The sequence below is a fragment of the Macrotis lagotis genome, chromosome 4, assembly GCF_037893015.1.
Source record: "Macrotis lagotis isolate mMagLag1 chromosome 4, bilby.v1.9.chrom.fasta, whole genome shotgun sequence".
Classification (NCBI taxonomy): Eukaryota; Metazoa; Chordata; class Mammalia; order Peramelemorphia; family Peramelidae; genus Macrotis; species Macrotis lagotis.
Window position 1 is genome coordinate 50,982,526 of NC_133661.1, and position 144,179 is coordinate 51,126,704.

Here is a 144,179-nt window from a genome sequence, read left to right on the forward strand (position 1 = left end):
TCCTGGGTTTTGTTCCCCCCATCCCACACACACAGAGGCCTCTGTGTTAATGCTGTGACTCCAAAGGGGGAACATGTATACACATTCATCAAAGAGTCGCCTGCTTTTCCTTGAGCCAAATACATCATGAATCAGTTTTCTCTCTGGAGATGTCTTCCTCCTCCTTTTCATACACTATCCATATCTAGTACAGAGGTTCTGGGGTCCATATTCCCCTTATGTCTCTTCTTCAAAGTCTCTGAGACCTGAGAGGCAGCATACTATGAGTTCAAATCCAGAGTCTGTCTCAAATGTTCTCTTTACTAAGCCATCCCATCTCTTTGAGGGTCCATTTTTCATCAGTAAAATGGACATATGGCAGAACTCACTGGAGCACCTATAAATTTGACTTCCATATCTTTGCAGAGTTCCACAGATAAAGGGCATGATGCCCAGAATGATGGGTTCAGCAGATAATGGATTCAGAGGTTTATTGGGAAGGAAATTTGAAGCACTGGATTCTAGGTCTGGTTCTGTCTACTGACCTTGGACAAATTACTCTAACTCACAGGGCCCCAATTTCCCTTTCAAATTAAAAAATGCAAGAAATATTGTTAAGGATCTATGATGGGCAGAGTCCCATGTTGGGTGCTAGAGGCATGAAGCTATATACAGGAGAGGCCCTGGTACCAAAAGCATGTCTAAGGTGGGAACTGAGAGAGATACTTCTTGCATTATGCCACAGTTATCTGTTCTCTTTATAGAGAGGATTCAGGCAAGTTATTTAGACAGATTGGAGGGTGAAGGCCATTTTTACATGGGAGTAAGGGACAGGGAAGGTTTCTGAATTGGACCTTAAAGGATAAATATTTCAGTAGAGAGAACTGGGGCAGAATATAAACAGGAATCAGAGGATGGAGCTTCAGCTAGGTTGGAACATGATCCATAGTTAGACTCCCAAGAGTGTGGTGAGAAAAGGTTCATGAAAGGAGGCCTTGAATGCCAGGACAAGCTGTTAATGAGGATTAGCACTCAGAAATGACCATGATAAGGCAGATTATCCTACCCTCTCTCTTGACCTCTCTTACTACACCACCCCCACCTTGGATCAACGCTCCCAAGCTCCATTTTCACTGATTGTCTGGGTGCCTGGAGACTCAGTTGGGGGATACTCCCTGTGTTCCCTTGGCTTCTGAGAGTAGCCCTGAGCAGTCTGAAGGATGTATTGTTTTCAGTCCTACACTTATACAGTCTTGGGAAATGACCTTCTGTCATTGGACATGGAGTGAAGGAAGAAGGTCAAAGGCTGAAATTCCTAATCTATTGAAGTGAAGAAGTCCCTGAGATTCCTGTTTCCCCTGCATAGAATGTGAGAGAAAACAAGACAACAACCCTCCATTCAAACCATAGAGTGAAAAAACTCAAAGGCTTCTGGGAAACTTGAAATTTCAGACTAAGGAGCCAACCTGTTCCTTCCACTAAGGGAATCATCAATCAGCTAAGAAGTAATTAGTGAGCAGTTCTGTGAGCTTGGCTCTATGCGAAATGACAGGACAACACTCTTACAGACAGGGCTAAGACATGACCCTGCCTTGGCAATCCAGTTCAGCTCAATGTCTGGTGAGTGACTGGTCTACAAAGACATCAGATTCAAGAATGGTCATTGGGGACTTGATGTGTCAGATTTAATCAATAACATCCTGGGTTTAAATCTTGCTGCTTCTGCAAAGAGCTCTTGAGGTTTCATCCAGTATAGTGGAAAGGACAATGGCCAAGGTTCAAATTCTGACTGCTACTTTGGGGAGATCATTACTCTTCTCCCCTCCATGCCTCCTTCCCTACCTTTCCATTTCTGACTCTCTTGCCTTTGCACTAATGATCCTCCAAGCTTGGAAACAACTCCTTCTTCACCTCTGATTCTTAGATTCACTGACCTCCTTCAAGGTTTGGCTGCTTTGCCACTGCAGAAGGTCTTTTCCAATTCTTCCTTGAAACCAGTGCCTTTCCTGCAAAGGTTATCATGGATCTACTTTATTTCTGAACCTCTCTTTGTACTTGTTGCCTTTCCCATTAAAAAGTGAGCTCCTTGAAGGCAGGCATTCTTTTGTTCTTGGTTTTGTAATCCCAGCATTGAATTAGCACATAATTGATAGCTTATAGATTAGTTTGGGTTATACCTCAGTTTTCCCATCTCTAAAATGAGGAGATGGAATTAGACCACCCCTGAAGTCTCTTTTTATAGCTATAGTCTAGGTAGATAATTTTAATTCAGTGTCACCATTATCCAAATTTTTAATGGAAAGGGCCCCTCACAAGGCAGCAGGAGATCTGTGTCCCTCTACCACTTGCTAACTGTTTGAGCTTGGGTGAGTTGCTTACCATTTCTGAGCCTCAGTTGCTTATTTTGCCAAATGGGAATAACCATACCTTACTTGCATGTAGATATGGTTTAAGAACAGGCAGGTGGTGCAATACATAGAGTGCCAGAAGACCCGAGTTCAATTCTGGCCCCAGACACTTACTAGCTCTGTGACCCCAGGCAAATCACTTAACTTCTGTTTGCCTCATCTGTAAAATGGGAATAACACCAAATCACATCATAAATGTAGATTGCTTAGCACAGTACCTGATATATAGCAAGCATATATAAATGCTAGTTATTATCATTAATAATAAATAATACTAATATAATATATAAATGATATAATAATAAATGCTTTTTGTTTCTTCTTTCAGTGGGAGTGGCTATTGGTAGCATGGTATGATAAATGAGAGAGGACTGGACTTGGAGTCAGAAAGATCTGAGCGCAAATCTCACTTCAGCCTTGGTTTTCTCATCGGTAAAATGGGAATAATGATAGCAGCACATGACATCACAGGGCTGTACTCTATAGTTACTGCTTCATTATTGTCAAGACTTCTCCTGGAGCTTGGAGTCCTAATCACCTGAGGAAGGAAGATGGAGTTCAGGCTGCCCATCATCTAGGTGGAATGGGGAATGGGGAAACTGAAGCAAGGAACAAAACTGGACCTCTTTCCTCTCTAACAGTGCCAAATTGTGACTCTTGTTCTCTGGGAAATCTGACAAAATTATAGTCCCAAAGAGACTTGGTCACAATTCAGGTGGAGGCAGCCAGAGCTGAGAAGGTACCATTTTTACTAGATCTCTAGCTTTCCCTTCTCCCTCCTGGAAGATGAGTGGAGGAGAAGCCTTCCATCCTCAGTTCACACCAGTCACCAACCAGCCAAAGTTCAACTACAACAACAGCAAAAGTCTGCTCGGCAGGGGTAGTCAAGATGGGGTTTAATTGGCTAGTCTCTGCGGCAGCCTGATAAGCCCCTATTGATTTTCTGTTGGAAAAGTCACTCTGTGAGTGTGCATGCGTGCATGCGTGTGTGTGTGTGTGTGTATGCATGTGCACAGATGTGTGTTCATCTCTGTCTCTGTCTCTATTTCTAATTGCTCATTGAGTTCATTGACATTTATTCTACCAAATGATCTCCCTCCACTGTGTCACTCCTTCTAGGAGATGAGACAACAAGTCAATCTTTCCCTGGATGGTGTCTCTGCCTGTTCCCCAGGGTCTGCCTCCCCGAGACAGTCCCTTGCTCCCCAAGTCTCATTTTACTCCAGTTTACACCTTTACCCCATGTCATTTTATTTTCTCATTTGAGACCCTTGGCCTTGAGAAACATCCTGACTTGACTGTCTTCCCTAGACAGGAATTGACCAACCATGAAGAACTTTGCAGAAGGGCCTACTAAGACTGGACAGAACTCTGAACACAGAAAAACCAGGATTCAGATTTTACCTTTGCTACTCACAGGTTTTGCAGTTGCCATCATGTCACTAAAGTTTATGTGCCTCAGTTTCCTCATCTGTAAGTAGGGATGGAACACTTATACAACCTGCTTCACAAGGTGCCTATGAATCATCAAGAATCTTTTATTAAATACTACACCATTTGGAGTCAGGAATTCAAATCTGTCCTTAGACACGTATTAGCTGTGTGATCTTGGCTCTTAACTGTTTGCCTCAGTTTCCTCATCTGTAAAATGAGCTGGAGAAGTAATTGACTCCAGTATTTTTTGCCTAGAAAATTTCAAATGGGGACACAACAAAACCAGACATGACTGAAGCTATCTTTGTGTTAAAGGCTGAAGAAACACAAAGTAAGCAAAAGATAGTCCTTCCCTTGAGAATCTTAGTCTAACGGGGAGACAATATGCAAAGAACTTTGTACAAACAAGCTAGAATCAGAATAAAATGGAGGTAAGTGACTGACCAAAGGGACTAAATTTAGGAGAACTGGGAAAGGCTTCTGGAATTGGAGTAGAGACTGGAAGAAAGTCAGGGAAGTGAAGACATGATATAATTGAGGAGATGGAGATGAGGGAATGGAGACGAACAGATGAAGATGAGGAGCAAGAACATTCCAGGTGCAGGGGACAGTCTGCTCAGAGCTGAGAGATGGAGGGTGTTCTTCAAGAACAAGTCAGGAGGGGTGGCTAGGTGGCACAGTGGATAAAGCACCCACCCTGGAGTCAGGAGGACCTGGGTTCAAAGTCGGCTTCAGACACTTAATAATTACCTAGCTGTGTGGCCTTGGGTAAGCCACTTAACCCCATTTGCCTTGCAAAAACCTAAAAAAAAATGAGTCAGGAAGCCAGCATCATGGGATCAAAATCTACATGAGTGGGGTAGAAAAGTATAAGAAGACTGGAAAGGGAGGAAGGAGCTCATTCTGAAGGGCTTAAAGAGTCAAACAGAATTTTTTTATTTATTTCTGGTGGTGATAGGGAGCCTCAAGAGTGATGGGGAAAGATCTGAGCTTTGGAAAGATGACTTTGACAGCTAAGGGGGTACAGACAGGAGTAGGAGGGCAGAGGCAGACCCTGTAGCTGCCTATTGCAATAAATAGGTCATTGTGAGTCTCAAATGTAAAATGTTTTGAAAACTTTAATGCATTATATTATAAATGCCAGCTATTATTTTCATATATTGCAAAAGAAAATGTGACCTATTGGAGTCAGTAAGATAGGTTTAAGTCTCCCTGTAAATTATATTGACTGTGAGACCCTAGACAAGTAAATAAACCTCTCAGTGCCCCCAAACAACACATTGTTTGAAGGGAAGGTGCCTCTTTACATGGGATGAGTTTCCTTATCATGAATTCCCTATGTCCATGAAATCAGAGGGTAACGTATTATCTATAGCAGTTTAAAATGATTCTTCTGCAGTAGACAAGGAGAAAAGTGGATTGATCCAGTGAATGAAGGAAGCCTGTGTTCTTTCCTTGAAACCTTTCAGCATCTTCCCAATGGCCTGGACCCCCTCTCCCAAACTGCATTAGATTGACATAGATTTCTGTTGAGTCTTTTCTATTAGAATCTCAGCTCCTTGAGGGGAAGGATTCTTTGTGTCTATCTTTAGCACCTTCCATTGTGCTGAGCATCTGGTAGGCGTGAGGAAAATTATTTACTTGACGATTGCTTTGAATGTGAAGGTGTTTTCCTTGATCAATGGCTCTGCTACACATCTCTGACAGGGCTTCCAGACTGGTGAGTCTAGGGGGCTTCGAGGACCCTGCCTTCTGGCACCCTTCTGGGATCAAAAACAAGAATGGCAATGACAAGACAGCCAGACTTCGGGGAACATTGTTCATTACTTCCACAAAATTTCATTCAACAAATATTTCTTGTGGGCTAGGTGCTCTACTAGGCCCTAGGGGATACAGAGCTTACATTCTACTGCAAAGCTTATATAAACTAAATAAGCAAACATGTATTAAAATGCCTACTATGTGCCAGACCCTGGAGACCCAAAGATAAAAGTGAATCATTTCCTGTCCTCAAAGGCTTCATATTCAAGGAGTGGGGTCAGGAGGAATACAATTGTGCTGTTGTCATTTTAATCATGTCCAGCTCTTGGTATCCTGTTTGAAGTTTTGGGTTTTTTTTGGCAAAGAAGCTAGAGCAGTTTTCTATTTCCTTCTACAACTTCTTTTCAGATGAGGAAACAAGATCTATACATATAAGTAAATAGATATTAATAAATATATACAACAATATGTATCTCTAAATATCGATTCATGTATATATAAATATATATACAACTAGGTACAAATATTGAAATATTAATGTTAAACTATATTAATTAATAATAATTCATTTAATATCAGCAGTGAAAAGAATCAAGAAATGATGTTGTCAACTAAATTGAATTATAAAGGAAGCTAAGGATTTTCAGAGGTAGTGGGGAGGAGAGACTGCATTCCAGGCATCAGACCTAGTCTAAGAAGATAGATGAATGTCATTTATGAAACCAATTTGTCTGATAGAAGCCAGAGGTTTATTAAGGGCTAAACAGAGGAGTTTGTCTCTAATCCTAAACAGCTGGGAGATATTGGGGCTTCACAAATACGGAAATGATATGGTGAGACCTGTACTCAAGGAAGATCACTTTGGCAACTGTGGAGAATGGGGAGAAACTCAAGGTGGAGGGACTGATTGGGAAATTATTGCAATAGTCTAGAGGAGAGGTGATAAGGATCTAAACTAAGATGGTGACTGTGTGAGCCAAGGGGAGAGGATAAATGCAAATGCTGTTACAGAAGTAAAAACACAAATTTATTGGCAACTGATTGGACATGGAGGGAAGGGTAAAGGAAAATGAGGCATCAAGGGTGACATTGAAATTACAATCCTGGGAGACTGAAAGGATGGTAGTGCCCTCAATGGAAACGGGGGAGGTCAAAAGAGGAAGAGTTTGAGGAAAAGATAATGAGCTCTACTGTAGACATGCAGGGTCTGAGATGTCCATAGAGCATCCTCTTGAAAATATGCAATAGGTAGTATCCAAAAGGATGATGTGGGGTTGGAGCTCAGGAGAGAGACTAGGGCTGAAAATACAGATTGGGGAGTACAAAGCAAAACAAAATAATTTCATCAGGGAGACTGCATTAATTACTGGGGGAATCAGGAAAGGCCTTGTTTAGGAGATGGCAAAAATATGATGCGACAGAATGGATACTAATAAGGGCAATTATTTCCCTAGGAGTGATAGGAAGATCAAGGGAATAAGAGGAGGAGAGGTTTCTTTCCAAACTCAGTGTGGAGTTTGGGAGGAAAATGTCAGCAATTCTATTCCATAATTATTTAGTATGAGGAGATCTTATTTGAGATATGTTTTTATCTGACATCTCTTTAGTGCTTTATGGATAGAAAGTCCCAGGGTGCTGGATATGAAATCAAAAAGACTTGTGTTCATGTCTCACCTCAGAAATTGATTGTATGACCCTGGTGAAGTCACTTCACTCATGTGCCTCCAGCAATGTATTCAACTCACTGGAAGAAATATTCTGCACAAAGTAGCACCCCATGTTGTCCAATTTTCCTATTTTTTCCTACCAAACCCCCCAAATACCAAAACCCCAAATAGTCCTCTTAGACTGACAAAACATTGATCTCACAGTGTACCTGTGAAGGAAGGTAACCACTGTATCATCCCCATTTTACAGATGAAGAAAATGAGACTTTTTTGTTATTCAGTCATTTTTCAGCTTGTGACCCCATTTTGCAGTCTTCTTGGTAAAGGTACTGGAGTCATTGTCATCTTCAGCTCATTTTATAGATGAGAATACTGAGGCAGAGTAAAGTGATTGCCCAAGATCACATCACATAACACATATCTGAGACCAGATTTGAACTTAGGAAGATGAGACTTCCTTTATTCAGGGCTGGCACTTCATCCACTGCACTGTCTAACTGCCCTGCTATGGCTTATAGATAGATTAACTTGCCCAAGAACCTATTTTGGATTTGGTATTCAATCTCAGGTCTCCTGGCTCCTTGTTCAGTTGTTTCTGTCTTGAGCGACAGAAAAAATACCTTTTACTACTCCCATTAACACTGAGGCTTGAGTCCCCAGGCTAGTTCTTAAGAACCACATACACTCCCAAGTTTTTCCAAGCAGATTTATTTTCCCATCAATGAACACCAGCGTATTTTTCTCACTTGAGAACAGAGGTGAGGAGAAACATTTAGAGAAGCATTTCCTTCTGAACTATCAGAAGTGTTTTTCTTGACTTAATCTAGGAATCAGTTTTACCAAACATCAGCAACCAGTCTCATTGATTTGCTTCCTCAATGGGCAGTGAGAGAGTAGAATTAAAGCCTTTCCTAGTTGGAAAGATCCAAGGAGGATATCTTGATCACTTTGCCCCTGAACAGAAATAGTATTTATAATGTAACCAACATGTGATTCAATCTCATCTTGAAAACCCTCCAGTCAGCTGGAACCCACAATTTCCAGAGACAACCCATTTCCCAACTTGCTAGTTTTAGCTATTAAGATGTCCTCCCTTGTGTTGAGTCAAAATTTGTTCAACCTGTATTTAGTTCTCAGGCCACTGGTATGGGCTTTACCCTTTGGGACTGAGCAGACCAAATCCTCCTTCACGTAACCATCTTTTTCATACTGGAAGACAGTTATCAGGTGTCCCTAAGTGTTCTCTTTTTTGGGTTAAACATACTTTTTCCATTTCCTTCAAGTGAAAATCATTTAGAATGATCTGAAAAGACTTTGTCAACTTTGTTGTCCTCTCATAAAATATCTACAGTTGTCAACTTAGTGTCCTAGAGCTCATTTGGATACATGGAAACTGATTGTTAAATTTTCAGTGTGAGTATTTATACCTCAGAAATCAATAAATTTTGTAAATCAGAGTTTGGTTTGTGGTTTTGTTGATTCTTTAGACTTAAGAAATTGATGGAGAAAAATTAATATGCAAATTGAACTTAAAAAATATATTTTCTTTTTTCCTTCTTGGAGACCCTGTTGTTAAATATTCGTCACTGATTCCATACACTGTGATTCTCAAACTTAATTATAAAATTCATTAGATACCAATTCAGAAAAACCTTCCAATTGCTTGTGGTGTAATTTCCATCAGAAAGTCTTCCTGAGTGAATGAGGTAAAAGTCAACCTATTCTCTGATCACCCCCTGCCTTTATTTGAACCTGTTGAATCCATCCTCCTTGGATTTCTGGCACAACTCTGGCATTTTCCCTGTCTTTTCTTTATACTTAATCCCAACATATCTTTAAAGGGAAGGGAACAATAGAAATAGTTTTCACCTATGAATTAGGACATCTGGATTTTCATTGTGTCTCTGCCTTTAACTTAATGAGGGGATCTTAGGTCACCTCCACTACTCTAAGTCTCAGTTTATTCAGTGAATGAATGAAGAGTTTTGGGCAAATGATCTCCATGGTTCTTTCCAGTTCAATCTAAAGGACACCTAAGTACAGTATTTGTCCTAAAGTTAGGAAGACCTGAGTTTAAATCCTGCTTCAAATACTTATTAATTGTGTGACTCTGAGAAAGTCTCTGTGTCTCAATTTCCATAACTGTTAGATGGGGATAATAGTGGCATCTACCTCCCAAAGTTATTTTGAGGATAAAATGAGATAATATTTATAAAGTGCTTACTGTATGCCTGGCTATGTAAATATGAGCTATTTAATAATAATAATAATAATAATAGTCATTGTTATCATTATTAAATGCTTGTTTCATTCTTTTTCTCTGGTGACATTAATGCATTTATTTCTTCTGTTTATTAATCCAGGTTCATGTGTTTTGTCTAGAATGACAAGCACTAGTGACCCTATACCTCTACATGTCATTCAGGGCCATACATGGATACAAAAGGAATCCATGCTTCTGATGACAAAGAAGATCCTCACAGGGACACAAAGGCATGATACTCTTCAGTGACTGGATTAGAATTCAGAATTCTGTAGGATTAGTGCCTCTCAATGGATGGAAAGCAAGATAGATGAGTGGATTGCTAGATGGATAGATGGATGATAGATGGATGATGTATGCATATATATATATATATATATATATATATGTATATATGGATGCATGGATAAATGATCAAATGCAACCAAACACAAACTTTAAAAGAAGGGTGATTTTATTGTTTTTGTCATGTTCTTCAACAACCCTTATTCCAACTCCTCCTTCCCATATAAGATGGTCTTTATGGTCTAGGCCTGGAAAAAATTAAATAATTCATGTGTTTTCTAACTTCCCAGGTTTGTTGGGCAGATGATACAAGATCATTGTCAAGGAATGATTTGAAAATTCGGAAGCACTTTGCAAATGTAAGTCACCATTGTGATGGTGCATGCCAAGAGGTTCAGTAATGCCCACTAATCATTCATAGTGGCTTGAGACCTACTCTTCCCCCTTTTTGTTATTGAACCCATTTGGCACCCCAAAGCCTAACCTGATGCCAAGAAGTCATGCCAAGAGGTCCAGTACTGTCAGATGTCCAAGCCTCGCCTAGCCCAAGATACAACTCAATGTGATTGTTGAAAACCTCTCCATTTGAGTTAACAGAGGATGAAACAGGGGAGTAAGATCCTAGGGTGGCACTGATGAGAGATTGGGTTGGGGGGCAGGGAAGGTGGGATAGGGTGGGGGATGGGATGGCTGCCACTGTCTGAAGCAGACAGGCCATCTTAAAAGAAAACCTCCAGCCTCCCTAGAGATATAATAGGCTTAGCTGGACTGCTTGACACATGTCGGATAAAATAAAAAAAATAAATAACAATGTTTATAAGAAGATTAGCACAAACGCCTCAAAAGCCTCCAAATTTCTCTAGGGAACCTCCCTGGCTGCATCTCGGAGTGACAGCTCCCAGAGCCTTATCAGAGGAATAATGAGTTGCTAGGATTTGGGGTCATTAAAAGCCCTCTCTGCTCTCTCTCTCCCTTCTCCCCCCCACTCCCTCACCCCCTTGCCCAACCTCCTTGACATCCCTTTGATGAGAGAGCTGGGTGACTCCCGGGCTGGGGGTACAGCAAGTCCCCTGCTAGGCTGGTGAGGGCGGAGGTGAGATGTTGGGGTTTAACTTGGCGGAAGTAATGCAAGTCGACGATCCAATTTGTGCATGTAGGCCCTCCAGCCAGGGAGCCCGTCTCCCTGGACCTCCCTCTTCTCTGCCTGGGCTTGATCTCAGAAGCCGAACTGCATGTGTGCCTGTAGATATAGACATGTATGTGATTATGGAGAAAGAATTATATGTATTCATATATACCAACAGAAGGAAGGAGAGAGAGCAAGAGACAAAGAAAGTGTATCTCTATTAACCCAGTTTATGTGGCTTATGGACGGCATCCCTACAGATCTGCTGATGGTCTCCAGGACTGAGATCATTAGTATATAGAAAAGGGTCCCTGCTCTTTAATCATTTGTCATCTTCCTTATCTTCAATGAGCTCAAAGCACTTACAGTGCTATTGATTTTTTAAAATCATCTCTACTCTTACTCCTTCCCATGGGAGAAGCTGAGCAAGCTAGGAGGATTATTCACATTTTATACACAAAGAAACTGAGGCACAGAGAACCCAAGGCCTTGATGGTGTGGCAGAGAGAACAATAGTCTTTGCAAAGAAATGTCTGGATTTGTTGCCATTTACCACCTTTAGAGGCAGCAATGACAGTTACCACCTATACCATTTTGAGCAAATTGAATGTCCTAACTGTAAATGGAGAGCTAGATGACCTCTCTCTCTCTCTCTAAGTCTGTAGTCTAAAGTCCCTCAAGATTTTAGACTCTTTTACCCACAAAGTACCTCTGCTTCTGCCATTGATTAAAGGGATATTTTTAGTTTTGTGGCAATAATAAGTCTTTTAGTTTCAACTAAGAGAGAATTACAATTTACAGAAAGGTGCCAACTTTTTAGAATGTTGTGATTGGACATGGAAACAGACAGTTCTGCTTAAGACACCATTCTAAAAACTCAAGAATGTTTTAGTCTTACAAGAGGAAGCTATAATCTGGAACAGAGAAGGTTAAGCAGGGCCCTGATCATTGTCCACAAGTATCTGATAGACTGTCATAAGATGTTGCAAAGAGACAAATTTAGGCTTAGCATAAAGGAAAAACCTTCTGAACTCTCAAAGTGACCCAAAAGTGAATGAGCAGGCTTGAACATACTAGGGTTCTCTTGCTCAAGAGAGCAAAGACTGGCTGTATTTATCGCATGTTTGTTTATTTTATACAGGATTATTTATGTAGATGTTTCCTCCCCTGATGAACTGTAGGCTTCTTAAGAATACGCAAGGCTGGCTTCACCGTCATCTTTGCAAAGAGACTGGATCTTAATAGTGCTTAATAATAGGTACCTAATAAGTGCACGTGGATGAATTCTCTGAGCATCTTGGGGCTTCAGTTTCCCTCCTCTGTAAAATGTGAGGAAGGAGGGAAATGATGGTTTCCAAGATTCCTTCAGCTTCCACTCCATCATGCTATGACCCTGATCTTCAGCTTTCTCTTCTGGAAAATTGGATCGATAAGACTCCTACCCCTTATCTTGGAGGATGTGAACAATGTGCTTGGTAATACTTAAAGGGCTAGATAATTGGGAGCTGTGTGACCCTTGGCAAGTCACTAGACTGTCCTCAGATTCAGTTTCCTCATCTATAAACTCAGAGTAATGAATAATAGCAGTTAATCATCAATGTTCCTCTGAAGAGAAAATAAAATAGCCTTTATAAAGTATTTTACAAACCTTAAAATACTTTATAAATGCAATGTATTAATTATGATGATGACAATAGTGGTGGTGTTGGTGTTGTATGAGATGTTCATGTAGATCTAACTCTGTTCATGTGAGGATGTGCCAAACCCTTTTCAGGACTGTTCATCCTTACCGGTGGCTTCAAGAGGCTATAGCATGAAAAGTGGGCACTTACCAGCAATTGGGCTAAACCAGGTTGGGGGTAATCAACAAGCTTCAAGGTCATCAGTGAGTTAGGGGGATGTCTCCTCCAACCATGTGAAGATAGCCCTGTAGGGATGGGTAGAGGAGAACAATTTGTTCCAACAACCATGAAGGTGAATGAAGCTGGGATTATGGAGCATTTAAGAGTTTGGTTAGATACTGAAGACTCCAAGGTAATCCACTGCCTCCCAGGTTAATGATAATTTGACTTTTGTCTTGTCACTGGACTTGGATGACTCTGGAAGAAAATGAGGCTGATGACTTTGTGCAACTTGGCCTCAGATCCAATTTATAAATGATTCAGTGATATATTTGGTTCTCTTCAGAAATGAAGGACAAGCTACAACCTCCTCTCTCTCTCCTCTCTCTCTCTCTCTCTCTCTCTCACACACACACACACACACACACACACATACAGCATTGGTCCTCTCCAAAAATGAAGGACAAACAACATTATCATCATCAACATCATCATCAACATCATCATCATCATCATCACCATCACATGTATAACAAAAAGTAAAATGTTACATACATTTTATTGTTTAATCACTTTGAGAGATGCTGACTTTTCATGACCCCATTTGGAGTTTTATTGGCAAAGATATCAAAGTGGTTTGTCATTTCCTTCTTCAGCTCATTTTATAGATGAGAAAACTAAGGCAAATAAGAGTAAGCAACTTGCCCAAGGTCACCTAGCTAATAGGTATTTAAGACTGAACTTGAATTCAGATCCTCCTGATTCTAGGTTTAGTGCTCTATCCAATGAGCCACCTAGCTACTTGTTATACAAATACCAACTTTTCTTATTACAAAATATGTAAAGCAAAGCTGAAAATATCATCTAAATGCTAGTTAGTAAATCCATCAGTGACTTTGCCTGGAACCTAAGTGTCCAGCCTTCCAAGTTCTAGGTGCAACCAACTGAGCCAGGGTATCTCTCCCAGTCATTAAATGGTCATTGGAAAAGATCAGATGTTTGACTTTGGTGGTGCTCCTTTTCTCTACACCATTGTCCCTCAAATTATGGTTATGGAATAACTGAGCAGAAAGGAACATGAAAGATCATCCAATCTAACACTTACAGTTGACAGGGAAGGAAACTGAGGACCAGAGAGGGTCCAGGGACCCTCAAAGAGGCAATAACATCAGGAACCTGTGTTGATTGGACTCATCAGAGAGAATTAGAAGAGGATATGAATTTCTACAGGAGCCTGACCAATTAGTAATGACCATTTCACATCAGCTAGACAGGTAAAGTGAGGATCCTATTCTATTGAATTCAACTAGTGTTTCTCATGGACTTATTTTGGACAAAGCATTATCCTGCGTTCTAGGAATACAAATGTGAATAAGGATCTAGTTCCTGCCCTCTGGGTGAAAGGGGTGGTGGAAAAAAAAGATAATAAAAGGGAATATGTTTGGTGCAATGAAATCTAGACAAGGTACCAGGAGAATTTTGAGGAAGAGGTGGCCACTTTCATTGGCAAGAAATAAAGAAGACTTCATGAAGAATTGAGACCTAGAACAAAGGATTCAATTTCTACAAATAAAATTAAGATAAGGGAGGAAGGGAAGTCTATTCCCAACATGGGAAATAGCATGAGGGAAGGAGCTTTTCTGCCATCTCTTCTGGTGTTGGGGCCTGACAGAAATTAAAAATAGTTCACCTTCTGACATATCACCAAAGGTAGTTTCCAACAAAACTTGGTTGTCACAAAACCCAGGTAACAGAATTATTTACCTTTTTACCAAGGAAGTTGAAAAAGCACCCAATCAATCTGTAGTATGTGCTCAGGAAGCCATCAAGGTGTTGAGATAGTGAGACCTAAAGTACCTCCGAGGCTATCAAAGACAAAAAAGCATGTTAACAGGCCTTATGGTGGCTCCACGTGGGCTAAATGTGGCCATGACAGATCAAGTGTGATTTTCTGATTGAGAAGCAGAAAATTATTGTGAAGGTGCTGAAAGCAAAAGCACGGAGTGAAAAAAGTAGTAAAAAAAAAAGAAAAGGTTTTTTTTGAATAACAAAGAACATTACAATGTGGGGGGGGAAGAAAAGGAAAGGAGATAGGAGAAAGCAGGAAAAGATTATGAAATATAGAGTAGACCCATTTGTCTATAGGGGAGAGTATAAGGAGAATACTGTGAGATAGTCCAGAAAAAATAGGTCAAAGCCAGATGATAGGGCCTTGGATTCAGGAGAAGGGGTTTATATTTTTTGCCAGATAAATGAAAATTATTGAAGATTTTTAAATAGAAGAATGTTGATCTCAAGAGTTTTATTGTAGCAGCTGCATAGAGGAAGGAACGGAGAGGGTAGAGTGTAGAGGCAAGGACGTCAGTGAAGAGGCTTTTCTAAAAGGCCGGTGATGTAAGCATGAGATAGAATAATGTCAGTGAATGAAAAGGAAGGGAGGGATGGTAGAAATATTAGGAATAATACTGGAGTGACCAAAAAAGGTAATTGATTGAATGTTCAAACTAAAGGGAAGGAAAGAATCAAAGGTGACTGAGTTTTCAAGTCTGGAAGACTGGGCGGATGATGGTGACTCAACAATACAAAAGAAATGGAGAAAGAGCAATTAATTATATAGGGGAAAATGAATCCAGGTTTGTTTGGATACACTTAGTTTGAGCTATCAATGAGACATTCAGTTGAGCATATCAAGGAGGTAATAAGAAAAGCTCCTTGTACCTCCTTTTTCTGCAGAGGTGAGAGGTAGGGCATATTGAATGAATATAATGTCAGACTTTTTTGATGTTTTGCTTAATTTTACTGAATTGTTTCCCCCTCTTTTTAATACCAATGAAGGGATGAGGGGAAAGGAAACCATTAGGAAATAGAAGTGATGTCAAAAACAAAAGATATGTTAGAAACATTTTTAAAAGAAATACTCTGTCTCCTTTTTTCTCTCTTACTTTCATCCAGCTCCCTGATAATCATAGAACCCTGAAAAAGATTTTACAGGTCATCTAGTTGAAGTTCTCTGCTTTATTGATGATGAAGCTGAGATTCACAATAGGCAGGTGACTTGTCCAATGTCACACAGGTAGCAAATTGAAGAGCTAGGATTCTAGAAAGGATCCTTTGCTTTCAGCTTTAGTGCTCCTGCTGCCATGTTCCGCTGCCTCTCTCTTTCATCCCTTATGTCGTTGACCCCCTCCCATTCTCTTTTCATACCTGTTCCCTTGGCGATCTTATCCTTTTCCATGACTTTAATTATCACCTCTATGCAGATGACTCCCAAATCTATATCTTTGTCTCCATTGTCTCTCCAGGGCTCCAGTCTCCCATTTACAACCGAGAAGCAGCCCACATCTGCACACCTGGCCATCCCTGTGTCCATCAAATACACACTAATCCCCCGCCAATATTGATGTGTGCATGTGTCAATGCCCTTGTTGAAATGGATATGATTAGTAGTAGAAATGACATTAAAGAAGATGTATTACCATCTGCTTTACCTCTGCATCCTGAAGACCAGGGACCTTTCCATGTGACCTGCTGCTGCAACAAAGATGTGTTGCCTCCCTCATTAGAATGGGAGTTCCCTAGGCTAGAGACCATCTTGTTTTTCTGTTTGTGTCCTCAAAGTTTAGCAATGCTTTCCATATACTAAACACTTCATAAATGGTTTTTCCTTCATTGTTTGATTTTGTCTTTATTTCTCTCCTTCCTTATTCCCTCCTTTCCTTCTTTCCCCCCTCCCTCCCTTCCTTCTTTCTTTCCTTTCTTTTTTCTCTCTCTTCTTTCCTTCCTTCCCTCCTTTCTTTCCTCCTTTGTTCATTCATTCCTTCTTTCTTCTCCCCTCCTTTCTCCCTTCCTTCTTTCATCCCTTCAGCTTTTCCTTCCTCTCCTCCTTACTTACCAATGACTGATGTGACTGTCCCGGGCTCCCATACACTCTCTGTTATTTACAAATATCTTCATGAACCTTGACAACATGGTCTAGCAGAAAGAGCTTTGGATCTAGAGTCATGGAGTCTGGGTTCAAATCCCATCCTCTACTTTATACTCATCTGTAGGATCTTGGGTGTCCATTTCTTTCCCTGCAAAATCAGGGAGTTATGATCTCACTTGGTTCTCATCTTCACTTTTTGGGAGGCAGGCATGGGAGTCATCTTTCTTATCATATTATAGGTAGGGTTCAGTGAGGTATCTCGCTTGTGTTCAGATTCACTTAGTAGGCCTATTACCATAAACAAGACAGTTACTTCTCAGAATCCCCATTTTTTTCCTCTACAAAATGGGCAATTGTATCTGACTTACAGAAGTTTATAAAACCTCAACTATGCCATAAACTTCAGTTGTAACTCCATTGACTTGGAGTTCCTTGAGGGGAGGGACTTTTTTTTTTTGCTTTGTTTCCTTTTCTTTCCTTTTCTTTATATCCCTAGCCCTTAACATTTGGCACAAATGCAGAGAGAGATTGGCACAAATCCAGAGATTCACTGACACTGTGTAGGCACTATTGCCTAAAGTTGCACTGTAAATATTAATGGAAGAGACAGGCCTAGAAGCAGACCTCACACCCAATCCCTTTCTGCCACACTCAAGGGAGCAATGTCATAGAAAAATCAAGTTGGAATTCAAGTCAAGAGGCCTCAATTTGAACCTCAGCTCTTATTCTTCCTCCTCTATCACTTTCGACCACTTATTTCCCTTCTCTGGACCTCAGTTTCTGCATCTTAGTCCCTGTATTATTACTGTTGGCAAGAAAGTCCTGAGAAGGATCTCAAAAATGGAATGACAAGGAACACCTGGAGGGTATAGGGCACTGGATGTCAGATCAAGAACACTTGGATTCAAATCCTGTTTCAAAAATTTATTAGCCATGTAACCCTGGTTAAGTCACTTAATTTCTCCAGGTTTCTCTTTCCTCATCTATAAAATAAAGGGGAGAGACTCAAGAGTCTTTGAAGTCCCTTTGGCTCCAAATCTTTGATGCCAAGATCTTTCTTTTCCAAGAGAAGAAATTGCACCCCAATGACTTTCTTCTTGTCTTTGTGGATTTTAGCCACCATGACTCCAGGCCCTAGTCCCAGTCCCAGTCTCAGCCCCCAGAGAAGATAAAAGACCATCTCTTGTTTATCACCATATGCAGAGATAGCTAATGGTTCAAATCAACTTCCTAAGGCTAAGGAATAGGTTATCAAGGCCGAATAAGGGAACAAATGGCTCTGAGATCCTGTGGGATCTGAACTCGTGTGTTTGTTTGTCTGTGTGTGTGTGTGTGTGTGTGTGTGTGATACCTTTGTGTATTCCTGACTAGACCCCAACACCAACTTAAAGAAGGCAGCAGTGAATTTGCAATCAGAGGATCTGATTTCAAATTCTGCCTTCATAGTTTTCTAAATGGATGACTTTTGGGCGAGCTTCTACAGTTATCTTGGCCTCAGTTTCCTCATTTTTAAAATGAGGATATTGGATTAGATGGCTTCTAAGGTCTTTCTGGCTTGAGATCAATCATCTTATGAAATGATGGGGGAATTATAAGCCTGGGCTTATCCTAACCTCTTCTCCCCTCTATTAGGGAGGATTATGTCAGAATTTACTGAACTGTTTATTCACACATCTAAATAGATTATGCATTTACTGAAGCTGCTGCTTGAGAAATCTGGTTTCATCTACCCAATTTGAAATCGAAAAAATATTTATCAAGTGCCCACAATAGTATGCTGACCCCTGAGGATATAAAGGATGGAAAACATAGAATTTGCAATTTAATGTGGCAGGAGGTGGGGGAGGGGCTGGAAAGTGATGTACACACTATACTTGATGAAAGGTTAATTGTAGCGAGGACAAAAGAGATTCAGCCAAGATACATTTTTTAAAAATTTATTTTAGGCAATGGGGTTAAGTGTCTTTCTAAAGGTCACACAGCTTTATTAAGTGTCTGAGGTCATATCTGAATTCAGCTCCTGCTGACTCCAGGGCTGGTGCTCTATCCACTGCATCATCTAGCTGCCCCCAGATAAGATACTTTTAGAAAAGATGAGAAGCACCGGAAGGGTGTCCATCAGGGAAGATTTTGTAGAGGAAATGGTACCTGAATTCAGCCTTGAAGGATGGGAAATCTCAATACATGGACATGTGAGGAGAATAAGCGTCCAAGCATAGAGATTGGTTGCAACAATGCATCATGGTTGGCAGGAATAGGATAAGATCAGGGAGCACCAGGAGGTCCAATTTGCTTTGAACAGAAAGTGCCTGGAGGGGAGTAATACAAAATAAAGATGGAAAGGTGACTGGGACCAGGCTGTGAAGGGCTCTAAGTGGCAGACTGTGAGATGTATAAAAAGTTCAAGAGACATAGTTTCTGGGTTGTTAATCATTTTTATTAATCATGCTAGCACATAATAAAAGGGGTCAGTGGCACTCTTGAATGCCAAAGACCTTTCATGGAATATACTTAAAAAAATGCCTTTGGAAGAGTCCATGTTCCTGAGGGTGGCAATCAACTCTGATTAGTTACAAGTAATGAGGAAATGAATATTATAATGAGAGGTAGGCTTATTCTAATGAGGGTCTGGGGGACATAACTCACCCAGTCTTGGTCACAGAGACTTATCTATATCCCTATTATTCCATCTAGGTGAATCCATTGTCCAGTACCCGACTGTGAACAGATGTCCCTCTGTTAATATCTTTTTATCCTTGGGATCATAGATTTAGAGTTGACCAGACTTTAGTGATTGTTGGATCTAACACTCATTTTACATACCAGGAAACTGAAGCAGATAGAGGTTTAACTTGCCCTGGGTCACACAGCGAAGGACCTCAGGTCTCCCTTACTCCATTCCCAGCACTCTGATCACTGTACCATCTAGCCAAGAGTGCATCACTGACAGACTTTGCTTTTGGCAACTTTCAGACCAAGGAAAGAAGAGAAAACTGATACTGTCTGAATGCAGATTGAAGATACTTTCTCTTTTTTATTTTATTTTTTGGAAGCGGGAGGTTGTCTGTGTTTTCTTTTACAACATGATCTACATGGAAATGTGTTTTGCATGACTACATATGTGCAATCCATGTCAAGTTGCTTGCCTTCTCAATGTGGAAGAGGGAGAACATTTAGAACACAAAATTTGGGGGGAAATGTTAAAAACTGTTTTTCCATATTATTGGGGGGAAATAATATTAAACTTTTTTTTAAAAAAAAAGATCAGGGATAGAAATAACTCCTACAAATCCCACCAGCATGGGTAGAGTCACTCTTTTTAAATCTCTGTCTCATGCTCTATTGGCCCAAAGGAAGCACTCCTGATCTTCGATGCCAGTTTCTTCCCAGTGACATCTGGGAAAACACTACAAGCATAAAAAGAAGTCATCCATACCCTTGGCAGTACAACCCTAGCCCTGCTCTGAAGCCTGTACTCATAGCAGGACCAAGAACTTCTCTTTAGCTGCCTTAGCACAGAAGAGAATAGAATATTTGCCACTCCTCTTCCATATCTGAGCCATCAAGTTAAGAGAACTTTTGTTCCCAGAGGATTTGGTGATCTAAGAATTCCTGGACACATTTGCAGATTATTTTTGGCTTATTTTCTTGAAGGCCAGGAATACATTAGAGTCATAAATGGATTGTTTTCAAGAAGAAACTGGGAGACCCTTCCTTTCTATTTTGGAAATCCTGGCTCTGACCTTCTATTCTCTGCCTACTTGGATAAATGAGTATCATTTTCAATCAGTCATCACTCCTAGACCTGTTCTAAAATGTGGGCGGGGTGGGGAGAGTTCGGTTCTCTCTAAAGACAGGGGTCAGAGACTGGCTGGCCTGGACCCAGAATAGGCTTCTGCTAGAGAAGCACAAAACTGGGATCTTTGTGCTGCTTCACCTAATATAGCCATAGCAGAACATGTGATTTTTGAGCTAGAAGAGACCTTGGAAATCTTAGGGATGCAGTAACAAGTCTCCACATATTAGAAGAGGGATTAGAGGATTCCCCCCTCCCCTGCTTGGTCCCATAGGGCAGAGCTAGCAACAGTGAGGGAATGAGGAGGGAGATGTCTTATGTTTTGATGGAATTTTTCCTAACAGTTAGAACTGCTTAAAAATAGAACAGACTCTTGGCCACCTTCAGGAATAGTGGGCAACGCACACTGAATGACTGCTCATCCCCTAGTGAGACCAATACTCCAGATCCCCCTAAGTGCTAATGGCCCTGAGTCCTAGATAAGATTATCCAACCCTTGAGGACAGGAAGCATCGTGCAGAACAGAGAAGAGTTGGCTAAGAGCTCTGGGTATCAATGTCTGCCCAACCCCCACTATACGTACCACATTCCTTTAGTAAGAGTTCTTCAAGATGCCTACTAGCCATTCGCCTGAGGATGTCAGCAATCCAACTTTCTGTCTCAGTTTTCTCATCTGTAAAATGGGGATAAGAATAATTATATCATCTATTTCAGAGATCTTTGTGAGAGAAGTCTTTTGCACACTATAGTGTTATGCAAATGTGAGTTCCTCTTATTAACTCTGTAACCTTGGGCACGTTTCTTTACATTTTGGTTTTAATGCCCCTAATCCTAAAATAAAGTTGTAATTCATGCCTGCACTTCCAGGCACAGGTTGTTATGAGCACCCAATCAGCTGATGACTAGAACAGCTGTGTTTAATAATAATATTAGGTCTTCCTGATTCCATGTTTATTGCACTTTTAAAATGACAATTATCACTTTTCTCTAATGATTTCATGAGTGTTAGTATTGTTTTGCCAATCAGAATTTAAGTTTCTTGTGGGCAGGAAACCTTAGTTGGTTTAACTTTAGGAAATTTGCTTGGTGGGGGGAAGGGAGAGAGAGAGAGAGAGGGAATGCAGAACTCAAGTTTTTTATAATGAATATTAAAATATTTTTACATGTAATTGGGAAAAATAAAATATTAAACAAATATTTTAAATAAAAATAGTACATGAATATTTTTTAAAAGAAGCTTGTTCAAGGTCACTCCAGATCACTTTCTGAGTGAAAAGACTTACAGTTCAAATATTTTCTTTTCTGATTCCTTACTCAAATCAATTAGCAAATATTTATTAAATGCTTTTTTGTTGGGAGGGTGTTCTTTGGAAGTCCAAACTCTTAGCCTGGCATGACTGTAAGAGCAGCTTGTGAGCAGTTCTTTGGAAGCAATTCCAACCAAAGTTTGGTTTTTCCCAAATAAGCCATTTGCTTACTCATCTATCTTGAGAATGATCACCAGAATAACTGGTCCCACCAACTGGGAGCAAATGGACTCCCCATCTTCGACCAAAGGTAAGGACAGACGACCTCTCCTTCTCCAATTCCGTAGACCTTAGCTCTTCCAGAATAGAAGGACAAACTACAGATTACTCAATTCAGTAATCAAAGATTAAGCATCTACTTTGTGCAAAATCTACTGTTTCACTTAGAGAACCCAAAGCTAAAAATAAATGTTTTCAGCCCTCAGTGAGTTTATGTTCTGTATAGCTATAGATATAGTAATTTGAGGGAAAAGAAAATGATAACAGCTTGAAATGAGAGAGAAAGATCAGGGAAGACTTTGTGGTAGAATTAACCTTTGAGATGAGCCTTAAAGGACAAGAATTCTGGGACTGAATATTGCCTCATAGATTTAGAGCTGAGAGGGACCTTGGAGGCTGTCAAATTCAGACCTCTTTATTTTACAGATGAGAAAACTGAGGCCTTCAGAGGTGAAGTGATTTACCTTAAGTCAAACAACTAGCAAGTGCTGGAGGCAGAATATGAACTCAAGTCTTCCTGATATTCCTCTATTCACTATGCTATAAGAAGAAAAGGCATTCCATTATTAAATGGAATAAAGCAGGTGCATTATGGGATACCTTCACAGGCCATCAGCATTGAGATGGTTTTGCCTTTAAGTCCTTTCAGTAAACTTGGTCCACAAGTTCTAAGTATCATTCTTTTTGAACATAACTCTCATTATAAGTCTCTGTGTTCTGAATGCTTCCTGCCAAGACTTTAGAGCATAGGTGGGGGGGGCATTAGCAACCTTTCACTGAATCATAGAAGCTTAAGCATCTCAGAGGTTGTCTAATTCAACCCACATTTGAAAATGAATGCCCTCAACTACATACCAGACAAATGATCATTCAGCCTTTGCTTGAATAGCTTGCTTGGGTGGTGGTGGTGCTGGGGATCTGCCTGCCTTAATTCTCCCCCTATCCATACATCCTGCATTCAGTCAAATGATGCATCTAAAAAGCAAGTCGGATCATGCCACCCTCCCAATATACTCCAATGACTCCCTCTTCTCTCCAGAAGCAAATGCTTCCTAGTATTCAAAGTCCTTCATAACCTAGATACCTCCTGCCTGTTGAAGGTTCCTTACTCTTCCGCCTGTATTCTTGCTTCTTTTTTGTATCTCTAGCACTTAGCACAATGTTTGGTGGATTAAATTTTCTGATTCTCATTTGAATTCTAGCTCTAAGAGTACCTAAGAGGTTGTTTGATCCAACCCCTCATTTAGTGTTCAAGAAAGGTAAATGGTTTTCTCAGGGCCACATAAGGAGCAACTATCTGAGATGGGATTTGAACCCAGATCCTCAACATTCATGGATGGTGCTTCTTTGTATTTGCAAGGTTCCCTTCATATATCTGCTATTCCTTGGAAAGTACTATGGGAATGACCTAGAATAAGAAGAAACAAAAGGGTGATGACTAGATTGGGAATGGGGTGGGGCGGTGAAGCATCCTTAGCAGGGTGGATTTGGAGATAGATTACCTAGGAACTAGCAGTATAAATAGAGGTGCTCAATTCAATTCAAATAACTGTCCCTATTTTGTGCAATAAGTGACTTAATGCTGGTGACGTAAAGCTGTAGATAGAGACAGTTCCTACCCTCATGGAACTTATGGTCTATTCACAATTATCCACAGGGGTCATAATAGATGTCACATTGCAGATTATAGCTTATTAGAATATGGGAGATTCTCCTCATGTTTCTCCTTGAGAGTCTGGATCATGTTTTTGCCTCCCTTTGTATCTTCAGAAGTGCCTGGCAAGTTGGAGGAGGGGAGAGAAGGGGAAGGTGGGTACACACATTTCCTTCCTACATAGAGACTATTTCTTCAAGACCACACATGTCTCTATTCTGAGTGTGAGTTGGTTTGTACCCATGGCTATAGTAAGCATCTGGAGCCTAGTAGGCAAAACCATAAGGGAGAGACAGCTAGACAGACAGATGGAGAGTTGAGAGAGAGAGAGGGAGAGAGTATGTGTTGGATACTGCAGCTTTATTGGCCTCTAACAACTCATTTCTTTGGGCAAATGAGGTTGAAATAGAAAATACCACCCAAGGTCAGCAGCAGTTAATTAAAAAGGGAAATTAGCAGTCCATTGAATGACAAGACAGAAGCCCAGGAACTGACAGTTCTGGAGGCACCATCTCCCCCCAAACAGTGGCCAATCAGTTGATACTCTGATACATTGATGGAGCTTTGCTCTCATGGACTTGGATACCATCTCCTTTGGTATCTATTTAGAAGTCTCCTCATTCATTCTTTGTCATTAATGTCCAATGTCTTCCCAGAAATTTTCTAAAAACGTTCTTTTCTTACCCCACTCTGGGTCCATCAGGTTTTTGTGCTCCCCTATCAGAGTCAATCCTTTATTATTCCTTTTGCTTGGTCCATCAGCAGAATGCCTAGTATTAATGGTCTGGCACATATGTGACAATGACCTTTCCTCACTTCTTACTCACCAGTCTTCATGGGTAGTCCATTAGAGCCTACTTAGACCCACTGTGAACCTCTCCATTGTCCTTGGGTCACCCACCATTTTGATGCTTTGGAAATCGAGTCTGGCATTGTATTTTTTCAAGGTACAGTTTCCCCAGGAGACTATTGCTATTAGGAAGACAGGCTTTCATATCAGGAAATATCTTGGGAACAGTCAAAGTACAACACAATTTTCCCAAATGTAATCTAACCCACTCACTTCCTCTTCTTCAGTCTTGGGCCCTGAGCAATCCCTGCAGGATTAGTCAGAGATGTACCTCCTAATGACCATAAAGAGGGTCATGTTCTGAGACTGTTTCTAAGAAGCTGAAGAAATATCCCTTGCCCTCAAGGAATTTGTTGTTAGGTTAGTCAATTAGCATTTATTAAGCACCTATTAGAATAGTATGCTGGAAGCTAGGGGGTTTTCAAATAAAAGGAAAAACCAATCCCTGCCCTGCGGAAGCTTCCAGGATAATGTGGACAGAAAATTAGTAGACAAGAAAAAGTTAAAGAATAATATCTACAGGGACAGTGAGGTGGCACAGTAGATAGAGCACAGGCCCTAGGGTCAAGAGGACCCAAGTTCAAATCTGATCTCAGACAATTGACAGTAGCTGTGTGACTCTGGAGAAGTCACTTCATCATTTGTCAGCCTCAGTTCCCTCACTGATAAAAGAGAGATGATAATAATAGTACTTACCTCATAGAGTAGTTGTGAGAACAAAATAATAATTGTGAATCTCTTTGCAGAACTTAAGGTGCTAATTTAAAAAAATTCAAACCATTCCCACTGGTTGAACCTCTAAAGTTATCTGGACACCCTTCAGGAGACTTAACATGTTGCCTAGAAGCTAACATGTCCAAGGAGCCAAGATGAGCAAACTTCATCCCTCTGCTTTCAGTGCATGCTCTACTGCCCCTGGGACTTACCCCCCACTCCATCTTGTAGCTTTACTCCCCACTTCTGTCTCCTAGTTATGTTAGGCATACTCTACTCTAAGTATGCTCTATCAAGTATGGGAAGTAGAAGGCAGAGGCAGGAGGATGGTTGAAATGACCTTTGTCTAGGAATGTAAGACCTGTTGAAATATATCCCAGACAGAGAGGTTCTGATAAGCTGAGTTTCCTGGGGCCAGTCACAAGGACAGGTCAGCCTTAGAGCAGCAATGTCCAATTGCCTTTAAATGTCAGGGGAAAGGAAAGGCATCTGGGAGGGCCTCCAGATGAATGTTTAAATACCACTCTTTGTAAATGTCCTGAATCACCACCACCTCATATTTAAATCTCATCTTCTCAAGACATCAGAGAGTTTTACACCCATTATCTCAAGACTCGCCTGCCTAGAGAAAAGGAAGGAGACAGCACAGTGCCATCTTGTAATCTTGACATGCTTTAGACACCCTCTCGGGTGTAGCTGTAGGACCTTTGACTCTCCTGGATAACTCAGAGATGGTGCTGCATGGAGGCAGGGGAGTAGCCAAGTAGAGCTTTGTGAAAATCTTTCCAGTGTTTATATTCAGAATTAGATCTTCTTCCTCCCTATTCTCAGGCACCCCAAAATGGGAAAATTGAGCTGCACACTAGACTGGAAAGTGAGAAACCTGGATTCAAGCCCCATATCTACCTCATATAGGTGCTGGCTGCACGACCTCTGTTACCTTCCCCATAATATACTTACTTAGAGATATTTCCAAAGGTAACTGAGATTAAGGATGGGAACAACCCAGAGGGAGATCTAAATAGTCCAACTCCCTATATATTTTTCTTGTAGCTATTGTTTTTCATAAAGTCTCATTGATTTTATGGAAGAAATTCTGAAGTCTCAGCTGCCAAATAATCATCAGATCTAAGGCATCCTTAATCCCTGAACTATCCCCTGGGCAAGGGACAGAGATGGAGGAGGGAAACAGGGTCATTTTTAACCCTTCCTTCTCTCTAACCTCCCCATATTCAATCAGTCATGAAAAACTAATCAATTTTTTCTTTGTCTCTGGCATCCTTATGTTTTTTTGTTTGTTTGGGGTTTTTGCAAGCAATGGCGTTAAGTGGCTTGCCCAAGGCCACACAGCTAGGTAATTATTAATTGTCTGAGGCCAGATTTGAACTCAGGTACTCCTGACTCCAGGGCCGATGCTCTATCCACTGTACCACCTAGCCGCCCTGGCATCCTTATGTTTTCCAAAATAATAGCTGCCCTCATCCTAGGTCAGGTTTGCATCCCTGCCTATAAAGATCATGGAGCAGCTGCCTAACCACTCTTACTGCACCTTCTCGGGTATATGGTGTGTTCAGGGAGGACTAGCACCCCTGGTGTGAGGGCTTGTTCAGTTCTCTTCAGGGCTGCCCATTTACTTTTAGTTTCCACCTGATTCACCCAACCTGTGACTCCAAGAAGGTGTGGTGGCCACACCCAGGTAAAACCATTTAGGTAGATGAACTAAATCAAATTGAAGGTAACTGATAGATCTCAAGTACATCAGGGAGTTGGGGGAATGTTTACCTCAAGCATGTGAAGACTTCCCTTGGTGGAAGAGCAGATAAGAAAAATTTGATCCAGTGACCATGAAGGTAGCACTATTAGAGCTTGGTCAGACATCCAAGAGTCTAAGCATCCTGTGTGGTTGCCAGTTGTCTCGACTTTTGTCCTGCCGCTGGACTCAGTGACTCTGGAAGAGATGGTTGGCTGACAACTTTGTGCAAATCGGACTCATTTAAATCCAATTCACGTAGAGGTCATGGAATGATGTCATTGATCCTTTTCAAAAATAAAGGAAGAACAACTCCTAACTATCTTACATACTGTTCCTGCTGCTATCCCAGCCTAGAATATGGCCTCCTTTATGTCACCTTTTGCTAAAAACCATCAATAGCTCCCAATACCTATGGTAGAAGATCCAAATTCTTTAGCATGGGGGAGGTGGGGATTGCAAGTGTTCACCACCATGCTTGGTGTCAAATAGGTCTTCTGAATTCCCGTCTCTAAACCTTCCTTCATGCATTCCACTTCATCTGGTATTGCCTGCCTTTCCTCTCTGACAATCTAAATTTCACCAATTAGATCCTACCTCATATCCTGCTGATGTTTTGAAGGCTTCTCTGATTTCCCCAAAATATAGTGATTTCCCCTCCTCGTCACCACTCTTCTGCCATGGTGTACATACTAGAAGTGGTCTAAGGACCCAGATGTCTGTACTACTTTGGTACATCCCATATTTGCTTCTCAACACATGCTGGCCCATGCTGTTAACTGTTCAATGAATCCATGCCTAGTCTATTGACTAGATTGTATTCCTTTTTTAATTATAAAATTCTTAACAGTTTATTGTATTTTAAATTTCATTATTTTGGTGAAGGCTTTGTATTCAACAAATATTTATTGAATGAATAGGGAGTTTAATATTTTGGGGTTATAACCAAGTCAAAGAAATCTTTGGTTTCAAACACAGAGTGAATACTTCATAAATGTTTACTAAATCCATTCTATGAAATACATAATCTGGGACCTGAGGGGGTTTGAGGGGTCACATCCATCTGTTTTCAAGGGAGATGCTGTAAAGAAAGGACCTCTAAGGTACCAGAGCTAATGTTTTCCCTTCTGCTCTTTAATCAGAACTACTGAAAGAGGGAATACTTCCTTTCTACCAGTGCAACCAATCTTTTCCATAATTTCTTTAGCAATATCTTCCCTCCCATCTAAGTCATTTCTGGCAGAGAATCTCAGGACGAACTGCAGAAGCCAGCCAAAATTCTTCACTTACAACTCAAATTTCTAGTTTCCTGGATGATTGGTAGTTGCACACAAGGCTGGGAGGGTAAAAGGGAAAGCTTGTTAACTACATAAGAAACAAATTAAACTTTCACTGGGATCTGATGGAAATCCAATGCACATCCACACATTCACAAGACTGACCTGCCCTGTTTCAAGACAATTAACTTCTCCCTTGTTCTTTAAATTGGGACAATCTCCAGAAAAATCCCTTTAATCATTCATTTGATTCTTGAGATTCTCACCCCTCTAAACTGTCTGGATCTGAGGGAGAAGTGATGGGGACAATGTTGCTAGCATGACCACATCTGACTCTTCTTGGCTTTCACACTGAAGGGGAGATCATGAGAAATCCAGTCATGGTCTGCCTTGGTGGATGAATTTTTATTCCATAGTTAGTATTTTTATGTATTCATGACTTTGTTAGAAAGTAAAACCAAGGGGGCTTGGACCACTTCTGTATCTTGATCAGCTGAGGGTGTCACAAAGGGGTATGCTCTTAATAAATATATGCACACGTGGGTCAAACTTGAACATTTTATCTCTGCCAAATACCTCTGCTTCTTAACTATCCCACTGTCCTCTTACTCCTTTGTGATTCAGATTCTGCTCCCATTAGTAGAAAGAAAGGACTCTCTCTCTCTCTCTCTCTCTCTCTCTCAAAGGGCAGCAATATTTCCTAATCATCAAAGACCTTTTACAAATATTCATTCCCTGTAATCCCTCTATGAGTTTTGCATAGTTGTCCATTCTCTCCTGCTGAATATTTTCCTGTCCCCTAACTTCAGAGACATTATACACTTCAGATTTTCTTCTTGCCTCTCACACCATGTCCTCTCTGTCTCTGCATCATCTATTTATCTATCTATTCATTCATTCATTCATTCATTCATTCATTTATTTAAGACAATGGGGTTAAGTGACTTGCCCAAGGTCTCATAGACAGGCAATTATTAAGTGTTTGGGGTTAAATTTGAACTCAGGTCCTCTTGTCTCCAGGGCCAGCCACTATGTCACTTAGCTGCCCTGTGCATCATCTTTCTTAATGTAAATGTTTCCTTAGATACAATTCTTTGTTTTCACTACACTTTCTAGGTGAATTAATTCATTTCTAAGGCTTCAATTAGCACATTTATACAGATGATTCTCAAATATATATGTGTATATCTTTATGAATCTAAATATTTTTATCTGTGATCTATATGTATATGTCTATCTCTATCTCTATTTCTGTGTATCCATCTATCTATCCGTCCATCCATCCATTCAATCTATCCAGTGCTCGCTCTCTCTGTCTCTCTCCTCCCCCTCCCCCTCAGCAGATATTAACAACCACATCCAGAATTGTCCATAGAAGATCTGCACTACATGCCTCCCTCCTACCCCTGACACCTTAATGTTAGTCTGTCCAAAGTTGAGTTCTTTATCTTTGCCCTAAACTAATCTTTCCTTTTAATAAAGACTTAGAGGGATGAGGATGCAGTGCATTTGTTGGACAGAGTAGGCCACTTAGACTAGCATGCATGGTTAGTCTCTTAAGATGGTGCTAGATGTAGGAGCATATGATTCTATATGTGGCAGCACCACATCCTCTTCCCTCTATGTCTGTAGCTTCGGAGTTGGCTTCGATGCCTCTATCTCCCTCACTTCTCATATCAGTTACTAAATCATGTTTATTCTCCTTCAGCAATATCTGTCAAATCTGTCCCTTCTTCTCCCTTTCCACCAACCCCACCTGGGACAGGCCCTTATTATACCCTGCTAATAAGTCTTCTGGCCTCTATTTTCCCTCCCCATCTCTACCATTGTATCTTCATACAATGCCTTCTTCATACAGGTCTGAGAACTCTTTTTCTTAGACATAAAGCTGATTATGTGATTTTTTGCTCAGGGTTCTTCGCTAGCTCCTTGTTGTTTGACAAATAAAACTCACGCTTCTTTGTCTAACGTTCACGATCCTTCAACATCTACTACAGGATTCATCTTATCTCACCACTTTCCCCATGCTAATCAGACCAGTCAAATTTGTCTACTTTCTGTCCAAGGAATACACCGATACTCTCATGTCTCTGAGTCTTTATTATTTTCTTTGCCAAGAAACTCTCTCCGTGTCCCACTGTCACTGTGTTGGATTTCTGCCTATGCTATAAGGTCTACCAATGCCACCTCCTCTAGAAGGTGCTACTTGATCTCATATAACAAGCTTCCTCCTTGACCCTCACAACAAACTCTCATGGCATAATAACTCAGAGACCCGAGAGCCAAAAAGCATGTCAGAGATCACCCAGTTCCATGCTCTTCTTTTACAAATGAGGAAATCAAGGCCCAGAGACATTAAATGGATCAATAAGCATGAATTGTTCTAGATCACCCAAGTAGTAACAGAGAAGGAATTTGACACCATCCTCACCCTCACCTCAATGTTCCCATTGAGGTCTGTGTTATGACCATCTGAAGAGGTCCTATAGATATCATTATCCTCATTTTCCAGATGAGGAAATGGAAAATCAGAAACTGTGATTTGTCCAAAAGATAGGAAGCATCTGAAATGGGATTTCAACTCAAGACTTCTGGTTTATAAAGCTAGATCTTTCCCCTACAACAACACACAGTGTTTTACCAAATCTATTAACTCAGCATGATTTGGGCTTCCTACAGAAGGTTGTGATGGCACTTACATGTATAGGGTGATTTATTTATAATAATAAATGATATAAATAACCCAGGTCACCAGGACCTGAGGTGGTCTGTGGTATAGGGTGATATTTAGATAGATTTGACCAAACATCTCCTCATCCACCTCATGGCCAAGGAGAATTTTATTCTTGTCTTTGTGGGAGAAGGATTAGGGCCAGGGCTAGGCACTCACTCCATCATCCTCTATTCTCTAAGAGAAGATTTAGATGAAAATTATATCTATCTTTTATGTATCAGATGCTTGTAGTCTGGGGCATGATGCTCTTGTGGGGGAAGAGAGAAGAATCATTATAAAAACTACTTTTCCAGCTCACTTCAAAGGGGAGGGAAGCAGTTAGTGTACTTTGGGCCAGTTTAACTCCTTTCCTTATTACACAAAAGACAATCACAGGGAGTGAGCAAACATATTTATCACAGCAAGAAGCAAAACAGAAATTGGACAAATTATACTGATTGTAGATGCTAGAAGGCACAAGAATAAATGGGCTTTTTGACTCAGTAAGGAATGAAATCTCAGTTCAAGGGAAAAAGAGAATGATCTCACCCAAAAGTCCATTCTCAGGGTCTCTGGCGGGGAGGTACAGGTGCTGAATCAAAGGACATGGTGGGGGGATGGCAGAGCAGATTGACCTACATGTTTGTGATTCTAGAGAGTCTTCTGGCTGCCTTTCAAAGTTTGTACCTTACCTTTCTACATTTCTCTCTTCAAAATTTTTCCATCAATTAAAAAATCATGCCATCTTACATATTTGCAACACTCAGCATCATAGGACTTTCCTCTAGGGAAAGCCAACCTGGGCAGAAGTAAAACTACTACTACTACTACTACTACTACTACTACTACTACTACTACTACTACTATTACTACTACTACTGCTGCTACAAGAACAACTACTACTTTTATTGTTGTTCAGTTGTTTTTTCAGTTATTGCCTAATCTTTTGATCTCATTTGGGATTTTTATGGCAAAGATATTTGTCATTTCATTCTCTAGTTCATTTGACAGATAAGAAACTGAAGCAAACAGGATGAAGTGACATGCCTAGGGTGACACAGCTAGTAAGTATCTGAGGTCGAATTTAAACTTGTCTTTCTGATTCCAAGCCTAGTGTTCTATCTACTGTGCTACCTAGTTACCCCATTATAATAACAACTACTAACCATGCTTCCATGTCCATAATGCTTTCCCCAAATTTCCCTAGTCATTATGAAATTATCTTCATTTTATCAGATTGTGACTTGATCCTAATTTCCATCTCAGCTTAGCCGCTATCTGACTGTGTCATCTTGGACAAGTTACTTCCCTGTTTAAGTTGCACGAAGAGGTTGGATTCGATGATCTCTAAGGTTCCTTCCAGCCCTTCTCTAACACAGTGTGGAGCCATTAGGGGTGACCTTTCCTTCAGGCTATCACCCCAGTATCCACTCTGACCCTAATACCTGCATCTATATCCATGAATGCAAACAATATTAAACTCCTATTTCTGGTCTTGGAGAAAGCAGAATTTTCACTTTCCCTGCCCAAACTATCCTGACTGAGTTTGCCTTAAATTTCTATACTGAGGATGAATGCCACCCATTTGTATTTATATAAAAAAATTGACACAGTTAATTAAAGCTCCCTTGCAGGGTTAGGAGGAGGTACATTAATAAAAGAAGCTGATATGAAGCCATTTCAGAGCCTGGGAGGTCAGAGGACAGGAGCAAGTTCTGGCAATGGAGACCAGATTATTCAGCAAATTGTCTTTGTCTGCTGAACTGAGGAAGAAAGGAGGTGTCCCCAAACTCAATGGAGGTCAAGACAAAGTTGGTAAAAGAAGTTTGGAGGGTCTGGGAGGAAAGACTCAGTCAGTATATGAACTGAGTTCTGCTAATCATTTTTATTAGAGCAATGAGAATGGTTTCAGGACCATTGAGGTCATAGGGCCTAGAGCTGGGTAGGCCCTTTGAGATTAGCTTGTTCAATCTCCCTCTATGGCCTCCTCTCGGCCTACACGAACTCTTTCCTGACTCAGACCTTTCTCACCTGTCACCTGCACTATTTCAATAGTCTTCTAATTGACCTCTAGTCCCTTTCCTCTCCAATTCACCTTCCACATAACTATTAAATTAATATTTCATAGATCTGGCCATGTCACTGTCGTGCTCAAAAATGTTCATTGACTGCCTATTGTCCCCCAGATAAAGTATGAAAATCCTGAGACTGACATTTAAAGTCCCAATAGTCTGGAACATTTTGGAGTATTTATATTGGAGGATTTATATATCACACATATATTTATATTTGGAATCTTTATATATCACACAATATGGGACAGAGAGTTAATCTCAATACTTGGAAGATCTGGGTTCAAGACCCACTTCTAATATATACTGACTGTATGACCTTGGGCAGGTCACTTAAACTCTTCAAGACTCAGAGAAGATGCCAATAATCCTCACCCAAGAGTTCCCTATAATGACATTGCGAGTCTAGACCCCATCCCTAGTTTGCACAACTCGATTGCAGTCAAATTGACCTGTTAGTTTGTTCCCTGTAATAATATTCCATATTCTACCTTGATGGCTTTGTCCCTCACATGTGTAATTGTCTCCCCGCTTCCCATTAGCCTCTTAGAGTGCCTATATTGACATTGTTCAGTCATGTCCATTTTTTTCATGATCAGAGTTATCCCTGGGGTTTGGAAATGAGGATGAAATAAAAACAAAAGCAGAGTAAATAGAGAACCAGGCCTAAATCTAGCCTCACATGCTTACTTGAAGCAGTCCTGAGAAAGTCACTGAATCCTTTTTGCCTTTGCTTCCTCATCTGTAAAATGAACTGAAAAAGAAAATGGAAAGCCACTCAGTTTCTCTGCCAAGAAAACCCTAAAGGGGGTCACAAAGAGTCAAGCATGAATGAAACACCTGAACAACAATAAGAACGAATTTGTTCTACACGCTAAGCCTGGAATAGTGTAATTATTTCTATTTTATAAATGAGGACACTGACTGGGTAGATAAAATGACTTGGCCCAGATCATTTGGCTAGTAATTGGCTGAGGCAGGATTTGAACTCATATTTTCTTGATTCCAACTCCAATGCTCCATCCTGTACACATCTATAAAGATGAGCCCTGGTCCTCTAAATGTGAGCTCCAAAACCAACTCATGGCCATTATTGGAAGAAGCAAACCACATCAATGTTCAATAGTCTCATGAAACTTAACAAGGGACATTGTGACTTCATGGAAGGCTCATAGGAGAGACAGGCAGGAAAAAATCTGAGGGAGTGAGCTTGCATCATGTACTTCCCCCATGTACTCACTCCCTAGGGGCAAAAAATCTCATCATTTCATCTCTGATGAGCAAAAGAAAAAAAAAAGACCAGTATGAAATAAATCATACAGTTCAATCACTGACATCTATAGAATGAGAATGGACTAAGGACCTTAGATATTCCTTCCAGTTCCAAATCTCAGATCTCACTATTTATTGAAGAGGATAAAGGGGGAAAGATGGGTTCCTTCAAACTAAGACAGAATATACATCGGTAGCAACTGATTTCTAGGCAATGGTGAATACAGGGGGAAGTGATGAAAAGTACATTGGAATCCATGGCTGATGGTTAAGAAACAGAAGATGCCAAGGACTTGCAAACTACCCAGAATGTTTATCCTTGTAAATCATAAATATGAAGTATAAGATACCTATGATATAAAAAGGGATACCCTAGGTTTTATATTCTATATGTTTATTGGGGGGTTGCAGTGGATTGGAGAGAGAAATGAGGAGAGATTGATGAGTTGTAAGGAAGGAGTAAAGGGAAGGGAGGAATAGATAGATAGAGAGATAGATAGATAGATAGATAGATAGAGAGAGAGAGAGAGAGAGATTCAAGTTTCAAGTTATTCTCTAGGTCTATAGTCACTTGAAACCATAATTTGCCAGCTCCCACAGAAGTGTTTATCTTCGACAGCTAACTAGAGGATGTAGCTCAAACAGATGACATTTAAACTAATAATGCAATAAAGAAAGTAACAACAAAAGATCTTCCTAGATACACATGGGACAAAATCTCTCACAGGTTAATTTACCACACCAGTATCGGGGAGGGGGGTCATATTTATGTGATCAGGGAATCTGCAGAGGCAAGGAACACTTTTAAAGAACACATGTAACCATGTAATGTGTATGAAGTGGCATAGATCATGAATTGGCATGGTTAGGGCACATGCACAGAGCACATATACAGGAGACATATGGATAGGGTTCACATGTGATTTGGGCAATTCATACCTCTGTGTTACACGACTGTTCATGTACTCTGGAGAGGTTCTTATGCTGCTCCTTGCTATTCTCCATTGGTATTGTGTTTCTGCCTTCTTCTGTAAATCATGTCTCTGATGAGTATTTTGGGTCACCGAGACACTCTTTGAGATGATCAAGTGAGTATAAGTTTTTCAGAACCATTTAATGCTCTTCTCCCTTCTACCAAGGTGGGGTGACTAGAAAGCCCCTTCCTAACAAGGGTAACATGAGCAATTTTAATGCAGAGTCACAAGGACCATGAAGCCATCAGACCCTGCTAACAGAACTCCAAAAGCCATTAATAGTGAAGATTGTCCATTTTTTGGACTGTTTGTCTTAGGTGCTGAAGTGAACCTGTTGTCTCAGATATTATCTGATTTAATTTAAGAAATTCCTTATTACTCTCATTTAACCTAGGGCCTCTCTAAAAATGGTGAAAGCTCTATAGAAGCTAGAGTGATAAAGTCCACTTTTTTTTTGCAAATCCTATTAGACTTTCATGCAAATCAATTTGAGCAAGAGCCAGAATTAAGCAAAGAAGACAAGGTCACTGCCCTCCACCTTCCTGCCTCATATTAATAGCTTTATGATGTATCTCCTTCAGTAACCAAAACCCCTTGGCCTTTACATTGTATTCTTGCCTATCCTATAGAAGGTAGAATGTGACTGATGATGGAATGTAGGAGTCATCCCAGAATCAACTAAGTAAAACCAGATCATTAGTTAGTTCAAGTAAAGGTAAAAGTCAACATTAAAGTAAAAGAAAGTATAATAAGAAGACAATATACACAATCAAAATGACTGCATTCTGAACAAAGCAGCCATCTGTGCCCATTGTCTAGACTATGGCAGCCACGTCATAATGACCCCATGATTTAGAAGAGTAGTACATATATCTAGGGTAGGCACTCTAGAACTGAACAAGTGGAAGGGAGTGAGATGGATTGCATTCGGGAAATTATTCAGTGCTTTTAACAAGCATTAGTTGCTTACCAACAATGAAAAAATTTGATCTTTCTAAAGCAAACATTTCTTCCAGTGTTATTTTTACAGAATTTGGAATGCCACAATCCTTGAGGAGTCAAGCTATAGAGGAGCCAAAGGATGATGGGAATATCCTCTCTGGTGCTAGTAGACTACAGGGTATTTCCAAAGATGATTTTCATGCAAGTGGTTTGAAATGATATATGGGAAATGGGTGATGAGGGGAAGAGGTGGGGCAGGTATTCAGTGAAAATGAAGTATAATAGGCAACCTTAAGTGCATACTGGAATCCTTAGGACATCAAAGACATAGAGGAAAGATAGAGTGTATTGGGCCAATTCTCTGTGGAGGATCTATGGGAGAACATGGATAAAAATCATGCAGAATAAAAAAGATGTGATTGTGTTGCCTTTCTTTACTGAGGGAGGAAAACCCACAACACTCAGATCACTTTTCTAAATTTAAGGGAATATGTGATAAGTGTAAGAATATAAGCATAAATTAAACCCATGAGAATTTTGGGGAAGGAGAGATAATACTGAGATTAGAAGTAGCTAGGGAAGTTTTCATTTCCTTGGGCTCTGACATATGGGAGTTAGGGTGGGGAACAGTTGGGAGCATTCTAGACAGCTATATTTGGGGTATCTGTCTTAGTGTTAAGAGTCATCTGGGGGTTGGCTAAGTGGCGCAGTGGATAGAGCACCGGCCCTGGAGTCAAGAGTACCTGAGTTCAAATCCGGCCTCAGACACTTAATAATTACCAAGCTGTGTGGTCTTGGGTAAGCCACTTAACCTCATTGCCTTGCAAAAAAAACCCTAAAAAAGTCATCTGGGCATCTTGTGACTGTCTATAGAGGGTGAGGGATAGTGACTTCAGTGGTATAGCTATGTGATGTGAGGACAGTCCACCAGTGGAAGGTAGCCTTCTGTCCTTCTCTGTACTTCTAGTCATAGAGAATTATTTACAAACCCCAGAGGCTAAATGGCTTTCCCAGGATCACAAAGCCAGTAGACATCAGAAATGGGACTTGAACCCACATCATGTTGATATCTTCTTGGCTTCTTAGTATATTCTATAGATGCTTCAAGTCCCACATACCCAAAGAGAACTCATTATCTCCACCCTTCCCCCCAATCTAAACAGAACCCTTTCGAATTTCCTTATTTCATTTGAGAAGACCACATTTCTTTCAGTCACTGACTTCACAACCTCTGGGTCACCCTCTCCAGTGCCCTCTTGCCACCCAGAGCCAATCAGTAGCCAAGCCTTGTCCATTATGTCTCTAGAATCTCTCCGGTCTGTCCCCTTATCTACTCATACTGCCTCATCTTAGTTCAATTCCTCATCATCACTTGCTTAAACTTTGCTTCTCGATTGATCTCCCTACCTCAAATCTCTCCAACCCATCCTTCACACAGTTGCCAAAAATCTTTTCCTAAAACATAGCCTTGGCCATACCATTCTCCTGTTCAGTAAATACCTGTGACTCCTTATTACCTCTACAATAAAAAGTAAAACTTACTTGAAATTGAAAATGCTTCACAACCTGGATTAACACTACTCATCTGTCTTTTTAAGCATTCCTTCCATGAACTCTAGAGACCCATCAAACTGATCTTTCTGTTGCTAACACACAATATTCCACCTCACAATTTTGTGCTCTTATACAAATTTTCTCCTAGTTCTAGAATGCTCCCTCTTCCCCTCCTTCTAGAAATGTTAATTATTTTTAAGCTTTCTTTTCTTTTTAAATTTTGAGTTCCAAATTCTCTCCTTCCTTTCCATCCCTCCCCCGCCCACTGAGAAGGAAAGCAAAATGATATCAATTATGCACGTGAAATCATGCAAAATATTTTTATTTTTCATGTTGCAAAAAAATAACTTGAGAAAATTATTCTTCAATCTGTGCTAAGAATCCATCAGTTCTTTCTCTCTCTTTCATCATGGTTTCTTCAGAATTGTCTCAAGTCGCTGTATTGATCAGAGAGGTCAAGTCTTTCAGTTGATCCTCATTACATTGTGCTGTGCACAGTCTCTTGGTTCTTCTCACTTCATTGTGTTTCCATTCATATAGGTCTTCCCATGTTTTTTTGAAACTATTCCCTTCATCATTTCTTTTTTGAAAAAAATTATTTAAGACAATGAGATTAAGTGACTTTCCCAAGGTCATACAACTAGACAGTTATTAAGTGTCTGAGGCTGCATTTGAACTCAGGCCTTCCTGACTCTAGGGCCAGTGCTCTAGCCACTGCACCACCTAGCTGCCCCCCTCATCATTTCTTATACCACAATAGTATACCATCCAAATTATCTGCCACAACTTGTTCAGTCATTCTCCAATTGATGGTCATCCCCTCAGATTCTAATACCCCATTTCCACAAAAAGAGTTGCTATAAATATTTTTGTTCCTATAGGCTCTTTTCTTTTTTCTTTATTCTCTTTGGGATACAGACCTAGTGGTAGTATTGCTAGGTCATTAATTTCCTTTAAAGCTTAGTATAAGCATCCTCCTCTGCATGAGCTCTTCCCTAATCATCCCATGTGTTAATGTCTTTCCTAAAACAAAAAATTACTTTGCACATATTCTTTATATTTTGTAATATATGTATTTGCATAAACACATATTATATGTGTGTGTGTGTTTATACACATATCTATTCATTTCAATAGAGATGGGAAATCAATCTGATGCTCAAAACTTTCCAGTGGAAGTCTTTCAAACCTCATTTACCCTTCTAGTTTTGGTCTTCCTAAATCACTTCCTGAAAGATCTACATTATAATAGTAAGAATAACTCACATCATATGTGCTATTTTTCACCAAATTCCTTTAAGGGAAATATTACTAAGAGGGAGAAACATACTCATTGACATAATGTAACTTACCTAAAGTCAAGTAGTTAAGAATTCATATTGGGGTCTTCCAACACCAGGTCACTCACACTACAAACTACTGTCTTTTTTAATCTTTTAACTGTCAAACAAACTGATTATTGTCTTTCAGGGCTTTAGGAGCATTAGGTTTAGACCCTGGAGACACACTCCTTGTGACTTATCCTTGATAGGATTGGCTGGAGGAGTCAGGCTGAGCAGATATAGTACCCCAGATTAATTAGATATTACCCTCCTAGACTTGGCCATGGTTCTGAAGACTTCTCAGTAACCCTGATAAGGCAGAAATAGAAGCCCTGTCTCTTTTCTTTGTGCTGGGGTCTCTGTGTGGTAGTGGGAAGTAAAGGGGGAGGATATGCAACTCTCTCATTGACTTTGAGGGTTGAGTTGAAAGACAGAAACAAGAAAGCCCCCAAATAGTTAAATGCATCCCTCTCACTGTCCCTACTAAATATAACTGTGTTCAAAGGTGTTCATGTTTGTGTTTGTCTCTGTGTGTATATGTATGTCTATGTAATTACTTCAGATAATTTTCAGGAGAAACAAATGAATTTAGAGAGAAAAGTTTGGATTCTAAAAAACCTCAACCTATGTGAGACTTTTTCACCCATAGATGCTGAATTTTTAAAACTCCAAAGAATAAATATGTCATGTGCATGTATGACCTTGAAGAAATCACTTCTCCAGTCCTCAGTCTCCTTATTTGTAAATCAAAGTGCATAATGGTGGTAGATTAGATGAATCTTGGATCCTCCAGGTGTCAGGAGAGGTTTGGCCTTGGAATTCAAAGAGCTAGATTTGAATCCTAGCTCTGGTACTTCCTAGTTATATAGTCATGAGTAAGTTGTTAAACTTAGTTAAACTTATTTCTGTTACAGATGAAGAAGCAAAGATCTTATGGCCTAATCCTAAAAGATTCAGTTGAAGAACATTATTATCAAAGGGAGAAAATTGAGGACAGAAAGATGGCAGAGGGGGCGGGCAGATGCGATTGTACATCCCTTCCCAGCCGGGGTTTGCCACACACACACACACACACACACACACACACACACACACACACACAGATGACCCTAGACATGAATGTTGTCACAGCCATGTGAAAGATGGTGGAAGTTGGCCCCAACTGGGATGAGGCCCAGAGACAGCTCAGGAAGAAGTGGGGGAAGGAGTCAAAGAATTTCCATTGCCTGTCATTTGTTTATCAGCTAGTCCAGGTGACTCACTGTTACCTTATGTCCTAAGAGAAGTGACAGAGGAGTGGAAGTGAGGAAGGATGAGCAAGGGTTGAACAGAGGACAATGCTGAGGCAGGAAGAGCTGGGAGGGAGAAAGAAAGGAAAGTGTGGACAATGTGTGGAGAAGATCACTCATCATTTGGAAACAGGCAGAGACAATCAGTGTTGGGAGAGGCTATGAAAAGGGGACTCTGTCTTCCTCTCAGCTTTCCCTGGAAATCCCCAAATGAAAATTCCATTTAGCTCTTAAGCCTGAACAAGGAAAAAACATCCTTCTGATATAGATTCATTATTAACACTATAGACAACACTCCCAGTCATGGTGTTGATCCATGGTCTAATCTTTAAAATAAAAATAAATAGAGATTATTCACTGACTACAATTACTGATTTGTAAGACCAAGAAAGAGGAGAGGAGAAGAAGAAAGGGGAGAGGAAAAATCAATCATCAACCATCTTTGTGGATAGAGCACTAGTTCTGGAGTCAGAAAGACATCTTCCTGAGTTCAAATCCAGCCTCAAATATTTCCCTGCTGTGGGAACTGGACAAGTCACTTAACTCAGTTTGTCTCAGTTTCCTCATTTATAAAATGATCCAGAGAAGGAAATGACAAACCACTCCAGTATCTTTGCCAAGAATACCCCAAATGGGGTCTTGAGAGTGAGACACAACCAGTCCTAGGCTAAAGCACAAGCAAAGAAAAGTAAAACAATGGTCCCTATTCTCAGGAAACTCAACTTTTAAAGGGGAGACAAACATTGGAATGTGTTCAATTTATAGAGTAGAGAGAAGATACTTGGAAAGAGGAAAACACTAACTGGGGTAACTGGGAAAGGCTTTTAGGGGCCACAGAGCGGGCAAAGCCATGGAGTCTGGAGATGAACTTCACTTACGAAGGGACAGTAAATAGGCCTGGGTAGATGGAAGAATATACAGAAGGGAGTAAAGGATTAAGAGTCTGGCAAACTAGGAAGGGGCCAGGTTTTGAATGGACAAACAGATTTTTCTATTTGAGTCTGAAGATAATAGGAAGCCTCTGGAGGTGATTGTATGTCTGTGGGGGAGGCAGGTGACTTGGTTACACCTGCACTTTAGTTGAGAAAATCATCTTGGCAGTTGAATTGAAGATGAATTGGAAAAGGAAGAGATTAGAGGCAGAGAGACCAGTAGGGGGCTGTTGCAATAACAGTCCAGGTGAAAAGTAATGAACTAGTGTGGGGACTGAATGAGGGAAAAGAAGGGAACACATACAAAGGAACATATAGAGGGACCATATACAAAGGGAACACACACACATACATATACATATACATATTACATATATATATGTAAAAATATCAAATCATGGGATGAGGGAGTAGGAGAAAGAAAAGGGAGAGCAGGAAGAAGAGAATGTTTCAGATTTTCAGAGAACTTTATATATTATCTTATTTGGTTCTTATAACAAGCCAAGGAAGCAGATACTTATGTCCCTTTTACAGATGAGAAAATCATGTCTGATAAAGGTTAAGTGGCTTACAAATCTAGACAATGTGTAAGGCAGGATTCAAACTCCAAGTCCAGTTCCACTGGACATTCTAGTCCTGGGGACACAATGGACCTCGCTCTGAGAGAGTCCAGAGATCAGGATAAGTGTAACGAAGAGTAAATAGATGAAACATAATCTGGATTTCCAAGAATTGTGGATAATAGATATGAGCAGGGCTTAAAGGGAAAGGGAGAAAGAAGTCTAAGATAGTGTTGGATTTGGGGGAACAAGGTCCCAGCTGAAAGCAGACCATTATGATGGTGGTGGGTACCAGGCTGGTACTCCATGAGTAGTTGGACAGGAAGAGGGGCTTGAATGGGGTTGGAAGGGGAAATTGAGTTGTCAGATACCAGGGAGAGAATGCTTCTACCTTAACAATTTTTACCTCTAATACATGCCAATGAATAAATATATATTGAAATGACCATGTGGCACAGTGGATAGCTTGCTGGGATTCTAGTAATGATAGACTGATTCAATGCTATTTGGTGGATTATATTTAATCTTCATAATAGTCTTGTAAAATCAATACTAAATAGATGCACCATTATCCCTATTTTATAGATAGGTAAGCTGAGGCTCAGACACATGAGATAACTGGTTCATCCATCATGAATGGAAAAACATAGAAGTTTATATTTGAGTCTGAAGATAATAGGGAGCCTCTGGAGATGACTGTATGTCTGGTGGGGGGGAGGAAGGTGACTTGGTTACACCTGTACTTAGTTGAAAAAATCATCTTGGCACCTGGCAGAGAGCACTTGGTGTCCTACATGGTGGATGAACCAGGCTTCTCGTGTGTCTGAGCCTCAGTGTATCCATCTTTAAAATAGGGACAATGATGCATCTATTTAGTATTAACTTTACAAGACTATTATGAAAATCAAGTATAATAACATATATAAAGTAACCTGCATGCATCATTTAAGTGTCCACTATTATTACAGTGGACTGGTCAGAAAGAACCTTGGGTCTATGCCCCATCTCTGCTCTGAATTGTTTTTACTTTGGGAAACTCAGTTGTTCTTTCTGAGTCCAAGTCTCTTATGTTATAAAATGGGAAGCATAATCCCTGCTATATCTGCCCCATTGGGTTGTTGTAAGGATCAAATGAAATTTCTGCTGTGAAAGGACTTTGAAAACTGAAAAGCCAATTATTGTGAATTTGTGGCCTCATGAGTTTCAGCACCTGCTCAGTCCCATTTGCCCAAATTACTTCAAAATGGAAAGACAGCTTGTTTGCTTATGATAAATGGATTTTGGAGGGGAGGGGGAATTGCTCTCTTTAAGACTGAGTGAAGTTCAAGGGGATAATTTGGGGCACTAAAGAGCAACTGTGGTCATTTGGTTGGAAGGAGTGGAAGGATGAGGCCCTGTGTGCATTGGCACTTTTTCTGGGGGAAGCAGGTGAGCTAAGTGACAAAGTTGGAGGTCTACACCCAACACTCCAGAGGATCGTGATAAAGCATGCTCCCCACCTCCTCCTAGCAGAGAAGCTATGGCTTCAGAGTACCCAACAAGACATATATTTCTGGACATGGTCAATTATTCTGACTGACTGCAGATTTATTCACTAGGGTTTTCTTTTTTCCTTTTTATCAATGGGAAGTAAAGAAATGTTTATTAATTAAAAAGAAGAGAAGCCCTAGTTCTCAATTGCCCATCTTGTTCTTTTTGGTCCTGGGTCTTATTTTTTCTGTCTGTAAAATCAGGGAAATAATTCTTAACCTTTGGACTTCTAGCTGCTAAGAATAGGATTAAATTCAAGCATTTATTAAATGGTTATGTGCCAGGAATCTTGCTAGGTAACTATCAAGTGGGCATAAAAACAGAAGCCTTCAAAGAGTTTATGTTCAGAATTCTGCTAGAATCCTAGAGTAATAGCAAGAGCTGATTGTATAATTTTCATGGTGAGTATTCATATATCCACATCTGGGGCCAGCCAGATGTTCTGGAAGAAATGAGTTCAAAACCAGCTTCAGATACTTACCAGCTGTGAGACCCTAAGCAAGTCATTTAACCTGTTTTTTTCAGTTTCCTCATTTATCAAATAATAATAGAAGATACTTCCCATGACTGTTCTGAGAATCAAAGGAGATATTTGGAAGTGCTTTCTTTCTTGTGTGTGTGTGTGTGTGTGTGTACATTGTAGGCACTTTTATAAATTAGGGTTTGATTTATTGTTTTGTGGATTGCTAGATGTAAGAAAGTGATGGAGAAATTTTAATAATTCAGGTTAAACATAAAAGTATGCCATGCCTTTTTCCCCCTTAGGGGAGTTAGTTGTTAAACATTTACCAGAAAACCCCTTCTCCTCACTCTTTCAGCCCCACCATTCCCTTTATATTCTCTTGGAAGATGGAGGGGAGATATAATTTGAACTCAGGTAATTCATCCAAAAATTAAAGGCAACATAGAACCTTTCTGAGAGGGGAAAAATTAAAATTATGTCAGGAAAAGCTGAGCCAGGAGGTGGCCCCTGTATTGTGTTTTGAAGGAAGTGAGATATTCAGTGAGCAGAGGTGAAGAATGAGGACGTTTCAGGAACACTGGACAACTGGAAGAAAAAACATGGAAGTTGGAGTATCATGGAATGAGAATAGTGAGTAGACAACGCTGGTTGAAATAGAAAGAGTATGGAGGGAAGTAAGCCTGGGAAAGAAGGTGCAGGTCAGATTCCAGAGAACCCAAACTGCTGTAGGCAATAGGGAGCTACTGAGGCTTTGGGGACAAGAGAGTGGCACATTGAGACTTGTGTTTTAGTAATGGTAGTTTGGCAGTGTGAGGAGGAAGGATGAAGAAGAGACACACTGGAATTAAAGAAACCAATGAAAAGACGTGCAATAATCTAGGAGAACCTGAGATTTTGTTAGAGGTTGTTTGAATGAAAAGAAAAGCATGCATGGAAGAGATACCCCAAAATACATTAGAATCAATAATCCTCTTTTCCTCCTAAGGATGCCACAAGAATGAGGAAAGGCATGGGAAAGTGTTCTATGTCTTTAAAAATTCAATACAATTCTAAAAACACTGAAGAGGTGAGCTTGACAAAGTCACTGGAGCTTCCTTCTCAGTTTCCTTAATTGTAAAATGAGACTTTGGACTAAGCTTTTTAGATGAATGACCCAAAGTGTTCTAGGCTGTGCCAGTTGTGGGATTGGGATAAGAAGATAGAAAGGGGGCAGCTAGGTGGTGTAATGGATAAAGCACCGGCCTTGGAGTCAGGAGTACCTGGTTCAAATCCGGTCTCAGACACTTAATAATCACCTAGCTGTGTGGCCTTGGGCAAGCCACTTAACCCCATTGCCTTGCAAAAACCTAAAAAAAAAAAAAGATAGAAAGGAGGACACTGGTGAATAAGGAGGGTCCTCTTCCCTTCAGTAACAGTCTGGACGCATTGTCCGTTTGGACAGCAACGATTCAGTTCATCTCACATCTGAGCTCGTGTTTCCTTTGTCTGGGCTGGCTCCTGGCCTCAGTGGGGAAGCTCCACCCACAATGGCAGTTGAAGGCAAGTCTCCAGACCTCCAGGCCTGGCCCTCTCCCTGTTCTCCTTGTTTCTCCTTGCTCCAGTGAGCCCTGTCTGTCAGGGCTGGCGGGTGATGAATGGACCAGGCCAGCCGGGCAGGCAGGTGGGACACGGGTGATGTTCCAAAAGTCACTGACATTTTTCAGCCCGGGAGTAGGGACAGGAGTTGATGCCAGATAGAAATCTTCCCTCCCCCATCATCCATCCTCCCCACTGGTCCTTGTCTTCTCCTCTTCTACCTGCCCATCCCCCTCCTGCCTAGTTCTGAGCCTCCTTTAATAAAGGATTTGGTAAATGTCTCATTTTCTTTGAATGAATAGGAACACATTATAGACCTTGGGATCCAGAGGGGGAAACAAAGTCTGCCCCACATTCCCAAAATCCATCAGTCTGAGAAAGTGTGGGGGAGTGGTTAGAATATTGACCTGGGTACTAAAAGACCTTACCTTTTAAATATCTCACCTATATCCTTATTATCAAAAAATTTATTGAATATCTATTGTTATACAATGCACTAGACTTGGACCTCTTCTCTCTGCCTCAATTCTCACCAAAGAAGACTCTGGAGACAAATACAGTCTATTCATATTGACCTATTTATTCCTCATATATGACATTACATCTCCTTCATTAAGTATCCCCACTCCCAACCCTGTGCTCTCCCTCCTCATCTCTGCCTCTTGGAAGCCAGAGGTACCTTTGAAGCTAAGCTCAAGTTCCACCTGACCATGAATTCAAGCCTGGCCTCAGACTTTTACTGTGTGACTCTGGAAAGGTCATTTCACTTTGTCTCAGCTCCCTCATCTGTAAAATGAGCTAGAGAAGGAAATGGCAAACCCCTCCAGTATCTTTGCTAAGAACATCCCAAGATGCCTGAACGATAAGAAGTTCCCCTTGGCTTTTTCCAGTTGCTAGAATTCTGTTCTCTTAAATCACTTTATATTTATTTTGCATCCGTTCTGTGTTTATTTATCTCAGGACACACAGTGTCCCATTATTAAAATGTAAACTCCTTGAGAAAAAATATTGCCTTATTTTTCTCTTTATAGCTCCACCACTTAGCAAAATATCTGGCAGAGTGGGCCCTTAAAAATTATTGAACTAAATTGCAAGATGCAGAAAACCTGATCTCTGTCTTTGAGAAGATTGCAGTTTAATAATACAATGGAAAGAGAATGAAGTACCAGAGACTGTATAAATACTTTACAAATATTATTTAATTTGATCTGCACAGAAAACCTGGCTGTTATTATTATTATTATTATAATCCTCATTTGACAGTGCCTTGCCTGGGACTCCACAACCAGTAAATGCGTGAGGATGTGCTAGGGGTTGTTGTGTATGGGAGCATTGTAAACTGGTGTCCTTGAGCATCGAAGTCTTATTTTACTAAGTGCCATGGGAGTGGGGGTGGATTAGGGTCTGGGAAGGATATTTAAGCACTTGGATTCTGGTGAATTAACGGAGCACTTGGAGATCTTGATGGAGTATTTGTCTTCTTTGCCATCCTTGTCTCCTGCCCTTCCAATGCTCACCTGGGGAAGATTGAGGGAGTCCAGAAATGGGACTCAACATAAGAGTCCAGGAAAGGGACTCCACATATGGCACCCATAAAGGGACAGAAAGGCAGAGTTATTTGAGTAAAGTCCTTTATAAGGACACAGCAGGTACAAGCAAGAGAGCCAGGACATCCCAGAGCAGAGGATTCTGGAGAAGGTAATAGGTGGATGTTACCAGGGGCTGATTTTAAGATGAAACAAAGAGGTGTAAAGAGAAAGTGAAAAGACAAACACCTATTCAGCATTAAGGAACTAGCAAAAGTAAGTTAGCATTAAGAAAAGCTAAAGTGAGAAAACAATTAAGTATTTAGCATTGAGGAGCCAGGGGGAAGTAGAGCCTCTGAAGTGTCTTCCTCAGCAGGCGTCCATACCAGCACCACCAACAGGATGCGGAGGACTTGCTTGCTCTTTTTGGCCTCAGCTGCTTGATTGCACTATGCCCATTAAGCAGGATTCTGCAGGCCCTGGCACGGATGATGACAGATACAGCTAGTTTTACTTTTCAGCCTACAGCCGGGGGCAGCCACCGTTGCTCCAGTAGCAGAGGGTTGTGAATTGGGCTTCCTGTGTTGAGAGCGAAAGTGTCACCTGCTGTTGGACATTTTGTTCTGGGGATGGCTACCCTTCACAAGGTGGCAACTTCAGGTTGTACTGGTGTCAACCTCTTAGCTGATGTCAAACACTCTCTCCCATTCTCTTCCACTCCCACCCTCTGCAGAGGGAGTGGGGAGGGAGAAGGGAAATCTTCCTTTTTGGAACTTTGAAACTCAAGCTTCTGTCTCAGATGGAATGCAGGCTTTGCTGCAAGGACAAGACCCCTCCAAAAACTTAATTTAGAAATCAAGGGACCCCCATGCCTTCTTCCTGGTTTGGTGGGGTAGGGTGGGCAATGACTATGTTTTTCAATAGGTTATTGATTGGGAAGCTTCGTGGATCAATTAGTTAAGAAAAAAGTGGGGAGTACCTGGGTTCAAATCCGGTCTCAGACACTTAATAATGACCTAACTGTGTGGGCTTGGGCAAGCCATTTAACTCCATTTGCCTTGCAAAAACCTAAAAAAAAAGAAAAGAAAAAGGGGGAAGAAGATTTTTTTCTGGGATTGGAAAATTTGGATTTTGTCTTTCAAATAAAGTCTATGCCTATGGCTGATATTTCTGTTGCCTGGTCTTGATTGGTTATGTGTGTATATGTGTATTTGAACATCTATAGGGCATTTTCCATCTCTCTACTGGCCTGGAAAGGTGGAAAAATGTTTCTATATTCTGAGATCTGGTACTGGTCAGGGTATCAATCTCAGCTTGGTAAATATGATACAAGACAGTTATTTCTGTATTCTTGTTAGTGTCTAAACTCCTGTGTGTGTGTGTGTGTGTGTGTGTGTGTGTGTGTGTGTGTGTGCAATTTAGATCTGAAATCGCTAAATGTTACCTGAGTTAAAAGTAACTCCTTTCAGTTTGGATTTTGAATTTGAGTGCTTTGCAAGGTTTTTTTGTTGGCAAAAGAAAAAAAAATCTTTGTAATCCTTGTCTGTTTGTAAGTTGGGGATGATATATATTTCAAGGAATTTGGGAATAGTTTAATTGACATTTGTTTATACTATTTTTGAACTTTAGTTTACAACTTATGTGGCATTAATTATGTAATAATTTCACTTAAAAAAAAAGACAAGAAGGAGGATAGGTTAGGGATTGTTATGTACGGGAGCATTGTAAACTATCTGGTGTCCTTGAGCACCAAAGTCTTATTTTACTAAGTGCCACGGGAGTGGGAGTGGATTAAGGTCTGGGAAGGATATTTCAGCACTTGCATTCAGGCAAATAAATGGAGCACTTGGAGATCTTGATGGAATACTTGTCTCCCTTGTCATCCTTGTCTCCCACCCCTCCAACGCTTGCCTGGGGTAGATTGAGTGAGTCCAGACAGGGACGCAACATAAGAGTCCAGAAAAGGGACTCAACAAAGATGTATGAGGTGAGATTTGAACTCAGGTTTCACTAACTCAAGGTCCATCTCCCTAAGCACTGTAGACCTAGCTGCTTCATGTCAGTAGGGTCAGAAGATCTGGTGTGAATAAATGAATGGAGGGATGGAAGAATGCAAAAGATATATTAATCACTTATTAGATGCTAACATTGTTATAAATATTGGGAACAAAACTAGAAACAAGTGAGAGTCCCTGCCCCCAAACAGCTTACACTCTAATTGGGAATAGAAAGTTCAACTGCAGGATAAATGAAGAAGATGCAAAATCCCATGGGTACATCCAGCTTTGCTACTTCATTGGCTATAGGATCTTGGGCAAATCACTTTACCTTGCTGGACTTTGGTTTTCTCTTGTCAAATTAGAGGCTTAGACTAGATGAATTTTAAGAACCTAGGGGCAAGGGGCAGCTAGATGGCGCAGTGGATTAAGCACCCAGCCCTGAAGTCAGGTGGACCTGAGTTCAAATTTGTGCTCAGAAACTTAAGAATTATCAAGCTCAGTGACCTTGGGCAAATCACTTAACCCCATTGCCTTGCAAAACAACAACAGCAATCTAGGGGCAGCTGGATGGCACAGTAAATAGAACACCAATCCTGCAGTCAGGAGGACCTGAGTTCAAATCCAGCCTCAGGCACTTGGTACTTACTGTATGACCTTGGGCAACTTACTCAATCCCATTATCCCCCCAAAAATAAAAAGATAAGAAAGAACCTAGAGATCTGGCTAGGTGTTAAGTATAAGAATCTGGCCTCAATCACTGACCCTTGTGTTGAGAGTGACCATTGAGAGCCATCTGGATTAGATTCAGCAATATATTAAACTCTCCCATTTTTTCCAGATGGCATTTGAGGCCATGGAGTCAAAGGCATTTGACACCTTTGACTTTTTCAGGTGATTGTGTGTGTGGGTCTTCAGAGCTCCCCAACCCTCTTCATCTCCTGGCAGTAGCCAGGGCTTGGGGAACAGTAGTGTTGTTTCTGTCTGGAGGTAGGTCAGTGTCCTGCTATTATCCACTAATGCCCTCTAATGGACCCATTAACCAGCCATGTCTCTACTGCCATAGCTCCTAATTTACACACATACACACACTCCAGCCCCCTGCAATTAGGCAGCCTCACCTGCTTTGGGAGATACTGTCACATCAAATCCCTTTTCCAAGAGGATGCTGGGGTTTCCTTCCTGCAGTGACCAGACAGAATCCATAAGGTCCGAGACTCTGAAACCGAAAGAACTTTTTACTAAGACTCAGGTTCACTCCATGTCAGATCTGGAAGAGACCCAAGAAATCATCATTTTCAGAATTCTAGTTCAACAGAGAAGGAAACTGAAGCTCAGGAGAAGTTTCTTTCCCAAGGTCACTCATACAAGGAGTGAGGAGTGAGGCTTTGTCTACTCTGCCACTTCCCTTTCATCTGGTCCAGATATTATCTAAAAGCAGAGGGTGCTGAAATGTTGGGGTGTTGGTCATTTCTGGGATCCCAAAATTCAAATTCAACTAGTCCAGGAGGGAATAAGTCTCTAATTTTAAGAACATTGGAGCTCAAAAGAACCTTAGGGACCACCTATTCCCCCCTTTTTATTTTACAGATGAGGAAATAGGACCAGCAGTAAGAGAACAAACTCAGAGAATCTTGGTTTAGGACCCAGCTCCCAGGACTCACTCCCTGTATGACTACGGCAAGTTACTTAATCTCTCTGACCTTAGTTTCTTCATCTGTAAAAATGAAAATGTGTGGAATAAATGTTGTATAAGGTCTTTATCAACTTGAAATCTGAAAACCCATGAAAATCACCTAAAAGACCAAGAAGAAGCAAGGCAGGGCAGTGGGAAGATTACTGGCTGGGGAGTCAGAAGGTAAGTGTTCAAATTCCACCTTTGAAACTTCCTACTTGGGTGACCTTGAGCAAGTCTCTTAGTTTGCCTCAGATTCTTCATCTCTAAAATGAATCACTCAGACTGGAAGACCACTGAGAGATCTCTTTTGGATTTAGAGCTAGGATTGTTTTTAGTTGTGACTCACTCAAGGTCAGATCATCCAGGCAGTCAACAATCTTCTTCAGCAGAATCAGATGTGTCAAGATCTCTCCCTTGGGCAATGATACAACTCGTAGGCTGGAGATGAAAGGGACAGGGTGAAGGTGGAAGGGGTGAAGGCATAGGTAGGTGCCCACTACCTCCAGATAGGTGAGTTGCCATTAACAGTTAAATAATGAAATAAATAGAATGTTTGTCATTGGGAAGTCTTGAGCTCCAATCCAATCTCAGACAGTAACATAGCTGTGTGTTCCTGCATAATCAGTTAACATGTGACTGCCTTAGTTTCTTTAAAAGTAAAATGGGATTTTTAGCACTCTCTTCCCAGAGTTGTGACAATCAAATGAGAGAATAGTTGTAAAATGCTTAACACTCTGCCTGGCAAACAGTTGACCCTAAAATATGCTTCTTTTGTTCCTTCATTTCTTCATTCATTCCTACATTTGTTCACTCATTAATTAGTTCTTTCATTTGTTCGTTCCTTCCTTCAGGGAGACTGGAAAAGTGATGAGTAAAGTGAAGGAGAGTGAGAATAATTGAAACAAAGGGGGCTCAAACATGCTGGCACATGGTATGACCCCCCCACCCCCATCCCTTTCTCTCATGGGAATGAAACGTGAACATCCTTCCAGTAAAAATAGATGCATTGAAAAGCTCCCACACAGGTTGGGAGACATGTCACTTTTTATTCTGAAATGGGGCCAACCCCTGAGGTGGCACTGGGCCCCAAAGCTTGTCACCACCATGCTGGGCTTCTAGGTTTTTGGGTCTCGTGACTCTCATGTCCCGCTGAGCAGCTAAAATGGTGCCTGGCTGGTGACAGGCAATGCAACTCTTTCCTCTGGTCTCCCTCTCATTGACTTTTCAGGGAACGTGAAGCACATTTGGGCTGAGTGAGCTCTGTACATACAGAGGAATGGAGAGAACCAACCCCTGCATGCTTTCTGAGGTTTTCTCTGCCCTTTTAGTTTGACCACAAGGTCAAATGTCTTCCCTGGTCTGGCAGCCTGAGAGGTTACACTGGCCATTCAGGGTAGCACTGAAGACTGGCTTGGAGACTATCGGATAACCCTGGAAACCAGCAGATGGAATTCCATTCTTGAGGTTCTGCTCATCTGCCCTTTCTCTAAAACTCCCCAGCCTGCTATGTGATCTTAGAGAAGTCACTCATTTTCTCTGGGCTTTGACTAGCATAAAATTATCTAATTAGGTCTAAGAGTGACTTAAGAGATAAATAAGTCAACTCACTTCAATAAATGTTCCTGAGAAGCACAATGGCATGTGTATAATGAACTGTTCTCAGAGGCGCAATGATATGGGTTCAAATTCTGCCTCTGACACATATTGACTGTAGCAGCCTGGGTAAGCAATTTAACCTCTCAGTATTCCAGATAACTTAGTCGATGAACTATAGAACAACCACCAATTTCCATTAGTAGAGGGGCCTTCCTCTACTAACTCCCCATGCTAATGAACTCATGACTAGACAACACACACACACACACACACACACACACACACACACACACACACAGACACATACACACACCCTAAACATTTATGAAGCAACTGCTGTAAGTTGGGGATCGAATCATATCCTCTCACTTGATCTAAGGCTCTGCAAATGAAACTCATTTTTCAAGGTCACACATGTAGTAAATAACCCAGCCAGGATTTGACCATTTCCAGTTCCAGTGGTCTTCCCAATGTAGTTCATTGTTGCTTCAAGAACAGTTGCTATTCTCAAGAGTTTGTAGTCTAGAAGGGGCAGAAGAGTGCTGGTAAATGTTTAGTGGGTTTTCCTATCATTAAATAACAGCAACAAAAACTGTACTAATGACTCACTGTAACCTTTAATCTGCATTAATATTTTCCCCATCACTGTCTTAAGTGTAGACTATCAATGATACAATGAATCCAGCCTGAATTCTTTGTTGATTTTTCAATCAATACATGCACACATTGAAAACTGAATGATTGGCGTTTATGAGTTGGTCTGAGCTGGTTCCAGCACAGTCTTGACTATAACACTTGGTCATGTTATAACTGCAGTACAAAATGGTACCTGATAAATGAGGAAGAAGGGTGTAGGTAAAGAGCATTATTGACTTGATGGAAGAGTTACCAGGAAATGCTAGCATTCGATGGATTTTAAAGAATGAGAATATTCATTTGGTAAGGGAAGGAAGAAGCTACCATATGCAATAGTAGGGATACTTCTGCATGTATAAGTAAAAAAAGGAGGGGTTCCTCAGAGGATGGTAAGTAGTTTGCCTGGTTTGATGGGTCCAAGCCTTTCATTTGACAGATAAGATAACTGAGTCCCAATGATGTACTGAAGATTATCAAGTCATTTAATGGCAGAAGCAGGCTTTGAAATACAAGTCTCCTACCTCCTGACGCCAGGTTCTTTCCATTACAACACCTTGTCTGCTCTGTGTTCCATGGATGCATGTTGTGAGAATTAAACAGGTGAACATGCTTTGGAAATAATAGCTCTGTGGACACTATAAATATTGTGACAACAGACAGGGAATTTGAGGGAAATTGCCTGGGAGCTCCTAAGCATCAGGTGACATTGCTAAGGCTGTCCATCACCCACTACTGGAATCCTTTCCTTTCTCCCCCCCACCCCTCTTCTTTTCCATCAGACATTTCTTCCTGTTCATGCCAGAGCCTTGAAGAGAGATAATAGAAACACAAGGAAAGGCAGAAGAGAAAACACATGAAGTTGAGCCAGGGAGATAGTTTCTGGAGGACATGGGCCTTCTGTGACAGACCTACTTTTTGGGTATTCTTTTGCCTTCAGGGCGAACAATGATTTTGGTTGCTCACGGATAATAGGTTGAAAGTGTAAGAAATGATGGACTTGAGGAATTCAGAGAAACTTAGGAAGATTTTTATGAACAGATGCAGAACTGGAGAACATGAAGACAGCAATAATGAAAAGGGGGGAAAAAAACCAAAATATGAACCATGTAATGCCCAAAGTAGACTGCTGAGGAATTAGACTTACATTTCTCAGAAGAGGTGGTGGACAACAGAGCAGAATGAGATATATGCTACTGGACATGGTCAATGTTGTCAGTTTGTTTTGCTTCATTTCAGTCCTAAGAAAATATAAAACCATCTAAAGACACAGTATAAACTCTACAAATATAGAAAATAAAGATACTATAAAATATTCTATAAACTTTTGAGAGGAGTGACTTTTCTAAGGTCATAAGAAAGTTAACCTAGCATAGTGAGAAAGCCTTGGTGAGATTTGAGCTCCCCAGGGAACCATCCCAAACTCCAGCTACCCTGTGGTTCAGACTCCCCTCTGAAGGGAGACTAAAATGGAGATACTAGAAATGTGACTCCCCGACTTGTTCCAGTAAGCTCCACTTTCACTCCCAAAATGCAAGGAGGCCCCTAGTCTTAGAAAGCATGCTTTGTTGTTATTTGTCGTTTTTTAGTGATGTCTGACTCTTCTTATAAATGGAACACTGGACCTGGAGTCAAGAAGACTCCTCTTCCTGAGTTCAAATTTAGTCTCAGATACTTACTAGATGTATGATCCTGGGAAAGTCACCTTTGTTTGCCTTAGTTTTCTCATCCATAAAAAAGGGAGTATCATATAAAAAAGAGAGCTACCCTATTTTTTTATTCCAAGAGAAGGCTCTCCTAGGGCGAAGGGGAGGGCTATAAATTGAGAACTAGCAATGTCATTTTAAAGTATTAATAAAACTTTTTTTTAAAATGAGACAAAGATCATCGGTTCCCAGAACCCCTCCTGGGCTCTTCTAGGCTTGCTGAATGCTGAGCATTCAGGGAGAATATGGGGAATTTAAAAAATGGGAAGTTTCTAACCCCAACTCCACCCAGTTCTTTTGAAGTTTTACTAAGTAGAATCTCCAGCATAATTTGGAGGGAACCCAAAGGAGTAACCAAGGGACATGAGAGAAGTTCAAAGAAATCCTAGATTTTTACACTGATGAGAGATTAGAGCAAGGGGTCCCAAAGAAGCATCAGAAGCAACAACAAAAGTTTAAATGGTCCAGGAGGGGCTTATAGTGGAGGCAAAAACTGGCAGCTCTTGTCCTTTTAACCAGCAGGAACCCAAACTTGCTCCACAGGTACAAGAAGGAATAAAGTGTGGCTTGAACAATGTATGAATGCTCACTCCCCTCATGACCCAACCTCCTCATCCTTAGAAAGACTTTTTACTGAGGCTGGAGAAGTCTCTGAGCTAAGCAATTTTCCCTAATCTCTAGGAGGAGCAGAAGCTAGGATAGTAAGCATTTGTTACTGGATATTTTCCTGGGGTCACTGTAGAATGTCAGAGCTAAGGAACCCTGGATGTCACCTCCACAATCAGAAGACTGAGGTCTTCATTTCTCCCAAACTGGTGGTCCTAGACATGACTGACCTCTCTGAGCCTCAGTTTCCTAATCAGTGAAATGGAGATGGTAATACTTAGATTCCCCACAGTTGCAGTTGATGGCCTGGTGGATAAAGATCTGAGTTCAAATATCACAGCAGATACTTATTAGCCACATGACTTTGGGCAGGTCACTTAACCTCAGTTTTTTCAACTGTAAAATAAAGATAATAATAACACTTACCTTGAAGGGTTGTTGGAATTATTGTGAGGATTAAATGCAATAATATTTATTTTTTAAAAAGTACTGGACAGTGCCTGGCAGCATACCACATCCTATGTAAATGTTTTTCTTTGCTAGATGAGGAAACTGAGGTAAACAGGATGAAATGACTTGTCCAGAATCATACAATTAGTGTCTCTAAGGCTGGATTTCTAGTTGCCCCAATTAACTTTAATAGAGCTAAATAAATGTTAAGTCACATTAGAGTTAAAAAAAAACAGCTAGTAAGTGTTTGAGACTGGATTTGAACTCAAATTTTCCTGACTTCAGGCCCAGAGCTCTCTGGACTATGTGACCTAATCACTCAGACTGTAGTTTGGTGGAAGTTAAGAACATTGGCTGGAGAGTCAGAAGTTTGGATAATGTTTGATTCATAACTCTGGGACACAATTTGAGGCAAGTGAGTATATTTCAGAGTAAGGATCACAGAGTTAAAGTTCATTTCATTTTACAGAAGAACAAACTAAGGTCCCAATGTGTGACCAAGGATTTGAAGGATTAAGGATTTGAAACTAGAGTTCAAAACCTGCCTCTGATGTTTACTAGCTATGTGACCTTCAATAAGCTACTGAATCCCGGTCTCCTCCTCTATAAAGTGAGGACTAGATAACTATTTGTATAATAAAAGACAAAACTGAATATTGCATAATTGAAATAAAACCCTGGAGAATAGAAGGAAAATGAATTGCCCTCCCTTCTTTACAGAAGTGAGTGGGACTATGAGTATGAAATGTTGCATATCCTATCAGCCATAGTTAATAAGTTGGCAGCTGTTGCTCGATTACTTAATTTTTCTCTCTCTTTTGTTCTTTGTTACAAAGATAGAGAAGGGAAATGAAGCTGATACAAAATCAAAAGCTATCACTATATATTTCTTTTTTTAATGAGGGGATTGAAGAAGATGATCTGTAATGTCCTTTGACCCACTGGCATTATAGAGCAGAAAACTGGTGAGGAGCTAAATGTCTTCCCTAAGGCAGTGAATGGGATCATCTACTTAGAGTTGGTAGGGGCTTCAGAGGCCACCCACTTCAAGACCTCTTCCCATTTTGCAGGTGAGGAAACTGATGTTTCAGGTAGTTCAATGACTGGTCAGCTTGGAGGCAATGGAGCTTAGAAATAAATCCGGGTCTTCTAGTTTGAAGTTCCATTCTCTTTTTCACCTACCGTTCTGTTTCCTATCTTCTGACTCAGAAGAATTCTAATTAGCATGGACTGGAATCTCCTCTGCTTGAGACCCTCTCCCTAGAAAGAAGTTTGAGCTCAGTGACTGTGATAAGGAGGCAGCCCACCTACTCCTCCTCCCCTACATTACCCTGCACAGGAGGTGTCTGGGACCAAAGCCTGTTATCCTGGCAGATAACATCAAACTTAATTCTGCAGAGTATTAGAGGACAGCCTAACAGCTGTTGAGTCAGAAGCTGGGCCCTCCAGGGGACCTGTCCACCATCCCCTGCATCTTGATAACACCCCTTTCATTAACAAGAAAGGGGTACAGTTCCTCCACCCATACCTGCCAGCTGGGCAGACAGCCAGAATGTCTTCATCAGTTCCTAGTTCAGCTAACAGTGTCCAATGGTACCTAAAGGAAGGGAAATCTATTTTCTAGGCATTTTAGGAAATGAAGGGAGGACCAGAGCAGAGAGGGTAGGTTTTGAAGTCAGAAAGATTTGCACTGAAGTCTTAGTTCCTTAAACTTTATAACTGCATTAGCTCAGGTAAATTATTTAAATACCTTCAATCTCACTTTCTTTTTCTGTAAAATGATCTGAATGAACTTGTACCCAGCTTATCAAGAAAAAGGAAAGAAGAAAGGAAGGAAGGGAAGAGAAGGAGAAAGAAGGTGGAAGGAAAGGAGAAAGGAAGGAAGGATGGGAAGAAGGAAGGAAAGAAAGAAAAAGAAGGAAGGGAGAAGAAGAGAGGAAGGAAGGAAAGGAAAGAGAAGGAGGAAGGGAGGAGGGAGGGAAAAGAGGGAGAAGGAGGAGGAAAAGAGGAAAGAGAAAGGGGAGAAATAGAGCTTTTGGTCTGTGAGGGAAGAAGAAAGCCTGAATTCATAGCTTATGACCCTTTTACTTCTCTGTCACTAACAATATTATTTTAAGGTTTACAAAGTGCCTTTCTCACAATAATCCTTTAAGGAAGAGTGTGAAAGTGTAATTCTTTTCCTTTTATAGATGAGATTCAGAGATTTGTCTATGGTCACAAAGCTAGTAAATGTCTGAACCACTATCTGAACCTAGGAGTTTGATAGTAAGACCAGAGTTCTTTCTGCTACCTACTTGTGTTAGGGTATCTATGATCAGTGACTTCTGAGCTAGTACAATGAGGCTGGAATTCTGAATCAGATAACATCTCATGGTATGAATCCCCAAGCTGTCAGAAAAGCAAGAGAAGGGAGAAGGGGGAAGAGAGAGGTAGAATGAAGACCATTATCTCACATAAAAGAGACATGCAAGGAAGAGCTTTTGCAGTGGAGGGGAAAATGGGGGAATTATGGATAAAGCTACAATCTCATTCTCAACAGAACTGGTTCAAAGGGAGAATAATATAAGATTATGTTCTTCCTTATACATATATAAGAATATGTATATATGCACAAACATATGTATATGGATGTGTCTATATATCTATTTCTATTTACTCAGTTGAATATAAAAATCTATCTTATCCAACAGGGAAATAAAAGAGGAAGAAAACAATAGAAAAGGAGAGATGATAAAAGAGAGGGCAGATTCAAGAGGCAGTGGTCAGGAAACAGACTTTTGAGGAGAAACAGGATAAAAAGAAAGAAGGGGAAGGATAAACAGAAGAAAATAGGGTGAAGGAAAATACAGTTAGTCATCATAATTGTGAAGGTGAGTGGGGTGAATTCATCCATAAAATGGAAGCAGATAAAATGGATTAGAAATCAGAATACAACCATATGTTGTTTACAGGAGACACACTAGACATAGGAAACACACACAGACTTAAAATAAGGAGATGGAACAGAAACTGTTATGCTTCAATTGAAGTTAAACAGATAGGGCAGCAATCATGATCTCAGACAAAGCAAATGCAAAAATAGAACAAATTAAAAGAGATAATCATATTTTGATAAAAGGTACCATAAGCAATGAAGTAATATAAAATTTTACAGCAAGTTTCTCTAATGAAGGTCTCTTTTCTCAAATGTATAGAGGAGAGTTAAATTTAAAAAAAGTAAGAGTCACTCCCCATTTGAGAACTCATTAGAGTTATGAACAAGAAGTTTTCAGAAGAAATCAAAGTTATCTATATAGTTTTGATATAAAAATATTCTAAATCACAATTGGAAAAATGCACATTAAAACAACTCTGAGGTACCAGTTGATACTACAAGAAATGACAATACTGGAAGGGAGAAGGGAAAATAGATATGCTAATGAACTGGGCGAAATAATTAACTAATCCAACCACTCTTAGAGAACAATTTGGAACAATGTCCAAAGTGTTATAAAAACTGTGCATACCCTAGGACCCAAAATTACCACCACTGCATCTATACATCAAAAAGATCAATGAAAAAGGAAAAGGACCTAAATATACAAAGTACTTATAGCAACTCTTTCTGTGTAGAAAAGAATTCAAAACTGAGGGACCTCTCATCAATTAGAGAATGGCTGAACAAGATGTAGCAAATGATTGTGATGGAGTTATTATGCTATAAAAATAGTATGGGGGATGATTTCAGGAAAATCTAGAAAGACCCATATGAACAGATGCAAAGGGAAGTGAGCAAAACCAGATCATTGTACCCAGCAACATTGTGAGTATAATCAACTGTAAAAAATTTAGCTGCTCAGATAAGAGAAGGATCAAAATTTCAAAGGACTTGTGATGAAAAATGCCATCCACCTCCAGAGAGAGAACTGATGAACTCTGATACACATTGAAATGATGTTTTTCAATTTTATCTTTCTTGTTTATCTACATATAATCTGGAAACATGGAAGTATGTTTTGCATGATTTCACATGTATTATAGATATATTTTTTGCCTTCTCAGTAGATGGGGAAGGGTTGAGAGAGAGGAAAAATATTTGAAACTCAAAAAAAAATTTTTAAGAATGTTAAAAGTAAATAAATAATAAATATTTTTAGAGATCAAAAATTTTTTTAAAGATTTTTTATATCAAGCCTAAATTTTCTTCTTTCTAAATTCCACCCTAATTCTGCTGAATGAAGGAAACAAGTCTAATTTCTTCTTCACATAACATCTCTTCAAAATATTGATGACAGCTACCATGTCTTCCCCTCCCACTTCCCCTATCCCCACCCCCAAATCTTGTCTCCAACCTAAATATCTCGACTTCTTTCAACTAATCTTTAGGTAACGTAGTCTCCAGTCCCCTCGCCATCTGGCTTGTCAATGTTCTTCTTGAAATGAGGAGCCCAGAACCGAACACCATCTCCAGGTGTGTCTGACCAGGGCAAAGTACAATGGGATTATCACCTGCCTCATCCTGGACACTAGGCTTCTGTTCAGGCAGCCTAAGGTTGCAATAGCTTTTTTTTTTTTAGCAGTCAGCAGGATATGAATGCCATATGGCAAATGGATGCAAGAGTACTTTGATCAACATTAAAGGCATTGGACAAATATAAAGCATCTTTGTGAGCAGCAGCCAGGGAGCCAGATTAGATCAGAGAGGATGCTTTCTCAGCCCTATCCAAATAAGGACTATGATGTGCCAAAAGGAACACTGGATTTGAAGTCAAGAGATGTGGTTTTGAACCCTGACTGTGCCACATGATAATGATGATGATGATGATGATGATGATGATGATGATGATGATATGAGTGGTGGTGACAACAGGGACAATAATGATGATCATCATAATAATGACCAATACTATATGAACATCAGGCTAGAATAATGTCATGGGAAATGGTCTCATAGTCAGGAGGATCTGGGTTCAAGTCCCACATCTAACATATACTAATTGTATATCCTTGAGCAAATAACTTGCCCTCTTGGTAATGCAAGAAATTCTCTAAAAATGACAAGTTGCAGAATAGTTGTAGACCTGCATTGGTAAAGGGAGTCAGTATCCTCACTGGGCATTTCCCGTGCTAAAGAAATCATAAAGAGGAGACACATGATGGCCCCAAATAAATTCTATTGCACCTTAAGGCTTATAAAATAGTGTCTATACACCATCTCACTTCATCTGCACACCAACCCTGGCAAGTAGACACTATCATTATCTCTCTCTTTGAACTGAGAGGTAGCCACATGAAGTGACTTGTCCAGATGAACTCCCTTCACCCATGTAGACTGGCAACTCATCTTAGAAAACTGCCTTGGGGTACTGAGTTAAATGACTTCCCTATAATCATTCAGCTAATTATTAAAGGAAGGACTTGAACTCATAGCCTCCTGCAGTCAAGAGTCTGCTCTTGGTGCTATTCCAAAAGTCCTCCCTGGGGAGGCACTAAGATCCTGGTACTTTTCTTAAAGAAGTCTATCTTAGGATACAAAAAAGCAGGGCATTTTGGTTACTACTGAAGGCACTTTAATATACACTTTTAAAAACCTATATAATGAGTTCAGAATTCAAACAGATCTTTTCTGTTCTGCTCTGTGTTAGAAATATGTTTGCTAGGTTGATAATAAACAAGAAAATGCATGGTACATTTAGTATCAATCAAAGTTCTCTTATATCTATTTGCCACACAGTCCTCATGTCATTCAGGCTTCGCCACATCCTTTCAGCCTAGATGGAAGACTCTGAACAATGTTAACCCTCTCCATGCCTCAATTTCCCTACCTATGAAATGGGAATAGAAATGCATCCTGGAATAGAGGGTTGGTCTTAGAGGCAGGAAGACCTGAATTCAACTCCTACCTCTAACATACCTTAGCTAATTGTGTGACTGTGGACAAGTCATTTAAACTCCCAAGTGTCCCAGACAACATTCTCAGAAAGATGAGTTAAATAACATAGATGAAAGGTCCACACATAAAGTTCCCTTTTTATCATTCATTTAGATAGTAGTTATAGATCTAATCATACCCCCTCCAAAAATGGGGATAATAATATCCACATTATCCTTCACAGGGATGGATCAAGTAAAAGAAAAGCAGGTAGCATAATGTCATGGAAAGAAGGCTAGTCCCTGAGTTAGAAAAGATCTAAGTTTGAAATCCTTAACTGGCACCTATTAGCTGGATAACTATAGGCATATGATTTAATCTCTCTCAACCTTTGTCATTCCTTCCATAAAATGGAAATAACAATGCCTAGAGTGTCTACCTGGCAGAGTAGCTGTGTCTAGCAAAGGAGATAATATGTATAATGAGCTTTGTAAATACTAATGCTCTGAATAAAGCTCATCTATTATGGTTGTGCATAGAAAAGACTCTAATAAAGGCAATTGTTATTATTGCCTTCAGTCCCTTCTCTCTCTGCCTTCCTGGAAGCTTCCATTGCCTTCTGCCTCTCCCCATGTGGGTTTGCTTCCTTCTTCCCATAGGCTGTGCAGGAGGCTGCCCCAGCAAAGGCATCCCTCCCTTTCTGCGGTGGGAGCTGCCACATCAGAGCTATTCCTGGACTTCTCAGGAAGGTGACTCACCTATTTGGTCACCCTGATAACTAATTGATGAACCCCATTTCACTTCTTCCTAAATCACTGTCTGCCTAGCTAGGACCTGGCCTTAGTTCCTTTCACCTCCAAACCCACTGTCTTTAAGATCGGCTCTATAGTGGAATACCTTTGGGGCAGACTAGGCAGAGTTTGGGTGGGTGGGGCACTTGGACTGAAGCCTTTCCCTCACTAGAAAATACCACAGTCCTATGAGACCAGGTTTCAAGAAGTTAGAAAGCAGCAATGATTACATTTTCATTAAAATTCAGGAAAGGACCACCATCCCTCCAAGCTCTGTTCTGCCTCTCCTGGGTCAGTGTTCCAGTCCATAAGTACCATAATTAGTTAAAGGAGGGTGTTAGTGATCTGGTAGCAATTTTGAGCCCCCATGCCAGGCTACTGGGAGGGTGATCAGAATGTGCCCTGATGGGAGTCTTGTTCTATTTAGACAATGTGACCTTGGGAAGAGATTTGCCCTTGAGAGTATCCCAGATACCTTTATTTGATATCCACAAAGAGGAATCCAGAATTCCTCTTAGGAATGCATATGTGTGTGTTCATGTGTATTCATACATATGTCCACCAAGATATCACTAGAATAAGAGAAACTGGGGGGTCTTTCATTCATTCATCAATAAATATTTGTCCCGATGTACTAAAGTCAAGACTTGATTCATCATTAAGTGTTTCCCCTCTTCTACCTTTCCTTCACCCACTTGACAAAGATTTTCCTAAAGCAAGGGTCTGATCAAGTCATCTCCTGCTCACTAAACTCCACTGGCTCCCTATTACCTCTAGATCAAATAGAAAATGCTCTTCTTAGCATTTAAAGTTCCCTGTCTTTCCAGTCTCTTTAGACTTTATTTTCCTTCACATACTACGTGATCCATACTATACGATCCAGTGACACTGAACATCTTGCTGTGCCTCACATATAACATTCCATTTCCAGACTCCATGCCTTTGCCCTCTTCAGAGATTGAGGTTCCCTGGCTTCTTCCAAGACTCTGCTCAAATCCCTCCATTCTACAGAACATTTTTCCTACTTCCTGCGCCCTAGTGTCCTTCCTCTGAGATGCCCTCCCATTTACAGAGTGTCTATCTTGTTTATATATAGTTATTTGCATATTGTCTCACCCATTAGACTGCAAGCTCCTTGAGGGCAGGAACTGTTATTTGCCTCTTTTTTTGGTCTCCTCAGAGCTTAGTCTAGCACATAGTCGACACTTAAGAAATGCTCTTTGACCAACTAGAGAAGCTTACGGTCTACTGTGAGGGATCCTGGACAGATCATAGAATCTTAGAGAAGGCAAAGACTTTCAAGGCCATTTTGTCTAACCTGTAATCAAATATAAATTCCTCTACTACTCTTGAGTGAGCCATCATCCTGCTTGAAGATTCCCATTGAGGAGAGTCCATCACATTTTGGGGCAATTCTCATTTTTAGAACCTTTTTCCTTTCATTGAACCCTAACTTTCGCCTACTTTACCTGGTTCTTCCCTTGAAAGGATGCAGATCCAAATGATAATACTTCAAATAACAGAAGAAGGGGTTTTCTGTTCCCTTTATGGTCCCTCCATTTTTCTCTTCCCCAAGCTCAAGAATCCAATCTTTTCCATAGATCTTTATAATCGAGGGCAAAATGTTCTAGGTGGAAATGAGTGAGTTAGAAAGGACTTCAGGGATCAGAGGAGAGAGTACTTCTTCCAACTGGGGTTGGAATTAGGCAAGGCTATTTGGAGGAGACAAAAAGTGATACTACTGAGGAAGGAAGTAATGACTGTGGAGTGAAAAATAAAAGTAAGAAAAGCAAAGCCTGGTATTGGGTGTTTAGAGAATGAGAAATCAGAATCCCAGCATCTCTCTTCAAGAAAATAGGGCAAGGGGCAGCTAGGTAGCATAGTAGAAAGAGCACCGACCCTGGAGTCAGGAAGACCTGAGTTCAAATTCAGCTTCAGACATTTAATGATTACCTAGCTGTGTGACCTTGGACAAGTCACTAAATCCCATTGCCTTACAAAAAAAAAGAAAAGAAAGAGAATAGGGCAAATCATCCTGCATCCCCGGCCTCAGAGAGAGGGCTCCTGGTCTCAGAGTTTAGTTCTCTTTCCTATTTTTCTCATCTGTATCTCTCCCTCCATTTCTTTCAGAGAACTAGGGACAAAAACAGTAAAGAAGATGGAGATTCTGAGTAAGAGGTCATGGCCTCTTCCATGGCCATCCCCTAATGGGGGAAAATGGCTGTCTCCTGTTCAATTCGAGTCTAATTCATTTAGGAAGGGATTTTCCCCCCCAGAAAAGTCAATCCAGATTAATTCTTCCCCAATCCAAAACAGGTGCTCTTATCCAAATCAGTCTGTGTCACACTAACCTTCTAAAAAACTGATGAGTAACAATCCTCTTACCCCTCTTACAATCTCACCCTCCTGAGGCCCATTCTCCCTTAAGGCCTGACACTAGCTGTCAAATGCTATTCTATAAAAGTATAATCCAGAGGCATTTACATTTTATGATAAGAAATTGTGTTTTATGGTACGATGTTTCTTAACAACCTAGAGGTAGATAGTACCAAAAGAATCACCCTCTGATGGGAAAATTTGAAATATTATAGAGAATGGAAGTCATACTAGCTATAACATGTTGAGTTGCCATTTAATTTTGGGTCTCAGCTTCTTTCTCTAAAAATGGGAACTAGATACTCTTTTAAGGTCCCTTCACACTCTAGAATTCTATGATTCTACTGAATTTTTTTGAAAGAGCACTCAGTTCCAGCTTGTGGTTTAATAGAAAGAGTGCTAATTTGGGCTCAGAGGACCTGGATTCAAATTCTTCCTCTGCTAGGTACAAGGACAAGTCACTTAACATTTTGGGGCCTCTGTAAATGTATGATTTATAATCTTTTCCTTAACTGAGTTCCAAGAAACTCAGTCCAGGGCAGGTCCAAGGAAGGGACTAACTTCCTGTCTCCCCAAGAAATGACAGCAATTTATAAGGATGATATTCAGTAGCTGTGCTCAGTCACTCCAACTGATGATTCTGAAAGTGACAGCTCCAGTTTGGGTGTGCTGATGAGCTCCGACAATTCCTTCATGTCCTGGGGTCCCCAGAGAGAGGAGGGATGGGGATGTGAGGTCATGCCAGAGCTTAGGGACCAAGGGTTATAAGAGGAGATAGAGACTGGCACTGAGCCAAGGGCCTTCCAGATTTGGAGATTTCATCCCCCTTCATGTGACCTTGGTTTCCCAAGGCCACTGGCCTCTGACATCTCCCATCTTTTCCAACCAGGTTCCTTTCCTTCCTTCTGGGAAGACTATTAATTATGACACATCTTCAGCCTCTGTCCCCTGGGAGAGACCAATTCCTTCTAGATGACACTCTCTCCCTCAATCATTACTATCAGGCAACCCTTCTGTACCTTGCTGGTTCATTAGCTGCTTATTGTTCAGTGGTTTCCAGTCCTGTCTAACTTTTTATGACCTTATACTTGGCAAAGATACTGAAGTGATCATTTCCTTCTCCAGTTCATTTTACATATGAGGAAACTGAAACAAGCAGGAATTAATGACTTGTATCAGGGTCACACAGTTCATGTCCAAGGCCAAATTTGAACTTGCCTCTTCCTGATTCCAGGTCCAGCACCATCTAGCTTCCCGTTAGCTGCTTAGCCCCTGCGATATCTCCCAACTTCTGATCAATTGAGAGAGTAGAGAAGATACCACATTCTCAGATCATCAGTCCAGTTGTTAATAGTGATCTTGGTAAGATATCCTTGATTTCACATCAAGAATATCTGATTCTGAATCCTGACTTTGATACTCAGTAACTGTAAGGTCCTAGACAAGTCTTTTTCAGTTCACCTCTTTTAATGTTCAGTCTCCTGCACTCTGATGATGATCCTGGTTAAAATATTCATCTGTCACAGGATTGTGAGACTTGAATGAGATAATATTATGTAAAATGCTCTGCAAACTTTGAAACATATAGCATTGAGGGGCAGCTAGGTGGCACAGTGGATAGAGCACCGGCCCTGGAGTCAGGAGGACCTGAGTTCAAATCCGACCTCAGCCACTTAATAATTACCTAGCTGTGTGGCCTTGAGCAAGCCACTTAACCCAATTGCCTTGCAAAAAAAAAAACGCTAAAAATGAAAAAGAAACATATAGCATTGACTTCTATTATTCCCATTGTTTATTAATATTATTATCTATTAGATTGTAAATTCCTTGAGGACAGGGACTATCCCTCTTGCATTTACAATGCTTAGCACAGTACATAATAATAAGGCACTTAAGTTATTGATTATTGATTGATTGCAATTATTGTCATTATCTCCTCCAATCTGATAAACTCAGCCCAGTTCTCAATTCCTTCCTGCTATCTCTGGTCAAATCTCTAGCCTAGAGTCGCTGCATTTTTGAAGCCAAAAGGACAGACCATATTTACCTTGTGTCAGAATGCAATGGGTTGACCCAACTGAGGGAGGGCTAGAAGACACCAGAGAAAGTGGATTCCTTGGTTCATACCATACTATCAGTGAAGTCATATAAATCCTTTGTGAGAGAGGTAACTATCCGTCAATCATATCACCAACATCCAAGGAGCCCCTAACATTGGTAAAGATAGACCCAAGCTGGCTCCAGTGATGGAGTCACAGCTCATAATATATCCCAGCTGGGCCGTTTTCCTAGCTGCTCCGTCTCTGTACCCTTGTTCTATAGATAATTAGTTATCCTAGGCGCTAAGGTGGGGGTAGGAAGGGGGTCTGAATTTAATCATGTTTCAGAAAGGTTTGTTTATTTCCTTCCTTCTCCCCATTCCCCCAGCTCCAGGCATATTGCCTCTTGTCGGTTTAAATAAATTTATGCAGTGACATCGCACCCTACCCAGTGCTTGCCTTTCTGTGGACAAAGATGAGCGTTCCCTACTTTCTGCGATATGAGGGGTACTGGGAGGGTCTCCCATTTCCAAATCTCTCCTCATCCAGGTACTACTAATGGGAAAAGATGCTCCTGATCTGGGCTAAGAATGCCTGAAACCAAGTTCCCTTGCAGTTTCTTCCAGGAAGTGTCATTCTTTTAAGCTCCTCACACCTCATTGCAAATGAATTTCTCACAGAATCACAAAATGTCAAAGCTGGAAGGGACCTTAGAAATTATAAAACCCAACTCTCTCCGATGGCTGACATTTATTCAGGGATTCACGGTTACAAAGCATGTTATGTCCATTAACTCATTTGATGTTCATAATAGCCCTGGGAGATAGGAAATATAGCTTTTGTTATCCTCATTTTAGAGATCAGGAAACTGAGACCCAGGGAAAAACTAAGGTGACTTACCTAAGGACACAAGATGGTGTTTGTCCTTCATTCTTGAATATCATGACAACAGGGAAGTGACACCATGACAAGTACATGAATTAGATTTGAGTGAGGGGCTGTGCTAAGTCACCAGTCTCTTTTTTTCCTCCAGTCTTCTGGGTCCAGTGGCCAGATGTGAGTCAGGATGACTGGAGATGGCCCTGGATGTGAGGCAGGCAGGGTTAAGAGATTTGGCCAAGGTCATACAGCTTCAAGTGTCTGAGGCTGGATTCAAACTCCCATCCACCTGACTCCAAGGTCGGTGCTCTATCCACTGTGCCACCTAGTTGCCCATGAACAACTAGTAAGTGGCAGAAATGAGATTTGAACTAGAACTTCTGCCATGTAGACCCATTATTCTCTCCACAATCCCACTGGACAACCCAAGGTCTAAGCCAGCTTTAAAAGACCACAAATTTCAGATTCAGAGCTTGAAGGGACTTTAAAGATCATCCAGCCCAATAGCCCTTGCTTTACAGATGAAGAAACTGAATTTCAAAAAGTGATAAGTGACTTTTCCAGGGTCACACAGCTAGTAAGTGTCGGAATCAGGATTTGAAAAGAGATTTTGCTACCTCCAAGACCAGCACTCTATCCACTGTGCCGTGATCCCTATGCAGTCTCAGGTCAATTCCTGGCCCTCAATTTTCTCATCTGTCAAATGTGAGTATTAGGCAAGATAATATTTAAAGAGTTTTCTAGAAGAAGCATCTCTGCTTCCCACCTTGGACTTCTCAATATTAGGGAATTTTGAAAAATTAAAATTTTATTTGAGGTGGGGGTTGGTAGAGACGAGCTTTCCACAGTCTTCATCCTACAGTATAAGAGTCTATGTTGGTTATGGCTACCACTAACAGCAAACAAGAATCTCTTCCACCACCTTGCCCATAACAAGGCTCCTCAGGTATGTCTCTGTGGCCTATAGAAAGACTTGTTCTAGATCCTAAAATGAACATTCTGTATGAATTGACAAAAACAGGTTTGTGGGAGACATTCCAGGGTAGTATCTTCCAGACATTTCCTCAATGAATGCCCAATATTTTAGAGAACCCACTCCCCTTACCCACTTCAGGATAAAAGACTAACTACCTACTGAGCTTCCTAACTGGACCCCAAAAGGTCAGAAATTCTTCCATTGGGTTGGGTTTTCCATCACCCCCCCCCGTCTCTAACATCCTACCCTTGGCACAAATCAGGAGAGCTGCCCCTTTCCATCACCAATTCCTGCCTTAGAAGATCTCCTGTGCCCAGTCATGCCCCATTCCCCTTTCCCCCTCCTTAAGTTGGTACAGCCAAACCCTGCTCTAGCATTGCTCCCCTCCATTTTCTCACTCATCCCTCAGAGGCAGATTTCATCTCTCTGTGCATCAATTATTAATTCACCCCAGCTACATTAAGCCTGGTTTGGTCTGTCTTCCCCTTTATCACATTCCCTGTGATGGGGGGTGGAGGGGGGGGGCTGGAAGGAGAGAGTGATTCATAGTAAAGGAGGATGGGAGAGGACAGGCATCTGTCTCTGAGATCCTTCCCTCGCCTCTGTTCAGAATGACTTTCCTCTGATCCCCCCACCCCAAACCCCCAAACTACTGAGGAGACAGAGATAATAAATCATAGATCCAGAGCTGAATCAAGGTCATCTGGCCCAACCCCCTCATTTTATAGTCGAGACCCAGAGAAATTAAATGATTTGAACAAGAAAAATCTCCAAGATGGGATTTGAACCCAGGTCACCTTTCTCCAAAACTAGGGCTCTTCCTACCGAACTGTGCTAGGTGAGCAGAGGAACCTGACAAAGATGCCATAAAAAGTGAAGCCTCAAACTCAGATCCCTCCGTGCCCAGGTGAAAATGGCAGAGCATACTGTCACTCTAGATGAGGTGCCTCATGGATCACACGGATGGCAGGAGAGCTTCAGCATTTTGAGAGCTTAGGCTGTTTAGGGCTTTTAGCACTACTGTGCTGTGTGACAAAGGGCCAACTGCTGTCCCTCTCTCAGCCAAGTTCTATAAGGGGCCATCTGCCTGCTTAGTTCATCTTTGTGTCCCTGGCCATTTCTTCATTTTGTACACAAACTCTTTGGGAGGAATTGAGTTCTAATTCCAGCCTGGATGATGAGAAAGTCTCCCTTAAGTCTAAAAAGCAGGGTTTGCCTCACAGCAATATCACCTATTGCCTATATGAACTCGAGGAAGCCTCAGTTTCTTTAATTACAAATCGGACCAATAATCACCCCCCATTCCCATCTCCCTCCCAGTAATAGAGGAGATGATATGTGAGCTGCTTCCCAAAAGCACTCTATAAATGTCAGCAGTTAGTATTATTATTAGTCCCAGTTCTGCTCCTCACTTGTTGTATGTCTTAAGGCAAGTCACTTAACACTTTCTGGGTACTTACATAAAACAGAAGAGAATCTCGCTTCCCCCGCCTCCAACCTTCTCTCCCCATCAAACCCTCTGTCTGCCTACCCCACTGAGTTCCTTGGAGCTCCACAGGGAAAGAAATTGTTTTGATCACACTAACCCCCAACAATTCTAAGTTCTCCATTAAAGGATGTGGCAAGAAAGACCTCCCTCCCCCCAATCCCAACCTGCAGGGTAGAGTTGAGCTCAGTCTGAGATGGGAGCTGTGGGTGGCTCCTTCCTTCCTCAGCTCTGCCTGAAACCCCCAAGTCCCCTGGGGAAGAGTTACCAAGAGAGGCATCAGGTGAGGCAGGAATGTAAACGATATCCATAATTTCCCTCTTTCTCTCTGTATTTGCTAAATTGATTTTTGAAATGGTAGCAGTCAGATTGCAATAAATATCATTGAAATCCATAGCACGTAATGGTTTATAAATTGTGACTCATAATTCAGCCCCAGCCACCCCGGTCACCCTCTCCTTCCCTGCCTCTATCGTCGCCGCTTCCCCTGCAGCCCTGAAGCCCACACAAGTCTCTGGAGAAGTAATAAATTGCCAATAAGAGACGGCCTGCTAACTAAATTTCACTTGTCAGTGTTAAGATTCCAAACTGAGTCTTAAGTTCTTACCAATATCATCAAGGGTATAAATATGCATCTGTGCATATACAAATAGACATGTATCCATATATGTATGTGCACACATTTATGCCCACATAGACATAGATATACATGCAAAAGTGAATATTTATAAATGTATTTATAAATATTACATGCATATTACATTTTATAGTACACATATGCAAATGTATCTACAACGTGTGTTCATTTGTGTATGCCTGAATGTAGGCATGTGTGTATAGACACATATATACATATATTATGTTTGTGTATTATAATACTTAAAACCAAACTCTCTCTCTCTCTCTCTCTCTCTCTCTCTCTCTCTATATATATATATATATATATATTCCTATGTATTTACTTTAGATCTTACATATCAGTAGCTTTATCCATGTGGACAATTCCATTGCCTGAAGGAGTTAGCAACTTTTCTACAATTCAGTAGATGATCTTCAGGAATTTCTGCGGCTTAAAAAATGGATCATGCTGTGGCCAGCCTGGTAATGAGTCTTCTCAAAGTTAAGCTAGAGAGGCTGGTCCTTGAAGCATTGGTCCAATTCCATTGGTCCGATGGAAAAAGCATTGAACTTGGAGTTCCAAGTTTGAATCTGAGTTTGAATCTCACTTCTGACACTTATGACTGGGATAACCAACAAATCACTTTCCCTCTTTGAGCCTCAGTTTCTGCATCTGTAAAATAAGGGAGTTAAGTGATGATGACCTTGAAGATCTCTTTCAGTTCCATCTTTATGAATCTATTAGCTGAACTGCATCCCAGTTAGACTATTTATAATTTATAGCAGCATGGGATAATAGTAAATAGAAAACTGTCCTCAAATCCAGAAAGACCTGAATTCAAGTTACTCTTCTGATGTTTACTAATGTGATCCTGAACAAATCAACTTTCAGAATTCTTGGACACTCTCAGACAATAAGCAATGGAAGCACCCTGGGAATTATCAGTGTTAATATTGAATTTGTATAAGTGATATTGGGCAAGTCAATTAAGCATCCTGGTCTTATTTTCCTCACTAATAAAATCAGAAATTTAAATTATATGTCTTTTAGGGTGGCTAGGTGGTACAGTGGATAGAGCACCGGCCTTGGAGTCAGGAGGACCTGGGTTCAAATCCGGTCTCAGACACTTAATAATGACCTAGCCGTGTGGCCTTGGGCAAGCCACTTAACCTCATTTGCCTTGCCAAAAAAAAAAAAACTAAAAAAAATTATGTCTTATGCAGCTTGCTAGAAGCTTCTGAAGGTTTTGCACAATAGATGCAATCTTCAAGACCTTAGTTATCATGTCCAGACTAGGATGCAGGAGAAGGAATTCAGTAGAAAATATAACCACTCCTCCCACAAGAGATGCTGACATCACAAAGAGAAGCAACTACAGTAAAGAGGAAAAAGGAGCCATCGTAGAAGGGACTGATACAGATGCCTCCAGAGCTCATCAACCAGCTTAGTTTTTTTTTTTTGTTTTTTTTTTAGGTTTTTGCAAGCCAAATGGGGTTAAGTGGCTTGCCCAAGGCCACACGGCTAGGTCATTATTAAGTGTCTGAGACCGGATTTGAACCCAGGTCCTCCTGACTCCAAGGCCGGTGCTCTATCCACTGTACCACCTAGCCGCCCTCCCAGCTTAGTTTTTAAAAGCAATGTACTTAGAAGATGGAACCAAGAGCAGGCATCAGAGGGTAAATAAAAGTGTGACACAGAACTTTTAGCATGGGAATCAGACTGCTAAAGTTCAAAATGGTGAGGAAAGCAAAGGACAAAAAGATAAGATGGTGGGGAAGAGGGGCAGGAGGGCCCAAGAAGGGACTGCTTAGGAAAGATGATAATTGATGGCACAGTGGGTACAGAATTGCTTAATTCTTCTGTTTCTACCTCTTATATGAGAGGAGGCTAGGAGGGGTTTCTACTAAAAGAATGGTTTTTCCATCTTTTTTTTTGGTTTTTGTAAGGCAATGGGGTTGAGTGACTTGCCCAAGGTCATAAAGCTAAGTAATTTCTTTAGGTGCCTGAGGCCGGATTTGAAATCAGATCATCCTGACTCCAGAGTCTGTGCTCTATGCACTGCACCACCTAGCTTCCCTGCATCACTGGGTTTTAAATAAAAGACTGGATGACTTCTGGTCAGATATGGCATTGAGGACATTCCCATTCATGTAAAAGTTATCCCAAGTAGTTACTGGGCTCCCTTCTAGCCTCTGTATATAAGGGACATAGGGAACATACAGGGACATAGACCTGAGAAAGGCTGTAGTTTTCATTTAAAGATGCTAGTTCCTCAGTCTTTCATAAAGAGAGATTGACCTCTTCCTCCAATATGAAGTTCTACTAGACTAGAAAGGCTGTATAACCTAAATCCCTTATTTTATAGATGAAAAAACTAAACACTGTGGTGCTTAAGAGATCTGCCTAATGTCATATGTGTGTAGGGATAAGATTTACACATTAGCTTTCATTACCACAACTAATTGTTTCAGTGAGTACCTGAGAGTTCCTACAAGTTGACTTGCCCAGAATCAATCATCTGGGCTGGGTATCCTCTGAACTCCAGCTTGAAGGATTTAGAGTTAACTCTGAGAAATAACTTCCCAACCTGATGAAGAAATTCCTTGCAATTTTTGAGAAAAGACAGCTGCTGAGATAAAGCTTAGGATGGGTTTAGGGACATAATGGTTTTTCATTCTTTCAAGTCTCACACATAAAACCATTGTATATATCTATGGCTATGAAAAGTAGAAGCAAATTGTGACTTCCCTACCAAGGTGATACATGAAGAAAGGAGAGTCATTGACCTGGCCTTAGGACTCCTCTAAAAGTCAACTACCCCTTTTATTTCTCTGAGAGGAACCACCAGACTAATCTAGCCTCCTTCGTTTCCCCCTCCCTTTATCATCCTAAGCCAGTGGTTCTCAAGTATTTTGACTTATGGACCATTTGGAGATTGTTGAAAGATAAAGCGTTATTTGTCATTATAAAATAAATCTGTCTCAAACCCCTCTCCAAATAACAAACTGAAATTCCTTGCCTGTGTGTGGGAGTTCATGCTTTTCAAAGTCCCTTCATGATTGATCCTCACAAATAGGTTCACATTGGACTTCCATTGACTCCTGATGAATTCAAAGGCCCAAAGGGGAACCAGTGATCTGCCAAGGTCACTCACCTGATTAGTGGCCAAGCTGAGACTGGTACCCAGGTCTCCTGGCAGTAAGGGCAAGATGCTTTCTATCAAGCCACACTGCCTCCTCAGGTGGATGATTTCAGCCCACTTGTTGCCAATGGTTTTGAGAAAGGGTTTGAAATGAATGACCCCAGCTAGATTAAATGATCACAGGCCATCCAAATCAATTCACTCCTTATAAAAATGAGGAAACTGGGGACCAAGGAGGGACCCAAAATCATACAGGTAGTATCCGAGGTAAGATTTGAACCCAGGTCCAGAGTCAGTGATGTTTGCATTGCACCCTGATGACTCACTTCTCTCTCTTTATCTGCCCAGTCTCTGGTTTCCAACATCCACTTAATTGAGTCTGAAATCTTGGTGGGAGGGAGAAGAGAGAAGAGGAGGGAGAGGAGGAGGGAGCCTCAAGGGCTCTGGGAAAAGGGTGTGAGAGGATCCAGGTTGGAGGGATGGGGGAAGAGAGGATTTGTCACAGAGCAGCTGAGACCATCAATCCAATCTGACGTAAAGAACGACCCCAGGCCGGGCACTGTGGAGGGAACAAGCCAGCAATCGGTTTGGGTAATGAAAAGTGTCATCAGCAAATGAAGAATCTCCTAATTACCCACATGTCTCCAGGAGGATTTGTGAGGGCCCTGGCAGGGGCTGGCAGCAGGGGATGAGGTGGGCAGGGAGGAGAGAAGGTAGTAGACCAGGTGAAAAGAAGTGGGAGCTGGGAGGGGGATTTCTGGAAGATGACATGGGGTCAGTACATCCATTCTCCTACACCATAAAGTGAGTAACTGGCAGTAGGGAAACCTTGGCTGTAACCCGAGCTTAGCCAAGGACAGTTGTGTGAACTTGTAAAAGTCATTAAACTTATCTGAGCCTCAGTTTCCCGTTTGTGTTGAAGCAGAAAGAGACAAGACTCCACAACCTAGGTATTGACTCAGTGTCCATGGGTATGCTGCCTAACGAGACCCTGGAGAACTGAGTAGCCTCTCTGTCTAACTAGCTGATGTGTCCTTAGGCACATGATCCCTTTGACTTTGACTTTCTCATCCGTAAAGTGGAAATGATTGTGATCCAAGGTCTGGTCTCAGTTCGGCCTTTTCCTTAGTTATGTTTCTTTCTTTCCTTTCTCTGCACCTCCGTCTCTTAATCTTTAAAAGAGGCGGGAATCTCCTAAATCCCCTATAACTATGATTTTCGGAGTCCAAGTCTCCAAGACCACAGAATCTTAAAGTTTGCTGGAATCTCTGGAGTCATCTAGTCCAACCCAGCTCTGAAAGAGAAACTCTGCTATTTCCCCAAGTGGCCATGCAGTCTCTGCAAGCAGACCTTTGCTCATGGGCAGCTAAATGTCTCTCCAGGGTTTCAGAATAGCTTTCATCATAAGAAATATCAAGTCAAGATCTGCTTGCTATCAATTCTATTTCTAGAATTTTAAAACAGTTCACTTGAAGTTTGTTTAGGTTACAATGAATCACATGGAATACATTTGTGGTGGTGGTTGTCCTTCATTCTTGTAAAGGTCCAAAGTGATGTCACTTTGTTGAGGTCATCGTCACTATGTTGGGGGTAAGTTATAACGTGTCTGACCGTGGCTGATCAGACCAAGGTCAGGTCAGACCACAGGTCAGGTCCAAATAGTCCATCCATGGGAACATCTGAGTGGAGATAATTCTTAAATTTGTACATCTCATGCTTCTTTTGAGCTATTTCAATTGTACATTAGTCATAGGGTACGCACCTTCTCTGACACAGGCACACCATGCTGGGAGGTCCCATGCCACTGTCTCCCTCCTAATCATTCCCCATCCCACCCCACTGCCCCCAGCACCCTTCACCCCCTCACAAACACATAATTTCCCAATATCCACAGAACAACTAAAATTGCTTATTATCCCAACCAAAAAGGAAGCTAAAGTTTGAGGACTTGACTTGCCAGTTCTTCTATGCATTCCTTATGTGTGACTTTGGACAAGTCACCTGACCTTTTCCAATCCAATCCAATATATATATATATATATATATATATATATATATATATATATATATATATATACATACATACATACTAATACTCTGTATATCATGAATGTCCAAGAATACCCTACTCTTTTCTCTCAAAAAAAGTGACTAATATAATTTTAGCATTTAAGATACTCTTTTAGTTTTAAAATATGTTTAAATTTAGAATTTTTAAGTTTGTTGAGTAATTTTTTTAATACTTAGTATTCAATAAATGATTGAGTTTTTTAAAAATAAAAATAAATTTCCCAGGTTATTCACTCTAATGCAATACTCTATGTTTGACCATAATACTTACCATAGACTAGGCACAAAGACAAAAAAGAAAGCAGTCCCTCCCTTCAAGCTGCTTGCAGTTTACTAGAGGATAGTGATGCTGATGAGAATATAAGCTCTCCCATTCTCCAGAGATCCAAGAGTTCTTTTGAAACCTATGAAGAAAAGGGGAGAAGTGGAATTTTTAAAATGAAAGAATTCCTCCAATCAATTTTAGCTGGGGACTCAGAAAAAGAGACATCTGTAAATATCTAAAATAGATTATCTGATCTTGGGCTTGGTTAGAATTGAATGTTAGGGCAGCTAGGTGGTATAGTGGATAAAGCACTGGCCCTGGAGTCAGGAGTACCTGGGTTCAAATCCGGTCACAGACACTTAATAATTACCTAGCTGTGTGGCCTTGGGCAAGCCACTTAACCCCATTGCCTTGCAAAACCCTAAAAAAACCCCAAAAGAATTGAATGTAGCTGCTCTTTTTGTAGTGGCAAAGAATTTCCATTAATTGGAGAATGACTGAACAAGCTGTGATGTATGAATGTAATGGAATATTATTATTCTATAGGAAATGATGAGCAGGAGGATTTCCAGAAAAATCTGGAAAGTCTTATATGAACTGATGCTTAGCAAAGTGAGCAGAACCAGGAGAACATTGTTCACATTAGTAGCAACATTGTGAGATGATTAACTATGATGGCCTTGCTCTTCTCAGTAGTACAATGATCAAAGACAATTCTAAAGCACTTGTGATAGACATGCAGAGAAGGAACTATGAAGTCTGAATGCAGGCCAAAGTTTATTATTTTTAATTTTTCCAATTTGTTTTTTGTTTTGTATTTTTTCCCTCTCATGGTCTTTTTTTCCTTTTCGTTCTGATTCTTCTTTCACAACATGATCAATATGGAAATATGTTTTACATAGTTATACATGAATAACCTAGATTAGTTTGCTCTCTGTCAAGGAGAGAAGGGAGAGAAAAATGGGAGGGAAGAATTCAAAACTTCACAAAAAATGATTGTTGAAAATTATCTTTACTTGTAGTTAGAAAATAAATAAATAAATTTATTTTTTAACAAAGAAAAGAAATTAATATAGTCAGTAATCAGAGATGATACTGAGAAATAATCATAATTCATGGGTATGGCATTTTCCCCCTGTGAGTTGGGTCATAAAATAGGAAAAAATTCCATTTTACTGAGGGAAAAAGCTGAGACTTAGAGAGGAGAAATGGCTTGTCTGAGATCATATAGTTAAGAAGGACAAAGAGACAAGTCTTGAATTTAGGTTTCCTACCTTCAAATCAAACCCCACTCCTAATTTCGATAATGATTGATAATAATAATGAGAATAATCATCATTTATGTAATGCTAACTCTTGGGCAGTGGATAGAGTTCACTGGATTCTCAATTCAAATCCTGCCTCAGATACTTACTAGCCAAATGACCCTGAGCAAAGTACTTAACTCTGCCTCAGAGAAAAAGTTGGAAAAATAAGCAGTTACCTCACAGGGCAATATTTGTAAATTTGTGAGATAATATTTGTAAAAAGAGCTCCACACAGGGCCTGGCACTATATAGTAGGCACTATATAAATGATTACCACCTTCTTGTCCTTTTCTCTGCTTTAAAGGCCAAGAAGCATTTTATAAATAAATATGAGGTGTCCCAAAAGTCTTAGTGCCCCTATGAAATTTTAAAACTGCAATAAGCTGTTTAGAATGCTTCATATAGCTCACATAACTCTAGGAGGCAAATGCATTTGTCCCCATTTTAAGGTTGAGAAAACTGGTGGTGATACAGGAAAAGTGACTTTGCCCAGAGGCTTGGGGCTAGCAAGTATCTGGAATAGGAATTGAACTCAAGTCTCTCTTGAGTCTGGGCTCAGCACTCTATTCACTTAACTACAGACTCTTATCTGTGAACAGGTAGCTAGGTGACACAGTAGATAGAGTAAGTAGAATAGAGGCTCTTTACCTAGTCATCTATGAACTCTAAAAATACTGTTAATATATTTCAATATATTTGGCTTCTTTTATAATCCTCTGTGTTTTATTTTAAGCATTAAAATAATATTTTCTGAGAAGGGGATCATGGACTTCAAATGGAATCCATGACATACAAAATATGAATAACCTCTGGTTTAGATGAATATGTAGTCAGACCAACAAATTTTTTATCAATAGGAGCAAAAATTTTGATGTTAAAAAAAATTCAAAATATGGTGACATTCCCCTTTAAGATTATGGTCCCCCAGAGATAGAAGGATATTCTTTTGCCCTGCATGTATTGAGATGGCAAGCTCACTTCTGGCAGGGAATCTCTATGACTGGATGACACAGCAAGGGAGAAAGTTATTTTTCCAAAGTTATATTCCCAGAAAAGTGCTGGAAGCTTCGGTAGGAGTTTACAACATAATTAGGGGAGGCAAGACAACCAGCCAGTACATCTCCAAAGATTAGAAGAGAGACAGTTCAAACCAGCCCTTGTGGATGGTAAAAACAAGGTCCAACCATACTGTTTATCGAGTGACTGAAGGAAAGCCACTGCTGATTAATTGAAATCATTAATGTCTGGGGGCAGGCTCTTTTGATATATGATTTAGTGTACATCCCTGGAAGATGTTTTCTTTTTAAAAAAATAAAAATCATGCTGATGGAGATAGGGATGGGAATGGTTACTGTGACAATAAAAGAAAAAGAGGCAGGACTGTCAATGATTGGAATGGTGATAGGGTTAAGGATGGAATTTGGTGGTTCTATGGGAAACATCAATGGGATCATAATGGGGCTGATGATGGTGATATGATACTGATGCTATTAATAGCAAGGGGAATGGTGATTGGGATGGCAATGCAGCTGAAACCCCAATTTGTTCAAGGGAGACAAAATTTAAGGAAAGAATGAACTATAAAGCTAATGACCTCAAATATCTATACATCAGCTTCCAAAAGGATCAAAAAAAAAAAAAAACAAGACAAACTAAAGATCTTAGAACTTGAAGGCAAATTTTACCTCATTCCTAGGCATCACTGAGCCTTGGAGTATGAGAGGTATGACATTGGAAGGATATGTCTTATGTAAAAGAAATAAGACATACAAATGAGGGGTGGTAGTAACATTGTAGATTAAGGAGATAAACTTATCTAGGTAAACTGGGAGTCTGGGCACATGAAGTTACTCAGATGGAATCTCCACAGGGAACTTCCACTTGAGGTCTGATCCCACCCTCATCCATTACACAAACATGCACCATGAAAAATATCTCCAAAGATATCATCTCATCTTCTTTTGTCACCCTCCTCTCCCCAAATTGGATACAAATCCTGCTAATACACTCTATTCAGGTCACATTTTCCATTCCACACAGTCATCTATTAGAAAACCAGAGTCAAGGTAAGCCCTTTGTCACTTGACCTATAAATTCTCCACTCCGCCCCCCCCCCCTTTTCATCTCTTTTTCTGGTAAAGGAATCAAATCAATAGTCTCACTACTACTAGAAGAGCATACCAATCAATCTCCAAGTGACTTGTCTTATAGCCCATGAGATTCTCTAGACCAAGACTCCCCCATATATATTGGCTCCTCCTATTAGAATGTATGTGCCATGAGGGTAAAGACTGTCTCACTTTTATGTTTATATCTCTAACACCTGTCACTGGGCTGACCCATTGTAGTTACTTAATACATAATTTTCATGCATTCATTTGAAGAAATATAGAAAACAGGGGAGATGAGTAGATACAATTCTTCTGAAAGCTAATGACTATACAAAGACAAGCAATATTATGATTGGAGTATTTTGCAGACCACATGACAGATGTGAATAAGTTGATAAGCAACAAACAAGTCTAGCACAGGAATAATAGTGATGGGTCCTTGATTGTGTGGACATCTGTTGGCCCCAAAGTAGGAAGCTGGTATTCTCTTGATTAGTCTTAAAGATGATTTCCTGGGGGGGGGGGGGGGGGCGTTGCAAGACAATGAGGTTAAGTGACTTGCCCAAGTTCACATAGTTAAGAAAGTATTAAGTTTCTGAGGCTGGATTTGAACTCAAATCCTCCTGGTACATTATCCATTGTGCTACCTAGCTGCCCTATTTTCTTCTTTTTAAAGGTGGAAGAACCAAGAGAAAATTTCCTATCTGGAGCTATTTTTCACTTTGAGGAAGGAAATGATTGCTAGAGTGGAAAAGATGGAAACCTTGGGCAGGGATGGGGAAGTGATCACTCTTTGAAGGAGCTTATGCTAAAGAAAGAGAAGTGGACAGCTAGATGGTACAGTGGATAAATCAGGAGGACCTGAGTTCAAATCTGACCTCTGATACTTAATAATTACCTAGCCATGTGACCTTGGGCAAGTCACTTAACCCCATTGCCTTGCAAAAAGCCAAAAAAAAGAGAAGAAAGCCAAGAATAACTGATATGCTCCCAAGATTAGGGGATAGTAGATATCAAGCGTTTCAGAGAATTATTCCATTGGCTAAAATTCTTCAAGAAAAGTGAGTCCAGGAGAGTGAGAAACTCTCAATAGTGAAAACCTAAAGGCACAAAGAAAAACAATTAGCCAACAACTGTGATTTTTTAAAAAGACTTGTACATGGGCAAAGCCAAGATGGCAGCATGAAGGCAGCATTTCCTGGGAACTCCTTTCCCCCAACCCCCCCCCCAAAAACAAACAAATGGTGACTCTAGCCAAAATTTAGAAAGGCAGAACCCACAGAAAGACTGAGTGATACATTTTCCCAATCCAAGATAACTTAGAAGTTCTGCAGGAAAAGTGTGTTTCACCAGGACTGAGGGTTGGAAAAAAAGCTGCCCCGCAGTGCAACCCAGCCCAGCCCAGAGACCACCAGCAACAACTTGAAGGGGTGGTGAGAGAACTCTGCTACACCAGAAGGAGTGAGGAGTGAGGGAGCACCACCCGCATAATCTTCAGAGGGAATCTGGAGAAAGCAGCCTGCACCCCCAGAGACAGTAAGGGAAGTCTGCAGAGATTTCTTTGCTCTCCTTGGGGTATGACTTTGCTGTTTGCCTACACTCAGCTCCAGGTTGCAGTTTGGGCTTCCATAGTAAAATAGCAAAATCCCTCTTTATAGCCCCAGGGCAGAGGGAAGTATGGGGATCATCTACATATCAAAGCTCCGGCTGGAGAGCATAAGACCTTGGAGGAATAAAGGTCCCAGTGGGGTGTCCCCCTAAAAAAAAAAGCCTTGGAAGTGCTGTCTAGGGCTGAGGAGATGAGTAAACAACAGAAAGAGAAGAATCTGACTATAGAGAATTACTTTAGACCCATGGAAGATCAAAACACATACTCAGATGATGACAAAATTGAAGCTTCCATATCCAAAACCTCCAAGAGAAATAGAAAATGGGCTCAGACTATGGATGAGCTCAAAAAAGACTTTGAAAAGCAATTAAGGGAGGTAGAGGAAAAATTGGAAGGAGAAATGAGAGCAATGCAGAAAAATCATGAAAACCAAATCAAAAGCTTGGTGAAAGCTATTACAAAAAAAAAAATACTGAAGAAAATAATATGTTAAAAACCAGTTTAGGCTTAATGGAAAAAGGAAAACAAAAAGCAAATGAGAAGAATGCCTTAAAAAGCAGAATTGGCCAGCTGAAAAAGGAGATAAAAAAGTTATATGAGGGGTGGCTAGGTGGTGTAGTGGATAAAGCACTGGCCTTGGAGTCAGGAGTACCTGGGTTCGAATCCAGTCTCAGACACTTAATAATTACCTAGCTGTGTGGCCTTGGGCAAGCCACTTAACCCCATTTGCCTTGCAAAAACATAAAAAAAAAAGTTATCTGAAGAAAATAACATTCAAATGCAGAATGGAACTAAAGGAAGCTGATGACTTTGCAAGAAATCAGGAAGAAATAAAACTCTTCCCCAAAAGCCAAAAATTAGAACAAAATGTGAAATATCTCCTTGGAAAAACAACTGACCTCAAAAACAGATCCTGAAGAAATAATTTAAAAATTATTTGGTTATCTGAAAGCCATGACCAGGAGAAGATTCTAGATTTCATTTTTTTTTCAAGAAATAATACAGCAAATACCCTGAGATTCTAGAAGCAGAGGGTAAACTAGAAACTGAGAGAATTCACCAGTTACCTCCTGAAAGAGAGGCCAGAAGAAAAACCCCCAGGAATATTATAGCCAAATTCCAAAACTCCCAAATCAAAGAGAAAATTCTAAAAGCTGCCAGAAACAAACAATTCAACTACCAAGGCTTCATAGTCAGGATTACACAGGATCTGGAAGCAACTACATTAAGGGCTCTTAGGGATTTGAATATGATATTCCAGAAGGCAAAAGAACTTGGTTTTCAACTGAGAATCAACTACCCAGCAAAACTGAACATTCTCTTTCAGGGGAAAAGATGGACTTTCAATGAAACAGGGGACTTTCAAACTTTCCTATTGAAACAACCAGAGCTGAACAGAAAGTTTGATCTCCAAGGACAGGACTCTGGTGAGCCATAGAGGGAGTGGAAGAGAGGGACTAACTATGAGGAACTTAATGATGTTAAACTGTTTGTATTCCTGCATGGGAAGAAGCTATTGATAACTCATATGAACTTTCTCATTTCTAAGAGCTGTTAGAAGGAGCATATATAGACAGGAAACAGGAAGGAACAGAATATAATGGTAAAATATAGTAAAAAGATGGAGTCAATGGGTGATACAGGAAAGTACTGGGAGGAAGGGAAAAGAGATGATGAAGAAGAAGCTAAGAAATTTCACATAAGAATCAAGAAAAAGCTTTTTCAATGGAGTGGAAAGGGGGAAGGCAAGGGGGAATGAGTGAACCTTCATTCTCATCAAAAATAGTTCAGAGAAGAAATAACACATACTTAATAGGGTGAGGAAGTTTATCTTATCCTAGAGAAAAGAAGAAAGGGATGGGATAAGGGGGAATTGGGGGAGGGAAGGGGGGAATAGGTGATAGAAGAGAGGGAAGGTTGAAGGAGAGAGTACTCAGATTCAACACACTTTTGGACAGGGCCAGGATGAAAGGAGAGAGAGAATAGAATAAATGAGAGTGGGGAGGAATAGAGTGGAGGTACAGCTAGCAATAACAACTGTGGGAAAAATATTAAAGCACCTTCTCTGGTGGACTTATGATAAAGAGAGCAACTCACCCCAGAGACAGAGCCATTGAAATCTGAACACAGACTGAAGGACAACTTTTTTTTTTCTCTCTCTCTATTCTTGAGATTTCTCATCTTCTTGGGAGGGGGGGTTATGTTTACTCTTATAACACATTCAATTTACATCAATGTATGGCATGAAAACAATGTAGAGACTATCAGACAGCCTTCTGTAGTGGGGGGAGGGAAGAGGGGGAAATTGGAGAATTCAGAGCCTTGCAAAAAATGATGGGTACATATTACTTTGGTATATAATTGAAAAACAAATAAAATGTTAAAATGTTAAAAATATAATAAAATAAAAAGACTTGTACAGAAGATAGAAACAAGACTAGAACAAAGGATGAGAAGAAAAGCTTGGCACAGAACTATAAGAATAGTGTCAGGAATTTTAAAGTTCAGATGAACTCAATCCAGCTAGGAGAGCTAAGGACAATGGACAGAGTCTGAGGTTTTTCAAAGCCTGATGGGAGGAGAGAAGGATCAAAGAAGGGATAAGACCATTGTTAGGAGTAGATGAAATGATGATAACCAATGTCAGAGAAAAGGCAGCCTCCTCGATTCTTCATTTTGTCAAGGGGAATGATCTTTGGACTGGAAAAGACAGAACAGAACAGATGATTATCAAGGTGATTCCATGATAAGTAGGGAGAGAGCCAGAAAGCACCTAGCCACCCCTAATAAATCCAAAACACTGAGCCCAGGTTAATTACTAACTCTGCTGCTGAAATAACTGACAGATGTGATCACTAAGCTTCTTTAAGTTTCATCTAGGTCTAAATCCTGATTCTTAACACTTAGTATTTGTTTAACTTTGGGAGTACCACTTCCCCATCATGGAACTCAGTTTACTTACCTATAAATTGGGGTTAGTAACACTTGCACATCCTTCCTCACTAGATTATTATTGGAGAAGTGTTCTGCAAATGAATCCAAATTATTATTATTAATATCATTATTATCATTATTATTTTTGAAAGATTTAGATTATGTTCAACATCTCGGAGGAGGGCTATTTCTATTACTTTTTATCCAGATGTGAAAACAGTCCCAGAAAGGGAAAGTGCCTTGTCAAACACTGCTGGCTAGTGACAGTCAGGTCCTCTGATTCCATGTTCAGCATTTTTTCCACCACATGGAACTGCTGAGTTAGTGGCTGACAATTGAAGGTGCAGATGGCAAGTAAGTGTTGGTAATGGTGCTTCTCTCCGGGGCAGGCTGGTATAAAGAAAAGTAGAAAACTAGGCATTCCATCTCCCATCTTTCTGTGTTTACATGGGGTGTGATGCACACCTGGGGTGCCCTTCCTCTTTGTTTCCACATCTTGATATCCTTAGGTTTCCCTTGAGTCACAGATAAGGTGCCACCATCTCCATGAAGCCTTTTCTAATAACACATCCTACCAAAGCAAGATACCCATGTTCCCTTTGCACAGCTTAGCTATAAACTTATGTATGTATGTATGTATGTATGTATGTATGTATGTATGTATATGGGGTCTCTTTTCTTAGATCATAAGCTCTTTGAGGGCAGGGAGGGTTCATTTTATTTTTGTGTATCCAGAACCTGACAAGGTGTCTGGAATACAATTAGTGTTTAATAGAGTCTTGCCAATTGACTAGAAATAAAGAGATTCAAATTCCAGCTCTGACTTTGCTGCTAAATAGTTGTGTGATCTTAAATAAATCACTTCTGTTCTCTGGGTACTCTGCCCTTGGTACAGAGCCCCGGACAACAGCCTCAAGAACCCTGTTGGGTGGCCCCTTAATGAATGGAAGTTACTTCCTCATTAACAAAATGGACATCCTGATAATACCTCCCCTTCCTCCTCCATGGGTTGTTTCAAGGCTCTAATGCAATAATGGAGATGAAGGCCATTTGCAAACTATAAAATATCATACAAATGGAACAGATTATTCTTAATGGGGAGAGCTCTGTCTTCTGATTGGCCCTTGTGAGCAACTTAATCAGAAATATAAATCACACAGATGACAATGGCACCTGGCCCCAGGCCCTCCTAAAATGCTTTGAAATCCTTATAGGAACATCTGGCAATGGTCTCCAAACAGTCCTAGGCAATGGAAAAAGCAGCAATTGGCTTGTTTGAAGACATTTAGAAAGTAAATTTTTAAAAAAGATTGAAATGGTTTCCCATGTTGTCTCTTTTCCTGACAGAAGCTGATTGGAAAGGAGCAGATAAAGAGATGCTGAGGCATAAATGACTCACAGGGGCTTCTTCCACAGGAGCTGGGGATAGCTCTGCATGAATTCTACCATGCAAAGGAGAAGTTTCCCTTGAGTCTGGGAATCAGGAATCTGGAATTGAGAATGCTGGGAGCATCTACAGGCAGGCCCAGCTTTGTCTGTGGGCTGACCCAGGAAAGTTTGAGATTTAAGCAGCCCCCTATAATCTACCCATCAACAGGATCACATTCACCAGCCATTTAGTATGTGAGTTAGAGCATTTAGGGAAAAACAAAGATTCCTAAGATAACATACCTGCCCTAGATGAACTCTCAGTGCAGATGGAAAGGAAGTATGGTGGAATGAATAAATAAAAAGCCATTTATTAAGCCCTAAGGAACTGGATTCAAATCTTGATTCTGTAACTTATCATCTGTGTGACTTTAGACAAATCCCTTCCCCTCTTTGGGTCTGAGTTTCCTCCCTCCTTGGAAGGTTTGAACAAGGCCAACCTACTTCTGGTTCTAAATTCTATGATTCTGTGAACTCTTAGATGCTGTGTAGGCTGTGTCAAATAAGAGATAGGAATAAATCACTTTACTCTTTCTGGTGGTTATTGTCATTGTACACTGTCAACCTAGGTAGAATGGGGATGGATAAGGGGAGAAGGGCCTACAAAGTTTTCCCTTGAGTGGGCAGATAGATGCTAATTTGAAAAGCTTCTTTGGGAGTACAACTTCTTTAGAAGTTGGAATGTAGTGCTAAGCTCATCAGAGGTTTCTGGAGAGAATAAGGGCAAGTCAAGTTTAGAGCTAGGAGAGATCATTTTGTCCTTGCCATAAGATAGACACCTAGGCCTGGATTCTTTGAGAAGAGGTCATTGCTTGTTATGGATGACCAGATAAAGGGGGTCCTAAAGCAGATTGACTCATCTCTGTTATATTTAGTACTTCCATACCACCCTTTATGATATGGAATCTTTGTAAAAGGGCCTTTGAGCTCTGCCTTAAGCTTGCTCTGAAAGGAAGGCAATGGTCTCTGGTGGTTATATCCCAAACACAACAAGAACTGAGCCTGAGGCATTCAGGCTGACACTAACTTCCAGGCAGCTCACTGACTCAAATGTGGACATGCAGAAAGTAATCTATAGGACACAGTTCAGAAAGACTTTTAGGGTTGTCTTCCCTGGATTGGAAGTAAAGGAATATAGGACAAAAATTGCATGGAAGGGAAGGCACCTATGTAATCCCAAGCACTGCTTCTGTGTGATATCCCTGGAGAAAAGGTGTTACCATGCTCTTTCTCTCTGTTCTTCTATTTTCCCATGTCCTCCAAGGAATTATGCAACCAATTAGGGAAGCAGTCATTAAAAATAAATTTCAGTTGCTCTTTGCCACTCAACTACATTGGCAAATTGTTGCCTGCAAAAATTCAAAAGCACCAGGCACTCCTTTTAACACCCTGTCCCAGGGCCCTATATATACTTTGTTCTATTGAGCAAATACTTTCTCCTTCACCCAGGGACATAAGAACAAAGAATAAAACAATTCCTCTTCACAAGGAACCGATATTTTAATGGTGAGGAGAACAAATATATATGAAATTGTAAAGTTTTTATTGTACACACATATGTAATATATATCTGTTTACATATGTGTAGTGCATATTGTTTATCTATGTAATATTTGTGATACAAATATGTAAGCACACACAAAAGTAGCAGAATGCAAGATAGGTTGGGAAATGGACCACTAACAAATGGGAGCATTAATAAAAGGTTCCTGTACCAGAAGATGGTACTTGTATTGCTTCTGAAAGGCAGAATTCCTATAAGGTGGTAGAGGAAAGGAGGAAATGCCTTTTAGGCATGAGACTGGGAGATGGGATGTCAAGAATGAGGAAGACACAGAATGTCAGTTGGGTGTGGACATAGGCCTCAAAATGAAGGTCGTCATCAGGTTGTGTAGAATTTTAAAAGATAAACAGAGGAGTTTATATTTTATCCTAGAGGTAATAAGAACTCATAAGGTAATATGTGTGCTTGAGAAAAATTGTGTTGGCAACAATGTGCTGGATGGACTGGAGTTGTGAGAGACTTGAGGCAAGGAGACTAATGAATGGATGATTTGTCCACCCCTCCAGAGGATGAGGAGGAGGGAGGAAATATTATGTCCACCTAATCCAATCTCTGACATCACCCAGACCATTCACACTACTTCAAGTATAATCCAAGCTGCCCATCAGAATTAACCTTTGTAGAAATGTGACTTGATAATTGACTCATAAGTAGGTAAAAACTTGCCTCCTTAGCAATCAGAACTGCTACCAAAGATCAGGAGCTTTTGTTCCAACCTCAGTATATTCCTTGAGCTTGTCTTATTGATCTACTGTTCCCATATCTGGGAGTGTCTCGGCTTCTGCATATCCAAATATCAACCATTTCTCAAGATCCAGTACCAACATTTGCAGGAATCTCTTCTTTGACCATCCCATCCTACAGTGAACTCTCCTTCTGTCTTCTTACAGGATTAAGGGTCTGTGAGGAAACTATTGGCCATATCAAGATCAAAGTCCTTGAAGTTCTCAAATGATTTTAAAATGGATATAGTTTTATTAGGATAAATAGCATTAAGTGTGGAGTATTACCATCAGCTTTTCACTGGATCCTAAGGATCATGAGGCTTCTCCATCTGACCTAAAAATGGAACTTTCTATGTATTATCTCCTTTCCTTTTAGAATATCAGATCCTTGAAATTAGGACTAAGTTCCTTTTCTTCTAGGATCCTCATTATTCTGTACCTAACAAATGCTTAATAAATGGCTTTTTCCCACTTATTCAAAATATACTTATCTGGGTAAACAGAGAAGAATAATGTTGGAAAATCTTGGGAAAACTCTTATCTTTCCCTCTAGAAGGAAAGGGTTATCAATAGCATCAAATGCTGCAGAGTGATCAAGAAAGACACTGGATATTCACTGAATTTTGCGAAAAAGACATCTTTGATGTGATTGAAGTGGGAAGTTCTAGTCAAATGGTGTTGTAAGCTGGAGTTTCAGAATTTGATTGAGAAATAAGATTGGGATTTTATTGAGAGGTAAGAAAGTGTAGTTAACTTTTTCCAGGATGTCTCTGGATAGGTAACAAAAAGGAAAAGGTAGCAGGAAGCCCATCCAAACAGTGGGAATTGTCATGATTAATATTTCATAGAGAAAGGAGGAACTAAAAATCTCTTCAGGGAGAGGTATAGGCTTGAGCCCAGTCTAATTTTCTCATGAGATGTGAATGTTGGAACTAAATCTTGAGAAATGGATGGTGATTGGATATGAAGAGGTTGAGACACTCCCAGATAGGGAACAGCTGACCAATAAGGCAAGTTCAAGGAATATACTGACTTGGAACAGAGAGCTTAAGATGAGAAGAAGAAAAGTTCATTCCTCCCCAGGTCATAGGATATTAGATCATAAAATCAGACAGCTCTAAAGCTATACAGAACTTCAGAGATTATCTAGTACAATCTCTTCATTTTAGACTTGGGGAACCTGGGATCTTAGAAATTAAGTGACTTACCCACAGATTCACAGTTGCTAAGTGGTAGAGGTGGAATTCTCCCATCTCCAGAGCCGAGGCTAATTCCAGGTTCTCATGTACTGGATTCGATAACATCATATATTAGCTCAATCAATCAATGAATAAGTATTCTGTACACTTGCCAGATACTGTGCAAAGTGCTTCAAATAAAAAAGAAAGGTAAAAATAGCCCCTGCTTTCAAGGAGCTTCCAGCATTGCATGATCTTTAGATATATTAAGCCTTCCGTCTATGACCTAGTTCAAGTCACTGACTAAAAAAAAAAGAAAAGAATATAACAGAACCAATGTCAGCTATCTGGTTCATACCATTTCGGCCCAGGTTGACATTAATCCATTGATGACCATTGTTTAGGTCCAGATATTTAACCATTTTGAGGCCAACTAACTGCTCTATCATCTAGCCCACATCTCTCTGTCTTGTCTCTTAATGTACCAATATAGTCAATCTTTCCAAAACAAAAATAAAATGAGGTTAGATTGATATGATTTGTTCTTGATGAAGTTATATTAGAGTTTCAGTTAGTACTTCCTTTTTGAAATACTCATAGGTCATCTTTTTATTAACATTATATTAGTAATTTAATGAATGATTTTAATTTTTAAAAAGAATATTTTCTAGAATTTTTCCAGGAATGGATATCTATAATTGAAGAATTTGCCATTTTGAAATGCCAGGAAAACTTTTGTTTGTTTCCAATCTTGCCACATCTCTTATGCTCTCTGACATTATTCAATGATAGCTGATAGTGGTTTAGAAATCACATCCTTTAGGGTTTTTTTCAGTGCATGACTAGAATATTATTCAAAAATTGGTGATTTGAATTTGTTAAGGGAACATAAGTGTTCTCTGTCTTTTCATTTATCATGGTTTCTAAGTACCTATTTACCATTTTTTGTTGTATCATTAGTAGAAAAAAACAAAAGCAAATATAAAAAAATTGAGTAGCCTGAGGTACCATCTCATACCTCTCAGATTGGTCAATATGACCAGGAAAGATAATGATCAATGTTGGAGGGCATGTGCAAAATCTGGGACACTAATGGATTGTTGGTGGAATTGTGAACTGATTCAACTTTTCTAGAGAGCAATTTGGAATTATGCCCAAAGGGCAATAAAAATGTGCATACCCTTTGTTCCAGCAATATCACTACTGGGTCTGTATCCTGAAGAGATCATGAAAAAGGGTAAAAACCCCACATGTACAAAAGTATTCATAGCATCTCTTTTTGTAGTGGCAAAAAATTGGAAATTGAAGGGATGCCCATCAATTGAGAAATGGCTTAACAGATTGTGGTACACCAATGGGTCAGAACACTTTTGTTGTATAAGAAAAGCCTGGAAAGACTTGCATGAACTGATACTGAGTGAGATGAGCAGAACCAGAAGAACATTATACACCTCAACAACAACATGGGGGGATGATCAAACTTGATGATTTTTCTCATTCCATCAGTGCAATAATCAGGAACAATTTTGGGGGATCTGTTATGGAAAATACCATCTGTATCTAGATGTGGAATTTAAACAAAGACCAAAGCTTATTATCTTCAATTTTTAAAAGTTGTGGGTGATAGAGGATAGGGTAGATTTATAGGAGAGAATAGTCAAATATAACACATTTTCTTTTTTTACTTCTTGCAAGGGGCTGGGATTGGGGCTGGGCGGTTGCAGGGTCTCAGGGGTAGTATATGGGCTTGGGGCCCAGGGCCAGTGATCAGTGCGCTGTGCTGCTCAGCTACCTTACAGAACACTTTAGAATAGGGACAGAGTGAAAGGAGAGAGAAAATATAATATATGGTAGTGGGGAGGTATGAATGGAGGGAATTACAATCAACAACAGCAACAGTGTGAAAATATGAAGTAACTTTTATGATGGATTTATCGTAAAGAATGTGATCCACCTGAGACAGAGCTGATGGTATCAGAACACAGACTGAAACACATTTTTTTTCTCTGTCCTTTACTTTATTTCTCATGAGCGTCTATATTTTTAGGGGGGAGGGAGTATTATGTTTACTCTTAAACAAGAATATTTTAGTAATGTATAAAAAAATCACTGGTACAAAAATATTCATAGCAGCTGTGTTTGTGGTAGTAAAGAATTGGAAATGAATGTAAATGTCCTTCAATTGGGGAATGGCTTAACAAACTGTGGTATATGTATGTCATGGAACACTATTGTTCTATTAGAAACCAGGAGGGACAGGAATTCAGGGAAGCCCAGAAAGATTTGCCTAAACTGATGTTGAGCAAAATAAGTAGAACCAGAGAAACACTGTGCACCCTAGGTACATTATGGGGGTTATGACCAATCTTGATGGACTTGCTCATTCCATTAGTGCAACAATTAGGCACAATACTTAATTTTTCTTCCTTAAAGATATGATTTCTCTCTCATCACATTCAACTTAGATCAATGTACACCATGGAAACAATGTAAAGACTAGCAGACTGCCTTCTGTGGGGGTTGGGGGGAGGGAAGCAAGAATAGGGGGAAAAATTGTAAAAGAATTCAAAATAAAATAAAAATAAAAGATTTTTAAAAGTTGTTTCATGTGTTATATAATTTTACTATCTCTGTTTTCTTTTTTCCTTTTGGATCTGATTTTTCTTTCACAACATGTTTGATTTTGATCTTTTCTTATCATGGAAACAAAGCTAAAGCCTCTATTAGATTGTCTTCTATTGGGGGGGAAGGGAGAAAGGGACAAAAAAATTGTAAAAACTCAAAACCTTGCAAAAAATAATTGGGAGAAACTATCATTGTATGTAATTGGAAAAGAAATAAAATATTTATATAATAAATAAATATTGAATAGTTTCTCCTTCTCTTACCTAGACTTAATCACTGAATGGGTGTTGCCTCAGGCAACCTGAGACCTGAGAAAGAATAGCTTAAAGAGACCAAGGTCTCCCACTGCATCCAAAGTCATTTCCAATGGTCCTAATTCATATCTGGCCACTGGATCCAGATAGCTCTGGAGGAGAAAGTGAGACTGGTGATTTTGCACTTCCCTGCTTCATTTAAATTCAAATTCCCTTGCATATTGAAGCACCACCTCCCTGATGTCACAATCTTCTGAGAGAATGAAGGACAAACAACAATTTATGAGCATTATGCTCATTCCAGTCCCACTCCTACCCCTTCCCCCATCCAGCCATGAAATAGTCTTTCCTCTTCTTTGATCTTCTCCTGGTTCTCAACATCATTGAATAAAAAACCCTTTCATTATTCTCAGTATTCATCACTGGTCTCAGATCATTCCAAACCCTAATGTTCCAGATGGAATCATAGAATCTCAGAATTGGAAGGATCTTTAGAAACATCTAATCCAACTTTCTCTCTACAACACTTCCAACAACTGGTTATCCAAGATATAATTGGAATCATCCCAAAATAGGGGACCTGCTATGCCCTGAGCTGCACATTCTACTTTAGGATAGCTTTCATTGTTGGGCATTGTTTTCTTACATGAAACCAAACACACTATCTCTGAATGATCCATCTTCCAGTGATAGCACCACAGATTTTTTAAAGACACCAGCCATCTTTCTCCTTTGTAAATTAACCATCTTTAGTTTCTTAAAATTCAATTCTTTATATGGAATGATCTCAAGTCCTTTCCCCATTTTCATTACCCTTCTCTATACACACTCCAGTTTAACAATATATTTTTAACATGGATTTTTCCAGTAAATGAAGATCATTCTTTTTTTCCTCCTGCCTTTTCCCCTCTCCATGTGAGAATGAAGAAACACAGATCCTTTGTTACAAACATGTCTAGTCAAGCAAAACAAATTCCTACATTGGTTAGGTCCAAATAAAACATATCTCAGTCTTTACTTTGAGTTCAGATGGATGTTTTTCTTAAAGTGTGGTGTCCAGAAGTGGACATAATATTTAAGATGAGGTCTGGTCTGGAATGAATACAGTGAAATTGCCACCTCCCTTGTTCTGTCTACTAGCCCCTCTCTGAATACAACATAAAAGAGACCTATTCTTGTGGAACTGTACTGTTTTTTTGTATTCATCCTATAGGTAACTTTAGACCTTTTCTTCCTCATTAGAATTTTTTATATCTTCATAATTCCACTTACCAGAGTTTACCTTCCCTTTTGGAGTAATTTCTGCTGAAAAAAAATTTTATGACTTGTGATTCTATTTGCCCTTTTTGAAGATCTTGAAATGTTTTCTCTCAACATCTGTGGATTGTGTATGTTGAATTCTACCTGACTCTCTACTCTCATCCATCACAAAGTACAAGATGAAGGAATCACCTCCTCTAGAGGTTCCTATTGTACTTTCTTAATTAAAAAGGAATTATCCTGTACTTTAAGAAAACTTGCTCTGAGTGGTCCCATGGTACCCCCATGCCTCATCTTCTGCTTTACTCTTCAATTAATAAACAGCCAACAATAATTTAATTCCTACAATAATTTAAACTTATCCAACCATTTTTGTTCACAGTCTCATGTGAATCTCCTAACAGCTCGGCGAGGTTGGCAACAGACATAGTCATGTACTCATTTACATTGTCCATGAACCATAAGCCCTAGATTTTGAATAAGGACCTGTGTTACTGACTACTTTGTGGTGGAAAGACCACTAGACTTGTGGAGTCCAAAATCCTTCAAACACTCCCTCTGCCATTTACCTAACCATGGAACTCTGGGCAAGTCATTAGCCTCTCTGGGTCTCAGTCACTTATTCATAAAGTGATAGGAATTGAATTAGATGCACTTGAAGGACTCTTTCAACTCTAGAGCTATGATCCTATGGATCTGGGCAAATCACCTCCCCCAACTCTGTGTCCTTCTCTTTGCACCAAATGATCTCTAAGGTCCTAACTAGGTCTAAATCCTATGATGCTATGAGATAAGAATCACAGAGCAAAAGTTATGTTGATAAACCCCAAGTAAATCTGCAAAAGAGCCAAGATTGGAAATGGCATCTTCTGTTGCTGTAACTTAAAAGGGATTTTACAGAAGAATGGGTCAACAATGCACAAAATACCAGGCCTCTTATTTGGCAAGTGAACCCTCACAAGGGAAGGTCATCTGCTTAAACAATGGTATGAAGAAAGCATGGCAAGAGAAGAGAGGATAAAGATCCAACCAGATTCTGGAGGGGGCAGAATAAGCCAGGCCAAGGTCTTGGTTGTAATCAATTTCAAGACAAGGTAAGAGGTGGAATGGGCTTCAGTGATGACCTTGTATAAAGGTTATTTCTTGATCTTCATCCAAGGATGTCCTGAAGTCAGCTCATGATTGTTAAATTTCCTATATATGCATTTGTATCTCAAATATTGACAATCCCTCTAAATCAGGGCTTTATTTATTGTTTTGTTCATTGTCTAAACTTAAGAAAGTGATAATAAGGCCCATTAAACTTAACGGAATTTTTTGTATACATTTTTCTCTCCTGAAAACCTGGTTGTTAAACATGTACTAGCATACTCCTGTATTATTCTATAAACATTTTTTGAGTCCAATAGAAGTTCAGTAGAAGATTCAGAGAATTAAATCATCGCCAGAATCATGCCTGGTGACTACAGGATAATAATAAAAGTATAGTAATATAATAACATAACTACAACTGACATTTATATAGTGCTTTTACATTCATCCTTTTGAACCTCAAAAAATGGTCTTGGTCTTGGTGCTCACACTTCTAGCTCTCTGGTCACTCCTCATGATAAGGGACAGAGATAATTCAAGTCTCATTTTTTACCAAGGAAGAAATTCAAACCCCAACAATGGGGCTGCTCCATATATGGAAAACTAATCCCTGAGCAGCCTAGGAATAGCTCACTTCTTGGTGGAGTAACAACAAAACCAAAGGAGGAATGATGATGCTTCATAAAAGGAGTGGGATGTCCCCTACTTGTCAAGGATGCAGGGAGCTCATGGAATGGAAAAGAAAAGAGTTCTAGACAAAAGACAGAGTATCTAGAGCCATGTCACATGCAAGATAGAAAGGAAGAAGGAAAGAAGGAAGAAAAATGGAGGGAAAAAAGAAGGAAGGAAGGGAGGGAGGGAGGGAGGAAGGGAGGAAGGAAGGGAGGAAGGGAGGAAGGGAAAGATGGTGGGACAGGAAGAAGGAAGGAGGGAAAGAAGGAGTGAGGGAAGGAGTGAGGGAAGGAAAGAGGAAAAGAAGAAAGAAATGAACATGTATTAAGCTTTTACTGTCTGCCAACCAGCATACTAAGTTCTGGAGACAGAAATACAAAAACGATGGCAGTCCATGCTCTTAAGAAGCTTGTATTGTTTTTTTTATGTTATCATCTTTTTTAAACAATCATTTATTTTCAACTTCTCCCAATTCCTTCCCCCTCAATAAAAAGAAATAAAGGAAAAAACCAAAGCCTTTGTAATAAATCTACATCTTTAAATAAAGCAAATTCTCTCACTAGTCATTTCCAGAAATGCTCTAATAGGAGAAAACAAAACAAAAGGAGAGTGAGGGCCAGGAGATAGATATTTTGATTTGAAGAGTTCCAGGGATGATGAATAGATCCATAGATGACTGCCCCCACTTCCATCACTAAACCAGAGGGTCCCCCTCACCTCTCACAGCTTGCATGAAACCCACTATCTCACATACTTGGCTCTTTTCTTCACTCAGCTTAACGTGGAAGTGGGTCTGACCATGTATCCTGCTCCTCCAAGGTCTGGGGAAGGGTGACCAAATTCAGCAAGGACAAGCTGGTTCCCCTGGCTTGTTCTTTTGATTTGGTTTAATAAGGAAAGGGAAAAACAACAATGTGAATCAGTTCTTATTTTAAAGATAGGAATACTGAGCATGGAATTCTATCCCTAGGCATGCCCTATCCATCAAGCCCAATGAAGAACTGGGGCTCCACTGTCTATCTCCTGAATCTCCCCCCACTAAATCCACTTCTCTGTCCAATAGAACATGTTCCTGCCCAGGAAAACCCTTCAAGTCCAATGCCTCAATCCCAGCCCCTAGCCCTAGAACTGTCCCATGTCCCAAACAACTCTCTCTCCATGTGTGTAGAATTCAGCTCAGGGGATGTTTGACACAGCAAAGAAGCAGATGATGAACAACTGCCCAGAAGAGATAATCCACTATTAAAACACGCCTGCTGTTCTAATTATAAAGGAGACAAAATTGGGTTTAAATTGGAATTAATTGGATGCCCCCTTATCCTCATCATCTATCTTGCACTCACCAGCCCTTCTGGACAAGTCTGATGGAAGAAAGAAGAATTCCATCTTCTCCCCCACTGAGCACACATCCCTGAAGACAGCCATCCCCCAGCCCCCAGTTCCCAGCCTTTAATCCCTTTAAAATGTTCCAAGGAGCACAGACAATCATGACTGAGGGGACCCCCGTCCCAGGCCTCACCCCCCCCCCCTTCTTTCTACCTTGCAACATATTCTGGATACTTGCCTCTGGGGGAGGATGAAAAGAGATTAGTTATTCAGGGAGGCTGAAGGTTCAGGAGACATCCCCCCCACAAAGGCCTGGGGAAGGGAGATGGGATTCAGCAAAGAGGAGTGAGGCCTGGCTCCACTGGAGTGTTCTAATAGGGTTAGAGATGACAATTTTCACATCCATATACAAATTGGGGGCCCCATATGGAAGGAGGGAGAGTTCAGACAGAGGATCGGAGGGGGCCCCAGAAAATAAACTCATTGCTACGATCTCTTTATCTAGAGGCATCTGCTGGTTTAGGAGCCTTGGAGAGAGTAGCAAAATATGATGGCGCTGTCCACTATGAGCTAGTACAGTTCAGCTGCGTTCATCATTGCTCCTGAGCAAACGGATCATCTAAAACATCATGACTCCATCTAGACAGAACCAAAGAAAAACAACATCAGCAAATTAAAACCACCCCGAGGTGCCAGCTCACACCCAGAAAGCTAATAAGCATGCCCAAAGCTGCAGACATCCATGCTTGGCAGGACTGTGGGAAGATAGGCACACCAGTTTTCTGTTGGTGCAGTTGTGAATTGGAAGTCATTTTGAAATTATGTAAGAAAAGGAACTAAATTATTCTTAATGCTTGATTTAGAATTTTATTACTTAAACTGGATGTAAAGGAGGTTATTGACTGAGAAAGAAACAATAGTAAGGGAGGGAGGAAGGAGGGAGGGAGGAAGGAATTAAAGGGAAGGGAGGGAAAGACAGATCTATCCAGTTAGCCTTAGAGCAAGTGTGATTCTTGGTCCAAATATCAGAACTCTGCTCTTTAATAAGTCATTCAAGGAAATTCACAATCCAACCCCAAACCATCTAAATTTATGTTAAGATTCATCTACCTGAATTGCTAGGCTGGGTACTCATCATCTCATTAACACATCTGTGTTTCTTGATGTGTGTGACTGCTCCTTTTCTGTTTCATTGACAACCACCTACTAATTCAATTCAAATAAACATTAAATATCACCTATAGACAAAATAAATACCACTCAGCCCTGGGTCTATTACAAAAACAAAACTCAAAGAGTACCTGATATAATGATCATCCAAGACTCTGCCCCGAGTATTTACTATACTCTTAGTTACTATACTCTCACCCTTGGTTCTACCAATAATTCCCTTGTTCACCTTTCTATAGACAAGGTGATAGGTAGTCCCAATCCCCTTTCTGAACCAGAGCCCTGTGTGACCCCCAGTCTCTAGATTTCTCTTTCTGTATGGCCTATGGGCTTCTCACCCTCAATTTGTCAACTTCCCCATCTATACTGAAGGCATTGTCTTGGTCACCAAGGTTTCAAACTAGAAAGCCAACTTCTACTTTGTGGTCTCCTTCACCCCCACCCCACCCCATATCCAATTAGTTTCCAAATCCCCAGGATTTTACCTCCTCCATATTACTTTTATTTATCCTCTCTATCACTTATCTCTCGTGAATTCTGATAACAACCCCTAACTAGTCTCTTCATCTCTGGACTCTTGCCTCTCAAACCATCTTTTACACAGCCAATAAGATGACATCCCTCTATTCAAAAAGCATTAAATACAAACTCTTCAGCCTCACATAAAAACCTTCTAAAATCATAGATTTAGAGTTGTGAGCAATTCCAGAGGGTGGATCCCAATCTCTTCTTCATTTTAAAGGTGAGGAAATTGACACTCAATAAATTCATTCAAAAGACTGCTGAGGGGTTAAGGAAGATTCCCAATACCTGCCTTTGTCTCTAAAGTCAGTGCTCTGTCTGTAACACCAGGCTTTCACCCACTGCTCCCCTCCCAAGATCTCTACCCAATTCCAGGAGTACAAACCCTTCTGTTGAGATTCTTCTCCCTTCCACCAACTTGAGACTTTGCCACTTCACTTGAAAGTCCCCTTCTCCATTGCTGACTCCTGCTCCTTCCACTCAGCACCCCCCCTTCCTCCTCCACTTAAACTGAGAGATGGCTTCTCCAAGACTGTTCCCAAGCCTTCCCCAACTCTGCCACATTCCTTGGCCTGCAATGGAGTCCAAGCCCCTTCCCTGTTTGCTGCCAGGCCTGCTGATTCACTGGGCTATGTAGTTTATAATCAGAAGACAAAGCCATGCACCTGCAGGGAGAAATAAATCATCATTTCCCACTCAAGGGAGATTTTCATCTCCTGTGTGAATGTGTATGTTGTAAATATTGGGTCATTTCCTAATTCTGAGTTGAGTCATAACTTGGTCAATGGCTAAGGGGAATTCAGTAACTCCCTGATAGAAAAATGGGGGTGAGGGAGGGAGTACCTTCTAGTTAATGCTGGCCAACTCTACTCCAATAGCCATATTTGCTGTGTGATCTTACTGAAGTCCCTCTTATTCTCTGGTCCACAGACTAATGGGGGTGAGGTAAGTTTGGAAAGTGGAAAATGGAACTGTTCTCAAAGTAATTTTTTTTAAATTTACTAACACAAACAAAATAAACATACTAACATCCTGAATGTGTGACCCTGAGCGAATCATTTGACATCTCAGTGCTCTGGGCAATTCTTTAAGACTACAAATCGCAGGGGCAACTGGGTGATGTAGTGGATAGAGCATTGGTCCTAGAGGAAGGAGGACTTGAGTTCAAATATGACCTCTGATACTTAATAACTACCTAGCTCTGTGACCTTGGGTAAGTCATTTAAACCTATTGTCTTGCAAAAAAAATCCTATAAATTGTACTTACATTGGTGGAGAGAATTGTATAGTAAAACCTTTAATTAGCTATCAATTCATTGCTTCAAGGATCTGCCATTTTGTCAGTATGGACACTTCCTCTTAAACCTAATTTAGGAGGGGATCTCTGAAAGCTACTGTGCTTCTTTCCTTTTCCCCTCCCCTCTCTTCCAAAAACACAAAACAAAAACAAAACATGACTGTACCTACCACCTAGTAATGAAATTCTCTGAATTTTCCCAAGTCCATAATGGGGACCTAACTAAACCACATGCTCCAAACCTTCCCAGCTTCATAGCATCTAGAAGAGTTTGTTTGCTTTAAGAGATTATCTTCCTCTTTTAGTATCTTCCCTCTGGGATTATCTTCCATTTGCCCTGTGTATATCTTATTTGTACATAGGTACTGGTAAGTTTTCTCCCTTCACCAGACTTTTCTTTGGTCTTTCTTTGCCTGTCTTTGTATCTTTACCAGTTGCAAGGCTGGAACATGGCTGGCATCTAATGGGCATAACCTTGACTCTAGGATTGCCAAAAAAAGAACTTAATGAGTGATTAAATAGATTGGAATTCTTTTCTTCAGGAAGAAAAACCAAAGTGATAAAGAGAGCTTACCCACTCTCCTAGCTTTGAAAAATAATTAGATAGAAAGTAGAAAATGGTTCCAAACCACCTTTGTTTGATCAATAAATAAGTACAATCACTAACATTTATACAAGGGGTCCCAAAAGTTTCAGTAATGCTTTTAAGCTTTTGTTGCATCAAAAACTGCAATAAGACTTTTGGGACATCCTCTTTTGCATTTTATACAGATTTTCCTCACAATGGCTCTGAGAATACGTACTAAAAAAATACTATCTCTAATTGTAGAAATTGAATTTCAGGGAGATCATTCAACTGATCAAGGTGAACAGCGGCCAGGATTTGAATCCAGCTCTTCTAATGGCAGCACCTATTCTCTTTCCATGACACTATAGCATCCTCTTTAATTTGTGGTATATGAGACATATTACAATGAGTTATCAAATGATAAACCTGCCCAGTGATACCCAGGAGAGGAATCTCTGGATTAGGAGCTCTTAATTTAGGATTTGTGAACTTGAAATACACACACACACACACACACACACACACACACACACACACATATATATATATAATATATAAATATATATGCAGATATGTAATGTATGTGTGTGGGTATGTATATACATACATGTGCAAAAACACATAGCTACTGATAGCTGTATTTGATATAAACAGTTTACATTGTAATTCTAAGTATTTTCCTTTATGCTTTTAAAAATACTACTTCAACAAAGGAGTCCAAAGGCTTCACCAGATGACCCAAATCCATAATGCTATGCATACACATGTGTACAAATTTGTTCACATGCTATATTGGGGTGACTGGGTAAGTGTAAAATGCACACAATAGTCTGTATATACATGGCTGTGCATGCTTACAGACATACATGCACATTCTTGCCCTGGAGAGTTCTAAAACTGGAGCTAAAGTCCCACAGCTGACTGCAAGATCAGAATTCAAAAAGAGTTGCAAGCACAGTTGACTTATGCCTAATGGTCCCACAAGAAGACTTGCTGGGGTGCTTCCCATGGGCAAGGGGGATATGCCAACCAGAACTTTACAGTCTGGTCAAAGAGATAGGCACATAGACATCACAGTGAATGGAAAGTGTCAAATGAGAGAAGCAGAAAATCACATTTGGGGAATCTCTGTGGTCTATAAAACTCAAAGAAGACTTTGAGGAGGAGATGAGATGGGAATGCCAAGGGCTCAGTACTCCCAGGGCCACAATAGTAGTTTCTCTATTGAGCTAGATGGGGAATGGCTAATCCCAGAAGCCAATAATTGGGAAAGGAAGTGCTGTCCATTCTTATAGATTGGGGCTTCTCAAATTTCTTAACTTTATTCTCTGCTCAATATGTTTGTGAATCTAAACACACACACACATACACACACACACACACACACACACACACACACACACACACACACACGATAGCAAACAAACCAGTTCACCTTCCTTAAAGACTGGAAGAGAGATAAGACAAAGACTTGTCTCCATTCATATGACTACTACCACCAGAGTGGACCATCAAGTTGTCCATGAACATTATGACACTAAGGGATTAACGACTACCCAAAATGAAAACTATTTCCACGGTGACTCATATCAATAGAGTCCTTTGAGTTTGAAAAGATATTTCTCTCCTGGCAACCTTGTGATATTAATGCAAGAGTATTTTCATTTTATAAATGAGGAAACTGAAACCCAGCTAGGAAAAGTCAAAATTTAGGACTCTAACCTTTATTCTCTAACTCTAGACCATTGAACTCAGGACTTTATCTACCTGCTCACCTTCCTTTTACTGTATGATCCAGGATAGGAAAAAAAGATGTATTACCTCCCCAAGGTCTAGTTAGTTACTCCCTGGAACATGATCCCAAAGAAAAAAACAAACAGTCAGAGGCAGAGATGGAGACAAGGAGAGACAGTGAAACAAAGAGAAATAAAGACAGATTCAGAAATGGGCAGAAATGACACAGATACAGAAACAAAAGACAAGAAGAAAGAAAAGCAGAGGAAAACAGACAGACAGAAAGACAAGGAAGAGTAAGTAATGTGTGTGGCTGTTTGTGTGTCTGTGTGTGACAGAGGCAGAGGCAGAGAGACATAGGAATAGAGAGATGGAGAAAGAAATAGTGACAAACACAGAAAGAGGGAAGAGAGAGAAGAGAGGGGGAGGAGAGAGAGAGAGAGAGAGAGAGAGAGAGAGAGAGAGAGAGAGAGAGAGATAAACAGAGAGAGTGAGAAAGAAGGGGGAGAGAGAGGGGGGAGGAGGAGAGAGATAAGGGGGAAAGAGAGAGACAGAGACAGAGAATGAGAAAGAGAGAGACAAGGAGGAGGAGAGAGAAGGGAGGGACGGAGGAGGAGGAAGAGAAGGAGGGAGGGAGGGAGGGAGAGAGAGAGGGAGAGAGAGAGAGAGAGAGAGAGAGAGAGAGAGAGAGAGTTACCATGCACCCCACTGGAATAACAGCATCTGCCAGAAGCCAACAATGGATCTATTCAAAGTTGCCATGTATGCATCACCAATAACAATGCATAGGAGCAGAGTAACGATGTTTATGCTACCCGAGTATCAATATAGGGTTTGGAGCCGGACCAATGCCTGCCTTCATAGTAACAAGGCCAGCTTTGTGAGTAACAGTGTACCCCCCCAGGAGCCAACATGTGCCAGAGAAGTAACAATGTGAGCTCTGGCAATTGCAGTATTGGCCAAGGGAAGAGCCAAGCTTGTGCCAAGGGAGTAGCAACATGTCTCTGTGTTATTGTTGCTGTTGCTGCTGCTACTGTGGGTTCACAAACTCTGTTTAGGACTTGGAAGGGCCCACAAAGGTCAGGAGAAGGCTTTGTAGGGTGAGGATTCTCAGGGTTCAGATTTGGGCTCTGCTCTTCTTATTTATAGGACCATGGCCTTCATCATTTCTGAATCTCCATAAAATGAGGGGTTCTATTAGGTAATCTCTGCATTTTCCTCCAGCTTTCATTCTCTGATGTGAGTCCAACTCCACCTTTTTTTAAAGTGGAGGCGCAGAGAACAAAAGGGGACTTGCCCCAAATCACACAGTGGTGATGATAGGATTTGAACCCACATTACACAAGTCCAAAGACTGCGGTCTATGTACCAGGGCAATAAAAACCTGGGTCTTCAGAGTGATAACACCTGCAATTGTTCTCAACAAGTGCTGAAAAGCAATGAAGTAAGCTGGGAGAGTGATGACTTGTGTATTGTAGGGAAGAGAAGCAAGATGAGGGCTTGCCAAGGCTAAGGTATCAGGGGATCTCTCTCTCTCACTCTCTCTGGCTGTCTCTCTGTCTCTCTCTCTCTCTCTCTCTCTCTCTCTCTCTCTCTCTCATTCTCTCTCTCTCTCTCCTTCTCTGATTCTCTGTCTGTCTCTGTTTCTGTCTCTCTGTCTTTTTCTGTTTGTCTCTGTCTCTCTTTCTTTCTCCCCCTCTCTTCTCTCCTCTGTCTGTGTCTGTCTGTCTCTCTGTCTCTCTCATTCTCTCTCTCTCCCTCTCTGATTCTCTCTGTCTGTCTCTGTTTCTGTCTCTTTTTTCTTTCTCCCCCTCTTCTCTCCTCTGTCTCTCTGTGTCTGTCTGTCTGTCTCTGTCTTTCTCTCTCTTTCTCTTTCTCCCCTCTCTTCTCTCCTCTGTGTCTGTGTCTATCAGTCTCTCTCTCTCTCTCTCTCTCTCTCTCTCTCTCTCTCTCTCACACACACACACAAACACACACACACACACACACATACACACACAATCCCAGACTGTAAAGGAATGAAGAGGTTACCACATTCAATACTTTCATTTACAGCAAAGGAAACTAGGGTCCAGAAGGTTAAGTGACTTGTTGAAGGCCAAATCACACTCAGGGCCTCTAATCCAAGAGCCAAATATACCATATTGCCTCCCCAGAAGAAATCTGCTTTCATTAAGAAAGGAAGGCAGGAATGAGGTGGGTGATTGTGAGGTGTCCAGTCTGATCCTGCTGTGTAGACCTGAGCAGAAATAGGAGGTGTGTACTCAACTTCCAGCTTCAAGGAGAAAGAAGCAGATAAATTCTGCATCAGGGTCAAAGTATTCTTGCTATCAGCATCTTCCAGGAGAGCCTTAGTCCCAATGCTTTTCCTGATTGACTCTGGGTTTTCTCTCTAATCATTAATCGTTGTTCAGTTTGTTTCACTCTTCATGACCCCTTTGGGGGCTTTCTTGATAGAGATGTTGAAGTGATTGGTCATTTCCTTCTCCAGCTCATTTTTACAATGAGGAAATTGAGGCAAATTGGGTTAAGTGACTTGCCCAAGGTCACCCAGCTAGTAAGTATCTGAGGCCAATTTTTATTTCAGAAAGAGGACTTTTTCTCACTCCAGTCCTGTCACTCTATTCCCTGTGCCAGCTAGCTCCTCTTTCTTATTAAGAGAAGGGAAACTATCAAATCTGACCTATGTGCCTGTGCTAAGGGATGAGGAAGAAGTCAAAAATAGTTCACACCACCAGCCTCAAGGAAAAGCATCAAAATGCAAAACAAACCCTTCCCATCTCATCTTACTACTCCAACCCAGCCTAGATGATCAGTCTGCTCCTCGAGTCTCCAGCCGGGAAAGTCCTCTTACTTCTTGGGACATTTCTGGCATTCCTTAGGTAAGAGTCGGACCTCTACCCTTGGTTGATCTTGTTCATCCCTGCCCCTGGTCTTCTGGAGGAAGAATCCCTGAGCTTTAAACCCAAAGGATTTCAGGTAGCCACATACCAAAAACAGTGACTGACAGAATGGGTAACCAGCTGTATCCAAAGAGGAGAATGGGTTGGCTGGCTAGTTGTCGTTAAGGAGTATTTATATTGAGACGGCAGCAAAGTTGATTGGAGGTGGGGGAATGAATGCAATGACTTTCCCCCATCCCCCAAAGCTTGCCCTCTTGCACATCCTTCCCTAGTCTTTGAAATTAATGAAAAAAGGGAAATATTTAGGATGACGGCCATTTGTGTAACACCCTTTCATACACTTAATCACAATCTATAGACTTAATAATAACCTATAGTCTTAATAGACTATAGACAATCTGTAGACACAATAGACTGAATCACACTCTCTATTAGAACTGACCAAACTTAAGCAAGCTCCCTATCAGTAGACATTCATAAGAATCCAGTTTCAGGGTTACAAGTGATCTCAGAGACAATTTACTCCCCTCTCTCCATTTTACATCTGGGGAAACTGAGACCCAGAAACATTAAGCACTTTGCCTAAAGTCATATAATAAGAATCAGAACCAAGATTTGAACTCAAGCCCTCTAACTGCAGAGATATCACTTTACGCAGAGGTTGTTAGGAATATTACAGAAAGGATTCTAGTTTTCAATATGGTATGGATGGTTAACCTCCAAGCCCCTCCAAACCTGGAGAGTCTGTGGAGAGTGTTTTCTTTAGTAGTTCTGTACTATCAGCAGATGCTGCCAGGCCCTAAAGGACGACATTTCCTCTTATCTCAGAGGTTCATAGATTTGAAGCTGAAAGGGAGTTTAGACAGAATGACTTCAACCCTTTCATTTTACAGAAGAGGAAACTGAGGCCCAAGGACTTTAAGAAAACATCCAGAGTCCCAAAGGGAGTCAGTAGCCAGACTAGGTAGGATCCACAATCTGGGCCTTGTGATTTCAGAGTCCATGCCCCCTACGAATCATTATGTGTCTCTTGAATAGCTTAGGCTATGTTTGACCCTTGCTGATGAGGGCTGAGGGGGTATCCAGGCTGGGGAGGAGGAGGAGAAGGGGGAGGGAAGGATATGGGGAACAGAACAGAGGATACTCCCCAGCTGTGACCTACACAGGACTGACCTGTGAATGAACTGGTCAGGAGGGGGAAGAGAAAGGAAATAACTCTGGTTCTTTTTAAGGCCTGCTTTCCTTGGCCTGTTGCCTGGCTCCTTTATAGCCCTGACCCCAGACTGCCTTCCCACAGACTCCCTAGATCCCTGAGCCTCTGGTTCTGGGTTGGGGAAAAGAAGGGCTCACATTTTGAGAGGAAGGTCTCACATTGACTGTGAAAGGACCATCTTCTCCTCAGATTCCTCCAGGCATGGCCAGAATAGTATTCTGTGCAGCAGAGTACTGGGCCTGGAGTCCTGAAAGATCTGAATTAAAATCTAGCCTCAGATGCTTACTAACTATGTAATCCTGGGCAAATCATTTAATCTATCTCAGTTTCTTCATCTGTAAAGTGGGAATAATAATAGCACCTACAGATTTCTAAAATGTTGCAGCTATCACATGGTTTGTATCCTGGAGATTTGTTCTGATCTCTGCCTTTCCCTTGGGAAAACTCAGAAGGGAAATGGAGGGGAGAGCTGGGTTGTGTTCAGGAATGGGGCAGTATCCACCAACTGAGGCCTGGAGGTCCCTTCCTCTCAAAAGACTCACAGGGAAGGACTACTCTCTCTCATTTCTGATACTTTTTGACTAAAAGATGCTGGGGTCACTCTGACCCTCTTTTCCCCTCACTTCTCTCACCCATAGGAGTCAAAGATCTGCCTTCTCTCTCTTCTAGGTAGCTTTAGCCAAATTGGCTGAATTTGGATGAATTCCCATCACTTGCAACTTTACATATTGCTTTCCCCCACACTCATCTTGGCAGGAAAGTAGATCTGTCAGTAAAAGAAGAAACCAAAGATTAGAGAAGTTTTAAGTGACTTAACCAGGGTCACAATGCTTCTAGATACCAGAGAGGATTGGAACGCAAGTCCTCTTGTCTTCCACTCCACTCAGTGCCTCTGGAGGTGGAATTACTGTCTAATTTGCCACAGATTAGAATTTCTTCCCCTGGATCCTTTGCCCTGCAAGGTCAAGGGCCACAGGTAGAGGGAGGAAAGGTAAGTTCATTCTCCCTACCTTTCCCACACCCGTCTCAGCTCCAGATGTGATGAAGAGAAATGTTTATCTGTACCTTCACCCTCCTATCTCCCTGAAGATCCAGAAAACCAACTTGGTTGCCATGGAGACGATATAGCCAAAGTCAGATTTTATTGGGAGGAGGGGAGTTTGGGAAACTCAAATTTTTCACAGAGGCTGTGGGTGTCAGTGTGGGAACAGAAGGATAGATGAATGGGATGAGGATAGGGTGGGGGTCCAAATTAAAGTCTAAGTCAAAAGATGGGAGCATGTCTTCCCCTACACCAAGCTCTTCCCAGGAGCTCTTGTCCCATCTTCAGCTCCTTTCTAAGTTGTTACTGGAGCTCAGAGATGTTAAGTGACTTATCCCAGGTCACACAGTGAGGTTGAGAGGCTACGTGGGAGCTCTAAGCTCCAGTCTTCAGCTACTGCTTCAGCTAGGGCAGAAGGCCATAGCTGCCTGCCCTTCCTCCCTAGCTCGCCTTCCCTTCAAGAGGCCTTCAACGAGGCTGCAATTGGCATGGGGGTTCCCTTGGAAACGGAGCACCGTCTTACCCTTTTGTTAGCAGCTCTGGCATTGCGCAGTGGGCAGGGTGGAGCCTGAAGCTAGGAGTAGGGGTGTGGAGGGGAGCCCCATAGCTGGGGGGATAAGCTGAGACCCCTGGGGGGATAAGGAAGAGCCACTGTGGCTCGGGGGATCTTAGGAGGAAGGCCCCAGAGCTTCTTTGCCTGGAACTTTCCTCAAAAGAATACTGTCTCAGATGCAGGGAAGGGATTAAACTCAGATCAAAGGGGTGGAAGAAGGGTCTTGGGACTTCAACCAGCTCTGTGTAGATCCACCCACACAGGCGACCAGACTCCCCATCCCTACTCATTGACACTCATCTCCTCCCACACACATATAGTCCCTCATCTATATAGCTTCCAGACACTTGATCACACCCCTATACCCCCATCCATTCATTTAGTCATTCATTCAACTAACTTATTAAAAGATGATTGCATGTATTTGGCACTGGGGAGACACAAAGTTTAGATATTTAGATAAAATAGATAAAAAGATCTCTTTTGAACCTGGGGGGGGGGGGAGTGGTGGTAAAGACACAAACAGAAAACAGTTATTGTAAGTACAAGTGGAGCTGTAAAAAAAAATCTCTATGAGTCCAAGGGAAGGTTATTCCCCATCCATGAGGAATCAGAAAAGGCTTTTTGGAGGAGGTGGCACTTGAATTATGCTTTAAGGATTGGTAGGAATCATAAAATTTCTGAATTGGAAGGCATATCAGTGACCACACCCTTAGCAGGTGGTTGTGCAGTCTTTATTTGGAATCATTCAGGGGGAGAGACCTCATCACCTCCCAAGGTAGTCCATTCCATTTTTTGACATGCCAAGTAATAGAAAAAGATTCCCAATAACAATACTAAGCTTTTTTCCTTTCAACTTCCAGTTATTGCTCCTGGCTTTCTCCCCTTGGTCCAAGGAAAAAAACAATCTTCTCTCTCCCTTTCACAGTCCTTTTCAGATCCCTCCACCAAGTGGCCAAAATGACATCCCTAAAGCATAGTTTCTGACCATGTCACCCTTTGCTTAAGAGGTTCAATGGCTCCCTATTGTCTCTGATGCTGGTGTTTTTGTCCTGTGTTTCTCTGGAATTAAATATAAACTCTAAAGTCTGGCAAAATATAACATAGCATAACTATATTATATTATATTAATTATGCTATAATTAATATAATATAATATAAATATAAACACTAAAGTCCTTCACAGTCTAGACTGATCTCATATTATTTCCCCTTCTTACACTCTATGTTCCAAACAAACTGGTTTACTTCTTTACCTTAAACTTGACCTTTTCTTTCTCACCTCCATGCCTTTGCCCCACCCCACCCCTTCCATACCTGGAATGTACTCTCTCCTTAACTCCACTGTTTATAATCCATAGTTCCATTCTAACTTCAGCTCAAGTGTCACCTCCTTCATGAGAGCTTTCTCAGTCTCCTCAGATGTTAGTGGCTTGTCTCCTCAAAATTACTTTATGTGTACAGAGTGTCCCAAGTCTTAGGGTGGGTCTAAGATACCAAATGCTTTGGTGGCTGACCTAAAATTTTAGGGACACCCTGTCTTCTGTATTAGCTTCTTTGTCAACATGTTGTCCACCCTATCCTCTGAATTCAGAGACTTTTGTCTTTGCCTTTGTATCCCTAGATTACCTAAATGTCTCACACAATAGATTCTTAGTAAATGCTGGAAGAATCAAAGAATGACAGCTATTATGCCCCCCAAGCCTTCTCTTCGGATTAAAACTCTCCAGTTGCTTCAGTTGATCCCCATTTATCATAGCATTGAAGTTGTCCTCTGAATCCCCTTTAGCATATCAATGTTTTTCTTAAACTATGATACCCAGAACTAAACATGACACTCCAGATGTGATCTGATTAGGACACAGTACAGAGAAGGCTATCACTTCCTTGTTTCCCCAAGGTAGGCCTCTCCAAATTGCAGTTCAAGTTTTCATTAAAGTCAGCTGCAAAATACAATGGATTAGAGCCCAGGAACTAGTCCTAGGAAGATCTGAGTTGAAATCCAACCTCACACGCTTATTAACTAGCTTCAAGTTACTCGAGTTGTCTGCCTCAGTTTCCTCAACTGTAAAATTAGGTTAATAATAATAACACCTACTCCCACGGTTGTTGTGCTAAGTATGGTGACTGACATAATGTAAAGAATAAATGGGGCAGCTAGGTGGCACAGTGGATAAAGCACCAGCCCTGGAGTCAGGAGTTACCTGAGTTCAAATCCAGCCTCAAACACTTAATAATTAACTAGCTGTGTGGCCTTGGGCAAGTCACTTAACCCCATTACCTTGCAAAAACCTTAAGAGAGAGAGAGAGAGAGAGAGAGAGAGAGAGAGAGAGAGAGATTGAGAGAGAGAGATCTTTTTTGGAGTCCATCATACAGTGGGAGCTATCCCTTCCAACTTTGTACTACTTGCAAATCTGACAAACATATCATGTGAACTTGAAGTCAAATCTTTGATAAAAGTCTTAAATGCCATAGGACCAAACATAGATTTCTGTGGCAATGTACTGAAGACATCCTTCCAAGTTACCATCCCATCATCAGTGACTCTTCTTTGTCTAGTCATTCAACCATGGATCTATGTAAATACATTATTGTTTAGTCTCTATCTATCTTTTCCACAAAGATAACATAGAATACTATCTCAAATACTTTGCTAAAATCTTGGGAATTATTTCTGTAACATTCCTTTAATCCATCATGTTAGAAACTCAGTCCAAAAAAGTCTGGTCAGACATGTTATTTCCTTGAAATAGCCATAGTGCTTTTTTTCAATTTTTATTTATTTATTTTCCAATTACATGTAGAAATAGTTGCCAACATTTATTTTTGTAAAATTTTCTCCCTTATACCTTCCCTCCCCTTTCCCTAAGATAGCAAGTAATCTGATAGAAATTATACATGCATGGCCAATGTTACACATATTTTCATATTAGCCATGTTGTGAAAGAAGAATCAGAAAAAAAGGGAAAAACCATGAGAAAGAACAAAAAAGAAATTTAAAAAGTTAAAAAAATATGCTTTGATCTGTATTCAGACTCCATAGCTCTTTCTTTCCATCACAAGTCTTCTAGAATCGTCTTTGATCACTGTATTGCTGAGAAGACCTAAATCTCTTATAGTGGAAAACACAATGTTATTGCTGTCACTGTGTTCAATGTGCTCCTGCTTCTGCTTACTTCCCTCAGCATCAATTTATGAAACTCTTTACAGGTTTTTTCTGAAATCCTTCTGCTCACCATTTATTATAGAATAACAATATTCTACATTCAGACACCACAACTTGTTTAGCCATTTCCCCAATTGATGGGCATCCCTTCAATTTCCAAATCCTTGCCACTACAAAAAGAGGAGCTATAAATATTTTTTGTACATGTGGATCTTTTTCTCTTTTTTTATGATCACTTTGAGATACAGTCCTAGTAATGACACTGCTGAATCAAAGAGTATATACATTTTTATATTACTTAGGTTATAGTTTCAAATTGCTCTCTGGAATGGTTGGATCAGTTCACAACTCCACCAATAGTGCATCAGTGACCCAATTTCCCCACATCTTCTCCCACGTTTATATTCCCTTTTCTGTCATATTAGTCTATCTGATAGGTGTGAGGTGGTACCTCAGAGTTATTTCAATTTACAAAATACCTAATTAATAAAATAACTAATAGTGATTTACATGCCCCCTTTTGAAAGTAATCACTGTTATCTTTTCTTTGCATTCACTAACCATTACTTTAATAATACTTTTGAGTAGATGAAACAAATTCACAAATGCAAGAATGAGTGAAATATTATTTTAAGGGCAGCGTGGCAAAGAGTAGTCCAATTTAGAAGGAGTTGAGAATATATGGAGGGGAATAAAATAAAGCTTGGAAAGATAGATTGATTCCAGTTTGTGAAATGACTTGAATGAGCATTACTGGGGAAGCCATAGGGAGCCACTGAAGATTTTTGATCAGGGAAACATCATGACAAGATTTATGTATAAGAAGGATTATTCTGGCAGGGATATGAAATGTGCATTTGAGGAGGCAGAGCCTGAAGGTAAGAAGACCTATAAAGAAACTACTGAAATAATCTAGGTGAATGGGTAATAAAGGCTTGTGCTAGGGTAGAAATGTGAGTGATATATCAGGGATAGAATTGTAGGGGAATTCTCCCACTATTTCATTCCTGGCAAAATTCTAAGATGCATTATTGGAGTAATGGCTAAGGAATACAAAGAAAAGGTAGCCGTAACCATTTGAAAAAAAAGCAATCTGGGTGTTTCAAGGACATATTATGTGTGACTGGACCTTTTTTTGGACAAAGTCACTAAAGTGGTAGATGACCAGAATGCTATACAAACAGTGTTCCTAGATATTAGCAAAGCATTGGATAAAATATTTCATGATATTCTTGTGGAAAAGATGTGGAGATGAGGGCTGGACAAGAATACATTTATGGGGATTTACAGGTGAATTAACTATATTGACTGGTTGACTTCTCCACTGCCCAGAGGTACTCAAGTTTATGAACACATGCATGGACATATTACACACCACACCATACCACACACACACCACACACACACACACACACACACACACACACACACACACACACACACCACAGCCCACACACATCACACCCCACTACACACACATCCATCCCACACCACACACATATCATATTAACTACACATACAGAGCATACTACACACCTCCCACCACACACACACACACCCATACCACACCTATACATATACCTCACACCACACACACCATGTCACACACACAACCCCTACATACATCACACCACATGCAGATACCCCACATATTTCATACCACATACACATATCACACACAAACACCCCTCACACCATATACACCCCACACCACACACATACACACACATCACACACACACACACATATACACACACACACACACACACACACACACACACTCCTTCCTCCAAATATATGTGTCCCCACTTGTATCTACCTACATATTTTTAGGAACACAGTACACATTTTTTCACACAAACACAAGTCTAAAGACAGATTTCAGTATTCTCCTCTCCTTTCCCAATCTAACAGCCATAATCACATCATTCTTTGAAGGTTCTTCTTTCTTTTGTCCCAAAATCCTTTAAGCACAAAACAGAGAACAGCACATTCATCCTCATGATGTTCACAAACCAAGGCTCTAGTCCAGCTCTCAAGAGCGGAAACATGGTGAACAGTATTTACATGATGGTTAAAGGAGAAACGAAAACAATACTGCTATGAGAATACATTATAGATCAAATGACCAGATGGAACATAGTGCTGATACTTTACCAATATAGAATTCTCAAAATGACCAGAGGCAAATGATGGGCTCTATCAGCATGGGATGGAGGGTTGAATTTGGATTCAGGAAGACCTCTATTAAAATTTTACATATAACACTCATCATATAACCTTGTACAAGACACTTCTTTGAACCTCAGTTTTCTTATCTGCAAAATGGTCCAAATGATAATGATAAGTCATATTGTGCCTAGAAATTTGCAAAGCACTTTACATATAATATCTGTGGGATAGCCCTATGAGTTAAGCATGTAATTATTACTTGTACCATTAACTAATTATGCTTGGGGACCAGTAATTAAATGAATTCTAAATTTGCCTACCCATACTATCAAAATCCTTATCACTATCATTCTCCTCACCCTTTTTTATCTCTCTCAATTTTTTCTCTTCTCTCTCTCTCTCTCTCTGTGTGTGTGTGTGTGTCTGTCTGTCTCTGTCTCTGTCCCTGTTTCTCTGTCTGTGTGTGTGTCTGTATGTCTCTCTATCTGTCTCTGTCTCTGTCTCTGTTTCTCTGTCTCTCTGTCTCTGTCTCTCTGTCTCTGTGTGTGTGTCTGTATGTCTGTCTGTCTCTGTCTCTCTGTCTCTGTCTCTCTGTTTCTGTCTCTCTCTCCTTTCTGCTTCAGCTCATTGAGGGGGAAAAGATCCATTGTAATGAAAGCTTCTTGGGATCTGGCTGAACTCTTCTAATTTGCAAACTTCTAGATGAGCTCAGAGTTCTGAGTGGGAGAGGACAAACAGCAGGTGAGCAGACTAAGCATTTCCCAGTATCTGCTTCACTGGGGTGATCCCTGCTGTGGTCCCCCCCCAAACGTGTACCTGCTTCACCTATAACAGCTCTTTTCAGCCTGGGGTAAAGGGAGAAGTCAATCACTTACAAATATTTAAGTTATTAAGTATGTATTATAATGTACTCCACCCGTCTCTGTGTTGGTTTAGGAGGAGAGGTGATAGAAATATAATAGTGGAACACTCCCTTCTCTCAAGGAATATATTTATATTCTATCATCATGCCAAAATCTATAGGCTTATATGTCCAGATGGAAGGTTATTTTAGAGGATAGGAAGGGCAGTAATGTCTCCAAGCTCAGACAAAACCTATACATTCTAACTAGTTCCTATAACTGGACACATCTGGGTGACCCTCTCGCTTTCCCTCTTACCTCACAGGCTGGTCAGGGAGCTACAAGGGAAAGGAACCTTTCCAATGAGCACAGGCCATCTCATTAATTGCACATTTCAATTTCTTTGCCTTCTGCCTCCTTCTAGCCTTTTGGCCATTGATACAGAGATGATTCTTTTCCACTATAGTCTGCCTTCACTTCCCCCTTTCCTGGCATCTGTTTCCTATTTCCTGACTTCTTCCCAGCCTGAGGTTATTCCCATTACCACTCATAGCCCTGAGGTCACATTCCACCTCCTCACAGGACTCAGCCAAGAGACACAAAAGTAGATATAGGAGAAGCATCAGAGACATAAGAGGCAGAGCCAGGACAGATAAGAAAGGCAGGGACAGGGACAGGACAAACAAGAAAGACAGGCAACAACTATGGGAAGAGTAGGAATAGAGATAAGGTAAAAAAAAAAAGGACGAATGAAAAAGAGACAGAGATGGAAGAGGTAGAGAGAGGTGGAGACAAGAAAGATAAGGACAAGGGAGAAAGGAGAGATCCAATTGTCAGAGGCAGATGAGACAAGCAGGGAAGGTGAGAGGAAAAAAACAAGAAAGGCAATGAAATAAAAGAGGGGGACAGGAGAAGTCATAGGGTCTCAGTTTTCTCCTCTGGAAAATGAGGGACAGAGATTGAATGATCTCTAAGGCCCCTTCCAGTTCTGATCATATATGGCTCGATATAATAATCAGACCTTGGCTCCTCTAAAAATCAAGCTTTCCTTGTCATCATCCTCTTAGCTAGTCCTTCCAGAAGCTGGTTGCTACAAGGACTGATGGGACATGTCACTGAGGGCAGAGGAAGGGCTGCCACTGAATGTTGCGAGGAGGAGTATTCCACATAAAGTCTTAATAAATGAAGGATTACCACCAGAACCTCTGGCTCACTCATTTCCCTTAAGGACTAGAGAAGAGAAGTTGAACTTTCATTCTATTAGGGGGATTTTGATTTGATAAGAGGAAACATGGGCATAGGGGAGAGGGGATGGAAAGAGACAGATGTTAGAACAGATGACCAAGGGAGGCATTGTGAACACTCCCTCCATCAGAACAGCTTACAAGCTAGCCACGTCTGTTCTCTCTGTGGGATTCTTGACCATTTTTGCCCAAAAGTCTACCCCAGGGACCCCAGCCTATGACTGGGGCCCTTCCTCCCATCCTCATGACATTTTGAAGATGCCAATGGAGAATACAAGCTCTCTGTTCCTTTTCTCTTTCCCTTGCTATATGACTGGTCCACATTAATAGTCCTACACTTCTCTGATGTCATCCCTCCCTGCCTTCCTGCATAATTCCTTGTCTGTATGTACCATCTTTCCACACATTGAACAAAGACATTTTTAAAAATTCATACTCTTTGCAAGGCAACGTGCCAGGTCAACAGATATTAAAAACATATGAACCAGTCTCTGCCCTCAAGGGGCATGTGTTCTACTGGGGATATCCAATATATGTTCATTTGAGAAGAGAGGTAATTTGAGAGGAGAGATCACTAAGAACTAGCCATCAGGAAAGACTCCTGGTAGCAAGAAGCACCTGAGCTGAGCCTTGAAGGAAGCTATGGATCTGAAGAGGCAGAGGTGAGGAGTGCGTGTATGCTAGGCACTGGGGATAGCCTCTTCAAAGGCACGAAACAGCAATATGACCTGGGAGCATAGAGTCTTGTCAGTTTGCCTGGAATGTAGAATGAATGAAAGGGATTTAGATGAAATAAGACTGGAAAAGTAGGTGGGAGCCTCTTTTTAAATGTCAGGCTAGGAAGCGGTAGTTTATTTTAGAGACAATAGGGAGTCATTGAAGGCTTATAAGCAGGAGAATGGCATAATTAATTTGGCAGCTATGTGAAAAATGATTTGGAAGGGAGAGAGTCCAGATGTAGGGAGACCAATCAAGACTCAGAGAGGTTGCCATAAGAGTGGAGAGAAGGGAGAGAGAGAAGGGGACAAATATGAGAAAGATTTTAGTGGTAAGACCATGAACCTCTCTTCTGCCTTTTGGGCAATCCTCAATTTTATTTTTATTAGTTTTTCATGCAGAAAGGATCTACACTGACATGAATCACTTTTTTAAAAAAAATATCGAACTGTTATTTTCATTGTTATGAGGTCTCTTTCCTGTTTTCCAGGTGGATTGCAAAAATGCCATCAGTAGTTAAGAGGTTTCCTGTTGAGTGGTTGATTGAAGACCTAGCTGAGACTAGCTTCAGGAACCAGAGTTCTGCCCATTTGACCCCAGCTCCTGCCTACCTTGCAACCACTTTGGCATCTGTTTTCATCTGTATCCTAAGGCAGAACCCAGTGCTCCAGACCCAGGATGGAAGCAGCAAGGCCATGAATGGGCAGGAAGCGAACAGTGTCACAGTGACAGCAGGATGCTTGCCAGGGCTGGGAGAACATGCCATTTATTCAAAGGAGAGGCCCTTCTCCAAATCAACAAGGTGAAAATCAGTCCTGAACCATCCAACCCCTTCCCATTTCTGACGCTGATCCTGCCAGAACGTTGTCAAAATATTGATCATGATGTCTTTCCTTTCTCTTTCCTCTTTCTTTCCCATTGAGTCTACAGAGCTCTAACCTCCGGAATGAATGGTAATCCCCTGTGGGATGTTTTCCTTTGGAATATTAGCTAACCTGGGCAATGACAAAAAACACAAGAGTTGAAAAACTTTCTACTTAAATTATCTTATCTGAACCTTGGAATGAAGTAGGTACAATTATTTTTATCTCCTTTTTACAGATAAAGAAATGGAGGCTCAGAGAGGCTAAGAGACTTAGCCATGGCCCCTTAGCCAGTATGTCAGATACAGGAGTTGAACTCGTGTTCCTGATTTCAAGTCCAATTCTCTGCCCTCTAAGCTATACTACCTCTCTTTTTTTTTAGGATATCAATTTTTTGAAAGAATGGGGAAAGTCCTTGGATTTATAGAACTGATGATGGAAGGGATCTTAGAAGTCATTTTATCCTCTTGGATTCACAGGTGCAGAAATGTTCTAGAAAAGTTAAGTTATTGATGCAAGGTCAGATAGGCTTAATTCAATCCAGGATCTTTTCATTAAAGCTGGTACAAGTTCTCCATTGTATCATAGCCATAGAATTAGAAGGAGTTTCCCAGATCTATTACAATCTCCTCATCTTATAGATCAGAAAGGAGCATCAGAGCAGTTAAATGACCTGTCTTCATTTGCACAGTCACCTGGTTAGCATTTACTAAAGCCTCACTATGTTAAGCTTGGACAATTAGATAGTGTAGTAGAGTGCTGTTCCTGAAGGCTGGAGGACCTGAATTCTAATCTGCCCTCAGATACTTGCTGGATCCAGGGCAAGTCACAGCTGACTCAGTTTCCTCATCTGTAAAATGAGAAGGAAATGGCAAACTACTCCATTATCTTTGTCTGGAAAACCCTGAATGGTGAAAAAGTTGGATATGGCTTCAAACACAACAACTGAGCAACAAAGTACATTAGGTACTGTGCTACTTGATGAAAATACAAAATAAGGTCAGAATAATGCCTTCCCTTGAGGAACTTATATTCTAATTCAGGAGGTAACAGGCAAACTTCTATAGACAGAATAAACCTTAGAAGAAAGGTACAAGCAGAGCGATGGGGTGGAGGGCTCAGAAAAGACTTCTTACTAAAAGTAGGATCTAAGCTGCTTCTTGAAGGAAGTCAACGATGGGAGGTAAGGAGGGTTAGCATTTCAAGTATAGTGAAAATGCATGGAACCAGAAATCATGGTGGAGGAACATCAAGAGGTCAATGTTGATTCATCAAAAAGGATATGTAGAGAGGGGAGTAATGTTTGTCCTTCATTTTTGAAGATCATAACATCAGGGAGATGATGCCATGACAAGCACATGACTTCGATTTGAGAGAAAGGGGGCTATGCTAAGTCACCAACCTCACTTTCTCCTCTAGAGCCATTGGGGTTCAGTGGCCAGATATGAATCAGGACCACTGGAGATGACCGTGGATGCAAGGCAATTAGGGTAAAGTGACTTGCTCAAGGTCAAACAGCTAGTAAGTCTGTTTGACTCCAAGTTCAGTGCTCTATCCACTGAGCCACCCAGCTGCCCTGAGAGGAGAGCAAGACTGGAAGGGTGGGAAGTCTGAAGGACTTTAAAAGTCAAACAAATGATTTTCTATTTGATTCTGGAGTTCCTGGGAGTCCCTGAAATTAATTCAATAAGGTGAGGAACATGGCCAGACATATTTCAGGCAGTTGAGTCGAGGTTGGATGGGAGTGGGGGCACATAAGGCAGGAAGACCAACCAGCAGCTATAGCAGTGGTCAAGTTTATACAAAGAGTATGTTTCGAAGTTGAGATTTTGAGACTTGGCCACAGATTGTATATGCTCAGTGTGTGGGGGAGTTGAGGAAGACACTGAAATTCATAGGATACCACAGATAGAAAGTGGGAGAGACAGCATTCAAACCCATGTCCTCTGACTCCAAAGGTATTACTCACTCCACTGCTCCAAGAGAACAAGCGTGAGGAGACCTCTTTCAGGTGATTAGATGTGGGAGAATGTGACACAGAAAAGAAAGGGAGAGAAGGACCATGAAAGGTTTGGAGCCAGGTAACAGTTGAGGCAGCTAATTTGGATAATGGATAGTGTTGGACCTAAGAGTCCAAAAGACCTCAGTTTGAATCTTCACTTCATCCCTAGGCAAGTTAATTAACCCTGTTTGGCTCAATTTCCCCATATATAAAAAGATCGGTGGAAGGAAATGGTGAACTACTCCAGTATCTTTGCCAATAATACCCACAACTGGGATCACAAAGAGTTGGGTATGACTGAAACAACTAAATAACAACCAAAATAGATGTGAAAATCATTGAGAAGAATCTAGCTTATGAGACTCCAAACAAAGGTCATTCAACACTGGTCAGGACATGAAAAGACAAGGACCAGTGAGTGGGTGCTGCCTATCATATTCGTGAATGTATCTTCCATACCACCAAGGCTTAAGAGCACCATGGTCGCTGGTGACCTTCCCTCTGCTCTCTAAGGAAGGAGCTTCTCTTAGTTCATGTCTCTCTAGTCCCTCCCCTTCTTCCTTCTTCTTTCTGTGGTCTTTAAGCCTCAAGATTAGGGCAAACACTTTCTTGGGAGGAGAGATCAAGAGGAAAATGCTAGGAAATCTCTGTTTGAATTCAGATATGTGAATGAGGAGCTTGAATTCCTACTTCCACCATCTCCTTGACCAAGTCTTTGAGACAGCAGAGAGGAAAGCTGATGTGTATTGTAAGAGTGGGTTTCAAAGAATTCAGGATGGATTGGATACTAGGGACAGAAATGAGAGGTATCAGGCCCAACCAAAAGGGATGGGAAACTTTGAAGGACCTTATGGTGCACAGCAATCATTTTGTACTGCCATGATTTTTGATTCTCTATTGCAATCCCTGCACCTGCCAATGCAAACTTTCTCTTTTCTCTGTAAGCTTTTGCTATTCTTTCATCTCCCTATCTCCAAATAGATGACCTTACCATTGACTTTTCAGAGAAAGTCAAGTTTACCCCTGACCAATCTCTCTCTCTCTTTTCCTTCTCCCCCTCCCCTTTCTCTCTACTCCTCCCCTTCTACCCTCTCTCCCTCCCCCTTTCTCGCCCCTCTCTTCCCATTCTAAATCTTTCCCTCTCTTTCTTTCTGTCCCTCTCTTTCCTCCCTTTTTGTTCTTATTGTTTCATTTCCTCTTTTCCTTTTCTCTTTATTTCTGTCTCTATTTCCCCTTCTCTTCTTTCCCTTCTCCTCCTTCCATCTCCCCTTCCCCTTTGCCCCTCTCTCCTCCCCCTTCCTTTCCACCTCCTTTCTCTCTTTCTCTCTCCCTTCATTCTCTATCTCTCTGTCTCTGCCTGTCACACACACACACACACACACGCACATGCATGCACACACAAACACACACACACACACACACACACACACACACACACACACACTCTATTTACCAGACCCTTTCTTGTTTGCAATGTAATAAACCTTTAATAAATACTTCTTCCTTCCATCTGTCCCTGTCCTCCAAAACTTTGATTTTTCTCAGGCCTTTCCCTCAAGATAGTTTTCCCTGTTCCTCCTCTCAGGTCTTGCCTCCTTCCAGTCTGATTTCTGACCCCCATAACTCTAGAGTAACTGCTCTCTTCTCTCAATTCCAGATCTTGCAGCTATTAAATCCAATCACTTTCTCTTAGTCCTCATCTTCCTTTCCTCTCTATTTAGCACAACATTGCTGAATCCTCTTCCCTCCCCTCCTTCCTCTACTGGGTCCCTGCACATACATCTCTCCTGCTTCTCCCCATACTAGTCTGACTGTTCTTTCAGATTCTTTTGTTGGCTTATCATCCACCTCCAACTTCTTAAACCTAAGCAACACCCAAGGTCACTCTACCTTTATCTAGCACTCAATCTTTAGTCAAACTCATCTATTCATATTGATTCAGTTATCATGTCTACAAGACTACTCCTGAATCTATTTATCCATCCCTAATCTTTCTAATCTACTCCAAGCCCTGTTTCTACCCACCTCTTGGATATCCCATCTGTACCTTACACTCAGTGCATCCCACACTGTTGTTTCCTGCCTCAGTTTTTCCTAGAATATTATATCTGTCTGTCTTCCATCCTCTTTACTTTCTTGGGCAGCTAGGTGGTGCAGTGGATAGAACACTGACTTTGGATTCAGGAAAACAGGAGTTTGAATCTGGCCTCAGATACTTGCTACTTACTAGCTGTGTGACCTTGGGCAAGTCAGTTAATCTTGATTTCCCCCATCCAGGGCCATCTCCAGTATTCCTGATTCCTATCTGGCCCCTGGATTCAGATGGCTTTGGAGGAGAAAGTGAGGCTGGGGACTTAGCACAGTTCCTCTCTCACTCAAATCCAATTCATATGCTTATCATGGTATCACTTCCCTGATGTTGTGGACAAATATTATTACTTCTTACCTACAGATAACATCTATTTGTATATATGTCACAACCCTCAGTTCTTGAAGCTATTTGAAGGCCAAGCTTTTTTCATTCTTCTTGTGATTTCCATTGTGCCCATCACAGTGCCTGTTATTCAGTAGGAGACGAATAAGTGCTTTTGAATTGAATAGCATTAGTAGCACTAGAACTAATTGGCTGAGTCTGGTTGGAAAATGAGGATATCAAAGGGAACTTTTAAAGCAACATTGAGGTCAATAAGCAGATAAAAGTAGGTATAGATCCAGGACTTGGAGTAAGTGGGTTGATGAGACAAGTTGTCAGAGAAGGCAGAAAGACTCAGTACATGTTCTGTTCCTGTTTACACCAAAAAAAAGGAGGATGATCTTTGGACTAGGAAGAAGAAAACCTGAAACTGAACAGGAGTGGGGAGATGATCCCCAAACATGTAGCTCCCCACAATGTGATCAAATCATCAGGCCTGGATTACTGCATCCCAGGGCAACAAAAGGTTGCAGAACCTCACTTGATTCCGGTTGAAGAGATGAATTTTGAACATTTTTCCTTCTACTTTCAAGATTACGAAGAGATATGGAAGGAGAGGTAATGGACAGACAATGTTCTATCCTTGTACCCATGGAATATGAAGGGATCTGCTGTGGATTGGCCAGTGGGAATCCAAAGGCGAAAATGAAAGCAGCCCTCCACCTTCATCTGTTCTACTGAGGAAGGGTATGACACCCTGAAGATATACACTCCAAGATGGGAGTAAAGGAGAATTCCAGACCTAACATCTAGCAATAAGTGGGGGTCAGGAAGAGACTTGATAGAAAAGAGAGTTCTGGGGCTGAGCTTTGAAGGAAACTTGTGAAAGGTGGGAATGAAAAGGAAGGAGGTTCCAGGCATGGCAGAATGGCCCATGGGACTCCATAGAAGCTGGACGCAGATGTTGATATGGTAAATTAGGTCCAAGGAATAGTTTGTGATCCAGTTTGACCAAAAAGTAGGGTACCTGGGAAGAACAGTATGAAATAAGGCAAGAAAGGTGGGTTGGGCTCAGATTTCTAGGACTTTAAATGCCAGATTGGATCAGTACTTTGTCCTAGAGGCAATGGGAACTTCTGAAAAGTGTTTAAGGAAATCAGTGTGATGGTCAGACCTACTTGGGTGATCCCTGGGAGAGTCACTCTTTCTGAGACTTATTTCATCTATAAAAGGAAAGAGTTGGACTTAATGTCTTCTAAGGTTCCTTCCAGCTTTAAAATCTGTGATTCTATGACTATATCTCTGGAAAATGATTTTGCATTCTCTGTACCTCAGTTTCCTCATATTGTGGGTAAGGGATGGGAGGCAGACTTTATTTCCTGCCAGAGATAAAAGAGAGAGAAAGAATGATTCACAATTTCTTACAGCAAGATGAAAACTGAAAACTCAGGCATCTATGTATTTCCAAACAACTAGCTAATAGGCCTTAGAGATAGGTAAAACATCTGGGCAATGTGAAAGCTTCTGCTTTTCTAGCTCTCTGTTCTGACTCTATATTGTCCCTTCTTTTTTAAGAGTTAGAGATCAGATCTAGTTAGAAGAGATCTTCTGGTCTGCTTTGCTCATTGTAAAGGTGAAGAAACAGACTCAGAGAAGAGACATTATTTGCCAAAGATCATGCAATTGGAAAGTAGAGGATTTGCACCCAGAATTTCTGATTTCAAATCTTGAGGACCCCTTGCCCCCTACTCTCCCCCAGCTCCTATCAAAGACTCCTGCCTTATTCCATTTTCAAATAGGAATCTATATGAATATAAATCAAATGGTTGATTTCATTGATAGACATAGTCTGCAATGATGACGTGAGTCAGAGGAAGATGAACATCAGGACCCATGAAGGTTACTGACCCATGTACAGATATGAGTGAGGAAGGGCCCAAAGAAGAGGAAGGAGGAACCTGACTCATTTAAATTGCAAGGTCCTGAACCCCTGAACACTCTGCTCTGTGGTTTGGTCTCCTGGATCTGACCCAGCTGGATATAGAAAACATCCAGTCTATTTGTCCAAGAAAAGCTCAAATTCCCCAAAAGAGGTTTTCCCCATCCTCCCTTCTCTATCCTTGCCCTCACTCCTTCTCTGCCTCCTCCTCCTCCTCCCTTTCCCCAGCAGCTCCAAACATGCTCACCAGTCAGAGCCCTAGGGAGAAGCATCAAATTCATCCTGAGGGTCAAGGACAGGGGCCAGGGTATGTGTTAAAACAAGAAAACCAATCAGAGCTGAAAATGAATGAGAGAAGAGGTGTGAAACAGGGATGAAAGACTGCCAGACAGGGTGGCTGGCAGGCACTTCACTTCAACTGCCTCTCACACTTGCCTTAGAGCCCCGTAGCCTGGTTACCCCAACCCTGAGGGGAAGGGAGGGCTGTATCTGAAGTCAATATTCAGCTTCCTCTACCCCAAGAAGCCAACTACCTGTCTAGGGGAAAGTTCCATCTTTGGGATTTGGTCAAAGTAGAAAGGGAACCTAAGCACAGAAAAGGAATAGACAGGGAAGGATGGCCCAGGAGGGCTATGACATTGGGGGGGGGGGGCATCACAGCAAGTCCCAAGCTTCTATTGCCTCTCTTCCCTGATCAATCGAAGGGGTCTTTGCCTTTGCTGCTCCCAACTGAAGGTCTTGGAAACATAGTTTTTCTACCTCCCCTGGCCTTTCATTTCTTTAGTAAGTAAGAAATAGAAACCTTCTTTCAGACCTTCTAAAAATGTAAAACACCTTTCTTCTAGGTGTGAGGACAGATGGAAAAAATATCTCTATCCAAATTACTGACATATATGAGGTAGAGAAACAACCGGGCTTGATCTCAGGTCCTTGACCTAATCAATTATAATCCCATTCACCTTCCTCATTTGTAAAACAGGGAAGGGGTAGCAATAGTCTTGGAGCTGGGTAAGTCATTTCACTCAAACTCAATTTCCTCATCTGTATAATGAAGGGGAATAGATTTGATGATCTCTAAGGTCACTTCTAGCCCTAAATCTCTGATCTCTGATTCCTGACCTTGAACTCCATGTAGAAATCTCTGCCCTGAGTCTGGTCTGTCCCCTCTTAAATCTAGGAGATGCTGATTTTTCTACCCCTACCCCCCAGATGAAGCTGAGGACTAGTTCCCCAAATCCCACCCTGGGCTCAGGTAGGAGAACCTTGATTTGATCACCCATTACTCTGAGCTTCAGGTTGGATTTGTCATTTACTTCTTCCAGTCATGCCAAGATCTGAGGTAGTAGATATAAGCAGGGACATGAAACAAGGACATACAAAAGGCAATATAGCATCCACTCCTTGATGTCTCTTATATAGACAGCAGAGGTTGGGGGAAGGGGGAGAATTCTCCTCAAGCTCCCACATTTCCAAATGGATGTCCTTGGTCCTTTGGGCAACTGTCCCAAAGATATGAAGAATCCGGTACCAAATGTAGATCCGCGTCTGTATGAAGGGTGGCTCAGGAGAGATCTCTCTATATGTGGATCTCTATTCTGCATGTGAGGAGCTTTCCCTGGAAAAGTGGGGCTTCCCAGAAATTCTTGTAGCCATTCACTACCAAGTCCACGCATTGGTTAGAACCAGACCAAGAAACCAAAGCTTTCTAGAAGTCATTTTCTGATGTGATTTTCATAACCAGCCTGTGAGGGATATAGGTACACAGTACAGTATAGGCAATATTCTCCCTCATTTACTGTTAAGGAAATCAAGAGAGAGAGAGAGAGAGAGAGAGAGAGAGAGAGAGTTGAAGCTAACTGACTGGAGTCAAATGGCTTGTCAACAGGAAACTGGGATCAATGGAGAATGCTGAACCTTCCTGCCTGAGATCCCCCTTTGTAAGTGATGGCATCAAGTGGCACATTAAATCTATTATTAAAGAGGGTAGATTCTGAGGCAGGTATGAGTTAGGGTGGATTTGCTGATACATGGGAAAGATGGCAAAGGGACACTGCCAAAAACTTCAACAAAATCAAAAGAATTTTGGCTGGGTCCAATAAAGGCTTAAAGGGAGTGCCCAGAGAGGCCAGGATACCAATGATGAGAACCCACTTTTCTGGGGTATATGGAAGAACCACTGACAAATTTGAAGATGAGTTTGCTGGGGCGGGGGGCAAACTGCAAAGTCCCCCAGAACAGCCAAGAGAAAGCAAGGAGGCATATACTGGCTTTGGTGCCACAAGACTTGAGTTTGAATCCCAACTTTGCTTATTCCTACCTATGTAACCTTGAGCAAGTAAGTGAATATCCTTGGGTTTTATTTTTCTTTTCTATAAAATGTACAGCTTGGTCTAGATGACCTCTGAGATCCCATCCAAGCTGAGATCTGGGATCTTACAATCCTAGAATGACTTTTCACTCCAATAAAAAAGATATCAGGAAGGACCTAGAAAAAAATCATAACTTATGAGTATATAATGTTTTGTATTTTATACAGAGCTTTCTATGCATTTTTTTTTACTTTTTTTGAGGGTTAAATGACTTGCCCATGCCACTTGCCTCATAGGTAGTAAATGTCTGAGTTCAGATTTGAATTCAGGTCTTCCTGACTCCAGTGTTCTAACCACAGTACCACCTAAGGATCCTGTCTCCATTTTCTCATCTGAGTCTTACAGCATTTCCATGATATAGGAAACATGAAGTTGTGAAGTAGAAAGCACAATGAATTTGGAGCCCAAGGACATGGGTTCAAATCATACCTCACACTTACTGGCTATGTGACCATACATAAATACTTTACTTTTTTAATGTGATCTATATAAAATGAGTTGGTTGATCAGGTGATCCCAAAGACACTACAAATTCTAAAGCAATGATCCCATTTTACAGATGAGATGAATGATTTCATAGGATCACGGGTAGAGAGATGAAAGAGAACTTAAAGGTTATTGAGTACAACTTCTCTTTTACAGATGAGGAAACTGAGGCCCAGAGGGATTAAGTCATATCCCCAAGGTTACACAACTATGCAGAATCAATGAATAAATGGTTTTATATATATATATATATATATATGCATATATATACGTGGATAGATAGATAGAGATAGATAGATAGATAGATAGATAGATAGATAGATAGATAGATAGATGAATAGATCTGTAATCAATTCTACTGCCAAACATTTTGACTTCAGAGATATAAACAATGGAGAATCCCAAGCTCTTGAGACAATATGATGATTGATATATGTTCCCTTACTCCCATTAAGGCTCCCTAGACCTATCTAGGTGTGTGCATGTGTGTAGCTATATGTAAGGCTATGGCTCCCAGAAGAGACCTGAGGTCAGAAAAAGGGAACATATTGTAAATATATGTATGTATCTCCAATGGTTCTTAAACAACTTCAGGGACCAGTCAACACAAGGGCAATTTCTTTGTTTCCTTGACATGAGACAACTAACTCATGAAATGGTTAGAGCACTGGACCTGGAGAAAAGAAGACCTGAGTTCAAATGCAACCTCAGATACTTACTACCTGTGCCACTTGGGCAAGCCAGTTCAAGTCAGCTTGCTTCAGTTTCCTTATCCTTAAAATGGGTCTAACAATAACCCTACTTTCCAGGGTTATTGTAATGATTAAATAAAGTAATGTTTGTAAAAAGCCAAGTGCAGAGTACTTAGTAAGCACTCAACAAAGACTTATTTCTTTCTTTCCCTGACAAAAGTGAGCAGACTTTCCTATCAGTGCATAGTCTGTCTTTTGAGAGTTTATTTCATTTAATGAATGAACAATGATTATGAATCTATGGTTTATCCAGCCTTTCACTGGATCCTGTAAATATAAAGATGAAAAAATGATAGACAAGCCCTGCCCTTGGAGATATTACATTCTGCTCCCTGAGCTGAGTTAGATTATAATTTCCATGGGATTGGAAAGGAGATGTGGAAGGAACCTATTCAAGTCATGGGAGCAAGGATAGAAGCAAGAGAGCAATAGGCAAGAGCAGAAAATACATAATAAACCCAGAGCACACACAAGGGAGTAATGGAAAATTAGATTGGTATAGTGGAGAAACAAATTAGTGCCCAACAGAGGACCTTAAGCCAGGCTCAAGAGTTGGTTCTTTATCCTGAAAGCAGTACAAGGTTTTGAAGTTCAATGGAGAGGGGGTTGGATTTGGAGTCAGAGAATCTGGGGTCAATGTCAAGCTTCCCTACTCAGTATTTGCCTCTTGGAAGAGACATTAGACTTATTTTGATTTGTCCCATTAGGTAGAACTGGCAGCAAAGAGGCAGATTTAGACTCAATTGTGAGGGAAGATTTCCTGATGATTTGAGTCATCCAAAAATGCAGTGGGCTGCCTCAGGTGGTGTGAATGGGTTTTGCCCTCTCTAGAGGTCCTTTCAATTTAACGTTGCGTGCCCATTTGTTGTCTGTGTGGTATAGGGCATTGGGGGTGGTTTTTTTCTCTTTGATTCTGTGATTTTGAATGGAGACTCTTATGATCTGCATGTAATGTTCCAAATTGTTTATTTCACCTTAGAGAAACCTGAGAGGCTGGCTATGAAGGGGACAGGAGAGCAAACAGCTTTCATCAGGAAAAGGCAACTCAGGTTTCCTTGTCCCCAAAAATGTAAGTTTATTTAGATGCATTGTCCAGTGGAGGCTGGATTTGTAGTCAGACAACCTGAGTTCAGATTGGAGTCTGTCACTTATTTGATTTTAGACATCTAGGTGGTACAGAGGATAGACCTCTGGGTCTCATCTTCCTAAGTTCAAATCTGGCCTCAGACATTTCCCAACTGTGTGACCTTGGGCAAGTCACTTAACCCTGTTTGCCTCAGTTTCTCATCTGTAAAATGAAGACAGGAAAGCTAAACTAGATGAGCTCCAAAATCCATTCCAGCTTTAAACCTTGGATAAAAATAAGCTAGGCAGGTAGACACCGGATTGTGGAGGAGTTTTGATTGCCAGGTAACAGAGAGCAATTGTAGGTTCCTGAGCCCTCCTTGATTGCCACTGATTAGACGACCACTGGGGTCCTATGGAGGCCAGTGGAGCAAGGCAGGGGTACAGTTAGGTTAGTAGAAACAGGCACTTTCTTTGGCTAGTGATGCTGATCGAGAGAATTGTTCTGCTGGCCTCAGGCTCCCTAGCCAAGCTCCACAGAGGGTCCCAGCCTAGGCAGCTACTGACACGGGGTTAATTAAATCTATCTCCCCATCAATTCTGATTCAACTATTATCGACGTCCATTAGATCGGTGACAGGAGGACAAGGAAACAGTAATAGATTGGTCTTAACCCTGTGGGGAGGGGGTGTTGAGGAGAGGTTCTTGCAACCAGCTCAGCCCTTCTCCTGCCTCTGGCCCTATAGACCATTTCCAAACTAAATCCCCAATTTCCTCCCAGACCCTGTTGTGCATCACATATCAGTGCAAGGTTATAGGGTATAAATTGAGATTGAAGGGCATTCAGAAGCCATCTGGTCCTACCCAGTCATTTTACAGGTGAGGAAACTGAGGACCATCAAGCTTCATGAAGTGCCTTGCCTGCTGTCACATGGCTAGTAAACGATTGAGGCAGGAATGCTACCCACATCTTCCTAATGCCACCACAGGACCTTTTGCAAAATAAATGTTTGTTGATGATAAACAGCTGAGCCTCATATGAACCCATGTGAATTAGATAAAAAAAGTCATTTTTAGATATAGGACCCATGAATTTGAGGAAGAAAGAGTCTTGGAAGTCATTGAGTCTGATGTCCTTCATGGAAACTGAGGACCATTAAGTTTCATGAAGTGTGTTGTCTGTTCTCACATGGCTAGTGAGACTGAGCCACTGAGTATGATGTCCTTCATTTTACAGGTGAGGAAACTGAGGCACAAAGCATTTAAGAGGCTTACCTAGTAAGTATCTGAGGCAGAATTTTTACTCAAAGTTTCCTGACTCTGAGTCTAGTACCATTCAGCTGCCTCTTCTCTGACTCCATATCCATTGAGTTTCTATTCTTGCACAATTTCCACTACCTTTTGGCTGCCCTCCACTTGGTCCTAGCTGCTGATTCTCATATAGTTATAGCCTTAAGACACCTCATTCCGATCACGGCTGGGTGAAGGGCATTGCTTTGAGCAAGCTTAAGCAGCAAGGACTAGACTGGATCTTCAGAAGAAATAGGAATTTCTCCTAGAGGACAATTTCTGGCACCAGACTCCAAATCTATACTGGATAGTGCCATCAGCCCACTCCTGTAAAACCCATCAGTAACTCTGGAAAGCAAGATAGCAGATCCTTCTTTCCTTAACTCACCTGAGACAAGATTCAAAAAGCACAAGGGGTGGCTAGGTGGCGAAGTGAGTCAGGAGTACCTGAGGTCAAATAGGGCCTCAGACACAATAATTACCTAGCTATGTGGTCTCAGCCACTTACTAATTACCCAGCTGTGTGGCCTTGGGCAAGCCACTTAACCCCATTGCCAGGCAAAAACCTAAAAAAAAAAGTAATTTGTTAAACAAAAAGCACAAAGTCAGCTAGCTAGGTGATGCAGTGCTGGACCTGGAGTCAGGAAGATGAGTTCAAATCCAGCTGTAGACATTTAAAACTTCTGTGATCATGGGCAAATCACTCAACTTTTCTCAATCTCAGTTTATTCATCTGCAAAATGAGATTAATAATAACCCTTCTTTTCCAAGGTTGTCGCAAAGATAAACTAAACACATATAAAAAGTATTACTTTATAAGTACCATCTATGATTTAAAAGAAAATTGTGCCAATTAGAGTTAAATGACTTTCCTGGGGTCACACAGTAAATGTCTGAAGCTGGATTCCAGGTCCTCCTGACTTCAGACCCAGTGCCTTATGATCAAGTGGGGAGAGATAACAGGCTCTCTGATAGTAAATAAAGCATAGAAGGAAAGGTTAATGATAACACATTCATACAATGCTTTTAAGCTTTCAAAATACTTTCCCTACAACAACTCTGTGATTTATGTGGCAAAACTATTATTATTTCCATTTTATAGCTGAGGAAACTGAGGCTCAGAGACATTAAGCCATTTGTACATGGTCATTTAGTGAACATATCTGAAGCAGGATAAAAAACCCTGAACCTTTTCTCCAGGTCTGGTATTCTATACACAATACCAGTTGAGAATTGGATTTTCAGAATAGTAGGATCACTGCTTCCTTGACCTTTGACAGAAAAGAAGGAAAGTTAATTAGATAATTAATGATTGACTGCCAAAAGGCTACCCCCATCTTTAAGAGACTTCCTGATGTTTCCATCAGAAGAAAAAGTAAATCCAGGCAAGTAGAATGGGACCTTCAGTTAGATCCAAAGAGTCTGAGTTGGTCACTTTCCAAAATCAGACTTGGAATTGTTCTTGGGAAGGAGAAAGTCTTTCTCAGTGAGAGTGCTTAGGGGCCACAGTCTAGAGCAAAGGGTCTTAATATGGGGTCTCTGGATTCCTGAGGTAGTCTGTGGATAGACTGAATATGGGTAGGGGAAAAAAAATACACTTTTATTTTCATTACCCTCTAATTGAAATCTAACATTTCCTGTAATTTCGAACATAGGCAATAAATGTTATTCTAAGAAGGGGCCCATAGATTTCATCAGACTATCAAAGGAATTTATGACCCAAGGAAGGTTCAGAAGTTTGGCCTAGAGGAAGTCAGAATGGGCCAGGTCAAGTAAGGCCTGAAGAATCTGGGTTAGAGATTATGTTAGGAAGCTCAGGTGCCATTCAGTCTGGGACTAATTGGACTTCTTCATTGTGAACCTTGCCCTAGTGTGTTATTTTTGAATTTGTATATTTTTCTCTTCTCTCTTGTAAATAATCTCAGGAAACAAAAAATGTACTTTGTGGTCTGGAGGGAACAGAGAGAGAGCGAGAGAGAGAGAGAGAGAGAGAGAGAGAGAGAGAGAGAGAGAGAGAGAGAGAGAGAGATTGGATGGGGAAGGGGAAAGGGAGGACTGGACCTGGGCTCTTGGATATGGTGACAATAGCTAGTTAGATGAAGAGGTCATTGAGAATTGACTGCCACTGGTCTCTGAATTCAAAGATCCAAGCTATCTCAGATGCTCAGGAAGACTCAGGACATCCCTTACCTTGAGTGAAGCTCCAGTGGTGAGGGAAGTTTAGAAGGAGGTGAAAGTTAAAAGCCCTGGGACTTTAAAAAAGACCTTGGGCCAGTCACTAGAGCAGGACCTGGTGCTCTAAGGTTTTGATTAAGGATTAATGTCCCTCTCTTTCAAAGACAGATAACTGATGCTAAGCAAAATGAACAGAACCAGGAGGATTTTGTACTCAATAACAGCAATATTAAATGATAATCAGCTGTGAAGGATAGCTATTTTCAGAAATACAGTGACCCAAGACAATTCCAAAGGACTCATGATAAAAAATGTGACCCACCTCCAGAGAAAGAACCAATGGAGTCTAAATGCAGATCAAAGCATACTATTTTTCACTTTATTTTTTCATGGATTTTTTTTATCTTTTATAACATGATTAATATGGAAATATATATTTACCTGAATGAATGGATGGATAGATGGATGAGTGGATGTTTGTCCTTCATCATCCAGTTATCACACACACACACACACACACACACACACACACACACATACACAGACACACACACGTAACCTATATCTTGGGGGGAGGGACAAAGGGAAAAAATTCAGAACTCAATTTAAAAAAATGAATGTTAGATTCAGCCTAGGGTTGTATCTCAAAGAGAACATAAAAAGGAAAAAAGGACCCACATGTACAAAAATATTTATAGCAGTTCTTTTGTGGTGAAAATGAACTAGAAATGGAGGGGGTACCTTTCAATTCAGGAATGGCTGAATGAGTTGTGGTATACGAATGTAGTGGAATACTATTGTTCTACAAGAAATGAGGAGCAGACAGATTTTAGAAAAACCTGGAAAGACTTAGATGAACCGATACAGCTTGAAGTGACCAAAACCAAGACAAAAATGTACACAGTAACAATAACATTGTGTGATGATACAGTATGTTAAACTTAGCTCTTCTCAGTAATACAATGATACAAGACAGTTCCAAAAGACTCATGATGGAAAATGCTAGCCAAACTCAGAAAAAGAACTATGAAGTCTGCATGCTCTTTTCACTTTTTCGTTTTTCCTTCCTTGTGGCTTTCCCCTTTTGTTACAATTCTTCTTTGACAACATGACTAATATGGAAATGTTTTAAGTGATTGTACATTAACTTATATCAGATTGCTTTCTGTCTTGGGTAGGGGGAGGGAAGGAAAGGAGGAAGAAAAATGTGGAACTCAAAATCTTACAAAAATGAATATTGAAAACTATCTTTACTTGTAATTGGAAAAAATACAATAGAGAAAATGAATATTAAAATTGTTTTAATAAGTAATTGGGAAAAAATAAAATATTATTCTTTAAAAATGATCCTGTCCTTTTTTCCCCCTCTCCATATTTTTTACCACACTTACTTCCAATGCCCAATCTGCTTAGATAACTTCAATTCATAATTCTAGAGTTCAAGGAAAACAACAGTTTCAGCATCCCTCGTAACTGGATTTCCTCATCTGCAAAATGGGACTAAAGATATTTTGCTAATAGGCTTATTGGGAGGATAAAATGAGTAATCCTTGTAAGAGCCTTTGCAAACTTTAAAATGCTTTATAAATGTGCTATTATTCTAGAAGTGATCCCAAGAAAGGAGGTAAGGAGAGAGGGCATTCTAGGTCCAGGGTATCTTAAGAGTTGATCTAGTCTACCCCCTCATTTTAGAGATAAGGAAACTGAAGTGCAGGGAGGTAAAAATATTTGCCCAGGTTACAAAGTTAGTATGGCAGAATATCCTGTTCTTTGGTATGAAATCCATTGTACTATGCTGCCATTTAGTTCACCCCAAAGAGTTATAGACTCTAAGACACAGATTGACTTGCCCAAGATCATGTTATAATAATGGTGGCAAAGCCAGGACTAACATGTGAGTCTACAGGACAGTGTTCTTTCTTTATTATCAAGTTCTCTAAGCATCTACTGAAGGTAATACAAATAGTATTTGGATAGACTTGGATTCAAACCCATGCCTTGAAGTTAATGGCCAGTGTTCAGTAAGAAGAAAATGAGGGAAATGGAGGAGTTCATTTATCACAGAACCATTTCTGGATTTCGGGAAAAGGAACTTATATTTGGGGTTCTACATAGGTATGAAGGGGAACAGACACCAGGAGGTTACGAGATTGAGAAAAACCTTTAAAGTTTCCAAAATCATAAATTTAGAGCTGGAAAGGACCTTGGAGGTCCCGTAGTACAATCATCTTATTTGGCAGATGAAATTCAGATGAGTTAGGGTCCCACAGGTATAAGAGAGACAACTGGGAACTCATCCTGGGTCATTTGGCTCCAAATTCAGGGTTCTTCCCTTGACCACTCAAATCAGCAAAGTGCTGTCCAAGATATACAAACAACAAATAGTAAAGATTTGCACCCCTAGGACCCCAAATCTATTTCTTTGACCACTCCACTGTACCAACTGAAATATTACTTGCAGCAAAACTGAGAAACCATTCAGTGGAATAAAAGAGTTGTCTACTGCCCTGAAAACTTTCTTAAGGTATAGTACCTTTAAAATCACAAATGAAAATGACTTTGGACTCTAGTGGGGGGCTCTTGGGGCTAATGGCCCCAAACAATTATGGGAAAGACTAACAAATAAAAAAAATGCATTGACTTTTCTGGAGGGAGCTGAACTTGTAATAGGAAAGGGAGTACGAGGTTATTTGCCCCAGGGCAAGGGGAAAGTGTCCTTGAGTAGTCAGTCTCCTGGGTGAACCCTGAGTTCTCCCCTCATTTGTTAGAATCAAGTTCAAGCACCTCCTGCTCTGATGAAAGGTCTTTCTCTTTCTAAAGAGGGGGTTGCTTGAAAGCAAAAAACTGCTATAGGCCAAGAATTGGGAGCTCCAGCAGGCGGAGGTTGTGCCTTCTCATTCTTCCCTGAAATCCAAAGATCTGTGTCTAATGAAGGATGGAGATCTTTCCCTTCAGATTCATCTAGAGCACAAATTGTGTTTATATCTATTAGTAACAGAGCTTAATGTGCACAGAAACTGGACGAGCTCAGTGGACAGGGGAGGTTTTCTTAGCCATACCCTTCATGACTGGTGGCAACAGATAGGTAGGACAAAGAGGGCCTAGGCAGTGTCCCTTGACTGTTGCTAAGAAGGATCTGCATTCTGGCATACCCAGTAGCTCATTCAATCATACAAAGAACCCATGCATAGAGAGAGCTAAAGAGAGGAGTACTAGGTATGAGGATCCTCTTAAATTCCATCCCCAAGCCCCACAGGACTGTGCTCTGCACAAATGGGTCACTCAGGAATGTATATTGGATTGGATTGAATCAAACTGAATCTCTCAGGAATCAGTAATGGGCCCAACGCTCACCCAAAAGAGGGGCAAAGCAGTTATTCGCAGGGATTTCAGACTTGCACATGGTTAAATTGACCATGAAGGAACTTGTTGAGATGATCTATTCAGGAAAAAAAGCTGCTATGTTTCAGGAGTGGTCAATGGGGGGGTGGAGTGGGGAGTGCTGGGCTATTGAGAGACCTGAAAGCTGGTCTGCCCCTAATTATGTAGGATGGTAATTCTGGAGCTCAAGGCACCACAGGGGCCAGCTAATGCAACTCAATCATCTTTGGATTGAAGGACCTGAAGGACAAGATGGTGAGATGAATGCTCAAGCAAGCTTTTGACCAGAAACACCTGTCAGACCCAGAAAGAGTCTCCCATTGTTCCCTAGTGTCCCATGCATTGAAACACTCAGAAACATGAAGAATCTCACCAGAAAGAACACTGGTATAGGGGTGAGGTGTCCTTTAGGAACATCTTTTGGCTAAATATCATGTCCAAAGATGGAAAAGAGATAAGCAGTTTTTATGGGTCAGAACAACAAATACCATTTGGATATATATATATACATATATATATATATGTATATATATATATATTATATATACTATATGACAGAAAGTCATGAAACTATAATAATAGAAGCTTGGATTTCTAGAGCTCACAAAGGCTCTATCTTTGGGGGGGGGGGCTCTAGACTTTCCAAAAATCATTACTTCATCCAAAGATTGAGAAAATGGGTAGTCCCTGAGGGAATCCCTATGATGACCTGCAAGGCCTAGCCAATGCTTGCATCCTTACCTGAAGCATTCCCCAGTTAGAGTTTCCTGGGAAAACTGGCCTTCCATAAGACAACTTGAAGAAAAGTGCTTTAGACATTATTATTAGGTTTATTTAGACTTATGGTAAAAGTGCCTTATTAGAAAACACAAAATATTCTTAAATTACATTTTAAAAAATAACCAGCATAATTAACAAAAGAAGCAGGGCAAGGGAAGGTATTCTGGAGATAGTCTTGTATCTGACAAGCAGAAATCCAATGGCAGAGAAGAATAAAATAGCCCTATACCATACCATAGCAAGAACTCTGAATCTGCCATGCCCAACTCCTGCTAACTCCATGGCTTCAGGATACTTGATACTTGAAATTGGCAACTGATTTCTCCATGTCTCTTCTCAGGATTCTCAATTTTTACACCAACATTAGGGGCACTTTGAAGGGGCTGGTATCTATGAGTGCTCTCTAAGAGTATCTCATTTCTGAACTAGAAAATCTTCTCTCACCCCTACCTTTCACTGTCAAAATTTTGTACTGCTTTAAAGATTTTTAGGAAAGCTGAATCCAGGGCTTTCAGACTTCGATGTGAGTAGAGAAGTCACAGAAGAACTAATAGTAGGCAGTTGGGGTGATTCATTTAGAAAAAAGCTGACACCTATTAAGAGAGAGTCATGGGGAGAGCCCCTTCTCCCAATGACTCTCTCTTAGAAGACATGAAAGCAGGTCTACATTCCAGTATCTAAGGCTGAGAATCCTGGATCTGGAAAGGAGCTCAGAGGTCATCTAATCCAACTCGCCCATCTGAGAGTTGGAGAATATTCCCAATGACAGAATTGGGTTATGGAAAAAGAAGTCAAGTAACTCAAGAAAGGTCTTCACCTTACCCACTCACCCAAAAAAACACATAAGTGATGTCATTCAAGATCATGGCTACTCCTGAGGAGACATCTTGGACTAGAGTCTTCCATTGGTCATTGGAGGTCCCGTGTAGATGGGTAAGCTCTACTATTTACTTGTCTGCCATTCTACCTTCCAGAGGGACATGGGGCTAGGCCACTCAGGTTCATGGGGTGACTGGGAAGTAGTCAGGATCAGACAGAGGGACTGGTGTGTTGTGGGACCCTAAAGACAAAAGTGTCAACTATCTGTGCCGTTCTAAACTTGGAATCCTCAGTTACAACCAGGACTGTGCTCTGCACAAATGGATCACTCAGGGAATGCTTGTTGTATTGAATTGAATCAAACTGAATCTCTCAGGAACCAGTAACAGGCCCTGGAGCTCATCCCCTGTTTCTCCATCTTTGGCAATTCTTCATCTTTGTCCTCTGAATTCCCTCTCACTTTATTTATTTTTTTTGCTATTTTCCCAAACTTTTAAATTCTACATTGCTCCTTGTTGAAAGTTTTTCCTGCCTTCCAAGCCCCTTCTTGAAGGACTGTCTGCCCTGACCTAAAAGTGACTTTCTCTTCCCTTTATCTCCAAATCTCTCAACCCCCTCCTTGCCCAACTTCTTCAATTCACTTATCATATTTTAACTTGTTTATCTCTATGCATGACTCACCTTTAGATTGTAGGTTTTGCTGCTAACAGATGTGTGTGAAGAAGGCAGGAATGTGGACAAAATGGAGAGAGATAGACTTTTTCACCTAATTTTTCCTTCTTGTTCTAACTTTATCTGCATACTAGAGAAGACTTTGGAAACCCTCTACATTCAATCTCTTACACAGCTCCTGCAGCTTTTTTTTCATAATTCTTAAAATAGTTTTTAGGGACACTTTCCCAAGCAAAGATATAACAGAAGTTATAAGGAATTTCCTAATCCTAAATCATATGTTCCACGTCTGGGACGTGGACTTTGAATCTGCACCAGACATAGATCTTTATAAGAATAGACGATCTTATCCCAAGCATTTTATTTGTTTTTATTGGCCACTGTCCAGCTGGGTATGGATGCGTGGGGCTTAAAGCTCTAGAATATGCAATAAAAGAATCATAACATTCCCTGTCACAAGGGTTTTTAACCATTGCATCCCAGCAGATATTAGTGGGTTGACAGAAAGTACACTAAGTAGGTTAGATGGTTGAAGAGCAGTGTGGCAATCATAAAACCATTGGAGAGTATGATATGATTTAGTAGAGATGATGTGATGGAAAGCCAAGGCATGATGCCTAACATGAGGTGGCATGTCTAGCAGAAATGACATGCCCACTGGAAAGCAGAGATGTGATGCTACTAGAAAAGATCCATATTCTGAATAATGAGAGGGGTGAGTTCTTCTGGTTCCACAAATTTCTAAAATGTGTGCTCTCTGCATATTGTTCACCCTGGTCACCAATTTCCTGGCATATCTGTTCATACATGAGTCCTTGCACATATGTTCTCTAGATGTACATATTTCCTATATGATTTTGATGTGTGTTTTCTGGATAACATGTTTTCTACATGTGTGTTCCCCCCAATGATTATAGAATAACCTATGTATACTTTGAATGCATGGGAACTTTTTCTTTTGAATTTATTTTTTATAGTGTTTGATTAAATGATTTTTATTTTGAACTAATTGTGCTTTGTGTCTGGCTTATAAAATGAAACACACTGCTGGGGGCTCATGAGCTATAGTTTTGAATAGATGCTGATTCATAGAATTGAACTAGTAATAGTTTTTCTTTTAAAAATTAGATTTGGGGGCAGCTAGGTGGCGCAGTGGATAAAGCACCAGCCCTGGAGTCAGGAGTACCTGGGTTCAAATCCAGTCTCAGACACTTAATAATTATCTAGCTGTGTGGCTTTGGGCAAGCCACTTAACCCCATTTGCCTTACAAAAATCTAAAAAAAAAATAAGATTTACATTAAAATATTTTGTTTCTACAAAACCTAAATTTCCCCAGGAGCCTGGAGAAAAATGAAGATATGGATGGCTTGGCACTATCCTTAGTATGGAGATTCTTAGGAAAAACTGACCAGTCAGAGGAAGGGGCCCCTGAAACAGAGTGAACTTCCACTGTGAGAAGACTACTGTGGCATGATGGGAAAAGACCTGTAAAGATGAAGAGCAGAAACAAGAGAAAAAATTTTTTAAGAAAAAATAAAGTGGGGCGACTAGGTGGCGTAGTGGATAAAGCACTGGCCCTGGGGTCAGGAGTACCTGGGTTCAAATCTGGCCTCAGACACTTAATAATTACCTAGCTGTGTGGCCTTGGGCAAGCCACTTAACCCCGTTTGCCTTACAAAAAAAAAAAAACTAAAAAAAAAGAAAGTAAAAAACAATGATTTGGCAAAAGTGATCAATATATTAAACAAAAAAACCCCCTAACATTCTATTCAGTCTTTCCCCTCTCATGGATTCCAACTTCTTGCATGTGGTATATGAGATCACTTTAAGGGTAGGGACATTTTTTACCTCTGTATCTCCACTGTAATGTAATATGTGATGATAATACACAGAACTGAATTAAATTAAACTGAATAGAAACAAGAGTATAGCAAAGTGATGGAATAGTGGGCAAGGAAGCAAAGAATTTCAGTAACAAGTTCTGACTCTATCATTTCACTTCCTAGTGACTTAATTTCTTCATCTGTAAAATGAAGGGTTGGATTAAGGTCCCTTTCAGCTCTAACACTCTCTTGAAAAAAAAGGAAATCTTTTCCCTTTGGCTTCAAAGGCCTCAGAACAGAGGGGAGAGTGAGAGATTCACACCATCACCAGGCAAAGCTGTCAAGCACACATTCTCAGGAATCCAGTTTCCTGAACAGAATATCTGAAACACAGACCTCTGTTATCCTCTCAAAAATAAAATAAAATAAAATAAAAAGACCAGCTGGATATATCCCCAAACTCCATTCACTCTCAGACTACTCCAATGGCACTACTGTCCAAGAAGATAACTAACTGTCCCTACCTGGGTGACCTTAACTGGTCACTAACTTACCTTGACTGGCATGATCAAGGAAAGGCTGCAGAAAATTAAGGAGAATCAATAATTTGAGAAATGGGAAGAACACGTTTTCATCAGCAGGTATATATGGCCTGCCCATCTACCCATCCCAGGCCTGAGATGGGTTGAATCTCCATTCTCCCTTCCTGAGTCCCAAGCTGGAGAATCTTGGGGGTAGAGGGTTTGGCAATGTGATTATTGTCTGCCAAAGCTCTAAAGGGTTGATGTGGGACAAGGGAATCAACTTCCTCCTGAACAAAGAGAATGCTGGCGAGGTACTAATTTCCCCTCTATAGGAGGAAGAATACCTCAACAATCAGAGCTATCCCCAAGCAGAATGGGCAGCTAAGGTAATCTCCCTGTCCCTGGAGTCCTTAAAGTAGAAATTGGACCTCAGTCTGTTGGGCATGTTGCAGAGGAGTTACAAGTTCAGTTCTAAGAATTCTAAAGTCCTTCCTGACTCTGAGATCCGACCTTTCTTCATCTATAAAACTGGACTGCTAGTAATTCCCTCCCTCTCAAAATTATTATTCAAGAATATTTGTAAAAGTGCTTTGAAAAGCCATACCCTCATCACAAAAGGTTTTTTCCCCCTCAAGGCTGTGAGAGTCATCAATAATAATTATAAAATAAAATCATGAGGAAATGCTTAGAAAGATCCTGCCTGAATTGAAGCTACTCTGTGCAGGGAAGGCAAGGGTGTGTGTTGGGGGAGGGGAGCCAAGGGGTTGAGAACAAGATTACATCTGAACAGGAAAAGTTCTCCTTTAGATCTGAACCCAGAAAGGGGTAAATGGGGATTGGTAAATACATCTAATTTTTCACGATCTAAGACCCCAGTGATTGAAGTCAATGGCAGAGGTGGTGGAAGATAAAAAGCAGGTGAAACATTGCTAGGAGTGGGATGAATATTTCAGTAGAGGCCATGGTGAAGGCTGAGGGAAGTTGGGGGGGGGGCACTGGCCTCCTCAGATCCCTCCCCCAGGTCAGGTTGCCCAAGGAAATAAATTTATAGGTATTTCTATCCAGAAAATGATCTGACAATGAACAGAGGACCCCCAGGGACCTGTGATTTAAAGCTGAAAGGAACTTGCTCTTAGAGGTCATCTAAATCAGCCCCTTCAATTTTCAAATGAGGAGACTGAGGCCCATTGAGATTAAGCAACTTGCCCAATGACATCCAGGAGAGAGTCAAGATCCCAACCCAGGGCCTCAGAGATCAAACCCTGTGTTCTTTCCATTTTATTTTGCTCACTGTGTCCAACCCCCCTCCTTTGACAGGTGAGGAAACTGACCCCGCCCCCCAGGCAGAGTGACTTGAGCTGTGGCAGCAAATTAGCCACAGAACTGGCATAGAATGCCATTAATCCCAAATCTCCTTGCAGGCACTTTACAACCAATGACTAGTCTAATTCTACCATGCTGACCATGGCTATGCATGTGGGAGGGGTCTGGAACTGGAGGAATACTCTAAGGGGACACAGATGGGCCTTGTCTGGATGGGGGAACAGCATTCTGGGATGCAGAGCTTAGTTTTTCTGGGTTATATTGACTAAGCTACTTTAACCTCTATAAATATCAGGTACCCTCAGCTTAGTATCACTCCCCCCAAAAAATCAGGATCATACCCATGATGATACTAGACTCCTAACCTTTCAAAAGGCTCATGACCCCTTCTGACAGACTGGTGAAACCTAGAGACCCCAACGCAGAATAAATGCATAAAATACCTAGGATAACAAAGAAAGATAATTACAATGAAATTGTTATCAAAATATATTTTAATAAACAAGTTCATGGACTCCCAGTGATGTGCCATCATTTTTATTCCTTTTAGACTCTTTGTAACCCCTTTTGGGGCATATACTGAAATGGTTTGCCATTTCTTTCTCCAGTTCATTTTATAGGTTATAACTGAGGCAAACGGGGTTAAGTGACTTGCCTAGGGTCATACATCAAGGCTGAATTTGAACTCAGTTTCTCTGGACTCCAGGAATAGCACTCTATCCATTGTGCCATTTAGCTGTCCTAGACTCCAGGTTGAGAAGAACAAATATTTATTAATAGCTAGTTAGATGTCAGGCATTGTGCCAGGCATTTTACAAATATCTCATTTGATCCTCACAATAACCCTGGGAATTAGGTTTTGATATTTTATTTTTCTTTAATATTTAATAATAATATTACATTATTTATTTGCTTATTTAAAAATTGAGGAAATCAAGGCAATCAGAGGTTTAATGACTCACTAGTAAGTCTGAAACTGAATTCAAATTCAAGTCTTCCTGACTTCCGCCCCAGGATTCTTTCCACTTTGCTGCCTAGTTGCCTCTGTTAAAAAGCCTTGCTCTAGGGTATCTTGCCTGGTAGTCCAAACTAGCCATAGGCATCCAGCTTTATAAGAGCAGGGTGTGGTATAGCATCAAGCTGGAAGACTCAGGTGCTGCCACCTAAGTACATATGGGATAGGGGGCAAGTCATTAATCTCTTCTTCTCAGCTTCCTCATCTATACTTGAAGGTGTTGGGTCAGATGGTCTCGGGGGTCTCTTTCATCTCTAAAATCTATAACAAAACTTTCCCTGTCTTCCTTACCATCTAACTCTATTACTTCCCAGCTCCATGACCTTGGATAAATCACTCTCAGACCCTTGGTTTGGTCATCTATAGGTGGGAATGAAAAACACTTGCCTTTATAAGATTGCTGCCAAAATCAGAGAGAGGGTGACCACTCTATCTTCATTTGAAGACTCTTCATCTCTGCTTTCCCCCATCTCTGTAGCCTTGTTTGCTCAATACCCCTCCCCAACCCAGATATGCTCTTATCTGTACACATAAATATCTATAAACTGCCCCCCCCACACACACACTCACTCTCCCTGGAATGGATACCCTCAATCACTCTTTCCATCTGAGTAAGGCCTTTCCTTCTTTCAAGGTCCAATCCAGGCGCCTCCTGTTCCTAAGGATGCTTACAATGTTTTTATTCTTCCCTCCAATGCCATTAAATCTGGAAATTCTCTTTCCCTTCTCAGATTTCTAAGCCTCTGTTACTTAGACCCATCCCTTCCTTGCACTTATCTCACTGGTATCAGAGTTATTTATGTATCACAAGTCCCCATCCCCCACAAGAGTTCCCTGAAAGCAGACTTTGCAGCGTAACCATGGTGCCCAGCACACTTGGAAAGAATAGAGCAAGTGGGACTTGGGTTCAAATCCCTCTTTTGCTATGATTATCTGGGTGGTCTTGGGTAAGTGGCTTTCTTCTTGTAGAACCTCAATTTCTCCATTTGTTAAATGAGATGATTATACTGGATGATCTCAAAGGTTTCTCCACATTCTTATCTTTAGGGTCCTATAATAACTCCACAGTAAGCACTTGGAAAATGGTTGTCCCATTTCCTTCTTCAATCTGCAGGGACAGGGGACCCCAGGAGCCATTACAGAAGAGCACCCACACCTTTATGCCCTCAGCATTCTGGATATCTACTCATTAGTCCATGGCTTTAGGCAAATGACTTCACCTCTGGAGCCTCAGTTTCCTTATCTGTGAAATGAGTGAATTGGAGTCGATGACTTTGAAGGTTCCTTGTCAGATGTATGAACTGCCTATGATCTGCGCCACAGCTTAATGGGGTAACTCCAGTAATTCTGTATGAACTTATCCTGTTGGACCATCCCTTATGGTTCAGTGAAAAGACTCTTGATCTGAGAAGGATCCAAGTGAGAGTCCCAACCCAGGCTGCAGCTCTCTGAACCCACATCTTCTAGATAGTAACAAAAACAATTGCTTTATCTAGAAAATGGGAATAACAAAACTTTGTTTATCTTCCTCACCAGACTATCATGGGCATCAAAAACAAGACAGCAGCTGTGAAGGGGACATAACATTGTCCCTCATTTAATAGACTATAAGTTAATATATTAATATATGTTATATGGAGAGTGGCTATAATACTCTACTGTATTTTGTCTTATATGTCTCTCCAGTGCTTTCCTGGTGTTCACCCTTTCTTCCCAGGAAGTGGTTAGTCTTTCTTCTTACCTTCCCCATCAATGTATTAGGCATCAAAATGAAGCTGGAAGAGATCCGAAAGGTTGCCTCATCTCACTTTCCCATTTTACAGAAAACAACACTGAGGTCCAGAGAGTCTGTGACTTATCCAGGGATGCCAGGGCTGTGGCAAGAGAGACTCGAACCCAAGTCCTCTGTCTCCAAATCTCTGAATCCAATCTCTGAAGACTTTCTAGTGGATGATTGACTGTTACCATTAGAGAAATCATTACCTCTGTTTTATAGACAAGGAAACAGAGGTAAGAGATTTTTGCCTGTAAATCACAAGGCTAAGAAATTTCCAAGGAAGGGTTCAAATCTAGCCATCTCTAATATTGGTGGCAACAATGGAGGGTAGTTGTGTGTGGAGACTGGGTTTTGGCTGGTTCATTTGTCTTTGTATGGTTGGACAGAGAGGAGACAGTTAAGGGGGCAGTCATGCAGGTTGGCTAAGGAGAGTGAGAGAATTTGGAGGTGGAATCAAGGTGAGAATCCAAGTTTTCCCAGAGCAGAAGCCATTTGGGGCCCTGCAGCTCCTTAGAGATCTGGGTGGGCTACTGGGGATCGTCTATTCCGAGGCCAGGTGTGGGGAGGGGCAGCTTCGGAGAGAGAATCGGGCTGATCTCTGCTACCTCAGGAATAACACAATCGTGAATTTGAGCGTGTAGAACATTATTGCCTGTGCATTATTGATGGTTATTGTACCCTCTGGGTGATAAATTATTGAGGGGCCATAGTAGATGCAGAATGAGAGGCTGCAGTCTGGTGAGAAGAGAAGGGGAGGGGGACAGGGAGAGGGGCTCAGTATGCATGGATCATGGATTTAAAGTTAGAAGAAATGTTTGAGATCATCTACTCTTCTAACCCCTCCTTTTACCAGTGAGGGAACTGAGGCCCAGAGATTCGATGCATGACTTGTCCAAGGTCACACAACTTTTAAGTGCCCAAGCCAGGCCCCAAACCCACATCCTCAGACACAAAAGAAAAACAATAACGGACTTTGTTCAGCACTTTAATGTTCACCAAATGATTTCCATACATACATCATCTCCATTTATAGGAGATTGCCTTGGAGTCAGGAAGCCTTGGGTTCAAGTCTTCCTTCTGAATTGTACTAAGATCCTGAACATGACACAACATCCAATTGTTCTAGGAAATTCTCTGAGACTTTCAATTTCGGAGAAGGTGCCAATCAACATTTGTAGAGGAAATTTTCTGATCCAGGACATCCCTATAACAATTAAACCACATATCAAGTCCCTATTCCTATGTCAGACAGTAAGAGGTAGATAATATGGATCATTTTATCCCCATTTAACAGATGAGAAAATGGAGGCTATCCACTATCATCCTTCCTCTCAACATAAA